We start from the raw sequence: 144,179 nt of genomic DNA, 5'->3' as shown, positions 1-144,179 counted from the left end.
TATTTATTCGTGGATTTCTTTATGCCCATTTTTAGCTCTCTTAAAGATTGTCTTGGCTGGGACCAGTGGTTCACATCTATAATCCTAGCTACGCAGGAGCTTCAAATTTGAGGATCACAATGGAAAGCCAACCTAGGCATTTATCTGCAATTGTCCGCTAGAAATCCAGAAGTGGTTCTGTGACTCAAGCGGTAGAGCAGCCTTGAGCTGAAGAGCTCAAGAGCAGCAACCAGGCCCAGAGATAAAGCCCCATGACCAACCAAATAAAATGAATGTGTAAAGAAATAAACATTATTTTATCAATATTTTTCCTCATTGTGAAATCAACTTAATTGTGGACAATTAATTTTTGGTGTTGAGTATCTGAGAGGCTTTCCTTCTATCTCCTGGGACTGGGGTTCTTTGTAAGTGAATACCCCACACACTTCTCTCATTCTCATCAGCCTTTCCTATGCTCTGAATAAAGATTTGATTTGCTGCAATCCCTTTTGTCAATTTTTCCTCCTATTTAATGAAATACAACAGAACTTTCCAGAAAGTACAAGTGTTGGCTATATCTCCAGTTACATTCTATGTGGTTTTCTATTGTAATTGCAGCTTCAGGTCTTACAGGCTGAGATGTAGGATGGTGCCTCCAAGCCAGGTTGGGTAGGAAAGTCTGTGACACTCTTATCTCTACCCATAAAACTGCTGGAAGTAAACGGGGCAACCTGTGCTCACACCTGGATCCTAGCTACTCGGGAGCCTGAGATCTGAGGATCAGAGATCAAACCCAGCCTGGACATGAAAGTCCATCAGACTCTTACCTCCAATTAACCACCAGAAAACTGAAAGTGGTGCTGTGGCTCAAACAAGGAGAGTGTTAGCCTTGAGACCTCAGAGATAGCGCCCAGGCCTAGAGTTCAAGGCCCACAGCTGAGAGAGAGAGAGAGAGAGAGAGAGAGAGAGAGAGAGAGAGGTAATCTCTCCCTAGTAAGGAAACAGCAAACAACGTACTGAATAAAGAAACCTGGAAGGTTGTAAGATCTAGATTACACAGGAGCCTGCATTCACCCTGTCACTCAGCACTGTGTCCCAGCCAGAGCAATCCATCAAGAGAAAGAAAAAGGTGCATCCAAATTGGAAAAACAAAACCCAAAATATCACTGTGTGTATAAGATGTGACCTGCACTAAAGTAACTCCCAAAATCAGTTCTGATGCCAGTGGTTCAAGCCTGAACCCGCAGCTACTCCACAGGCTGAGATCTGAGGATGGAAGCTCCCAGTCATCCTGAGCAGGAAGTCCTCCAGGGCCTTATTTCCACTTACATAAGAATAAGACAGAAATATTGTTATGGTATCTCACTTTGTTATCTGATATATTGAATTTATTTGTATTTGGTTGTTTGAAATTTGATAGGGAAGGGGGGGAAAACCAAGATGGGTGGGGGGTGTGGGGGGGAGGGAAATGGGTACCAACACATGTGAAAGGGTATCAATGTATGTGAATTAATGCACCTTCTATCTGGCAAATATCATGTAACCCTTTTACTAATTACAATAAAAAAAAGAATAAGACAGAAGTGGAGTTGTGGCAGAAGTGATAGAGCACCAACCTTGAGCACAAAAGGTATGGGACAATCCTCCAACCCAGAACTCCAGGCCTAGAACCAACACACACACACACACACACACACACACACACACACACACACACACACACACACTATCCATCTTTCAATAGGATCAGGAGGGAATGATATGTTTCCGGTTTTATTTAGGGGGTGTTATTTCTTTTCCTGCATGTGTGTGTGTGTGTGTGTGTGTGTGTGTGTGTGTGTGTGTGTGTGCGCGCGCTGCTCTTGGAGCTTGAACTCAGAGCCTGGGCATTGTCCATGACTGTTTTTGCTCAAGGATTCTGCTCTTCTGCTTGAGCCACAGCTCCATTCTGCCTTTTCAGTGGTCATTGAAGATAAGACTCTACAGACTTTTCTGCCCCACTGGCTTCTAACTCTAAATCCTCACATCTCAGCCTTCTAAGTATTTCATATTACAGGCCTGAGCCAGCAACACCTAGCTGAGATTGTTTTCTTTTTCCTTTTTCTCTCTCTTTAGTTTTTTTGTCCGTTCTTGGACTTGAACTCTGAGCCTGGATGCTGTCCCTGAGATCTTCAGCTCAACACTACCGCCCTACTCCTTGACCCACAGTCCACATCTGGTTTTCTAGTGGTTATTTGGAGATAAGAGTATCACAGATCTTAGTTTCTGGGCTGGTTTTGAACCAAGATCCTCAGATCTCAGCCTCCTGAGTAGCTAGGATGACAGGAGTGAGCAAAAAAACCCAGCGGAATTTTCTAAACTTGATTTCATAGAAATCCAGCAATTGGGCCGAGGGGAACAATAACAGAAGAAAAGGAATTAGGGGCTGATATGAGAGAAATGAAGAACAGAAAATACAAATGTCCAGTTAACCAGGGAGGATACATTCATTAACTAATAAATAAATGATTATTCATTTATTTAATCCATTGATCAGGGCGCTGAGCTATTGTTGTGATATTCTGAATGGATAATAAGGGTAACATATATGAGGTAACAAATACAATTTTATAGTGTGCTGGTTGTGGCTGTGTGCCTTTATCCAAATTACACATGGGACTTTTATCTATAATTTCAAAGCATAAGCTACTTTAATAATGAAAAAAATCAAGAATATTTTTCCTTAGAGATCAAGTGATCTATTACATGTCCAAAGTTTCTTCAAGGCAGATGCCAAATCGACATGGCTCCAGAGATTTCTTTCCTATAGAAATTAATAGGTCCTTTGAGAATTCATTGTTATCTTCTTCTCAAAACAACAGAAAATAACAAAAGGAACTGTGTTCCCCTTGGAATAAATTAATTCCTCTCCCCTGTAACAGCCTACACTAATGTAAGAAATTAACCTAAATCTGTTTATCCATGATGTCATCTTCACTTTAACTCATGGGAACAAAATGATTTGGAGACTAGAAAGACATTTCATTTCATAAAGACAATTATTTCATGAAAGGCAATTCATTTGATGAGGACATCTTAGTACATTCATCGTTTGAGTTGCAAGAAACTGCACAAGCTTCTGACTGCCTTTTCTGAATTCAGTCTCCGTGAAATCCCCTGCCAACAAAGTTCTAAGGAGGAGTTGGAGAGATAAGAAATCTTCAGTGATAATCAAAACAGAGAGGCATGATAGCCTGGTAAAGACAGGGGAAATGTAAATTTATGGACAACAAGAGAAAAAAATGGTGTGAGTAGCAGGCAATCCTCTGGAATAGTGAGGATGAGAAGGGCCAGAAGTGAGCTCACATCTGCAGCTGAGGTCCCAGAATGGCAAGGAAGTTGGAGTTCAGGCTTTGTGAACTCTGGCTTCCCTTCTTTCTCTCACTTTCTGCAACCTAGAGCCCCTTCCGCATGAAGTTCCCTTCTGAAAGGTCTCTTGCTTTTCTTCACTCTTTCCCAATAATCAGTGTAAACTGTAGCTTTGCTACATCCGCTTACGTATTTGTTAATCACCTGTTAAGGCTCCACTGTATACCAGGTATTGTCTTTTGGGTTCCAGGCCAGGGACTTGTGTGTATTTGTGTGTGTATGCGTGAGTGTGTGTGTGTGTGTGTGTGTGTGTGTGTGTGTGTGTGTGTCTATGCCTGGCCCTTCAACTCTAACCCTGGCACCATTCCTCAGCTCCATTTGCTCAAGGCTAGCATCCTAATACTTGAACAGCAGCTCCACTTCCAGCTTTTTCTGTCATTATTTGAAAATAGGGGTCTCATAGACTTTCATGTCCAGTCTGGCTTTGAAATGTAATTGTCAGATCTCAGACTCCTGAGCAACTATGACTACAGAGATGAACCACCAATGCCAGCCTTGATTGGACTTTTTTTCTTATTCTCCCCAATATTTTGCTGGTGTATCTGACTGACAATGTATGGTTTGTTTCACGTTAGTGTCCATAACAAAATCTAGCCAACAACGGAATTTTTAATAAGGAAGTATTCCTGTCTGTGTGTGTGTGTGTGTGTGTGTGTGTGTGTGTATCTGTCTGTCTGTCTGTGTGTCTGTCTGTCTGTGTGCCTGCATGTACATGTGCCAGTCATGGGTCTTGAACTGTGGGTCTGTGCACTATCCCTGAATTTCTGAGCCATACCAAATGAACTACAGCTCACATGTGGCTATTTGGTAATAATCAAGGATGAGAATCTCGGCCTGGAGTTTGGCCTAGTGGTTAAAGTGCTTGGCTAGCATGCATAAAGACCCGGGTTCGATTCCTTGGGACCACATATATACAAAAAAGCCGGAAGTGGTGCTGAGGCTCAAGTGGTAGAGCTCTAGACTTGAGAAAGTCCAAGGACAGTGCTCAGGCCCTGAGCACAAGCCCAGGGCTGGCAAAAAAAAAGAATGAGAATCTCATGGATTTCCCTGCCTGAGCTGGCTTCACACACTGATACGTCAATTGCAGACTCTTAGTATCTCAAATGCCAGCTGTGAGCCACTGTCATCCAACTTCCCTCACCTAGTTTTGCACATGCACACTGGCTTCAGTGTGCACAGAATGGTTTTCTATGTATACCAACTGGAAAAGGGGGTTTTGCTGTGGTATTTCCATACAGGTATATATTGAGTTTTGATCACACTAAACCCCTCTCTAGCTCTTTCTTTGGTCCATAATCTCTGCCCCTGATTTCAACAGGGTTTGGTGGATTTTATCTTCATCTTCACACATATTCTCTATTACTCAATCCCACCCTTCCTTCCCTGTCCCTCAGGCTTGTCCCCATAAACATTTATATTCAACATAGATAGATAGATAGATAGATAGATAGATAGATAGATAGATAGATAGATAGATAGACAGATAGATGATAGATAGATAGATAGATAGATAGATAGAGCATTGAGCATATGAACCAAGTTCACCCAGTTTATTATTGTATGATCCATTAATTCTGCTGATTTCCACATATTATGTTTCTGCTCCAGAGCATAAACACATATGTTGTGTATTGTATGTATGTGTGTGTGTTTGTGTGTGTGTGTGTGTGTGTGTGTGTGCCAGTCCTGGGACTTAAACTCAGTATCCCTGAGACTTGTTAGTCAAGGCTAACATTAAAGCCATAGCTCCAACACTTCTATCGTTTTGGTGCTTCAAATTGGAGTTGAGAGTCTCACAGACTTTCATGCCTAGGCTGGCATTGAACCATGAACCTCAGATCTCAGCCTCCTGAGCAGCTAGGATGACAGGCATAAACCAAAGGGCATTTCCTCAATGTATTCTGTATTTGTGATATGATGTTGCTGTCTCACTTGGTCTATGTGGCTGGTATTCTTTTTTTCAATTGCTCATATTTTAGAAGGAATTCTCTGTCAGGAGGCATCCACAGCCATGTAGACCAGCCATGCTGTATTCCATCCACACAGGTAACAGATGTGTCATGCTAAGAGCAGCTCAGTCCAAGAACGCTGCCTGGGCTCCAGGCGATGTTGCTGAACTCCATGTACTGAGATCTTCCCCACAAATGCTCCCAACCTGAGATAGATGCTCGCTCCATGGCCTGCAGACATGGTAGGACGACTCCCAGGTGTTGGCCTTTGATGTCTCTTCACATTCACCCCAGCTCCACAAGAAGTAACACAATTATACCTGCAAGTTGAAAGCGATTTCTGACTGTGGAGGTGAGGGGAAGAGATTGGCAGATGAATGGACTATCCTAATACTCAATGTACAAACATGAACCTAGAACTGGGTAAACTGAGGGATGGGCGGGGCTGGGAGTCACAGACCATGATGGGATGACACTGTACTCACAAGTCCTATGTTGAATTGAAAGCCCTGACTACAACTACTTACAACTAACTTCAAATACAACCATGTGAGCGTTCACTGATCTTTTGCTTTCTTACCCCAAGGAGAACAGCCAAGACTATGACAGCAAAAAACCACACAGGGGAATCAACATTCCTCCTGCTGGGCCTCTCAGATGACCCTCAACTCCAGCCCCTGCTCTTTGGGGTCTTCCTGTCCATGTACCTGATCAGCGTGCTCAGAAATCTGCTCATCATCCTGGCCGTCACCTCTGACCTCCACCTCCACACCCACATGTACTTCTTCCTCTCCAACCTGTCCTTTGAAGACATCTGCTTCACCTCCACCACAGTCCGCAAGATGCTGGTGGACATCCAGACCCAGAGGAAAGACATCTCCTACCCAGAGTGCCTCACTCAGGTGTATTTCTTTCTGGTTTTTGTTGGAATGGATAATTTCCTATTGACCGTGATGGCTTATGACTGTTTTGTGGCCATCTGTCACCCACTGAATTACCCATTTATCATGAACCCTCACTTCTGTGGCCTCCTGGTCCTCATGTGTTGGCTTCTCATTTTCTGCATCTCACTAATCCATGTTCTACTGCTGAGGAAATTAACCTTCTACCCAGGAACCACCATCCCCCATTTCTTCTGTGAACTAGCTCTCCAGGTGGCCAGCTCTGACACCCTCATCAATGACATCTGGATGTACCTGGCTATTGTGCTCTTCGGTGTGGTTCTTGCCTTAGGAATTTTCTTCTCTTACGATCACATCCTCTCCTCTTTAATGAAGCTGTCCAACATGGCTAGCAAGCACAAAGCGTTCTCCACCTGTGGCTCTCACCTCCGCGTGGTCTCCTTGTTCTACGGGACAGGACTTGGGGTGTACCTCAGCTCTGCGGTGTCCTCCTCTGCCCACAGAAGCAAGGTGGCCTCGGTGATGTACACAGTGGTCACTCCCATGCTGAACCCCTTCATCTACAGCCTGAGGAACCAGGACGTGATGGGGGCATTGGAGAGACTGGGAGGCAGAGTGGTCTCCTGTCTTGATGGATTGTGAAGCACAGAACAAAGTACTCCATTGGGAATGGGAGGACAAATTGGTTGAATATCAGATCAGTGATCCTTTTCCTTCATTATAGGATTCAGTGTGTATGTATGTATAGACTCTTCCATCTAGAAAAGATGTACTTATTCACGTGTACCACCAAAGCCCCTATGGCTTTGTCTGTCGATGTTTGGACATCTGTCTTTCAAGGAAATTTACTTGCTATCCACCAGAAGAACAACTTCTCTTTTCAGTGTGGATTTTTCTTAATATTCCCATTTGGGTTGCTGTAAGTTATCCTCTTCTATATTAATTATTCCTCCTCAAACACAAAACTACTTCTTCTCCTCCTTCTCATCCTTCCAAATAAAATCCCAACACTTTCAGAACAGCAGTTATGGCCTTACGTGTGACATTTTGTTTTAAGATTGAGGGCAAAGCTCAAAAAATTGAGTCACTCCAAAACTAATCTCCAAAGTAACAACCATCCCATTAAAAAATGGGCCAAAGACTTAAAGAGAGTCTTCTCTGAAGAAGAAACAAAAATGGAGAACTGCTCAACATCTCTGGTCATAAAAGAAATGCAAGTCAAAACAACTCTAAGATTCCACCTCACTCCAGTTAGAATGGCCAGGATCATAAAAACTAATAACCACAGATGCTGGAGGGGATGTGGCCAGGAAGGATCCCTACTACACTGTTGGTGGGAGTGAAAACTCGTTCAACCACTATGGAAAGCAGTATGGCAGTGCCTCAAAAGGCTAAACATAGAGCTCCCCTATGACCCAGCAATTCCACTACTTCGCACTTAACCAACCGATCAGAAAGTAGGGCATACTAAACCCACTACCACAACAATGTTCATTGGAGCATAATTCACCATAGCAAAAATATGGAACCAACCTAGATGTCCCTCAGTTGATGAGTGGATCAACAAGTTGTGGGATTTTTACACAGTGGAATTTTATGCTGCTGTCAGAAAAAAAATGACATTGCCCCATTTGTTAGGAAATGAAAAGTCTTAGAAAAAAATCATATTAATTGAAGTAAACCAGACTCAAAGGAACACAGGCTCAGTGGTTTCCCTCATTTGTCATAATCAGTAGAAACCTTGGGCTCTAGTAGCAGAGATCTGCAATAGAGCAAAACCTTGATACATAAGGCCATATAGGATGAAGCTAATTGAGAAGACCTCCAGGATATTGAAACAAAAGCCATATAATGAATGATTGTTGTCCTTAATGTACTATGTTATCTCTCATCTCTTTTGCTGTCCCTTGGTTATCTCATATTGTTACAGTATCTCACTTTGTTATCTGATATATTGGATTTATTTGTATTTGGTTATTTGAAATTGAATAGGGAAAGGGGTAAACCAAGATGTCTGGGTGGAGGGATGGGTAATGGGGACCAAGACATGTGAAAGGATATGAATATATGTGAATTAATGCACCTTCTATCTTGCAAATGTAACTACAATAAAAAATATTTAAAAAAGATTGACGGCAATTCTTTTTTTCTTTACTAATTTCTCTTTCCCACTCAGATATGAATGTGTTTCCATGAGAGTTGTACTAAGTGACATCCTTAGACAAAAGACAAAATTCTGAGGATGCCTGTTTCTTCTCAAACTCACCAGAATTGTTGTAGATTTTCTTCATGATTTACATTATACCGAATAACAGTGTTTTATTGATTTGCATGTCCTATGTAGTGAAAAGGTTGAATATTTATTCGTGGATTTCTTTATGGCCATTTTTAGCTCTCTTAAAGATTGTCTTGGCTGGGACCAGTGGCTCACATCTATAATCCCAGCTACTCAGGAGCCTGAAATTTGAGGATCACAATGGAAAGCCAGCTAGAAATCCAGAAATCGTGCTGTGACACAAGGGGTAGAGCAGTAGCCTTGAACTGAAGAGATCAAGAACAGCAACCAGGCCCAGAGATCAAGCCCCATCAGCAAACCATATAAAATACATGACTAAATAATTAAATCAACATTATTTTATCCATCTTTTTCCTCATTGTGAAGTCAAGTTAATTGTGGACCCTTAATATTAAGTGCTGAGTATCTGAGAAGCTTTCCTTCTATCTCCTGGGACTGGGGTTCTTTGTAAGTGAATACCCCACACTCTTCTCTCATTCTCATCAGCCTTTCCTGTGCTCTGAATAAAGATTTGATCTATGAAATCCCTTTTGTCATTTTTTCCTTCTATTTAATGAAATTCTACAGAACTTTCCAGAAAGTACTAGTCTTGGCTATATCTCCAGTTACATTCCATGTGGTTTCCTGTTGTAATTTCACCTTAAGGTCTAAAAGGCTGAGATTTGAGGATGGATCTTCCAAGGCAGGTTGGGCAGGAAAGTCTGAGACACTCTTATTTCTACCATAAAACTGATGGATGTAAACTGGGCAAACTGTGCTCACACCTGAATCCTGGCTACTCGGGAGCCAGACATCTGAGGATCACAGATCAAACCCAGCCTGGACATGAAAATTCATCAGACTCTTACATCCAATTAACCACCAGAAAACTGAAAGTGGTGCTGTGGCTCAGACAAGGAGAGTGTTAGCCTTGAGAACTCAGATATAGCACCCAGGCCTAGAGTTTAAGGCCCACAACAAAGAGAGAGAGAGAGAGAGAGAGAGAGAGAGAGAGAGAGAGAGAGAGAGAGAGAGAGAGAGAGAGAGAGACAGAGAGAGAGAGAGAGACAGAGACAGAGACAGAGAGACAGAGAGAGAGAGAGAGACAGAGAGAGAGACAGAGAGAGAGACAGAGACAGAGAGACAGAGAGAGACAGAGGGACAGAGAGAGAGACAGAGAGAGAGACAGAGAGAGACAGAGAGAGACTGAGACAGAGAGAGACAGAGAGGGACAGACAGACGGAGAGAGACAGAGAGAGACAGAGAGACAGAGAGACAGAGAGGTGATCTCTCTCTAGTAAGGAAACAACAAACAATGTACTGAATGGAAAAACCTGGATGATTCTAAGATCTAGATTACAATGGAGCCTGCATTTGCCCTACCACTCAGCATTGTGTCCCAGCAGAGCAATCCAGAAAGAGAATGAAAAAGGTGCATCAAATTGGAAAAACAAATCCCAGAATGTCACTATGCATACAAGATGTGACCTCTACTAAAGCAACTCCAAAAATCAATTCTGGTGCCGGTGGCTCAAGCCTGAACCCACAGCTACTTCACAGGCTGGGATCTGAGGATGGAAGCTCCCAGTCATCCTGAGCAGGAAGTCCCCAGGCCTTATTTCCACTTAAATAAGAATAAGACAGAAGTGGAGTTGTGGCAGAAGTGATAGAGCACCAACCTTGAGCACAAAAGTTATGGGAGAATCCTCCAACCCTGAACTCCAGGCCTAGAACCAACACACACACATACACACACACACACACACACACACACACACACACACACACACACACACACACACTACCAATCTTTCAATAGGATCAGGAGTTGATCACATATTCCTGCTTTTATTTAGGGGGTGCATTTCTTCCCTGTGAGTGTGTACGTGTGTGTGTGTGTGTGTGTGTGTGTGTGTGTGTGTGTGTGTGTGTGTGTGTGTATGTGTTGTTCTTGGAGCTTGACCTCAGAACCTGGGCATTGTCCATGACTGTTTTTGCTCAATGATTCTGCTCTTCTGCTGAGCCACAGCACCATTCTGCCTTTTTAGTGGTCATTGAAGAGAAGACTCTACAGAATTTCTGCCCCACTAGCTTCTAACTCTAAATCCTCACATCTCAGCCTTCTAAGTATTTCAAATTACAGGCCTGAACCAGCAGCACCTAGCTGAGATTGTTTTCTTTTTTCCTTTTTCTCTTTCTTTAGTTTTTTTTGTCCATTCTTCAAGTTGAACTCTGAGCCTGGGTGCTGTCCCTGTGATCTTCAGCTCAACATTACAACCCTACTCCTTGATCCACAGACCCACTTCTGGGTTTCTGGTGGTTAATTGGAGATAAGAGACTCACAGACTTTAGTGCCTGGGCTGGTTTTGAACCAAGATCCCAAGATCTCAGGTTCCTGTGTAGCTAGGATGACATGAGTGAGCCACCATGCCCGGTGGTGTTTTCTAAGCTGACTTCATAAAAATCCAGCAATTGGGCAGAGGGGAAAAATAACAGAAGAAAAGGAATTAGGGGCTGATATGAGAGAAATGAAGAACAGAAAATACAAATGTCCAGTTAACCAGGAGGATACATTCATTAAAGAATAATAATTAAATGATCATGCATTTATTTAATCCACTGAACAGGGCACTGAGCTATTTTCATAATATTCTGAATGGATATTAAGTGTAACATATATGAGGTAACAAATATAATTTTATAGGTTGCTGAGTGTCTCAGTGTGCTGCTGTCCAAATAAAACGTGGGATTTTTATCTATAATTTCAAAGCGTAAGAAACTGTAACTTAAAAATGAAAAAAAAAATTCCTGTACAGATCAAAGATTCTTCAAGGCAGAAGCCAAATTGACATGGCTCCAGGGTTTAGTCCCTATTGAAATAAATATATCCTTTTATTTTATTCTATCAAAACAAAAGGAAAAAAACTAAAATAATATGTTCCCCATGGAATAAATTAATTCCTCTCACCCTGTAACAGCCCACAATAATGTAAGAAATTAACCTAAATCTGTTTATCCATGATGTCATCTTCACTTTAACTCATGGGAACAAAATGATTTGGAGACTGGAAAGACATTTCATTTCATAACGGCAATTATTTCATGAAAGGCAATTCATTTCATGAGGACATCTTAGTAGATTCATCGATTGAGTTGCAAGAAACTACACCAGCTTCTGACTCCCTTCTCTGAATTCAGTCTCCATAAAAACCCCAGCCGACAATCTTCTAAGGAGGAGTTGGGGAGATAAGAAATCTTCAGTGATAACCAAAATACAGAGCTATGGTAGCCCGGTAAAGACAGGGGAAATGTAAATTTATGACCAGAGAGGGAAAACAAGACAAAAAGAAAATGGGGTGTGTAGCAGGCAATCCTCTGGAATAGTGTGGTTGGGAAGGGCCAGAAAGGAGCTCACATCTGCAAGTGAGGTCCCAGAACTCTGAGACACTTGGAGTTCAGGCTTTGTGAACTCTGGTTTCCTTCCCTTCTGTCCCTTGCTGCAACCTAGAGCCCCTTTCTCATGAAGTTCCTTTCTGGAAGGTCTCTTGCTTTTCTTCACTCTTTCCCAATAATCAGCATTATCTGTAAGCTTTGCTACATCGATTATGTATTTATTAATCACCCGCTAAAGCTCCATTGTGCACCAGGTATTGTCTTTTGGGTTCCAGGCCAGGGACTTGTGTGTCTGTGTGTCTATGTGTCTGTGTGTCTGTGCGTCTGTGTGTCTGTGTGTGTCTGTGTCTGGGTATGTGTCTGTGTCTGTCTGTCTGTGTGTCTGTGTGTCTCTAGGCCTGGCCTTTCAACTCTAACTCTGGCACTGTTCCTCAGCTCCTTGTGCTTAAGGCTACCTCTCTACTACTTGAGCTGCCCTCCACGTCCAGGTTCTTCTGTCATTCTTTGGAAATAAGGCTCTCCAGAGCTTTCCTGCCCAGGCTGGCTTTGAACTTCCATTGTCAGGCCTCAGACTCCTGAGCAATGATGATTACATGGATGAACCACCAGTGCCACCAGCGCTGGCATATTTGACCAAAATGTATGGTACGTTTCCCAGTAGTGTCCATAACAAAATCTAGCCAACAACAAATTATTAATAAGGAAGAATACCCCTTCGTGGGTGTGTTCTGTGTCTGTTTCTGTGTGTCTCTGTAATGTATATGTGCCAGTCGTAGTACTTGAAATGTGCACCTGAGCACTGCCCCTGATCTACTGAGCCATACCAAGTGAACTGCAGCTCACGTGTGGCTTTTTGGTGATTAATTAGGAATGAGAATCTCATGGATTCCCTGCCTGATCCTTCAATTGCAGCCTCGTAGTAGCTAGAATGCCATCTGTGAGCCACTGGCACCCAACTTTCCTCACTTAGTTTTGCACGTGCATACTGGCTTCAGTGTGCGCAGAATGGTTTTCTATGTATACCAACTGGAAAAGGGGGGGTTGCTGTGGTATTTCCACACAGACATATTTTGTGTTTTGATCACAATAAATCTCTCTGTAGCTCTTTCTTTGGCCCATAGTTCCTGCTCCTGATTTCAACAGGGTTTAGTGGATTTTATCTTCATCTTCACATATATTCTGTATTTCTCAATCCCACCATTCCCTCCTCTCCCTCAGGCTTCTCCCCATAAACAATTACATTCATGGTAGATAAATAATAGGTATATAGATAATAGATAATACAAAGGGAGATGCTAACAAAGATGCAGTTACCTATGAAGATAATGGACCAACAGACAGACAGATAGACACACAAATGGTCTATTACACACATACATACATCCGGAGGTAATAGAAAACAGGTAGATAGATATATAACTAATTGAGAGAGAGACAGGTATGCACAAAAGTAGATAGATAATAGATACACACAAGCATACATACATAGACAACAGTAGACCCTTATATTGATACTGAGATCGCAGACAGTAGCCTGGTATGTATATGATAGGTAGACACATATATACATAAATAATAAACATGCGGAGGGTTGGAATGTAGGTAAGAAGATAGGTAGCTGAGTAGTAGACACATAGATACATGGATAATTAAACTGTGAAGATGAGAATGCACGTACCATTTGTCTTTGTGAACCTGGGTTATTTTGCTTCAGATGACATGATCTACAGTTCCAGTCATTTTCCTCCACAGGATGGAATCCATTCTTCCTAAAGACTGAAGAATGTACCATTATGTGTCCATCTCTGTTCTCCATTCATCCACGGAAGGACAGCAGGGCTGATTTCATTGCTTGTCTCAACCTAGAAGGCCTGTGCCTTCCTTTCCTACTCCTACTGATAAGAATCCATCTTCCCTGGCGCCGAGACAATAGGGACGCTGCCTAGCTCTCTCTCACAAAAAGAGAAAACCAGGGAGTCCCACGAGCCAATTATCTTAAGAAATCCATAACAACAAACTCAAAAAGCAATGGAGAAGAACTCAAACCAGAAAAGGAATCCAGATAAAGCCCACATCCAACTTTCTCAAAGAATTCAGAATGCGAGGACCCCTCCCCCACCACTCCTCACCGGCTCCAAGCCAAGCAATGTGGCAGCAGAGGCCTCCAGGCCGGCCAGCCCAAACACTGCAGAAAGCAACACAGGACCGGGACAGTGAGCTGCTGAAGCAGCAGAAACCAGACGCGGAACCAGAACTGCAAGCAGCGGAAACCAGACAAGGAACACAGGCTGCGGAGGAGACCTGAGGGGAGTGAAAGAGTCCCCAAAACCTTGGAACACCCGCAGACGGAACACAGAGGTGTGAGTAACACAGCTGGTCCCCAAACATATCTGGAAAGCAGGGCTCGTGCCAAGCAATAGAACTTCACTCCGGCCCCTCCACCCCGCCCGAGAAAGACTGGCAGGAGCAGGGGGGCAAGGAATTTAGTATCCTGTCCCTTCCCTCAACAGCCCCCTCCCTCAGGCCATTGACTGGAAATTGACAGGCAGGCTACATAAGACCCAGCACCCCACCAACGGAGGCGGAGCTGTCCCAACTCCTACCCGCATAATGGGCTCAACTCCCAGCCCTCTGACAGGAGACTGACAGGCGGGCAGATCCTAAGACTCATCACCTCACCAGGGGAGGCAGAGCTGTCCCAGCTCCCACTCGTCCACCAAGCTCCTCTCCCAGGCCACTGGATCTGGAGAATAGAGGGCACTGGGACCCTACCTTACAACAGCAGGTAGGGTGTGTAGGGAAAATAGGAGCCAGCATCTGTCCCCCTTCAGTTCTTGAGTAGTGCATTCTCCAGCTGGGAATCCTGAGCAAGACAGCACCAAGGGGCCCCCCACAGTCACAACCTCTCTGACAAAGAAGTGGAAACACAACAGGGATCTGAAGGGCCAACCAGCAGCCAAGCTCCCCTTCTGAGAATCAGAAAGGCACGGCTCCGCCGTTGAAGCCCATGTCCTCAGCTGGGCCCTGCCCCTGGGAACAGAGCAATATCCTGCTGGTCCTACAGAGAGCCCCTGGAAACTCTCAAACCCCAGACCCTTGGCTTGGGGCCACCGCTGGAAGCAGCACAGGAAAATGTCTGTGCAGTGCGCTCAGACTGAAGCTCACAGATCCATCCCATGGTCCACTTTGAGGCCACTGGTTGGGCTAAGAGCTAGTCATGCAGCAACACATAAGTTGTGTTCTAAAACTTTCCAAACTTTGTACTCAAATACGCTACCTACTTACCAACTTAAGTCAGTTATATTTAGGGTATACTTTTTGTACATTACTATAATATTTTTACACTCCTACGTTAAACCTCTTGTATTTCCCCTGACCACACTCATTCTATTTTTCTATCTCTGGTCCTCTGTTCATCTTTCAACCCTTATAATGCATGGACCTACACTTGGTGGCTGTTGAGCAATACTGTATATGTAGGTGTTTAATTATTCTCTAGGCTCAGAGGTACTTAAAGACAATAGAGATTGGATTGAGAGGCTTATTGTTTTGGGTATAAGTCACTTATGAATGGTTGTATTAGACTGGTCTTTAAGTGCACAAAAAGAAAGACTGATAACACCAATCAAAATTGTGAACATCTAGTGTCTGCCAGGTACAAAGGTCTAGGTTAGTTATATCTGAAAAACTATAATGGTGTTTAGTATTAATCTTGCTCCCATTTTCAAATGGGCAGAACAAGAAACTCAAGAAAAATGTCAAATCAAGAAACAACATCCCCCACCCAATATAAACAGACAATGGAACAGTCACTGGCAAACCTAGAGGAGACTCTTCCAAGTGCTATACAAATGAAATTGATAAACATCATTAATGAAAAATGTGAAAATATAAAGAAAGAGATAAGGGAGGAAGCCATAGCTAAACAAGAAGAAACCATAAACATGGTGATAAATGAAAAAGAAGAAGCCATAAAGAGGCCATAATAAAGGTTTTTCAAAGAAAGATGGATGAATTCATAGAATCCACAAATAAAAAGGTGACTGAACTCCAGCAAATGTCCAAAGAAAATAAAGCTACTGAGCTAACTACTCAAATGGAAATCAAGGAGCTAAAGAATTCCATACATGATCTAAAAGAAGAGATGCAAGGCATCAAAAAAGAGCAATTAGAAGCAAGGGAGATAAAAAAAGTAGATAGCTTTGATAGCAGGTTAGGCAATGCAGAGGAGAGAATTCCTGGGGCTGAAGATAATTTAGTTGTTATAGAGAAAGAACAGAAAATGAGTCAGTCCAAATCTAGGAAATATGAGAGAGTGCTTCAGGAGGTCCAAGATACAATTAGGAAGCCTAATTTAAGGCTAATTGGTATTGAGGAGGGTCTGGAGAAAGAGGTCAATGGTATTGGAAATATACTTCAGGGAATCATCTCAGAGAATTTCCCAAATATCCAGAAGGGCTGGCTCATCCAGATACAAGAAGCTTTTAGAACCCCAAACAGACCTGACCCGAAAAGAACATACCAACGCCACATCGTAATCCTAACTGGATCAATAGAAACCAAAGAAAGGATCTTAAAGGCTGCCAGGGAAAAGCGATCAATCACTTATAAAGGCAAACCAATAAGAATAACCCCAGATTTCTCAGCAGAGACCATGCAAGCAAGAAGTGACTGGAAGCATATATGTCATGCCCTGAAGTCAAATAACGACCAACCAAGAATACTGTAGCCAGCTAAGCTCTCATTCATAACTGAGGGAACAATAAAAACATTCCATTCCAGGGAAAAGCTGCAACAATATGTAGCAACAAAACCAACACTACAGAGAATTCTCAAAGATGTTCTATACATAGAAAACCAAAATAAATGCAATATAGGGAAAGAAATGGCACCTAAACAGCGTACCATCTAAGGACCACAAGAACTGTCAAGACACAGGCCCTAATAAAAGCGTTTTAAAGTGGTAGGAACATAATAAATATCCCTCAATCCTAACTCTCAATATCAATGGACTTAACTCTCCAATTAAATGGCATAGACTGTTTAGTTGGATCAAAAAGCAAGATCCATCGTTCTGCTGTCTTCAAGAGACACATCTTACCCAAAAAAACAATCATCTTTTGAAAGTGAGAGGTTGGAATAAACTTTATCAAGCTAACAACCCCCATAAACAGGCTGTAATTGCCATCCTCATATCAGATAAAATAGACTTCAAACTAAAATTATTAAGAAAAGACAAAGAAGGTTACTACATACTACGAAAGGGATCTTTCTTCCAGGAAGACATAACGATCCCCTCTGAACTTCATCAAGCAAACTTTACTTTCACTGAAACCATACATAGATCAAAACACAGTGATTGTTGGTGACTTTAACACACAACTCACACCTGTGGACAGATCAACAAGGCAAAAACTCAACAGAGCAACCTTAGAACTGAACAACTAGATAGACCAACTAGATCTAACAGACATCTAGAAAATATTTCAACCAGCAACAACACAATATACGTTTTTCTCAGCAGCACATGGAACATTTTCCAAAATAGACCACATCTTAGGAAATAAAAAAAACCTGGACAGATTCAGAAACACTGAAATTATTCCCTGCACGCTCTCTGACCACAAAGGCATCAAATTGGAACTGAACACACATCTCCACCAACGAAAACCCTGTAACTCATGGAGACTGAACAACACATTGTGGAATCACCAATGGATCATCAAAGAGGTGAGAATAGAAATCCAACAGTTTATGAAATTTAACAATAAGGAGCACACAAAATACCAACTCTTTTGGGACACAGCAAAGGCAATGCTCAGAGGAAAATTTATTTCACTGAGTGCCTACAACAACAAGTTGGAAAATCACAAACCAACAAGTTAATGTCTCACCTTAAGCTCCGGGAAAAAGAGCAACAAACCAACCCTAATCCCATTAGGAGAAAGCAAATTATCAAAATCAAAGGAGAATTAAATGATTTGGAATCCAAAAAAAGTGTAGAAAAATCAACAAAACAATGAGTTGGTTCTTTGAAAGAATTAACAAAAATGACAAACAGCTAGCAAATCTTACCGAATAAAGAAGAGAGCTTACCAAAATAAACAAAATCGCAAAGGAAAATGGTAATATCACAACAGAAATTACCAAGATCCAGAATATCATGAGGGAATACTTCTCAAACCTTTTCGGCAACAAATTTGAAAATGTAAAAAAAATGGATGAATTCCTAGCCCATATTAACGTACCCACACTGATCCAAGAACTAACCCAACACCACAGGCCTATTTCAAGCTCTGAAATAGAAATGACAATTAGAGAACTTCCACCTAAGAAAAGCCCAGGGCCAGATGGATTCACAGCTGAATTCAATAAGATCTTCAAAGCAGAGCTCACACCAATACTCCTCAAGCTCTTCAACGAAATTGAAAATGAAGGTTCCTTACCAAACTCATTCTATGAAGCCAGTATAACCCTCATCCCAATCCAGACAGAGATTCATCAAAGAAAGAGAATTATAGACCTATTTCTTTGATGAACATCAATGCAAAACTTCTCAACAAAATACTGTCCAACCATCTACAACAACTCATCAAAAAAATTATACACTATGATCAAACAAGATTCATCACTGGGAGGCAAAGCTGGTTCAACATATGCAAATCAATTAATATAATTCAACACATCAACAGGAGCAAGGAAAAAAATTACATGATTGTATCAATAGATGTGGAAAAGGCATTTGACAAGATTCAACACCCCTTTATGTTATAAGCTTTGGAGAAACTAGGAATCGATGGAACATTCCTCAATATAAGCTGTGTATGAGAAACTCACTGCAAGTATTACACTTAATGGTGAAAATCTAAAGCCATTCCCTCTAAAATCAGGAATGAGACAAGGATGCCCACTCTCTCCACTCCTCTTTCACATAGTACTAGAATTCCTAGCCAGTGCAATAAGGCAGGGAGCAAGCATAAAGGGGATCCAAGTAGGGAAAGAGGAAATAAAACAATCCCTCTTTGCAGATTACATGATTCTGTATTTAAAGAATCCTATAGACTCTACTCCCAAGCTCCTTGAGCTGATTCAAACCTTTGGAAGGGTAGCAGGCTATAAAATTAACCCTCAAAAGTCAACTGCCTTCCTTTACACCAACAGTGAGAGGAACGAGGCAATAATCAGGAAAGCAACTCCTTTCACAATAGCCTCAAAGGAAATAAAGTACCTAGGAATTAGCTTAACTAAAAATGTAAAGGGTCTTTTTGATGAAAACTTTAAAACCCTAAAAAGGGAAATTAAAGCAGAACTAAGGAAATGGAGAAATCTCCCATGTTCCTGGATTGGAGGAATCAACGGTGTGAAATTGACAATCTTGCCAAGGGCTATCTACAAATTCAACACAATACCCATCAACATCCCAATGGCATTCTTTAAAGAAATAGCAGAGGCAATTCAAAATTTCATATGGAATAATAAAAGACCCTGTATAGCAAAAACACTTCTTAGCAGAAAGAACAGCGCTGGAGGAATTTCAATTCCAAACTTTAGACTCTATTACAGGGCTATAATTATCAAAACAGCTTGGTACTCGCACAAGAACAGGCCTGAAGACCAATGGAATAGAACCGAGGACCCAGATATTAAACCGCAGACCTATGGCCATCTAATCTTGGACAAGGGAGCCAAAAAAATAGAATGGAAGAAAGACAGCCTCTTCAACATGTTGTGCTGGCAGAACTGGTTAAGCACCTGCAGAAAACTAAAGTTGGATCCTTCTTTGTCACCCTGAAGTAGAATTAACTCCAAATGGATCAAAGCCCTCGAGGTAAAAGCTGACACACTGAAAACTTTACAAGAAGGAATAGGAGATACACTAGGCCTCCTTGGCACAGGTCGAAACTTTCTTAATAAGTGCCGGGGCCTACCGGCAGCAAATTGAGGTTCCTGAAATAGGAGGCAGGGACTGGATAAAATAGAAGAGAGGCAAACACATTGGGTCCGGGAGGTCTGCAGCCCAGGAAAAAAACTGCAGCTTTGTTTATTGTTAACTACAGGCTTATATCCCTTCTTGAAACCAGGGAACTTTCTGGTGTTACATGCATATGGTAAATCTCAGGTCATTTAAACAGAATAAGGCCAGAAAACAATAAGACAATAAAGCCATTGTCTGATGCAAATCAAGGTACAGTTTGATTCCACTCTGGCTCCCAACATATCCCCCGTTTTTATTTTAAAAGAAACAGAGCAATTTTTACTCTTTCCTATACCTCTAATTTATCCTGTCTCATTTTCCAAAAATGACTATGGTTCCTTCATCTAAAGGGGATTGATGGGCGGAGATTCAGCTTCTGTGACTTCTTCAAGCTGACTCAGGGGCATTGTCTCTGTGCTTGACCAGGAACCTTAAGAAGCCTTGCCTGTTTTATCAAGGGGTAGCAAGGATTAGATATCAGGAACAATAATTTGCTCCAAACTAGAGATCATATTTAATATTTAACAACTTCACAAACCATCTTTGGATACAATAGTGTAACTTACTTAGCACCCATTTGCAAAGGCTTTTTCTTGATTGTCTGGGGAACTAAATCTCTGCAACCTTAACAATGCTTCAGTTGTCAGATCTAAACAGATTAATAGAGACACAAGCCCCAGATCCACAAACTTTTCCTGAATTTGTGGCTGGTGTCAAAAAAAATCGCTCAATTAGGACTTTAAACTACCCACTATCACAGAAGATTGACAAGTTCCTGCCCAGTTATGAAAGGCACGGGCATTAGTAAGGCATGCTTACAAACTATTCTATGACCTCCCGGCTCTGATTAATTTGTATGGCCAAGCACAAGTGACTCTAAGATCTGACACCATCTCTGCCATCCAAGCAGAGGCTTTCGTGTCCCAGTAGTGTCTCTCCACACAGGGATAAACATCCCATTGGCATTTCACTTTGTTGGTTACTGTATTTGAACTCAGGGTCTGGGCGCTGTCTCTCAGCTCTCCAGCTCAAGGCTAGCACCCTGCCACTGCGAGTCCCGAGCTTGGTGCTTGAGTGCTTCCCCCCAGCTTTTCAGCCCAGAGCTAGCACTCTGCCACTTCGAGCTCCAAAGCAACTCTGTGCCAGCATCCTGCTGGCAGATTAGACACCACAGTCTCACAGGGACTTTGCTTTGCCCAGGCAGGCTCAAAGCTGCGGCTTTCAGATCAATGAGTCCTCAAAAGGCCACTTTACTCCAATTAGAAGCAACAAGGTGGTCAACTCAGAAATAGTCTCTAAGCATGATCTTACCTGGAACTTGGTGAGGGCCAAACTTACATCTGAATGAGGATCTGCTGTCCTTCTCCATGGGCCTGCTGGAGATTGCTATAAAGTAACTTACAAGAGTAAGCTGAAATAGCAATTAAGCAACCATTTTGATAGTCCTAATTTTCCTTGTTTCTTTTTTTTTGAAACAAAACTTTAGGACAACTTTACTTTTAAATTTTGTTCAGAAACCATTTCTAATTTTCTTTAAAATTTTTACCCTTTCTAACTTAAACTCTTAAGACTTTGGTCTTTATTTGCATTTGAAAAACTTTTAAGGCTAAAGGAATTCTCTTTGCCTCCAGGGCCCCTAGGGCCCAGGTCACTCCCTTTGCCTTTAGAAGAGGCTTTTTGTTTTATTCTGCAGTTTAGATTATTACTGCCTAGAACTCCATCAACAATTTAAAACTCAAATAACAGTTTTTCCCTAATGCAAGAATTACAAACATCAGTGCACCAAAAGTTATCATCAGACTTCCAGTGTCAGTCTGTAAGAAAAGACAGATAGGCAAAGTTTTTGACATTAATGAACAATTTTACATTTAAATCTCTTATACATGTCTCCAAACTTTAACTAAAGGTAATAAATCCCAAATTCCCTAATACCTCTGGGTTAAACAGGATACAATGTTTACAATGTAAACAGCTCTATGTATTACAAAACTAGATTTTTTAATGCAGATTTCATGATCTTTATAAAAATACTTTTTACCAATTTCTCTTTAACACAATGTAATAATTCTTTGAGACATTGTAAAACATTCAAACCTAATATTTTTGTTGAAGTTTTAAGCTTCGATTTACCCAATTGCCTTTGTGTTTAAGTATAAATTTATCCATTGTTTTATACAGCATGCTGATAATTTAACCTTGAACATATTCACTCACTCATTCACACACATTCATACTCAAAGATCTTAAAGCGCGCAAATTAATATCGGCCGTTTATTTTCCGGAAGTTTGTGTCAAGAGAGCTTTGCCAATTTTACTCTTGCAGGTGAGAATCAGGTTCAAAACAAAACTTTTTTGCAAGGCAACTTAGCTGGAATTTATTTTTCCAGGGCTTGTTACAACTGCAGACAGAGGGGAGCGGCCATACTAGGCCCAGAAATGTTCCAATAAATAACAAGGATGTGTGCTTGAGTACACACAGAAAAACCATAAGGATCCATAGTTAGAACTGGTACCAATTTTAAAGACAAAACTGGACAAGGAAAAATATGTAACACGAACAAGACAGAGAAGCGGAGACTTTTAAATAATCAGACATTGACATATAACAAGAAAATTGGACTCAATCAGATACACTTCACACAAAAAACATGAGCTCAGATGAATGTTTTCACCAAACAGCTATTTTTAGATTTAGACATGTCTTGCTGGTGGGACTCTCAGGTATGCCTTGCTATCGACAAGAAACTCAGAAGGGGAGGGGGGGGTCAAGGCATCCCTTGACCACCCAGGCCTCTATTTTAGGCCCACAGTGCACCTTTTTTTTTAAAAAAAAAATAAAAATATAAAACAAAACACAGACATATAGGGGGTCGGCCGACTTCTACTTACCTCTGGAGGCCTTTGCTATCCACCTGGGCATCTTTTACAAAAAAGGTTATTAAGAAGACGGACGGTAAAGACAAACTAAAAAGAACAATCCTTTATCTCAATAGTATACAATTTGTAAGAGAACAATTGTCACATATTAAATTGTGTAGAGTCAATGAATATGTTAAAAGGTCCCTACATAATAGTAAAAGGAGGAGAAACACAGCTCATATGAATGTGTTGAACAAGTGGATAAGTAGCAGTCCCAATTGACATGCACAAATACCTCAGGTCCTTCCCACGTCGCAGGATGCACCACTGGAGGGTTGGGGGTGTAGGCCCAGTGAGTCGCTGCTTGGATGGCCACTGTCACTCTCCACAATCCAAACGCAGTGTTCAGGCAGCCAGCGGGCATCATTTTCTCCTTGTGAAAAAACACATACATGCCCTCGACCCCAGGTTAGAACAGGATCGGGTCCGTGCCAAGCACCAGTTAGGGGATCCTTCCACTTTACTAAGGCAAAAGCACGCTGCTCTCTTTTATCCCTGAATCGCTGAGCAGCAGATAAATTATTTAAGTCCAAATTCAAAAAATTTAAAACAAATAAAGCATGATTAAGTATATTCACAGTAGTAGCAGAATACAACTCCCCCTTCTGTATTTTAACAATTTGATGTTTTAGTAATCCATTAGCTCACTCCACAATACCCTGGCCCTGAGGATTATAAGGAATGCCTGTAATATGAGTGATGTTATAAGATTGTCACCTTGCACTAGAATTAACTCCAAATGGATCAAAGACCTGGAGGTAAAAGCTGACACACTGACAACTTTACAGGAAGGAAGAGGAGATACACTAGGCCTCCTTGGCACAGGTCGAAACTTTCTTAATAAGGACCAAAAATAACAATATTTCATATGGAATAATAAAAGACTCCGTATAGCAAAAACACTTCTTAGCAGAAAGAACAGCGCTGGAGGAATTTCAATTCCAAACTTTAGACTCTATTACAGAGCTATAATTCTCAAAACAGCTTGGTACTGGCACAGGAACAGGCCTGAAGACCAATGGAATAGAACTGAGGACCCAGATATTAAACCACAGACCTATGGCCACCTAATCTTCAACAAGGGAGCCAAAAAAATAGAATGGAAGAAAGACAGCCTCTTCAACAAGTTGTGCTGGCAGAACTGGTTAAGCACCTGCAGAAAACTAAAGCTGGATCCTTCTTTGTCACCTTGCACTAGAATTAACTCCAAATGGATCAAAGACCTGGAGGTAAAAGCTGACACCCTGAAAACTCTACAGAAAGGAATAGGAGATACACTAGGCCTCCTTGGCACAGGTCGAAACTTTCTTAATAAGGACCAAGAATCACAACAAATCAGAGAAAGGCTGGATAAGTGGCACTGCATTAAACTGCAGAGCTTTTGTATGGCAAAGGACATAGCTAGTAAACTAATCAGGAAGCCTACAGAGTGGGAGAAGATCTTCACCAACCAAACAATGGACAAAGGCCTCATATCTAAAATATATCAACAACTCAAAAAATTGAATCACTCCAAAACTAACCTCCAAAGTAACAACCATCCCATTAAAAAATGGGCCAAAGACTTAAGGAGTCTACTCTGAAGAAGAAACAAAAATGGCCTATAGACACATGAAGAAATGCTCACCATCTCTGGTCATAAAAGAAATGCAAATCAAAACAACTCTAAGATTCCACCTCACTCCAGTTAGAATGGCCAGGATCAGGAAAACGAATGACAACAGATGCTGGAGGGGATGTGGCCAGGAGGGATCACTACTACACTGTTGGTGGGAGTGCAAACTCGTTCAACCACTATGGAAAGCAGTGTGGCAGTGCCTCAAAAGGCTAAACATAGAACTCCCCTATGACCCACAATTCCACTACTTGGCATTTACCCAACCACCCAGAAACAAGGACATACTAAACCCACTAGCACAACAATGTTCATTGCAGCACTATTCACCATAGCAAACATATGGAACCAACCTAGATGTCCCTCAGTTGATGAGTGGATCAAAAAGTTGTGGTATTTGTACACAATGGAATTCTATGCTGCTGTCAGAAAGAATGACATCGCCCCATTTGTTGGGAAATGGAAAGACTTCGAAAAAATCATATTAAGTGAAGTAAGCCAGACTCAAAGGAACTTAGGCTCAATGGTTTCCTTCATTTGTCAAAATCAGTAGAAACCTTGGGCTCTACTAGCAGAGATTTGCAATAGAGCAAAATCTTGATACATAAGGACATATAATGTGAAGCTAATTGAAAGGACCTCCAGGATAGTGAAACAAAAGCCATATAATGAATGATTGTTGTCCTTAATGTACTATGTTGTCTCTCATCTCCTTTGCTGTCCCTTGGTTATCTCATATTGGTATAGTATACAACTTTGTTATCTGATATATTGAATTTATTTGTATTTGGATATTTGAAATTTGATAGGGAAGGGGGGAAAACCAAGACGGGTGGGGAGTGTGGGGGGGAGGGAAACGGGTACCAAGACATGTGAAAGGGTATCAATGTATGTGAATTAATGCACCTTCTATCTGGTAAATATCATGTAACCCTTTTACTAATTACACTAAAAAAATAAATAAAAAGAAGTTTAAAGAGAAAAAAAAGAAATAAAAATGGCCTATAGACACATGAAGAAATGCTCAACATCTCTGGTCATAAAAGAAATGCAAATCAAAACAACTCTAAGGTTCCACCTCACTCCAGTTAGAATGGCCAGGATCAGGAAAACGAATAACAACAGATGCTGGAGGGGATGTGGCCAGGAGGGATCACTACTACACTGTTGGTGGGAGTTCAAACTCGTTCAACCACTATGGAAAGCAGTGTGGCAGTGCCTCAAAAGGCTAAACATAGAACTCCCCTTTGACCCAGCAATTCCACTACTTGGCATTTACCCAACCATTCAGAAACAAGGGCATACTAAATCCACTAGCACAACAATGTTCATTGCCCCACTATTCACCATAGCAAAGATATGGAACAAACCTAGATGTCCCTCAGTTGATGAGTTGATCACCAAGTTGTGGTATTTGTACACAATGGAATTCTATGCTGCTTTCAGAAAGAATGACATCACCCCATTTGTTAGGAAATGGAAAGACTTAGAAAAAGTCATATTAAGTGAAGTAAGCCAGACTCAAAGGAACTTAGGCTCAATGGTTTCCCTCATTCGTCATAATCAGTAGAAACCTTGGGCTCTACTAGCAGAGATCTGCAATAGAGCAAAATCTTGATACATAAGGCCATATAATGTGAAGCTAATTGAAATGACCTCCAGGATATTGAAACAAAAGCCATATAATGAATGATTGTTGTCCTTAATGTACTATGTTGTCTCTCATCTCCTTTGCTATACCTTGGTTATCTCATATTGGTATAGTATCTCACTTTGTTATCTGATATATTGAATTTATTTGTATTTGGATATTTGAAATTTGATAGGGAAGGGGGGAAAACCAAGACGGGTGGGGGGTGTGGGGGGGAGGGAAATGGGTAGCAAGACATGTGAAAGGGTATCAATGTATGTGAATTAACACACCTTCTATCTGGCAAATATCATGTAACCCTTTTACTAATTACAATAAAAAACAAAAAAGAAAAAAAAAGATGTACTTGTGGCTGAGAAGAGGGAGGGACTGACCCATAGGTTTTGGGGCCAGGGGCTGGCCCCTTCTCCAGTTTCCCGAAAACGGGTGGCCATTGCGATTTGTTGCTGACTTGCAATCTTTAGCCCAGTGCTTCCCTTTACCACAGCGTGGACATGTGCCAGGTGATGTTTCTTTCTCTAACTTGGCCTGGCTTGGGCATTGCGCCATCCAATGTCCTATTTGTCCACAAGAGAAGCAACGCCCTGGGGTCTAGCAGCCCGAGAATGTCGCTGGCCTCTATATTTTATAAATTTAGTAACAGTCTTTATTTGAGGAGCGGAGGCTAAAGTGAGGCCTTGTACATGGGAGGGTCCTATATCAGCACACAGTTTAATATAGTCTGTAATTCCTCCCTTATTCCTATGGGGTCTGATAGCTGCCCAACAGGCGGCATTGGCATTTTCATAGGCCATTTGTCTAACTATAGCCTTCCTTGCATTCTCATCTTGTACTAGGAGGTCTGCAGTCTCCATCAATCGAGACAAAAATTCATGATAAGGTTCATCAGGTCCCTGTCTAATTTCAACTAGATTTTTAGTACGGTTAGAATTTGGTAATTTTTTCGAAGCCTCTTTTGCTGCTGCATTTATTTGTATGTAGGCTTCCATTGCATAGCCCAATTGATCTTTGGTGTTTTTATAGGTTCCCTCTCCTAGCAACCGATCTAGGCTGTAAGGCAGGTTCTCAGCCCTATTTGCTTCAATTTTAGCTCGACACTGTGCAGTGAACTCTGTTTCTCCTCCACTAAGGCATGCTCTGGCAAGCTGCTTCCAGTCATTTGGGCATAAAATGTCAGCACATGTGGCCTCCAATGCTACTTGAGTAAAAGGGGCAGTTGGTCCATATTGGGAACAGGCACTCTTTAAGTCCCATAATAGTTTAAAAGGAACAGGTCGATGGTATACTTGTTCATCATGATCAACTAAAATGGGGAAGCATCGAGGCCCTGAAATATCTTCCCTCCTTTTAGCAGCCTGAGCTAAGTTTAGTTGGGATGCACTGTGCCTGGTTGTAGTGCCTGTTAGGAGGCACTTGTTGCTAGGACCTTTAGACATGCATAAAAGTTGAGAAGGGGGTTGGGGCTGCAAGGCTGCAGCCGGAGACGGTGGCAATAGGGGGTAAGGATTAGATTCCGCCGAGATTGTGGCCGGGGGTTCATATCTATTTCCTACTTCTGGGGGGATCTCTGCACTATCCCCGTCTTAGATAGTAGATGGAGGATTTCTTCTAACTTCTTCTCCACTGTAGCCAGCCGGTCCTCATCATATCTTTCCTTCCTGTTATCCAAACCTGAACTCTTACACTCGATATCTTCTGGCTGTTCCCTTCTCAAAATCTCACTTAGATTCTCTCGGGCTGAATCATACGGCTCAGCCTCAGGTTTCTCAGAAGGGTTCTTTAATGCAAGATTAAGTTCAAGATTCTCATTTCGAAGATCTAAGCATTCATCTACTAAATTCCAAAAAATAATAGCCTCTGCTGGGGTCTTTTCAGGGCCATATACATTATAATAATATTGAATTCCTTTCCCTATCCTCGGCCAGGTTTCTAAATTTAGGTATTCTTCCTGTGGAAACCACGGGCATGCCTCCTCGACAAACTGTAGGAAGCTCTCAAGCTGCCCTTGTCCCACCCATGTTCCGTGGGCTTCAAATATGCTCTTAGGACTGGTACATATAGCCTGCGGCCATTAACTTGACCCATAAATTTTACTCTGGACAATACAGCCTCCCGCTCTCTCACTCTCTTAAAATCCTCTCCTAATAGTCCTACGATGCGTCACTCACCACAGCGGGGTCCTCCACCTTCGTCCCAGATTTTCAGGGTCACTGTTCGGGCGCCATTTGCCAGGGCCTACTGGCAGCAAATTGGGGTTCCTGAAATAGGGGGCAGGGACTGGAAAAAATAGAAGAGATACAAACACATTGGGTCCGGGAGGGCTGCAACCCAGGTAAAAACTGCAGCCTCGTTTATTGTCAACGCCAAGCTTATATCCCTTCTTGAAACCAGGGAACTTCCAGGTGTTACATTCATATGGTAAATCTCAGGTCATTTAAACAGAATGAGGCCAGAAAACAATAAGACAGTAAAGCCATTGTCTGATGCAAATCAAGGTACAGTTTCATTCCACTCTGGCTCCCAACAAATAAGGACCAAAAATCACAACAAATCAGAGAAAGGCTGGATAAGTGGGACTGCATTAAACTGCAGACCTTTTGTACTGCAAAGGACATAGCTAGTAAATTAATTAGGAACGCTACAGAGTGGTAGAAGATCTTCACCAACCAAACAACGGACAAAGGCCTAATATCTAAAATATATCAACAACTCAAAAAATTGAATCACTCCAAAATGAATCTCCGAAGTAACAACCATCCCATTAAAAAATGGGCCAAAGACTTAAAGAGAGTCTTCTCTGAACAAGAAACAAAAATGGCCTATAGACACATGAAGAAATGCTCAACATCTCTGGTCATAAAAGAAATGCAAATCAAAACAACTCTAAGATTCCACCTCACTCCAGTTAGAATGGCCAGGATCAGGAAAACGAATAACAACAGATGCTGGAGGGGATGTGGCCAGGAGGGATCACTAGTACACTGTTGGTGGGAGTGCAAACTCGTTCAACCATTATGGAAAGCAGTGTGGCAATGCCTCAAAAGGCTAAAAATAGAACTCCAATATTACCCAGCAATACCACTACTTGGCATTTACCCAACCATCCAGAAACAAGGGCATACTAAATCCACTAGCACAACAATGTTCATTGCAGCACTATTCACCATAGCAAAGATATGGAACCCACCTAGATGTCCCTCAGTTGATGAGTGGATCAAAAAGTTGTGGTATTTGTACACAATGGATTTCTATGCTACTGTCAGAAAAAATGACATTGCCCCATTTGTTAGGAAATGGAAAGACTTAGAAAAAATCATATTAAGTGAAGTAAGCCAGACTCAAAGGAACTTAGGCTCAATGGTTTCCCTCATTTGTCATAATCAGTAGAAACCTTGGGCTCTACTAGCAGAGATCATGGCTCATTGTTGTGTGGTGTTCCTCTCACAGACAGCAGCAGCAGCCTCCACCACCTCCTCCATCTCATCGTCATCATCATCATCATCCTCCTCCTCATCTTCATCATCATCACTATCATTATCATCATCATCATCAGCAGCAGCAGCAGCAGCAGCAGCAGCAGCAGCATCAGCATCAGCATTATCATCAACATCCTCTCAGTAAAGCCATCCTCATGGTCCACAAAACACACCTCCAAATCCCTTTTCCATCCACCCTCAGCACTCACTCACTTAAGCTGCCACTCTCTTCAGCCATGATCTGGATGGACAGGTCTGAGGACCCCAGACCTGCCATGTAGCACCAGTTCAGCCTCTGTCCTCACAGTGGATGTGAAGACACCATGGAAGCAGAACTGGGGGACGCTGACAAGGAGGAGGCTGCTCCTGCAGGCAGGAGAGTGAATAGCAGGGAGCACAGGCTCCCCTTCCAATTCTAGGTGGCCTTAGAGGACTGAGGCCCAGAGCTCCCAATTAGCCAAGTTGAACACATCAATGACCAAGTCTCTGTGGACATTTCAAACAGAGAGCTGAGAGGACCTAAAGGAAATCCATGCTGGTTCAAGACTCTCTGTCTATGCAGATGATTAATACACTAAAACTTCTATCACTTATGCTTATCTGATGGAGAGATGGCATGGACTTTTCACACTCCTTATAATTGATCTCCAAACTGGGATGACTTTTAATGAATTTTCATTGTTCTCTATCCATACCATATATCTTCAGAATTATTATGATTCCAACTTCAAAGTTTACATTTTTTCTAATTTTATTTTGTTTTATTATTCATATAAACATTTAATCAAACGTTTTCTTTTCTTCCCACCCCCAAATGCCTACAGAAAACATTCCATGATTTAAGGATATATAAACCCTGAAGCAGTATAAACCCTGAAATTACAAATACAATAAAAACAACGAGTTGAGAAGTTGGGTATTAATTTTCCAGGTCTGTCTATTCCCTTACAAACAGGACAATATATTTTTTCTGATGGGTGTATACAATTTCATTGTGTTTATAGACCACATTTTCTTGATTCATTCATCCACCGAGGGATATCTCGGTTGATTGCATATCTTGGATAAGTAAACAATGCTTCCATGAAAATGGTGGCACTGGCAGTTGCAGTGGGGAAATGTTTGTAGTGGATTTTTATCAAATGACCCAGAGTGGGAATGCTGGGTCATAGAGAATCTCTATTCAGTCTTTTAAGGAATCTCCATAGCTTTCCAGAAATTTTACCAACAACATAGGAATGTCCCCTTCTGGCCACATCCCCACCAGCATCTGTGATTATCAGTTTTCTTCATAATGGTCATCTAACTGAGTTTTGGTGGAATGTCAAAGTTTTTTGATTTGCATTTTTTGTCAGTCCTGGGGCTTGAAGTCGGGGCCTGGGCACTGTCCTTAGACACTTTTTAGTTCTTTGCCATTTGAGGCACAGTGCCACTTCCAGCTTTTTCTGTGTGTATGGTGCCAAGAAATTGAATCCAGGGCTTTGTGCATGGGAGGTGGGCACTCTACAGTTAGGCTATGCTCACAGCCCCACTTCCTACTTTTTCCGTGCATGTAGCACTGAGAAGTTGAATCCAGGCTCTATGCATGCTAGCTAAGCACGCTAATATCAGATTAACGTTTGTCCATTCAATACCATCTTCACTGTTACCATACATCTGCTGTGGTGACTAGTGTAGGAATTCCTCGGCTGTAAGAGGTGTTGTGGCAGATCCTAAGCAGATGGCAGGGAAATGAGGTAGAGGCTAAAGCTTTATGCTTCTCACATGAGGAAGGAAAGAAGTTGTTTTCTGATAAACAACAAATCTACATAGGGATCTAGAAATGGACATCCTTATGTGTTGGAGAAAGACAACAAGACTCTGACCTTCAATTAAACACCAAAAACGTTGGAAGTGTTGTTATGTCTCAATGAAAGCAGGGCCAGCCTAGACAAAAAGAGAAAAAAATCAGGAACAGGGTAAGGTCCAGTGTTAAGACCCAGAAAAAAGGATTGCAGTGCTAAATTTCAGAAATCTTAACAGTTTTGAAATCTCACTGTTTGAGATCTCATAATCTCGGTGACTTCTTTCTCTTCCCTTTTTTCAAAATTTTACTATGGTTAAAAGCTGTACCAGAGGATTCAACTTGTCATGTTTATTTATGAACTCTATGATCAAAGTCATTCATTTCACAGTTCTTCTAGACTCTCTCATGCCCTACCCATCCCCTCACTTTGTCTGGATCCCTTTCCACATATGTACATGAGCAAATGCAGTCATGATATTCTTTTGAACTCAGGGTCTGGGTGCTGTCCCTGGTGCTGGTTTTGAACCATGACCTCAGATCTCAGCCTCCTGAGTAGGTAGGATGACAGGCATAAGCCAGCATCACACAGCTTTATTTCCCTTTAGTGTTTCCTGATGTTTTTAACCATTCTGAGTATATTTTATTTTGTTTATTCAAATTTCAATAAATAATGAAAATCCCAACTATGTTTCAAATATACTTGTAGCTCCACTATACATTACAACAAAAAATAAAAAGATAAATTTTGAAAAGTGGACACAAACAGATCATTTTTGTTTTGGTAGCACTGGTGTTTGAACTCAGGGCTTTCTGATTTCTTGGCAAATGATACATAACGTGCTTTCTTTGTTTTTAGTAATTTACAGATGGGATCTAGGACTTTGAGTTTTTTTAAGGAATTTATTAATGTTGATTTTTTACATAATATTTTAAATGACAAGTTTAACAAACAAGTGTTCAAGGAGGGAATCTCTCTTTACAATCACAGGGACTTAGTATGTAGAACTTAATCAAAATTAGGCTAAGGGTTTCTATGTCATAGAAACATATTAATTTAAGAAGTAAGACATTATGTCTATAGAGTCATAGGCTTTTATGTCTATATAGTTACGTTTATATTTCCATTACCATGTGCAGAGCATTGGATATGCAAATATTTTGTCCTTGCTCTTGTAGTCTTAATAGCCACATATTAGGGATACCAAGCGCCTTTTGTTCCTTAGGTCTTGACTTGTCTCACTCAACATGATTTGCTCTAGATTCATCCATTTCCCTGCGAATGCCATTGTTTTATCTTGTCTGTTGGCTATGTAGAATTTCATTGTGTATATATACCACATTTTCTGTATCCATTTATCTGCAGTAGGGCATCTGCATTGTTTCCATCGCCTGGCTATTGTGAATAGTGCAGAGATGAACATAGCTGAGCAGGTGTCCTTGTAATATCCTGGGTCATGCTGTTCAGGATAGATGCCCAGAAGTGGTATGGCGGTATCGTAGGGAAGGTCTATTTTCAGTTCTTTAAGAAACCTCCACACTGCTTTCCAGAGTGGCTGAACTAGTCTGCATTCCCACCAGCAGTGTAGTAGGGTTCCTTTTTCTCCACAAACCCACCAGAAACTGTAAAAATAAGGAACGCTTTACGAATTTGCGTGTCATCTTTGCGCAGGGGCCATGCTAATCTTCTCTGTATCGTTCCAATTTTAGTATATGTGCTGCCGAAGTGAGCATGATCTAGGTCTTTTTAATGTACAGGTCTGCACGGATGCTTATATCAGGGATGAGCCTCTAACTGCCTGCTCATAATAGCACAGTTAATGATTTTTGTTGTTTGCTTGCTTCTTTGCATCTTGGTTTGTACCATTCCTGGTGTTTGAACTCAGGATGTAGACACTTTCTCTGATTTTTTTCCTCAGGGCTATTTTTCTGCTTCTTGAGCCATAGCTTGACTTTTTGTTCTGTGTATGTGTTGTAATTGAATTTAAAACTCATAAGTGATGATGGGAGGGAAGAACTGAGACAGTGGGAAGGTAGCAATTACATTATGCAGAATGAAATGCACTCTTCGCCTGACTTATGTAATGGTAGCCCATTTATATAACACCTTTAAAATAACAAAAGTCATCAGGGGAAAAATTAAGGCACTAGTTTATAATTTTTAAATTAACTCAATCTAAAGGGCAGGACGGAATAGCTGGCTACAAAATGACATGTTCTGACTTCAAAGTCTGTCCAATTGTATTGAGGTAAAATGTACATATTACAAAATTTGCCACTCAATCCTTGCAATATTCTTAGTTGGGACTAACATCTGTAAACATTCATCATTCTTTACAAACTAACAATTTAAACATTACAAAGATATATTCCTCCTTAAGGAGGAATCCCTCCTGACATATCAGGAATGGTTTTCCACTGCTAATGGATTGTACTAATTAAACTAGATGCATACAGTATTCAGACAGGTAGAATTTATAGGACTATATGCTGAAGATTTTTGCTTCTGTCAAAACGACATAACAAATTAACTTCCTACCTGCTGGTGTCAGCTCCTAGTTTGTACAACCTGCTCAGGGCACTTTTGAGGTCCCTGCTCATCAGGCTGTAGATGAAAGGGGTTTAGGAGAGGAGTGACCACTGTGTTCATTGCTAAGAACACAGCGCTGCCCTTGGAAGAATGTGACACAGCTGACTCAAAGTAGACACCAAATGCTGTCCCAAAGAATAAGCAGACCACGGACAGGTGAGAACCACATGTGGAGAAGGCTTTGTACTTCCCGCTTGAAGACGACATTCTCAGTACAGAAGAAATAATCTTGTAGTAAGAGAAAAGGATCCCTAAGACAGGTAGGAAACCATATACGGTACCAATAATGTATTAAATAAATTACTTGTGAATGTATGCTCACAGGAAAGATCCAGCACTTGAGAAGGATCACAGAAGACACTTGGGATTTCCAATTGCTTGAAATCGGTCATCTGTAACACCATCCACACATGCAGTTGTCCTTCCAAGGTGCTGGCGACAAATGACAGCAGAATCAAGAAGACACAGAGACCAGGGTTCATGATGAGTGGGTAATTCAGGGGGTGACAGATGGCCACAAAGCGGTCATAGGCCATGGCAGTAAGAAGCAAAACATCCATACAACCAAAAATGAGAAAAATAGACATCTGTGTGAGGCAGCCCACATAGGAGATGGCTCTGCTGTGAGTGTGGATGTCCACCAGCATCTTGGGGACTGTGGTGGAGGTGAAGCCAATGTCAGCTAAGGACAGGTTGGAGAGGAAGAAGTACATGGGTGTGTGGAGGTGGTAGTCAGAGGTGACAGCCAGGGTGATGAGTAGATTTTCGACCACAGTGATCAGGTACATGGACAGGAAGAGCCCAAAGAGCATGGGTTGTAGCTCAGGGTCATCTGAGAGTCCCAGGAGGTAAAATTCTGAGATGTGTGTTAGATTACACATCTCTGCATTAGTTGGAGATCTTCGATATAAAGAGAGAGCAATACTTAATGAAGAAGTCAGAATTCAACAATCATTCTCAACTCAAATATGCACAGTTCATAACAATGTTCTGTCCGATACTTTTCAGTTATCACAAACCCTATCATCCTAGATTTTTTTCTTTCTCATTGATTCCCTTTCATGTGTTCATTTTAAATACTCAACTGTGTTAGGACATTATAGGTAGTGTTTTCTGATCACAGGAAATACAGCTCTCTGTGTCTCTCTCTGTATCTCTGTGTCTGTGTCTGTGTCTGTGTCTTTATCTCTCTCTCTCTCTCTCTCTCTCTCTCTCTCTCTCTCTCTCTCTCTCTCTCTCTCTCTCTCTCTCTCTCTCTCTCTGTCTGTCGGTCTGTCTGACTTTGTGTGTGTGTGTCCGAGGATTCTGACTCTGGGCCTGGGTACTGAACTTGAGGCTTTCCTGCCCAAAGGAAAGCTCAAACACTTGAGTAAGAAACTCCACTTTTGGCTTCCTGGTAGCTAATTGGAGATGAGAGCTCACTGGTTTTGTTGCCCACGCTGGCTCTGAACCTCTATCCACAGAACTCAGCCTGTTGAGTAGCTAGGACTCCAGGTATGAGGCACCAGGGCTTGGACTGTAGCACAATTAAAAAAAAAACATGAACATTTCCGTCTCCTACATATAAATAAATCAGGATCTCCAATATGACATCTACTTCTTCCTGAAGTAATTTCAGGAATTGAGGAATTTTCTGACAGTGGAGCAAGGGATTCCTTGGATGTAGGCAATGTTGGTTGACATTTAGTTACTGGGTTTCTTCCTTTTCAATCATCTATCTGATTATTGCACTTCCTATACTGGTTGTTAGCTATGACCCCGGTGGCTGTTTTGTGATCAGTCAATAATCCTGTAGAGAAGAAATTAGTGTTCTTTTTCTGGAAGTCAGAGAGAAATGAGACAGATGTCCAGATTCTCACTGGGGGACTAACAAAGCCTATCACACCACTTTCCAGTATTTACTATTTGGTGACAATAGACAAATAGAAAGTTAGATTCACACTGTTTTTTATCTAACCATCTGCCAACAGTTCCATAAGAATTGAGTGTTCAGTCATATCCTGTTAGATAACTAGACAGACTGCAGTAAACAATAACAGATTTTACGTAAGAATCCTGTGACATTCTATAGAGCAGATTAATAATTTTTACATTACTACATTTTACATTTTACTACTGCCATTCCTGGGACTCCTCTAACAGGATACCAAATTACTGGCTTGTCTTCATTATATTCAAGCAGTCCTTGCAGCTGTTAGCTCTTCAGTTAGGAAACAAGGCATTTGACTGTATTTCTTGACAAGAAGGAAACCTCTAAATCACGAGGAATCTTGCAGAAAGCACGCTTGTATGAATTGTGTGGTACACTCACTATACACTTGGTTGTGTTGCTTCTCTGTTGGGTCATGTTCATGAAGTACAGATGAAAAGATTGTTCCATGCCTGAAGTGTATGAAAACCTCAGGCTCAATCCTCACAATGAACCATGAGTAGGGCAACACAGGAGAATTTCCAACTGGGGTTAATATTGCATTGGAGATATTTAGGGAGATGTCAGGGGACTGTCTGGTAATAGGCTCTTCAATGATTGTGGATGCAAAATTCACAGAGCTCACAATTTGCCAAACTGATGCCGAACAAATCATCTCTAGGCACCCCATATCATGGAGGGGGGTGAGGGGGAACAAATGCCTTAAAGTATAGTTTTGAAGCATGTCCTTTGGTAAATGAAACTGGTCTGTCTGTGCAAAGATGACAAGATGAAAAGTATGGGTAATTATAGACTATACAGGAAGGCTTTTCTGCATTGCAAACCATTTGCACAGTTCCTAGACAGTTCATAAAGGAAATATCTAGAATATCAGTGTCTTGAATAGGGGACTGGCAGGAAGGAATAAATCACATGGAATCATTGAACAGACAGTGAGAGAATTTTGTCACAATACTCAATGTGCATTTATAAAAGGAAGTGTGGATATCAATGTGGCAGGTGGGGGAGGGGGAGAGGGATTATTTTGGAAGGTGTGATTGGGTTTAAGATGCGTTATGCATGTACATGAATGTCTTAAATGGAAAGTTCTGTCTACAAACAAGTGAAGAATTAATATCTCCAAAATGAGGGTGCACTGTTGGCTCACATATGTGATTCTAGCTACTCAGGGTGCTGTGAGTGAAAGATCGGGATTTTTTTTTAATTAAAGATTTTATTAACATTGATTTTTACATCATATTTCAAATAACAAGCTTAACAAACAATTGTTTAAGAAGGGAATCTCTATATACAATCACTGGGACTTAGTTTTTAGAATTTAATCAAAATTAGGCTAAGGGTTTGTGTGTCATAGAAACATTAATTTAAGAAATAAAACATTATGTCTATAAAGTCATAGGTTTTTATGTCTATATAGTTATGTTGATATTTCCATTACCATGTCCATACCATTGGGTTTACAAATATTGTGTCCTCGCTCTTCTACTCTTTGGATCTAATAGCCACATATTAAGGACACAATGCGCCTTTTATTCTTTTGGTCTTCACTTGTCTCACTCAACATGATTCTCTCTAGATTCATCCACTTCCCTGTGAATGCCATTATTTTATCCTGTCTCTTGGCTATGCAGAATTCCATTGTATACATACATACATATATATATATATATATATATATATATATATATATATATATATATGTGTGTGTATATATATATATATCACATTTTCTGTATCCATTCATCTGCAGTAGGGCATCTGTATTGTTTCCATCACCTGGCTATTGTGAATAGTGCAGAGTAAACATAGCTGAGCAGGTGTCCTTATCATGTCTTGGGTTATGATGTTCAGTGTAGATGCCTAGAAGTGGTATGTCAGGATCGTAGGGAAGCTCTATTTTCAGTTCTTCAAGAAACTTCTACACTACTTTCGAGAGTGACTCAATTAGTTTACAATCCCATCAGCAGTGTAGTAGGGTTCCTTTTTCTCCACAACTCCACCAGCAACTGTCATTGTCTGAGTTCAAAATCTTGGCCATTCTTGTTGTGGTAAGGTAGTATCATAGGGTTGTTTTTATTTGCATTTCCTTTATGACCATAGATGAGGAAACATTTTCTCATATGTTTTTCTGCCATTTTAATCTCTTCTTCTGATAATTCTCTCTTTACTTCCCTTGCCCATTTGGTGAATGGTTTGTTGGGTTTGGGGGGGGGCCGTAGTTTCTTGAGTTCCCTGTAGATACTGGATATTAAGCACTTGTCAATTGTATTATTGGTAAATATCTTTTCCCAGTTGGTTGGCTATCTCTCTATTTTGAGACTATATTTTTATCTGTACAGAAAGTTTTATTTTTTTATTTGCACTCTTATTTTCCATATATTTTTATTGTAATTATTAGAAGGATTACATTACATTCACCAGATGGAAGGTGCATTACTTCACATACATTGATACCCTTTCTCATGTCTTGGTGGCCATTTCCCGCCCATCCTCACACCAACCCTCATCTTGTTTTCCCCACTTTCCTATCCAATTTCAAATAACCAAATACACATACAGCCAATATATCAGATAACAAAGTGAGATACTGTAACAATATGAGATAACCAAGGGACAGTACATTAAGGACAACAATCACTCATTATATGGCTTTTGTTTCTATATACCAGAGGTCCTTTCATTTAGTGTCATACTGTATGGTCTTATGTATCTACATTTTGCTCTATTGCAAATCTCTGCTAGAAGAGTCCAAGTGTTCTACTGATTCTGGCAAATGAGAGAAACCAATGAGCCTATGTTCCTTTGAGTCTGGCTTATTTCACTTAATATGATTTTTTTTAGTCTTTCCATTTCCTAACAAATGGGGCGATGTCATTCATTCTGGTATCAGGATAGAATTCCAGTGTGCACAAATATCACATCTTGTTGATCCACTCATCAACTGAAGGACATATGGGTTGGTTCCATATCTTTGCTATGGTAAATAGTGCTGCAATGAGCATTGTTGTGCTAGTGGATTTAGTATGTCCTAGTTTCTGGATGATTGGGTAAATACATAGCATTGGAATTGCTGGGTCATAAGGGAACTTTATGTGTAGTACTGCTTTCCATAGTGGAAGAACGAGTTTGCACTCCCACCAGCAGTGTAGTAGTGATCCCTCCTGGTCACATCCTCTCCAGCATCTGTTATTATTCATTTTCCTGATCCTGGCTATTCTAGCTGGAGTGAGGTGGAATCTTAGAGTTGCATTTCTTTTATGACAAGAGATGTTGAGCATTTCTTCATGTGTCTCTAGGCCATTTTTGTTTCTTCTTCAGAGAAGACTCTCTTTAAGTCTTTGGCCCATCTTTTGATGGGATGGTTGTTTCTTTGGAGGTTAGTTTTGCAGTGATTCAATTTTTTGAGCTGTTGATATATTTTAGATATGAGGCCATTGTCTGTTGTATGGTTAGCAAAGATCTTCTCCCATTCTGTAGTGTTCCTAATTAATTTACTAGCTATGACCTTTGCCATTACAAAAGCTCTGCATTTAATGAAATTCCACTTATCCAGCCTTTCTCTGATTTGTTGTGTTTCTTGGTCCTTATTAAGAAAGTTTCGACCTGTGTCAAGGAAGCCTAGTGTGTCTCCTATTCCTTCTTGTAAAGTTTTTATTGTGTCAGCTTTTACCTCGAGGTCTTTGATCCATTTGGAGTTAATTCTAGTGCAGGGTGACAAATAAGGATCCAATTTTATATTTCTGCAGGTGCTTAACCAGTTCTGCCAGCACCACTTATTGAAGAGGCTATCTTTCTTCCATTCTATTTTTTGGCTCCCTTCTCCGAGATTGGGTGGCCATAGGTCTGTGGTTTAATATCTGGGTCCTCAGTTCTATTCCATTGGTCTCCAGGCCTGTTGTTGTGCCAGTATCAAGCTGTTTTGATACTTATAGCTCAGTAATGGAGTCTAAAGTTTGGTATTGAAACTCCTCCTGCGCTGTTCCTTCTACTAAAAAGTGTTTTTGCTATACAGGGTCTTTTATTATTCCATACGAAATGTGAACTACCTCTTCTGTTTCTTTAAAGAATGATATTGGGGTATTGATGGGTATTGCGTTGAATTTGTACATAGCCCTTGGCAAGATTGTCATTTTTACGATGTTGATTCATCCAATCCAAGAGCATGGGAGATTTTTCCATTTCCTCACTTCTGCTTTAATTTCCTTTTTCAAGGTTTTAAAGTTTTCATCAAAAAATCCTTTACATTCTTAGTTAAGATAATTCCTCGGTACTTTATTTTTATTAAGGCTATTGCAAAAGGAGTTGCTGTCCTGATTGTTGTCTCATTCCTCTCACTTTTGGCATAGGCGAAAGCAATTGATTTTTGAAGGTTAATTTTATACCCTGCTACCCTTCTGAAGTTTTGAATCAGCTCAAGAAACTTCGGAGTGGAGTCTATAGGATTCTTTAAATACAGAATCATAAAGCAAGATCCATCATTCTGCTGTCTTCATGAGACACATCTTGCCCAAAAATACAATCATCTTTTGAAAGTGAGAGTTTGAAACAAAATTTATCAGCCCCCATAAACAGGCTGGAGTTGCCATCTTCATATGAGATAAAATAGACTTCAAACTAAAATTAGTGAGAAAAGACAAAGAAAGTTATTACATACTAATATATGGATCTCTCCTCCAGTAGGACATAACTAACATGAATATCTACACACCTAATCCCAGAGCACCGAACTTTCTCAAGCAAACTTTACATTCTTTGAAATCATACATAGATCAAAACACAGTGATTATTGGTGACTTTAATACACCACTCTCACCTATGGTCAAATCATCAAGGCAAAAACTCAACAGAGAAACCCTAGAATTGAACAACTGTTTAGACCAACGAGATCAAACAGGTATCTGCAGATTATTTCAACCCGTAACAACACAATATATGTTTTTTTTAAGCAGCACATGGAACATTTTCCAAAATAGACCACATTTTAGGGCATAAAACAAACCTGGGCAGATTCAGAAACACTGAAATTATTCCCTGCAATCTCTCAGACCACAAGGGCATCAAATTGGAACCAACGAAAACCCTGTAACTCATGGAGATTGAACAACACACTGTTGAATCAACAATGGGTCATCGAAGATATCAGAACAGAAATCCAACATTTTATGAAATTCAACAAAAATGAGCACACAAAATACCAGCTCCTTTGGGACACAGCAAAGACAGTATTCAGAGGAAAGTTTAAACCTCTGAGTCCCTACAATAACAAATTGGAAAAATCGCAAACACTCAATTTAACGTGTCACCTTAAGCGCCTCGAAGAAGAGCAACAAACCACCCCAGATCCCACTAGAAGGAAGCAAATTATTAAAATCAAAGCAGAATTAAATGAATTGGAGTCCAAAAAAACTATAGAAAAAATCAAATCAACAAAACAAGGAGTTGCTTCTTTAAAAAATTAACAAAATTGACAGGCCCTTAGCAAATCTTACCAAATAAAGAAGGGAACATACTGAAATAAACAAAAAGACAGATGAGAATGGTAGTATCAAGACAGAAATTACCAAAATCCAGAATATCATGAGGGAATATTTCTCAAACCTTCATGCCAACAAATTTGAGAATCTAGAAGAAATGGATGAATTCCTAGCCAATATTAACATACCCTCCCTGAACCAAGAAGACCTAAACCAACTAAATAGGCCTATTTCAAGCACTGAAATAAAAATGGCAATAAGAGAACTTCCACCTAAGAAAAGCCCAGGGCCAGATGGATTCACAGCTGAATTCTATAAAGTTTTCAAAACAGAGCTCACACCAATACTCCTCAAGCTCTTCAAAGAAATTGAAAATGAAGGCTCTTTGCCAAACTCATTCTTTGAAGCTTGTATAACCCTCATCCCCAAAACAGACTGAGATTCATCAAAGAAGGAGAACTATAGACCCATTTCCTTGATGAATATTGATGCAAAACTTCTCAACAAAATATTGGCCAACCGTCTACAACAACTCATCAAAAAACTATACACTATGATCAAACAGGATTCATCACAGAGAGACAAAGGTGGTTCAACATATGCAAATCAATTAATATAATTCAACACATCAACAGGAGCAAGGACAAAAATCACATGAATGTCTCATTAGATTGGGAAAAGGCATTTGACAAGATCCAACACCCTTTTATGCTAAAAGCTCTGGAGAAACTAGGAATCCATGTAACATTCCTCAGTATAATAGAGGCAGTCTATGACAAACCCACAGCTAGTATTATACTTAATGGCGAAAAGCTAAAGCCATTCCCTCTAAAATCAGGAACAAGATAAGGATGCCCACTCTCTCCACTCCTCTTTAACATAGTAATAGAATTCCTAGCCAGTGCAATAAGGCAAGAAGCAAGCATAAAGGGGATCCAAATAGGGAACGAGAAAGTAAAACTCTCCCTCTTTGCAGATGACATGATTCTGTATTTAAAGAACTCTATAGACTCCATGCCCAAGCTCCTTGAGCTGATTCAAAACTTTTGAAAGGTAGAAGAGTAGAAAATTAACCCTCAATAATCAACTGCCTTCCTCTATGCCAATAGTGAGAGGAATGAGGCAACAATCAGGAAAGCAACTCCTTTTGCAATAGCCTCAAAGAAAATGAAGTACGTAGGAATTAACTTAATTAGGAATGTAAAGGACCTCTTTGATGAAAAGTTTAAAGCCCTGAAAAAGGAAATTAAAGCAGAACTGAGGAAATGGAAAAACCTCCCATGCTCCTGGATTGGAACAATCAACATCGTGAAAATGACAATATTTTCAGGTAGTCCCATTTATCGTGTCTCCCTCCAATTCTGTTCAGGGATCTTTTCCCTTTGCCTATGAGTTCCAGTGTCTGTACCACTTTATCATGTAGCAGTTTCAGTTTCCACTCTGACATTGAGTTAATGCTTGTGCATGGCGAAAGGCTAGGGTCAATTTTTAGTTTTCTGCATATGGCTGCCCAGTTTTCCCAACACCAATAATTGAATAGACTGTGTTTGTTCCACTGTATATCTTCGGCTCATTTGTCACATACAAGTGGACTATAGGTATGTGGTTCTATTTCTGGGTCTTCTATTCTGTTCCACTGACCTTCTGGTCTGTTTTTGTGCCAATATCTAGCGGGTTTTGTTATTATGGATCTATAGTAGAGTTTAAGTCTGGTTGTAATACCACCTAGAATTGTTTTGGCTATTCTAGGTCTTTTCTTGTTCCATATGAATCCTTGGATTACATCTTCTATTTCAGTAAAAAAATGTCTTTGGCATTTTGATGGGGATTGCATTGAATTTTATATCAATTTTGGCAGTATAGCCATTTTCATTATGTTGGTTCTCCCTATCCATGATCATGGGATGTCTTTCCCTTTCCTAGTGTCTTCTTGAATTTTTTTTCATTATGCTTTTATAGTTGCAAGATCAGGCTTTTAAGCCAGCATCGGCGGGAAAGTCTGTGAGACTCTGATCTCCAATGAACAACTCAGCAATGGCTGGAAATGGCACTGTGGCTCAAGGTGTAGAGCACTGGACTTGAGCCAAAAAGCTCATGGGCAGTGACTAATCCCTGAGTTCAACCACAAGGACAAGCACAAAAAAGGTTAAAAACAGAATGTAACTTGTATTTCACTCTCATCAATAACTTGTCTGATATGCAAAATTTTATTTTAAAATGTCAGTTAAATGCACGTGGTAATATGCTATAGCAGATTCCAGAAGTGACATCAGGACTCACATAGCCTCCCCATAATTAAAAACTATGAACTATGAGGCACACATATCATATGATTTACTTTAGGCCGTTTCATTTGTTTCAAGATATTCTACAGGCCCATGAACTTTCTGTCATGTGAGAGAGTGTATTTAACATTTTTCTAGGTAAATTTGCAAGGAAAGCTCATTTATTATTTTTTTTCCTGATCCAAAACACTAACAGCCAGGTTCTGTTGGTCCACGGTTGCTACCCTAGCTACTCACAAGGAAGAAATCTCACGATTTGCATTTTGAGGTCAGCCACAGTTGGAAATCCCATAAAACTGTTAATTCCACTAAACACACACACACACACACACACACACACACACATATACACACAGAGTCAGAAGTGGGTTGTAGTTCCAGTGATAGGTCACTAGTCTTCTGGAAACAAATTTATGAATAGCAACAAGTCCTGAGGACTGGTACAAACAAATAACTAACTCTCCACACCAACATAAGACGCAACTTTTATTAACCATGAGACAGAGGCTCACATGTGCAATAGTAACATCAGAGCATCTGGCCAGATCTGTAGGTAAAGGCTTTTAAGGTTTTAGATTGAGTAATTCGGTGTATAAGTGACCATTGAAATCAGCATGGAAATAACCACACTCCTTTCAAGGAATAGTTTTATTGTTTTTAAGTGGATGTCAAAGTGTTCACAATTTAGTATGTCACTTTATGTATCTGGGTCCACGTCACACCTTTCATCATTCCACCCCATATCTCTCAACCCTACACATCCCCTGATTGTCCTACTTTCATTTTCACATATAGTGGATAATATTGAATATGCGTACTAAATATCATGAGTATTTTCTCCCTTACAATTCCATCTTCACCCTTCTACACCCTTCCTCTTGGTTTGATCCCCATCCCCAAAACTTCAAGTACAAGCTACTTCATATTTTTTAGGTTACCTAAGAAGTTCATGGCTCACAGACGCAAAGGAACTTAGGCTCAATGATTTCCCTCATTCGTCATAATCAGTAGAAACCTTGGGCTCTACTAGCAGAGATTTGCAATAGAGCAAAATCTTGATACATAAGGACATATAATGTGAAGCTAATTGAAAGGACCTCCAGGATAGTGAAACAAAAGCCATATAATGAATGATTGTTGTCCTTAATGTACTATGTTGTCTCTCATCTCCTTTGCTGTCCCTTGGTTATTTCATATTGGTATAGTATCTCACCTTGTTATCTGATTTATTGAATTTATTTGTATTTGGATATTTGAAATTTGATAGGGAAGGGGGGAAAACCAAGATGGGTGGGGGGTGTGTGGGCGGGAGGGATACGGGTACCAAGACATGTGAAAGGGTATCAATGTATGTGAATTAATGCACCTTCTATCTGGCAAATATCCTGTAACCCTTTTACTAATTACAATAAAAAAGTTGCTCTTAAAAAAAAAAGGAAGAAGTTCATGGCTCATAGAATCACACCATTGCAATCGTCCCCTGTATAGTCCATTGTTTGTCAATACATTTGTTCATAGTCACCTGTGATCCAGCAGGTCTTTATATGTATATTTGTAAAATGATACGCTATTCCACATTGCTCATTTCAATCAACTTCTAGGTACTCATGTTAGACATTCAAATATATTAGAATAGGAGGGGTTGGGCATGTGGCTTTGGGGTAGAATGCTTGCCTAGCAAGTAGGAAGCACTAGGTTGACCGACTGTACCACATACACGGAAGACTCTACAAGTGGTGCTGTGGCTGCAAGTGGTAGAGTGCAAGCTTTGACAACAGAGAGGCTCAGGATAGAGCCTAGGCCCTGAATTCAATCCCCAGGACTATCCAAAAAAAACAAATAATCATGAAAGAAAAAGAAAGAGAGACAGAAAGAAATAGGGAAAGAAAGAAAGAAAGAAAGAAAGAAAGAAAGAAAGAAAGAAAGAAAGAAAGAAAGAAAAGAGAGAAAGAAAATGAACATTATATGGAATGTTTTTGGATCAAAGAACAATAGAGGCTCCTCTTCCAAGATCACTCGAGAAAAATCCACAGAAGTCACCCTGGTTGGTGAAACTCAATCTCATCCAATCTATAAAGAAACACCCATGTATACTTTCTTTATTAATAAAGAAATAGTGACATTTTCTGAAGATATGATCCTTGTAAACGTTCTGGAAAACAGACAATAGGTTTCCCACCCTTAATTCATACAGAGAATTCAGCACTAGAAAATACTGTGCTGAGCTGGCTATCTCTAAGGAAATTTCATTTCTTCATCCTGGTTCTTCTTCCTGTTTTTCTAATTCGCATCCTGGTTCCTCCCTTTTCTTCCTTTCTTCCTTCTTTCCTTCCTTCCTTTCCTTTTCTTTCTTTCTTTCTTTCTTTCTTTCTTTCTTTCTTTCTTTCTTTCTTTCTTTCTTTCTTTCTGTCTTTCTCTCTCTCTCTCTCTCTCTCTCTCTTTCTTTCTTTCTTTCTTTCTTTCTTTCTTCCTTTCTGTGTGTATGATAGCTGAAGGACTTGTATTCAGATTCTGGGAACTTCACTGAGATTTTTCTTCCCTTTCTACCCCTTGAGTCACACCTCTACTTTTGGCTCTTTGATGGTTAATTGGAGATAAGTTTCTCATGGCCTTTGTTGCCTCTGTTGGCTTCGAATTGGGATCCTAAAATCTCAGTGCTTTGAATAGCTAGGAACACAGGTGTGAACCATAGGTACACAAAATAAACTATACTTTAAGAAAACAATCATTCATTATATGGCTTTTTTACTATATCCTGGAGTTCCTTTCATTTTGCGTCAAAATATATGGCCTTATGAATCTAGGTTTTGTTCTATTGTAAATCTCTGCCAGGAGATCCCAAGGTTTCTACTGAGTATTTCTCATCTCTTTTGCTATCCCTTGGTTATCTCATATTGTTACAGTATTTTACCTTGTTAGCTAATATAGTGTATATATGCTTAGTTAGTTATTGGACATCAGATAGGGAACAGGGCAAAAAAGATGAGGGGTGGAAGTGGGGGGAGTGAACAGGGGACCCACACATGATAAAGGGTATAAATGTTTGTGAAGTAATGTACCTTCTATCTGGTGAATATAATGTAACCCTTCTTTTATGTACAATAAAAATATATGAAAAATTAAACAAAACTTTTTTCCAGTTTACAGAACCTAAATGCCTCAAGTGGGATAGCACGGTTCTTGAGAATAAGATGATGAGGGACAGTGCATTGGCCCCAAGTTTAAGCTCCACAGCTGAACAAAAAACACAGCTTTCTCTCTTCAGAATGGATTATGCAGCGCTGAGAGCATGCTTAGGTGGTGCAGTGCTTGCCTAGCATGCACAAAGCTATGGGTTTGATTCTTTGATACCACATTGAAAGAAAAAGGAAGAAGTGGCTATGTCTCAAGTGGTAGAGCACTAGCCTTGAGAAAGCCCAAGGACAGTGCCCCAGTGCTGAGGTCAGGCTCCAGGATTGGTAAAGAAGAAAAGACAAAAAAAGAAAAGGAAAAAGAATCTCACAGAATGTATTCTGTATAGGTGGACATGGAGGATTTCCAGCTGCAGGATCATATGGTGTTGGAGATTTGATGAGATGCCAGAGGACAGGCTGATGACAGGATCTCCTACCATCATGGAACCTGATTTGCAGAACTCACAATTAGAAAAATTAATCCAAAGCTTACAAATCCCAGTCAAGTCATTAACATCGATGAGAGGTAAAAAATAATGTCCCAAACAATAGATTTTATATTTGTCCTCTGGAAAGCAAAGGTTCCAAGTTCTATGCCTAGATGACAGCATCAAAAATATGGCTAATTGGGGCCAGGAATTTGCCCTGGTGATGGACTGTATGCCTAGCATACATGAAAATCTGCATTTGATTCCTCAGTAGAAAAAAAAAGTTGGAAGTGGTGCTGTGGCTCAAGTGATCTTGAGCTCTAGCCTTGACAAAGCCCAAAGACAGTGTCCAAACCCTGTGTTTAAGACCCAGTACTGGCAAAAAATGTGGCAAATTATAGCATATAGAGGAATGCAATTCCAAGGTGTAAGACTTTTGAGTAGTCACCAGACAATTTAACAACAAAAATATTCTGAATATCACTGTCTTGAGTAGGGTTCCATTAGGAGGTACGAGAATGAATGGAAACAAGGAGCCATAGGAGAATGCAGTCATGATAATCCATGTTCATGTGTGTAAAAAATGAAATTTGGATCACAATGTGCACATTGCTGAAAGGGTAGGTGGAAGAGAAGAATGATGGAAGAGATGAATCTGATGAGGATATTTTGTACAAGTGTATGGACTTGCTAATCTGAAATGTGTTTCTACAAGGAAGTTAAGAGAAAAAGTGTTAAAGAGAAAAAGTAGCTTAGTCAAATTATTAAATGATATAGTCTTTAATTATCTATCATCAGTGACTTCTTTGAAATACAAACTATTGTAAAACTCTTTCAGTTAAGTATGTGTGGAGAGGCAAGCACACAAATGATATCAGCACACATTCTCCTCCCTATAATTAAAGAAAATACATTTTACATTGTTGATCTTACATCATATTATTTGTCTCAAACATATTCTCTAAATCAATAAACCTTCGGTAATGTAAGATCGCTTATGTAATCTTTTTCCTACCCAGTCACAAATAATAATCATTTAATGCTTTCTATGAAGAAAAACAGGTTTAGCTGTGTGCCTGTGGTTCACACAGAATATCCAAGAGACTCAGGATCAAAGACCTGAGAATTTCAGTTTCAAAGCCATCTAGGGCTGGAAAGTCCATCAGAATTTGAGCTCCAATTAAAGATACACACGCACACACACACACACACACACACACAAACACACACACAAACACACACACACACACACACACACACACACTACACACACACACAAACCCAGAAGAGCAGTTATGCATGAAGTAGTAGAAGAATAGACCTGAGCAAAAAAGCTCAAGGACAGTGTCCAGACCCTGAGTTCAAGCACCAGCACTGCTTCAAACAAACTAACAAAAAAAACAAAAATAACACCCATCTTACTTTTGTTAGTCAGGATCTAGAGGCTCACCCCTGAAATCTGGGCATCTGGCTGGTCCTGTCTTTAACAAGCACTAGATCGTAGCCTGTGGGGTGGCTCAATCCAGTAATCCTAGCTACCCAAGTGGCTTAGATCTGTGGATTAAGGTCCAAAACCAGCCTGGGCACGAAAGGACTTGAGACTTTTATCTCAAAATTACCTCTAGAAAATGTCAAGTGGGGCTTTGGTCAAAGGTGGGCTTGGACTTAATCTAAAGAGCTCAGGGAACGCACTCACGCTGAGTTCATCCCCTTGAACCACAAAAAAAATCCCTGGAACCTATGTATAAAATAACTAAAAACAACGTGTTAGTCGTAAATCATTTGCCAAGAAATGAGAAAGCCCCAATTTCAAACACCAGTGCTACCAAAACCAAAATAATCTGTTTTTCTCCACTTTTATTGAGGATAAATATCGATGACAGAAACTTCATATCTAAACCACTGTAAAATTCAGATGGACTATCATTTCCAGGCATGTGTCATCTTTGCAAACTAAAACTTTATGCATTTATATCAGTTGAATTCTGACTATTAATATCCTTGACATGGCCAGCAATTTTCTCTAATGCTCCTGTGTCATCCATTATATTGATGAAACCAGACAAATACAAAGAATGTGCACAGACAGGTAGGGATTTACAGGAATTCGGGTTAAATTTTCTTCCAATGCAAAACCATATTCAAATGGATTTCCTACCTCCTGGTGTCAGCTCCTCATTTGAAGAGCCTGATCAGGACACTTTTGAGGTCCCCGTTCCTCAGGCTGTAGATGAAGGGGTTCAGGAAAGGAGTGATCACTGTGTACATCACTGAGGACACAGCACTGCCCCTGGAAGAATGTGAAACAGCTGATTCAACATAAACACCCAATGCTGTCCCAAAGAATAAACACACCACTGACAGGTGAGAGCTACAGGTAGAGAAGGCTTTGTACTTCCCCCCTGATGATGGAATTCTCAGCACCAAAGAAATAATTTATAGTAAGGAAGATTCCCCTGGGGGAAGGGCCAGCAGTAGTTCAAGCCTCTAGTACCATATTGAGTTAGGAGAAAGAACAGTTTCCCATCCATTAGTGCAGTGAATATTTTTATCCCACTGAAAAGAAAATCCAATCCCATGGATAGTCGCTCCTTATTCATCTATAGTCTTTCATCAGGCAGGCAGGAATCTACTTCTGATTCCTCTGGAATTGCCTCTTCTGGTATTATGGCATTTGTAGGGAAAGGGGCAGGCCTGGAAATGTGGTATTGAGTGAAATAAGTCAGGCTCACAGAAACAAAAGGTATTTGTCCTTCTCTAAACCATAGAAATTAAATCTCAATTTTCAGGATATATGAATACACATTGGGTCATGTGGTTCAATGCACACACAAATTGAGTAAAGTGTGGCAGAAAAGGATTCTATAGTTTAACCACATGAATAGGAGGAAGGTGAAACAGCCTGCTCCTTAAAAATACACAGTGTTCCAGGGGCAGGTGGCTCACACTTCTAATCCTAACTATTCCAGAGGCTGAGGTGTGAGATTCACAGATGGAAGCCAGTCTGTGGCAGGGAATTCTGAGAAACCCTTGTTTTCAATTAACTAGCAAAACGCAGGAAGTTAGGAGGAGGCAAAATGAAAGGACCTCCAGGAACTTAGGAAAGTGGTTTGAACCATTTATATGCTGCTACATTTGGTGACCCACAAATGAGAACGGAAAAGCACAGTAGCTATAGAATTCCCCATTACATATACTGGTACACCTAACTTTCAACCCCTACCTGCAAATTCACTGACATACATTTTCCAGACTCCTTGTGTGTAAGGTTTTACAAGAGCATCCTCACCACCTCTGATGCCCAAACCATCCTACCTGTCTTCATGCTGCAGAGAAGACACCCCTTCACCACCCATCCCACCCCTCTCTACTGTTTAAGCTGCTTCCCTCTTCATCTATGGCCCAGGTAGACAGATCTGAGCACCCCAGATCTGGTGTCCAGCATAAGTCCAGCCTCTGTCCTCAGGAAGGAAGTGAAGACACAGAAAGAGCAGAGACGGTGTTGATGAGGGGATAGATATAGGACCAGTGTCCTGGAGACAGGGGAGGGACGGTTCATCCTTGGCTTCTACATGGCCTTGAAGGATTAATACCCGGAGGTCACAATTAACCAAACTGTGTGTATTAATAAGTCCAGTCTCTGGACATTTCCAACACAGGGATGGCAGAATCATGAAAACAATAAATGACATGTGTCCAGAAGTGTGGCCTAGTGTAGTGTCCTCACCTATTATGCACAGAACCCTACATTCAATTCCCTTGAAACTCATAAACAGAAAAAAAAACAGAAGTTGTGCTGTGACTCAAGTGGAAGAATAGTGTCATTGAGAAAAATGTGCTCAAAGAAAATGCCCAGGCCCTGAGCTCAAGACCCTTGACTGGCAAAAAAAGAATACGATTTTTTAAAAATATTTTTATTGTATTTAATAAAAGGGTTACATGATATTTGCCAGATAGAAGGTGCACTAATTCACATACATTGATACCTTTCCACATGTGTTGGTCCCCATTGCCCTCCCCCCAACCCCCCTCTTGGTTTTCTCCCCTTCCCTGTCCAATTTCAAGTAACCAAATACAAATGTATCCAATACATCAGATAACAAAGTGAGATATTGTGACAATATGAGATAACAAAGGAACAGCAAAAAAGATGAGAGATAACATAGCACCTTAAGTACAGCAATCATTCCTTATATGGCTTTTGTTTCAATATCCTAGGGGGTCCAATCAATTAGCTTCATACTATATGGCCTGTTGTATCAAGTTTTTGCTCTATTGCAAATCTTTGCTATTAGAGCCCAAGGTTTCTACTGGTTATGATGAATGAGGGAAACCATGAGCCTAAGTTCCTTTGAGTCTGGTTTACTTCACTTAATATGATTTTTTCTAAGTATTTCCATTTCCTAACAAATGGGGCGATGTAGTTTTTTCTGACAGCAGCATAGAATTCCATTGTGTACAAATATGACATCTTGTGGATCCATTCATCAACTGAGGGACATCTAGGTTGGTTCCATATCTTTGCTACGGTGAATAAAGCTGCAATGAACATTGATGTGCTAGTGGATATAGAATGCCCTAGTTTCTGGATGATTGGGTAAATGCCAAGTAGTGGAATTGCTGGGTCATAGGGGAGCTCTATGTTTAGCCTTTTGAGGCACTGCCACACTGCTTTCCATAGTGGTTGAATGAGTTTGCACTCCCACCAACAGTGTAGTAGTGATCCCTCCTGGCCACATCCCCTCCAGCATATGTTGTTATTAGTTTTCCTGATCCTGGCCATTGTAACTGGAGTGAGGTGGAACCTTAGAGTTGTTTTGATTTGCATTTCTTTTATGACCAGAGATGTTGAGCATTTCTTCATGGGTCTATAGGCCATTTTTGTTTCTTGTTCACAGAAGATTGGCCCATTTTTTTAATGGAATGGTTGTCACTTTGGAGATTAGTTTTGGAGTGATTCAATTTTTTGAGTTGTTGATACATTTTACACATGAGGCCTTTGTCCGTTGTATGGTTGGTGAAGATCTTCTCCCACTCTGTAGGACTCCTAACTAGTTTACTAGCTATGTCCTTTGCCATACAAAAGCTCTGCAGTTTAATTCAGCCCCACTTATCCAGCCTTTGTCTGATTTGTTTTGATTCTTGGTCTTTGTTAAGAAAGTTTCGACCTGTGCCAAGATGCCTAGTGTATCTCCTACTCCTTCTTGTAAAGTTTTTAGTGTCTGAGCTTTTACCTCCAGGTCTTGATCTATTTGGAGTTAATTCTAGTGCAGAGTGACAAAGAAGGATTCATCTTTAGTTTTCTGCATGTGCTTAACCAGTTCTGCCAGCACAACATGTTGAAGAGGCTGTCTTTCTTACATTCTATTTTTTTGGCTCCCTTGTACAAGATTAGGTGGCCATAGGTCTGTGGTTTAATATCTGGGTCCTCAGTTCTATTCCATTGGTCTTCAGGCTTGTTCTTGTGCTAGTACCAAGCTGTTTTGATAATTATAGCCCTGTAATAGAGTCTAAAGTTTGGAAATGAAATTCCTCCAGCGCTGTTCTTTCTGCTAAGAAGTGTTTTTCCTATACGCAGTCGTTCATTATTCCATATGAAATTTTGGATTGTCTCTTCTATTTCTTTAAAGAATGCCATTGGGATATTGATTGGTATTGCGTTGAATTTGTAGATAGCCCTTGGCAATATTGCCATTTTCACGATGTTGATTCTTCCAAACCAGGAGCATGGGAGGTTTTAACATACCCACACTGAACCAAGAAGAACTGACCCAACTAAATACTCCTATTTCAAACTCTGAAATAGAAATGGCAATTAGAGAACTTCCACCTAAGAAAAACCCAGGGCCAGATGGATTCATAGTGGAATTCTATAAGGTCTTCAAAGCAGCGCTCACACCAATACTCCTCAAGCTCTTCAACGAAATTGAAAATGAAGGTTCCTTACCAAACTCATTCTATGATGCCAGTATAACCTTCATCCCCAAACCAGACAGAGATTCATCAAAGAAAGAGAACTATAGACCTATTTCTTTGATGAACATCGATGCAAAACTTCTCAACAAAATACTGGCCAACTGTCTAAAATAACTTATCAAAAAAATTATACACTATGATCAAACTGGATTCATCACAGGGAGGCAAAGCTGGCTCAACATATGCAAATCAATTTATATATTTCACCACATCAACAGGAGCAAGGAAAAAAATTACATGATTGTATCAATAGATGTGGAAAAGGCATTTGACAAGATCCAACACCCCTTTATGTTAAAAGCTCTGGATAAACTAGGAATCCATGGAACATTCCTCAATGTAATAAAGGCTGTGTATGACAAACTAACTGCTAGTATTACACTTAATGGTGAAAATCTAAAGCCATTCCCTCTCAAATCAGGAACGAGACAAGGATGCCCACTCTCTCCCCTCCTCTTTAACATAGTATTAGAATTCCTAGCCAATGCACTAAGGCAAGAAGCAAGCATAAAGGGGATCCAAATAGGGAAAGAGGAAGTAAAATAATCCCTCTTTGCAGATGATATGAGTCTGTATTTAAATAATCCTATAGACTCTACTCCTAAGCTCCTTGAGCTGATTCAAAACTTTGGAAATTTAGCAGGCTATAAAATTAACCCTCAAAAATCAACTGCCTTCCTCCACGCCAACAGTGAAAGGAACGAGGCAACAATCAGGAAAGCAACTCCTTTTGCAATAGCTTCAAAGAAAATAAAGTACCTAGGAATTAGCTTAACTAAGAATGTAAAGGACCTTTCTGATGAAAACTTTAAAACCCTGAAAAAAGAAATTAAAGCAGAACTAAGAATAGGATTTTAAGTAGTTGTGTACTGGTTTCTTCATTACCATATTAGTATTAATTTGTTGTACCAAGAGGTTACATTTAAAGATATCAGTTTATGAGTACAATATATTTTGGTTGTTGACACCCTTTCTGTCTCCCCAACTGTTCCAACTTCGACAATATCTTCAATATTCTATTTTTTAAAAAAGATAAACAATTGAATTACAATAAAGTAATTGTCCAAGGAGTTTCCACTCAATAAAACATTTGATGAACACAATGCATCTTGATCCTCATCAACACTTTCATTCTCCTTCATTCTACCCAAATTCCCCTCCCTTAAATTGTCTTCATTTTGAAGGGTATGTATAAAATCTTTAATAACATTTCTCCCCTTCTGTCTTCATTCTTCTACCATCCTCTGTCCTACCCTTTAGATTTCCATTACCCCATTTTCTGATACTCAGAAACATAATGATAAATTCTTCATTTTGTAGAAATAAATAGGGGGTTTTCTAAAGACATATGACACTGTCCTTCTACTATAATATGAATATGTGCTCTCAAGTTTGACCTTAATATGGGGGAGAAGTCAAAGCTTTGTGTTGTATGATTTCTCGCAGTGAAATGGAAAGAAGCAGATGGGTCATTAAAAAGTTAGGAGTGAGGAGAGAGTGAAGGCACGAGTAGGGAAGGTGACATTTTTGGAGAAGTGATATTGATGGAGATATATTATATTCAAAAACCGCTTTGATGACTGTCAAATCCTTAGTACAACTACTTATAATAATAATAATAATAATAATAGGGATAAAAGAACTTGTCAGTGGCTGAAGATGGTGGCAGTTCAGTGTGAGTCTTTCTGTGCTCTCTCCAAGATACCAGGTCTAGAATCATAGGTGAAAGTTCATACCCAAAGATCATCATTAAATAAGCTTTAGCACCACAGCGATCTCAGGCAGAGTGGAAAAATCAGAAAACTGAAGCAAGAAGACAGTGGGGAGCGCTGCCAGCTACTCAGAGCCAACACGGAGAGAAAGGCTTTCTCCTTAACCTGAGCACACAGCTCTTCTTGGCAGCACAGACCAGTGCCAGACAGAGCCAGACAGAGCCTGCACAAGCCCAGAGCCATCACCCAGCCGTGTCGTGGAACTGCGAGCTTCATGGAACCAGTGAGGAGCACAGAGAATATCTATATATTTTCTATAAACCTATTTTAACCATTTGTATTTTTATAATTGTATTCATTTGTATGTTTATACTTGTGTTTCCTTAACTTGCCTTTCTGCTTTTGTCTATCTGCTTGCTAAAACCCTGAGAAATGCAACTGCTCTCCTTGTGGGTAATCTACAACCACCCATTTGTCCTTGGTTCCCAGACTGAGCTACACTGTATTAAGGAGTATACACATTCCAAACCGGGAGCTAGAGATAGGAGCCATCTGTTACCTACAAGGTCGGACTTTCGAGGGCCAGCAAACCAGTGCAAATGTCAACCAATCACAAGTCCGTTACCATGGAGATCCCCCTATACTCATATCTGGCATAAAATGACAGCCTGCTAGACTGCCCAATGATTAGCCATGACCTCTTTCCTGCTTTGTATTGCACCAATCATTTAATGGAATTATAGGATAAATTTCCCGCGTGGTGTATTGATTTGTTGCTATTACTTGCTGGGGCCTTCCCCCTACCTAAAAATGTATAAAAGGGGCTGTAATCTTGTGCTCAGGGGCTCTGGTTTGCACTCGACTGTCAGTGCGCAGAGACCCGTGCTCGGGCTCGTCAATAAACGACTCATTGCAATTTGCATTGACCTTTGGTCTCTGGCTAAGGGGGGGGCTTCACATTTCTCTGCACAACACCAGAAAACCCATCAATTTTTCCATAGAAAGACATTGGGAAGGGATCCTCTTCTCCACCAGCCTAGAGCAGCGCCATCGTGACTGCTGGCAAAGACCCACCCAAAACAACTGTAGTCTGAGAAGAGGTGCTGGCAGCGCCATCATTCAAAAGGGCAAATGTATTCCCAGAGGCAGCTTGGCCGGATGTCTGGTCCTGGCGCTATCAGAAGTCCTGGGCATGTCCGCTGTCCTGGTAAACAAAGGCTCTCATGAAGCCACTGTTTTGTTTTTTGTTTCCTGCCCAATCAACAAACTGATCAGAAAAACTGCAAAGCCAAATCGCAAGAGAAAAAATTTTTTGAAGGGTTTGGATCCCGAATTTAGTGGAGATACAAGTTTCCTATCCTGTGCCCCACAAAAAGGCAAACTGAAGATTAAATTTCTTTTTGTTTACCAGAAGTGCGTCCCCACCCAGGGGGAGGAACATCCGCTAGCATCGTGGGCTGGTGTCCAGCTAAGCTGCCTCTGGAAAAACCTTTGCCCTTTTGAATGATGGCACTGCCAGCACCACTTCTCAGGCTCCAGTTGTTTTGGTCGGGTCTTTACCAGCAGTCAAGATGGTGCTGCTTTCAGGTGGTGGGGGAAGGGATTCCTTCCCAATGCCGTTCCATGGAGGTATTCACAATTTGATGGGTTTTCTGGTTTCGTGAAGCTGACAGGTCCGTGACACACTGGGTGACAGTTCTGGCCTTGCGCAGGCTTGGTCTGCCTCTTTCTGAAGCCAGCAGGTCTGAGCTGCCGAGAAGTGCTGTCTGCTTAGGTTCAGGAGAAAGGATTTGTCTTCACAGTGGCTCCAAGCAGGTGGGTCTGCTCCATGCCATCTTCTTGTGCTGGTTTTCTGCCTTTTTCTCTCTGACTTAGATCTCTGTGGTGCTAAAGCTAACTTAGGATCGATCTTGTGGTATGAACTTTCAGCTACGATGCCAGAACTGGTATCTTGGAGAGAGCACAGACTCAACACTGAACCGCCGCCATATTCTGCCAACGACAAGTTCTTTTATCCCTATTATTATTTTTAACTAGTTGTACTAAGGATTTGACAGTTACCAAAGCAGTTTTTGAATATAATATATCTCGATTAAAGTCACTCCTCCCATATTATCACCTTCCCCTACTCACCCCTTCACTCACTCTTCATGATTTTGTGGGATATACATTGGATGCATGTCTGCATTCTCCCCATCTTCTTCTCCTCATCTATCAGTAGACACCACATAAACGCTGTCACTACCCACTGCCTGATGTTAATTTCTCTGAACCTAGATTTTGCCTTTCTATCAAATTACACCATTTGAGATCTTCTTGAATCCTCCATATATCAGTGAATACATTTGTATACAAGATCATACCACCTGATGTATTTACTAAGGAGTTTGTGAGCTAAATGTACCTTCCACATACAAGGGAAAACATGGATCCTGTATCTCTCTGAGTCTAACTTACTTCCTTTAACATAATTTTTTTCCAGGACTTTCCACTTCTTTCCCAGTGATAAAATACTATCCTCACCAATGGATGACTAGAATTTTACTATGTCTAGATATGACATTTCTTGGCTCCATTGACCCAATGAGGATGCTCTGGGCTGATTCCATCCATGTTTGATAAACTACCAACAGCAGAATCCTCACATCCTTCATATAGTTTGTTTTTCTCTCTTCCATGGTGCTGTCCTCCCATATGGCTGCCCAGTTCCACATTGTAATGGGGAATCTGTGCCCCTAAGAATCCTCACATCTCTAGGGCCTCTGTGCACTTGTTGCTTTATGTTTCTGATCCTCAGGATCATTCCACGGGGTGCAAGTTCAATGCATTCCCCATACATATGCTATAGTGAATCCTGGGACTCTTCTACATCATATGGGACCATCCTAATCCATTGAAGAAATGTCGCCTGGGGAACCAGCTGGGCTGGGGCTGTTGCAATGCAGGGATGAAGGGCTTGAAGTTTGAATGTTAGGTAGAATTGGAGACACAAGCTCAGAGCTGGTGATTAGTTATATTTTTGGTGTGTTTGGTCCAAGTCTCTGAGGACGTACTGTTGTTAACAGATGAAGAGGAGAAAGGAGAGAACTCAAACCTACTTCTTAGTGAAGAAAGAATATTTACAGAAGGGAATTGTCCTCCTCCTTTAGGAAGAATGAGCTTCCATCATTTGTGAAGAAATAAATTTCGAGGACAAAATTCAAATGAAGTCAAGCCAGACCCAGAGATGCTAAGGATGCATATTTTCTCTCATATGTGGTAGTTAGATCTACTTTATAATTATGTTCATGTGGGGTAATTTGCAAAGGTACCCAATTTATACCGTAAACCGCGCTATGTTCAGGGAGGGAGTTCAAATGGTGTCATTCCTTAGAAAACTCACTCTCAGTCCACAAGAATGAATGCCAGGAAGCTGGAAACTCTTGTAGGCTTAGAGCAATAAAATTTATAAAACTAATGTGAGGAAAATAGAGAAATTGATGTCTAGAGATGAAGATGTCAAACACAGTTCATAGCTATGTTCTCAAGACAAGGGAAAACCAATGTATCAACTGAAATATGATCTATTTAGGATAGAGTTTAAATGGTGTAATTCATTAGAACTCCCAAAATACCGGCCAATAAAATGATTATCAGAAAATAGCGTACTGGATATAGTATGACGCTAAATGAAAGGGCCTCTAGGATGTAGAAACAAAAGCCATATGAGTGATTGTTGTCCTTGATGTACTATGTTATCTCTCATCTCTTGCTGTCCCTTGGTTATCTCATATTGTTACAGTATCTCACTTTGTTATCTGATATATTAAATATATTTGTAATTGGTTATTTGAAATTGTATAGGGAAGGGAGGAAAACAAGATGCGGAGTGGGGGTAACGGGAGGGAAATGGGGACAAAGACATGAGAAAGGGTATCAATGTGTGTGAATTAATGCACCTTCTATCTGGTGAATATAATGTAACCCTTCCATTAACTACAATAAAAATATGACAAAAAAGAAAATAACATACTGGAAATGTAGAGGATAAGACAGAGGATAGTATACTGAAGTGAGAAGGGAGAAATGTTATTAAAAATTCCATACATACCCTACAAAATTAAGACAATTGAAGGTAGGGGAGTTTGGGTAGAATGAAGTAGAATGAAAGTGGTGATATGGATCAAGACACACTGTGTTCACCAACTGCTCTATTGAGTGTCAACTTCTTGGTACAAATACATTAATGTAATTCAAATACTTATTTAAAAAATAGAATATTGAAGATATTATTGAGGTTGGGAGAGTTGGTGAAACAGAAAGAGTGTAAACAACCAAAATTCATTTTTCTCACAAACTGATATGTTGAACTGTAACATCTTGGTACAACACATTAATAATAATCATGATAATAAAGAAATCAGTGCACAACTACTTAAAAAGCTTTTCTTTTTTTTTTTGTCAGTCTGGGTGCTTGAACTCAGAGCCTGGGCATTGTCCTTGGACACATTTTGCTCAAGGCTAGTGCTCTGCCACTTGAGTCACAGCACCACTTCTGGATTTTTCTCTGTACATGATGCCAGGGAATCGAGCATAGAGCTCTGTGCACGCTAGGCGAAAACGCTACCCTAGGCCACACTCCCGGCCACGAGTCATGGAAATTTTTTATGATTCTGTCATCCCTGTGTTTGAAATGTCCAGAGACTTGGCTTGTTAATACACACAGGTTGGTTAATTGTGACCTGTGGATATTAATCCTCCAAGGCCATATAAAAGTCAAGGATGAGCCTTCCCTCCCCTGTCTCCAGGACACTGGTCCTATATCTGTCTCCTCATCACCACCATCTCTGCTCCTTCTGTGTCTTCATCACTTTTCTGAGGAGAGAGGCTGGATTTGTGCTGGGCAACAGATCTGGGGTCCTCATATCTGTCTACCTGGGCCATAGCTGAAGAGAGAAGCAGCTTAAACAACTGAGTGGGGCAGAATAAGTGGTGAAGGACTTGGAGACAAAGTGTATGTCCTCAGTGAATGTGCAGGTAGGGGTTGAAGGTTAGGGGTACCAGTGTATGTAATGAAGAATTCTTTACCTACTGTACTTTTCATCCTCATTTGTGGCTCACCAAATGTAGTAGGATATAAATGTTCAAACCAGTTTCCAAAATTCTTCTAAAGGCTGTCTGAAAGGAGGAGGGGGAGGAGGAAGAAGAGAAGAAGGAGAAATAGGATATAAAATGCATTATTTCCCAAACATTGATACCCTTTCTCACGTTTTTGTGCCCTTTTGCCTCTCCCTACCCGCTCCCTCCATCTTGTTTTCCCCCTTCCCTATCCAATTTCAAATAAACAAATAAATGTATATGCAATATAACAGATAACAAGGTAACATAATGTAACAATATGAGAATAACCAAGGGACAATAAAAGAGATGAGAAATAATCTAGGACACTAAGAACAACAATTACATATCGTATGGCTCTTGTTTCCATATCCTGGAGGTCTTCTCATTTAGCCTCCAGCTCCTAACTTCCTGATTTTTGCTAGTTAATTCAAAACAAGATATGCTCAGAATTCCCTGCCCCAGACTGGCTTCCACCTGTGAATCTCAGACATCAGCCTCTGGAGTAGTTAGAACTCTGAGCCACCTGGCCCTGGAACACTGTATATTTTTAAGGAGTAGGCTGTTTCATCTTCCTCCTATTCATGTGGTTAACCTATACCTTACTTGATGAGAGTTTTTCCATCAGAATCCTTTCCTGCCACACTTTACTCAATTTGTGTGTGCATTGATACACATGATTCTATGTGTATTCATACATTGTGAAAATTGAGATTTAATTTTTATGTTTTATAAAAGGATACATGTCCTTTGTTTCTCTGAACCTGACTTATTTCACTCAATATCACATTTCCAGTCTTACTCATTTCCCTACAAATGCCATAGTACAAGAAGAGGAAAGTCGAGAGGAACCAGAAGTAGATTTGTGCCTGCATGCTGTCACAGTGGAGATAAATAAGGAGTGACTGTTCCTGGGATTGGATTTTCTTTTCAGTGTGATAAAAATACTCACTGCACTAATGGATGGGAAACTGCTTTGTTCTCCTAACTCAATAAAATTGCTCTAGTGGCTTGACCTACTGCTGGCCCTTCCCCCAGGGGAATCTTCCTGAAATCCTCCAGCCCAGATTACAACAAAGAATCTTAATCTACACATGAAAGCCCACTCTCCAGCCCTCTCAGTAGATGGGCTTCCTAGAGTCTAGGGCAGGGCACTGGCCCCAAAAGTAGGCTCCTAGTCAGAGATATGCATCAAAAATGTGTAAATTCTTGGATCTCCCCTGCTGCCCTGGAACCTGTTCCCCCACACTACATTACAAGGATGGGCTGTACTGTCAGGAGACCTTGCCAGCCTTTATCTTCTTGGCTTTCCAACACAACTGCATGTCACTGGGGCACATATGGAGACAAAGGCCTCAGGAACAAGGCATCCGAGATTGAGAAGATTCTAGAAGTAGAGAATTGCCACAATTCACAAACACTAGTATACTGTACTGCATAGATGGTGCAAAATTCAAGCTTGTAAAGGTGGTGCAAAATTCAGGCTTGTAAATACTTGACTTTCAAGTAATTAGAGCTGACAATTCCTGGATATGTGTTTTATTTTCTATCAAGATGTTTTTGTTTTTGAGCAGTTGTCCAGATGATAAAGAAGCACAAATTCTAACACTCGTTTCAGATTTTCTTCTGTGAGAATCTCAGAGGATCCAAAATTACAACCCATGCTCTTTGGACTCTTCCTGTCCATGTATTTGACCACCTTACTGGGAAATCTGCTCATCGTCCTGGCCATCAGCTCAGACCCCCACCTCCACACCCCCCATGTACTTCTTCCTCTCCATCCTCTCCTTGGATGACATCTGCTTCATCTCCACCACTGTACCCAAAATGCTGGTGAAACTCCTAAATCACAGCAGAGCCATTTCCTGTGCAGGCTGCCTCACACAGATGTGTCTCTTCACCATTTTTGGCTGCATAGATGCTATGCTTCTTACTGTGATGGCCTATGACTGGTTTGTGGCCATCTGTCACCCCCTGAATTACCCTCTTCTCATAAACCCTAGTCTCTGTGTCTCCTTGGTTCTGCTGTCATTTGTCACCAGCTTCTTGGAAAGACAGCTGCATGTGTGGATGGCACTGCAGATGACCGATTTCAAAGAATTGACAATCCCAAGTTTCTTCTGTGACCCTTCTCAAGACCTGGATCTTTCCTGTAAGCACACATTCACAAATGGTATCTTCAAATATGTTGTTGCTACCATATATGGATTTCCTCCAATCTTTGGAATCCTTTTCCCTTACTATAAAATTATTTTTTCAGTTCTGTGAATTCCATCATCAGGTGGTTAGTACAAATCCTTCTCCACCTGTGGCTCTCACCTGTCAGATGTGTGTTTATTCTTTGGGACAGGATTGGGAGTTTATTTTGCATCCGCGGTGTCACATTCTCCCCAGGGCAGCGCTGTGTCCTCAGTGATGTACACAGTGGTCACTCCTTTCCTGAACCCCTTCATCTGCAGCCTGAGGAACAGGGAACTCAAAAGAGCCCTGAGCAGGTTGTACAAGCCAGGAGCTGACATCAGGAGGTAGGAAATACATCTGTAATATGGTTTTGCAGAAGGAAGAATAGTTGACCCTCAGTCCTGTAAATCCTCCCTCTCTGAACACATTATTTGTATTGTCTGGTTTCATTAGTATCATTCATGACACATGAATACTGGAGAAAGTTGCTGGCTAGGTCAAGGTGTTTCTTGAAGTAGGGGTTCCATTTTTTGTTTTTTCATATATTTTTATTGTAATTAATAGAAGGGTTACATTATATTCACCCGATAGAAGGTACATTACTTCACAAATATTGATACCCTTTCTCATGACATGGTCCCCCTTTCCCTTCCCCCTCTCCCCGCTCCTCTTGATTTCCCCCTTCCCTCTCCTATTTCAAATAACCAATTAAGCACATATAAGATATATCAGATAACGAGGTGAAATATTGTAACAATATGAAATAACCAAGGGACAGCAAAAGAGATGAGAGATAACAGTATATTAAGGACAATAATAACTCATTATATGGCTTTTGTTTTCTTATCCTGGAGGTCCTTACATTTAGTGTCATACTATTTGGCCTAATGTCTCCAGATTTTGTTCTATTGTAAATCTCTTCTAGGAGAGCCCAAGTTTTCTACTGATTATGACAAATGAGGGAAACCATTGAGCCTATGTTCCTTTGAGTGTGGCTTACTTCACTTAATATAGTTTTGTAATGCAAAAATTTTAAATTTATATAGGCAGCACATGTCTGGAGATGGTTGCCCAACAAACTGAATTTTACAGTGGTTGAGATGTGAATTTTCTATCATGGATAAATTATCTCAATCAAAGTGCGCAAAAGGAGATCTTTTTTTATTTTGGTAGCACTGGTACTTGAACGCAGGGCTTTCTTCTTTCTTGGCAAATGATGTACAACCATATTTTTTGTTTGTTTGTAGTCATTTTGTAGAAAGGATTTAGGGGTTATTAATGCACAGGTATGTTCAAATGCTCATATCTCATGGTCAGCCTCTAGCTTCTAACTAATGAAAGCAAGGTGGGTACTTTTTGCTGTTGTTAGCTTGCTTGTTTGCTTGTTCATTTGTACCTGTCCTTGGGCTTGAACTCAGGGCCTGGACACTTTCCCTGAGCTTTTTTGCTCCAGGCTATTATTCTCCTACTTCAGACATAGCTCGACCTCTTGCTGTCTCTGTGTGTATGAGTATGTGTGGTGTGTGTGTGTGTTTAATTGGATATAAAATTCTAATGGACTTCCCAGCCATGGATGGCTTTGAAATGAAATTCCCATGTCTATGTTTCCTGAGTGTCTAGGATTCTGGGTGTGAAGCACAGGCACACAGGGAAAGCAATAAATGAACATTACTTTTGACTTGGTAGGAAAATGAATACATAAGCTATTTTACATTGCTGAAGGTTTATTGATTTAGAGAACATGGTTGAGACAAATCAAATGATGTAAGATAAATAATGTAAAAGGCGTGGCTCATCATGTATTTTTACTTATGGAGAGATGAATGTGTTTTGGTGTCACTTGTGTGCTTGGCTCTCCACATATACTTAATTGAAACAGTTTAACAAAAGTTTGTATTTCACAGAAAACACTGATCGTATATCATTTAATAATTTGACTAAGCTACTTTCTCTCTTTAACACTTTTTATCTTAATTTACTTGCAGCAACAGATTTCAGATTAACATGTCCCTGTACTTGTATAATGTATGTTCATCTGAGTCATCTGTTCCATCATTCTCCTCTTCCACCTGCCTTATCACCAACAGACACATTATTATCCAGATTTCTTTTTTAAACAAATAAACAGTGAGTATTATCACGGCATTCTCCTTTGGTTCCTTGTTTCCATTCGTTCCACTACTTCCTAATGGAACTCCACTCAAGATACTGATATTCAGGACATTTCTGTTGTTAAATTGTCTGGGGACTATTTGATAGACTTAAAACTTGGAATTAAATTCCTGCATATGCTGTAATTAGCCATATTTTTTTGCTACTCCTGGGGTTGGAACACAGAGTCTGGAAAATGTCCTTGGGCTTTCTCAAGGATGCAGCTCAAGGCCACATGAGCCACAGCACCATTTACAGCTTTTTCTGTGTATGTGGTACCGAGGAATACAATCATAGCTTTGTGAATGCTAGACAAACAGTACATAAACGGGCCAAATTCCTGGACCTTATTAGCCATATTTTATTTTTTTATTTTATTTTATTTTTATTTTTTATTGTAATTAATAAAAGTGTTACATGATATTTACCAGATAAAAGGTGCATTAATTCACATATATTGATACCCTTTCCCATGTCTTGGTCCCCATTACCTTCCCCTCCACCCCCCCTGTCTTGGATTTCCCCCCTTCCCTATCCAATTTCAAATAACCATATACAAGTAAATCCAATATATCAGAGAAGAAAGTGAGATACTGTAACAATATGAGATATCCAAGGGACAGCAAAAGAGATGAAAGATAACATAGTACATTAAGGACAAACATCATTCTTTGTATGGCTTTTGTTTCAATATCCTGGAGATCTTTTCAATTAGCTTCATACTATATGGCCTTATATATCGAGGTTTTGCTCTATTGCAGATCTCTGCTAGTAGAGCCCAAGGTTTCTACTGATTATGACAAATGAGGGGAAAAATTGAGCTTAACTTCCTTTGAGTCTGGCTTACTTCACTTAATATGATTTTTTCTAAGACTTTCCATTTCCTAACAAATGGGGCGATGTCATTTTTTCTGACAGCAGCATAGAATTCCATTATGTACAAATACCACAACTTGTTTATGCACTCATCAACTGAAGGACATCTAGGTTGGTTCCATATTTTTGCATTAGCCATATTTTCGAGGCTGTCATCTAGGCATAGAAATTGGAAGCTTTGCTGTCCAGAGGACACCGCTAAAATCTATTGTATTGGACATTCTTTCCCCCATCCATGTTAGTGAGTTCATTGAGATTTGTAAGCTTTGGATCAATTTTCTAATTGGGCATCTGTCTCATTTCTCTCAGAGTTCCAGGAAGAGAATACCTTATTTAGGGCATTATAGACTGATCAAAAAACAGAGCCTCATGGGTCACAGCTAGAAACCAGTATAGGAAGTGCAATAATCAGATAGATGATTGAAAAAGAACAAACACAGTAACTAAATGTCAAACACCATTGCCTACATGCCAGGAATCATTTGCTACACTGTCAGCAAATTCCTCAATTCCTGAAATTACTTCAGGAAGAAGAAGATATCATATTGGGAATCTTGATTTATTTATATGTAGGAGACTGAAGACTTCATGTTTTTTTAAGTATAATTCAGTCCCAGCCCTTGTGTCTCATACCTGGAATCCTAGCTACTTAACTGGCTGAGTTCTATAGAGAGAGGTTCAAAACCAGCATGGGCAGCAAAGACCTGTGAGCTCTCATCTCCAATTAACTACCAGGGAGCCAAAAGTGGAGTTTCTTCCTAAAATGTTCAAGTTTTCCTTTGGGCAGGAAAGCCCCTCAAGACCTGTACCCAGGCCTAGAGTCAAAATCCTAGGACGCACATGAACACACACACACACACACACACACACACACACACACACACACACACACAGAGGGCAGGGGGAGAGAGCAGACAGACAGACAGACAGACAGACAGACAGACAGACAGACAGAAAGACAGACAGAAAACAAAACAAGGATGCAGAATCTTCTGGGAAACTGCAGGCACATTGGATCAAAATGAAGTTCAAAGATTTAAAAAAAATCACTGCTGTGAACTACCCTGCAATGCAGAATAATCTGTATTTTCTCTGATCAGAAAACACTGCCTATAATGTTCTAACATATTTGAGTATCTACAATGAATACAAAAATGGTAATAAATGAGACAAAAATCTAGGATGATTGTGTTTGTCAGAAATGAAAAGTGTGGGACAGAATGTCGATACCAACTATGTGTATTTGAGTTCAAAATGATTGTGGAATTCTGACTTCTTCATTAAGTATTGCTCACTCTTTATTTCAAAGGTCTCCATTTAATGCAGAGTTGTGCAATCTAACACACATCTCTGAATTTTATCTCCTAGGACTCTCAGTTGGCCCTAAGCTACAACCCATGCTCTTTGGGCTCTTCCTATCTATGTACCTGACAACCGAGCTTGGAAATCTGCTCATCATCATGGCCGTCACAGCTGACCCTCACCTCTACACCCCCATGTACTTCTTCCTCTCCATCCTGTCCTTGGCTGACATTGTCTTCACCTCCACCAACATCCCCAAGATGGTGGTGGACATCCAGACTCACGACAGAGCCATCTCCTATGCGGCCTGCCTCACCTAGATATCTATTTTTGTCACTTTTGGTTGTATGGATCTTTTCCTTCTTACTGTGATGGCCTATGACCGCTATGTGGCCATCTGTCACCCCCTGAATTACCCTCTCATCATGAACACTTGTCAATGTGTCTCCTTGGTTCTGCCATCATTTGTTACCAGCATCTTTGGTGGACAGATGCACGTGTGGATGGCCTTACATATGACTGATTTCAAGGAAGTGGAAATCCCAAGTTTCTTCTGTGGCACTTCTCATGTCCTGGAACTCTCCTGGAAAGACACACTCACAAATGCTATCTTCAAATATGTTGTTGCTACAATATATGGATTCCTACAATCTTTGGAATCTTTTTCCTTATTATAAAATTATTTCTTCAGTGCTGAGAATTCCATCATCAGGAGGGAAGTACAAAGCCTTCTCTACCTGTGGTTCTCACCTGTCAGTGCTGTGTTTATTCTTTGTGACAGGATTGGGGGTCTACTTTGCATTGGCCATGTCACATTCTCCCAGGAGCATCACTGTGTCCTTAGCAATGTACACAGTGGTCACTCCTCTCATGAATCCCTTCATCTACAGCCTGAGGAGCAAGCACCTCAAAAGTGCCCTGAGGAGGTTGTTCAAACCAAGAGCTGTTTTGCAGAAGCAACAAAGTTGATGTAGAATCAGATAAATTCTACCTGTTTGAATACTTAATTGTTCTAGTTTCATTAGTACAATCCATTACTAGAAAAGAATCTACCTGCAACCCAGGCAGACCAGTCTGCTTCTGGTTCCCGTTGCCTTTCCTATTCTAGTACTATGGCATTTGCAGGGAAGTGAGTAGACCTAAAAATGTGCTAGTGAGTTCAGTAAGTCAGGCTCAGAGACAAAGGACACTTGTGTGCTCTAAGACATGGCTGTTAGAGGTCATTCATATCCATATAAAAATCCATATACAGGTTCATGTGCATCTATACACAAAGTAATGTGTGATGAGTAGAAGAGGATTCTGAGGGTGTTAACTCCTTGATCGCCAAAGCTGCAGTTTAATGAAATGAATATCCCTTCTTGAACACTTGTTTGTTAAACATGACATTTGAAATATGATGTAAAAATCAATGTTAATAAACACTTTTTAAAGAGGGGGGAGTTCCCCCATGCCCTTTTTGTGGTTTCTGATGTGGCTAACAGGTCTTTAGAAGTTCATACAAATGATTTACATGTCATTTTCTTCTTTCTTCTTTTTTTGCCAGTTGTGGGCTTGAGCTCAGGGCCTGAGCACTGTCCTTGGACTTTCTCAAGGTTAGAGCTCTATCACTTGAACCACAGCACCATTTCTGGCTTTTTTTCTATGTATGTGGTACCGAGGAATCGAACCCGGGTCTTTGTGCATGCTAGGCAAGCACTCTACCACTAGGGCAAACTCCCGGCCCTCCTCTTTATTCTTTTAACTCTTTTTAAAAGTCCTTGCTATCTTTTTGGCCAGCAGTTTGTCCTAGTGGTAGTGTGGTTGCCTAGCATTCATGAAGACTGGAGTCTGATTTCTTGGTGGTGCTCTGGCTCAAGTGGTAGAGCTGTATCCTTGAGAAAACCCAAGGACAGTGCTCCGGCCCTGCGATCAAGCCCTGGACTGGCAAAAAATATTTTTTAAGTCTTTGCTATTTCTTTCAACTAGTCTGGAGGAAATAGTAAGTCCAATCTTCCACTTTTGTGATACACTTGTTTGTGTATGAGTTAAAAAAAATGAAATGAATATCAGAATGCTCAACCTACTTTAATTGTTTATATTTATGTATTTATTTTGGGGGTGTCTTGGGGCTTGAACTCGTCCTGAGCACTGTCCCTGAGCACTTCAGCTCAAGGCTACCACCCTACCCTTGAGCCAAGCCCCACTTCCCATTTACTTGAGGTTAATTGGAGGTAAGCGTCTCAGGTCCTTTTGTGCCCAGGATTCTCACACCTCAGCCTCTTTAGTAGCTAGGATTACAGGCAGGAGCCACCTCATTCAGCTCCTAGTTTTAAAATAGACAACATTCTAGTTTCCAGTGACTCATGCCTGTAATCCTGATATCTGAGGATAGAAGCTTTCAGTCAGCATGAGCAAGAATGTCCTTGAAATTCTTAACTCCAGGGAACCACCAAAAGAGCAGGAAGTGGAGCTGTGGCTCGAGTGGTAAAGTGCCAACCTTGAGCTAAACATCTCAGGGATTGGTTACGAACCCTGAATTCAAGACCTGACACTAGTATATTCTCCCTCTCCCTCTCCCTCTCCTCTCCCTCTTTCTCTGTCTCTGTCTCTGTCTCTGTCTCTGTCTCTGTCTCTCTCTCTCTCTCTCTCACACACACACACACACACACTCACAAAAGTATGGAGGAAAAGTGATGCATATGAAATGAGAATGAATGACTTATAAAACTGAGCCCTGGGGAGACAGAAGATGGTGCCAAGACTATAGGGATGGTGCGTAGATCTCTCTCACAAAAAGAGAGAACCAGGGAGTCCCCCGAGCCAATTACCTTAAGAAATCCACAACAAACTCAAAAAGCAACGGAGGAGGATTCAAACTGGAAAAGAAATCCAGATAAAGCTCACATCCAACTTTCTCAAAGAATTCGGAACACAAACCCCTCCCCCACCCCTAAGCCGGCTTAGCTGCAAAAAGCAGCTGCAGAGGGATAGGCGCCAGGCAGCCCCCTATCCGCAGAAACCAGCACAGGACCAGGCCAAAGAGCTGCAGAAGCAGCAGAACCCGAACATGGAATCAGAACAGCAAGCAGTAGAACCCAGAAGCAGACCACAGGAGCTGAGGACACCACAAGGAAATGAAAGACTCCCCACCACCGTGGAACACCCAAAGTGGGAATGCAAAGGCAGCATCCTCCAGCTGGGAGTCCTGAGCAAGACAGCCCCAAGGGGCCCCCTACAGTCACAGACTCTCTGACACAGCAGTGGAAACACAGCAGGGATCTGAAGGGCCAACCCGCAGCGAAGCTCCCCTTCTGAGAATCAGAAAGGCACGGCTCCGCCCTTGGAGCCCATGTCCTCAGCTGGGCCCCGCCCTTGGGAAGAGAGTGCTCTCCTGCTGGTCCTGCTGACAGCCCCTGGAAACTCTCAAACCCCAGACCCTTGGCCAGGAGCCATCCCTGGAAGCAGCACAGGAAAACGTCTGCCCAGCTCACTCATACTGAAGCTCCCAGATCCATCCCATGGCCCAGTGTGAGGCCACTACTTGGGCTGAGAGCTAGTCATGCAGCAACACATAAGTTTTATTCTAATCCTTTCCAAACTTTGTACTCAAATACGCTACCTACTTACCAACTTAGGTCAGTTATCCTTACACTATACGTTTTCTTCATTACTATAATAATCTTACACTCCTACGTTAATCCTCTTGTAACTCCCCTGACCTCGCTCATTCTATTTTTCTACTCTGGACCTCTGTTCGTTTTTAAACCCTTATAATGCATGGACCTACACTTGATGGATGTTGAGCAATACTGTATATCTAGGTGTTCAATCATACTCTAGGCTCACAGGGACTTAAAGACAATAGGAATTGGATTGAGAGGCTTATTGCTTTGGGTATAAATCGCTTATTAGTGGTTGTATTAGACTGGTCTGTAAGTGCACAAAAAGAGTGATAACACCAATCAAAAATTGTGAACATCTAGTGTCTGCCAGCTACAGAGGTCTAGGATGGTTATATCTGAAAAACTATAATTGTGTTTAGTGTTAATCTTGCTCCCATTGTCAAATGGGCAGAACAAGAAACTCAAGAAAAATGTCAAATCAAGGAACAACACCCCCCACCCAATATAAACAGACATTGGAACAGTCACTGGCAAAGGTAGAGGAGAGTCTTCCAAGTGCTATACAAATGCAATGATAAACATCATTAATGAAAAATGTGAAAATATAAAGAAAGAGATAAGGGAGGAAGCCATAACTAAACAAGAAGCCATAAAGGAGGCCATAATAAAGGTTTTTCAAAGAAAAATGGATGAATTCATAGAATCCACAAACAAAAAGGGGACCAAACTCCAGGAAATGTCCAAAGAAAATAAAGCTACTGAGCTAACCACTCAAATGGAAATCAAGAAGCTAAAGAAAAGCATACATGACCTAAAAGAAGGGATGCAAGGCATCAAAGAAGACCAATTACAAGCAAGGGAGATGAAAAATAAAGTAGAAAGAGCTTTGATAACAGCTTAGACAATGGAGAAGAGAGAATTTCTGGGAAATATGACAGAGCGCTTCAGGAGGTCCAAGATACAATTAGGAAGCCTAATTTAAGGCTAATTGGTATTGAGGAGGGTCTGGAGAGAGAGGTCAATGGTATTGGAAACATACTTCAGGGAATCATCTCAGAGAATTTCCCAAATATCCAGATGGGCTGGCTCATCCAGATACAAGATGCTTTTAGAACCCCAAACACACCTGACCAGAAAAGAACATACTACCGCCACATTGTAATCCGAACTGGATCAATAGAAACCAAAGAAAGGATCCTAAAGGCAGCCAGGTAAAAGGGATCAATCACCTATAAAGGCAAACAAATAAGAATAACCCCAGATTTCACAGCAGAGTCCATGCAAGCAAGAAGTGACTGGAAGCATATTTGTCATGCCCTGAAGTCAAATATCTACCAACCAAGAATACTGTACCCAGCTAAGCTCTCATTCATAACAGAGGGAACAAAAAAACATTCCAATCCAGGGAAAAGCTGCAACAATATGTAGCAAAAAAATCCAACACTACAGAGAATTCTCAAAGATGTTCTATACATAGAAAACCAAAATAAATGCAGTATAGGGAAAGAAATGGAACCTAAACAGCATACCATCTAAGGACCACAAGAATGTCAAGACACAGGCCCTAATAAAAGCTTTTTAAAATGGTAGGAACATAATAAATATCCCTCAAACCTAACTTTCAATATCAGTTGACTTAACTCTCCAATTAAACGGCATAGACTGTCTTATTGGATCAAAAAGCAAGATCCATCGTTCTGCTGACTTCAAGAAACACATCTTACCCAAAAAAAACCAAACATTTTTTTGAAAGTGAGAGGTTGAAATAAACTCTATCAAGCTAACGGTCCCCATAAACAGGCTGGAGTTGCCATATTCATATCAGATAAAATAGACTTCAAACTAAATTTATTAAGAAAAGACAAAGAAGGTTACTATACACTACTAAAGGGATCTTTCCTCCAGGAAGACATAACTATCCTAAATATTTACACACACAATCCCAGAGCTCCAAACTTCATCAAGCAAACTTTACTTACACTGAAACCATACATAGATCAAAACACAGTAATTGCTGGTGACTTTAAAACACAACTCACACCTATGGACAGATCAACAAGGCAAAAACTCAACAGAGAAACCTTAGAACAGAACAACTATAGACCAACTAGGTCTAACAGACATCTGCAGAATATTCCACCCAGCAACAACACAATATACGTTTTTCTCAGCAGCACATGGAATATTTTCCAAAATAGACCACATCTTAGGCCATAAAACAAACCTGGACAGATTCAGAAACACTGAAATTATTCCATGCACACTCTCAGACCACAAAGGCATCAAATTGGAACTGAACACACATCTCCACCAACGAAAACCCTGTAACTCATGGAGACTGAACAACATATTTTGGAATCACCAATGGGTCATCGAAGAGATCAGAACAGAAATCCAACAGTTTATGAAATTTAACAATAAGGAGCACACAAAAAACCAACTCCTTTGAGACACAGCAAAGGCAATAGTCAGAGGAAAATTTACATCGCTGAGTGCCTACAACAACAAGTTGGAAAAATCACAAACCAACAAGATAATGTCTCACCTTAAGCTCCTGGAAAAAGAGCAACAAACCAACCCTAATCCCAGTAGAAGAAAGCAAAGTATCAACATCAAAGCAGAATTAAATGCTTTGGAATCCAAAAGAACTATAGAAAGAATCAACAAAACAAGGAGTTTGTTCTTCGATAGAATTAACAAAATTGAGAAACCCCTAGCAAATCTTACCAAAAAAAGAAGAGAGCACATCGAAATAAACAAAATCGCAGACGAAAATGGTAATATCATGACAGAAATTACCAAGATCCAGAATGTCATGAGGGAATACTTCTCAAACCTTTACACCAACAAATTTGAGAATCTAGAAGAAATGGATGAATTCCTAGCCAATATTAACATACCCACCCTGAAGCAAGAAGAACTAACCCAAGCGAACAGGTCTATTTCAAGCTCTGAAATAGAAATGGCATTAAGAGAACTTACACCTAAGAAAAGCCCAGGGCCAGATGAATTCACAGCTGAATTCTATAAGGTCTTCAAAGCAGAGCTCACACCAATACTCCTCAAGCTCTTCAACGAAATTGAAAATGAAGATTCTTATGAAACTTATTCTATGAAGCCAGTACAACCACCATCCCCAAACCAGACAGATATTCATCTAAGAAAGAGAACTATAGACCTATATCTTTGATGAACATCGATGCAAAACTTCTCAACAAAATACTGGCCAATCGTCTACACCAACTCATCAAAAAAATTACACACTATGATCAAACAGGATTCATCACAGGGAGGCAAAGCTGGTTCAACATACGCAAATCAATTAATAAAATTCAACACATCAACAGGAGCAAGGACAAAAATCACATCATTGTCTCAATAGATGCGACAAAGGCATTTGACAAGATCCAACATCCCTTTATGTTAAAATCCATGGAACATTCCGCAATATAATAAAGTCTGTGTATGACAAACCTACTGCTAGAATTACACTTAATGGTGAAAATCTAAAGCCATTCCCTCTAAAATCAGGAATGAGACAAGGATGCACACTCTCTCCACTACTCTTTAACACAGTACTAGAATTCCTAGCCAGTGCAATAAGGCAAGAAGCAAGCATAAAGGGGATCCAAGTATGGAATGAGGAAGTAAAACTATCCCTCTTTGCAGATGACATGATTCTGTATTTAAAGAATCCTATAGACTCTACTCCCAAGCTCCTTGAGCTGATTCAAACCTTTGGAAGGGTAGCAGGCTATAAAATTAACCCTCAAAACTCAACTGCCTTCCTTTACACCAACAGTGAGAGGAATGAGGCAATAATCAGGAAAGCAACTCCTTTCACAATAGCCACAAAGAAAATAAAGTACCTAGGAATTAGCCTAACTAAGAATGTAAAAGACCTTTTTGATGAAAACGTTAAAACGCTAAAAAAAAAAGGAAATTAAAGCAGAACTAAGGAAATGGAAAAACCTCCCATGCTCCTGGATTGGAAGAATTGACATTGTGAAAATGACAATCTTGCCAAAGGCTATCTACAAATTCAAAGCAATACCCATCAATATCCCAATGGCATTCTTTAAAGCAATAGAAGAGACTATTCAAAATTTCATATGTAATAATAAAAGACCCCGTATAGCAAAAAAACTTCTTAGCAGAAAGAACAGCGCTGGAGGAATTTCAATTCCAAACTTTAGACTCTATTACAGGGCAATAATTATCAAAACAGTTTGGTACTGGCACAAGAACAGGGATGAAGACCAATGGACTAGAACTGAGGACCCAGATATTAAACCACAGACCTATGGCCATCTAATCTTGGACAAGGGAGCCAAAAAATAGAATGGAAGAAAGACAGCCTCCTCAACAAATGGTGTTGGCAGAACTGGTTAAGCACCTGCAGAAAACTAAAGTTGGACTCTTCTTGGTCACCCTGCAGTAGAATTAACTCCAAATGGAACAAAGACATGGAGGTAAAAGCTGACACACTGAAAACTTTACAGGAAGGAATAGGAGATACACTAGGCCTCCTTGGCACAGGTCGAAACTTTCTTAACAAAGACCAAGAATCACAACAAATCAGAGAAATGCTGGATAATTAGGACTGCATTAAACTGCAGAGCTTTTTTATGGCAAAGGACATAGCTAGTAAATTAATTAGGAAGCCTACAGAGTGGGAGAAGATCTTCACCAACCAAACAACGGACAAAGGCCTCATATCTAAAATATATCAACAGCTCAAAAAACTCCAAAACTAATCTCCAAAGTAACAACCATCCCATTAAAAAATGGGCCAAAGACTTAAAGAGAGTCTTCTCTGAAGAAGAAACAAAAATGGCCTATAGACACATGAAGAAATGCTCAACATCTCTGGTCATAAAAGAAATGCAAATCAAAACAACTCTAAGATTCCACCTCACTCCAGTTAGAATGGCCAGGATCAGGAAAAGGAATAATAACAGATGCTGGAGGGGATTTGGCCAGGAGGGATCACTACTACACTGTTGGTGGGAGTGCAAACTCATTCAACCACATGGAAACAGTGTGGCAGTGCCTGAAAAGGCTAAACATAGAGCTCCCCTATGACCCAGCAATTCCACTATTTGGCATTTACCCAACCATCCAGAATCTAGGGCATACTAAATCCACTAGCACAACAATGTTCATTGCAGCATTATTCACCCTAGCAAAGTTATGGAACCAACCCAGATGCCCTTCAGTTGATGAGTGGATCAACAAGATGTGGTATTTATACACAATGGAATTCTATGCTGATACCAGAATGAATGACAGCGACCCATTTGTTAGGAAATGGAAAGACTTACAAAAATCATATTAAGTGAAGTAAGCCAGACTCAAAGGAACTTAGGCTCAATGGTTTCCCTCATTTGTCATAATCAGTAGAAACTTTGGGCTCTACTAGCAGAGATCTGCAACAGAGCAAAACCTTGATACATAAGGCCATATAGGATGAAGCTAATTGAAAGGGCCTCCAGGATATTGAAACAAAAGCCATATAACGAATGATTGGTGTCCTTAATGTACTATGTTATCTCTCATCTCCTTTGCTGTCCTTTGGGTATCTCATATTGTTACAGTATCTCACTTTGTTATCTGATATATTGAATTTATTTGTATTTGGGTATTTGAAATTGGATAGGGAAGGGGGAAAACATAGAGGGGTGGGGGGTGGGGGGAGGGCAATGTGTACCTAGACATGTGAAAAGGTACCAATGCATGTGAACTAATGCACCTTCTATCTGGCAAATATCATGAAACCCTTTTATTAATTATATAGAAAACCCTGCATGAGAGCCACTCAGGGTAACAGTGTCAGCTCCTGAATCTACACTATGTCCCTGGGCGGTCAGTTCACCATCTACTTCCCCAATAAATTCCCCTTTTTATATGAATAAAAAAGGAAATTTTGCTTTAATTTCCCACAAACTCCAAGAACATAATTATCCAATCTGTTAGCATTGCTTCAAGATGAATAAGAAAAGACATGTGAAACACAGTCATCTCTGTCTCTGTTGCTACACACAATAGGTATAAAAACGAAGCTCAAAAGGAATCATGGAGTTTTCTGGCTGGGAGGAGGAGAAAGACCTCGTAGAAGAGATCATTTTTTGAGTTGGTGCTTGCAGGATGTATAGGCCATTATCAGATTTTAAGAAATGGATAGTGTCAATGAAAGGACCTCTAGGATATAGAAACAAAAGCCATATAACGAGTGATTGTTGTCCTTAATGTACTATGTTATCTCTCATCTCTTTTACTGTCCCTTCGTTATCTCATATTGTTTCAGTATCTCACCTTGTTATCTGATATATTGGATATATTTGTATTTGGTTATTTGAAACTGGATAGGGAAGGGGGGAAAACAAGACAAGGCATGGGGGTGGTGGGGAGGGAAATGGGGACCAAGACATGAGAAAGGGTATCAATGTATGTGAATTAATGCACCTCCTATCTGGCAAATATAATGTAACCATTCTATTAATTACTATAAAAAAAGTTTGTAAGCCAGCACTGGTGGCTCTCGCCTATATTCCTATACACTCAGAAGGCTGAGATCTAAGGAATGTGTTTGGAAGCAAGCCTGGGCAGGGAAATCTATGAAACTCCCATCTCTACTAAACTACCAAAGAGGCTGGAAGTGCAGATGTTGGCTCAAGTAGTAGAGCACTAGCTCTGGTGAAAAGAAAGCTCTGGCACAGTTCCCAGACCCTGAGTCAAGCCATAGAACTGCCACAAAAGAAGATGGAAGGGCAAAGAAATTAGGTATATATGTCAACATAAACATATGTGTTTCATGTCACAACTCTTAAAAATTTCTTCTGACAGGCAGGGAACGTGGCCTAGGGTTCAATTCCTCAGTACCATATAAACAGAAAAGTCCTGAAGTTGCCCGTGACTCAAGCTGTAGAATGCTAGCCTTGAGCAGAAGGAAAAAAATCACTGTTGACCTCCAAAATACATTTCTAGGTTGTATCCATCAGTACCTCAAATAGGAAGAATAGGAACAAATTTAGAAATGTTGTGTTGCAAATACTATTGTTAGGTGAAAGCTTGAACTTGGTGCCTTGGCTCTGTCTTGGGCTTTCATCGATTGTGTGTGTGTTTAGTTGCAAATAACAGTTTTATGGGATTTCCAGCTGTGGCTGACCCCTTACAGTAGCTAGGATAGCACCCGTGGACCAACAGTGCCTGGCTGTTAGTGTTCTGGGTCAGGAAAAAAAGTAATAAATGACCTTTCCTTGCAATTTTACACTCTCTCACATAACAAAGGTTCATTGGTTTGTAGAATATGGTTGAAACAAATGAAACAGTCTAAGATAAATCATATGGAAACTGTGTCTCATCGTTTATTGTTTTAATTATGGGGAGGCTCTGTGAACTCTGATGTCACTTCTGTAATCTGCTATAGCATACCACCACGTGCATTTAACTGACATTTCTTTAAAAATTGCATTTCACATGAGTCATTGATGAGAGTTATATATAAGTTATATTCTGTTTTTAACATTTTTGTGCCAGTCCTTGTGGTTGAACGCAGGGATTAGACACTTGCCCATGAGCTTTTTGGCTCATGTCCAGTGCTCCACTCAATGAGCCACAGTGTCACTTCCAGCCATTGCTAAGTAGTCTATTGGAGATCAGAGTCTCACAGACTTCCCTGCCCATGCTGGCTTAAAACCTGATCTTCCACTCACAGCATCCTGTGTAGCTAGGATCTCAGATTTCAGCCACCAATGAAGCCTCGTTTTTGAGACATTTATTCTTCACTTGTTTGTGTACAGAACTTTCCATTTAAGATATTCATGTACATGTACAATGCATCTTAAACCCAAACACACCTTCCAAAATACTTCCTCTTCCCTCCCCCAACTGCCACATTAATATCCACACTTCCTTTTATACATGAACATTGAGTATTGTGACAAAATTTTCCCCTCTGTGTTCACTGATTCCATGTGATCCATTCCTTCTTGGTAGTCCCCTATACAAGACACTGATATTCAAGGTATTTCTTTTCTGAATTGTCTGGGAACTATCCAAAGGGTTTGCAAGGCAGAATGCCCTTCCTGAATAGGCTATAATTAGTCATACTTTTCATCTTGTCATCTCTGCATAGACTAGACCAGCTTTGTTTACCAAAGGACATGCTTCAAAACTATTCTTTTAGGCCGTTGTTCTTCCTCACCCGCCATCCAAGTTAGTGGTTCCCTAGAGATGATGCGTTAGGCACCAGTTTGGCAAATTGTGAGCTCTGCGAATTGTGCATCCACAATCATAGAAGAGCCTATTACCAGCCAGTCTCCTGACATCTCCCTAAATATATTCAATGCAATTCTCCTGTGTTGTCCTATTCATGGTCAACTGTGAGGATTGAGCCTGAAGTTTTCATACACTTCAGACATGGGACACTCTTTTCATCTGTACTTCATGGACATGACCCAACAGAGAAGCAACACCATCAAGTGTGTAGAGTGTACTACATTATTCATACAAGCATGCTTTCTGCAAGCTTCCTGGTGATTTAGTTTTCCTTCTTGTCTTGATACACAGTCTAATGTCTTAACTAAAGAGCAAAACAACTGCAAGTACTGTTTTTGCATAATGAAGACAAGCCAGCAGCTTGGTATTCTGTAAGAGGAGACCAAGGAATCGCAGTGAAGAATGTAAATTATTTCATTGTTCTGCTGAAGCTCACAGGAGTCGTACCTAAAATTTCTTACTGTTTTTCTATAGTCTGCCTTGTTATCTAATAGAATATGACTGAACAAACAATTCGTATGTAAGTGGTGGTAGATGGTTAGATAAAAAAAACAGCGTAATTCTAACTTTCTATTTGTCTATTGTCACTGAATATACTGAATTTTAAAAACTGGAAAGTGATTTGTGAAAGAACTTGTTAGGCCCCCAGTGAGAACCTGGGTATGTGTCTCATTTCTCTCTGACTTTGAGGAAGAGAATATCAGTTTCTTGTTGAGGGGATTACTGACTGAACACAAAACAGAGCTGCAGGGGTCAAAGCTAGAAACCAGTATAGGAAGTGCAATAATCAGAAGATGATTGTAAAGGAAGAAATCCAATTACTAAATGTCAACCAACATTGCCTAAATCTCAGGAATCCCTTGCTACATTGTCAGCAAATTCCTCAATTCCTGAAAATACTTCAGGAAGAAGCAGATATCATATCGGAAATCTTGATTTATTTATATGATGGAGACTTAAGAATTCATGTTTTTTTAAAGTATACTTCAGTCCCAGTCCTGGGGCTTCATACCTGGAATCCTAGCTACTTAACAGGCTGAGCTCTGTAGGTAGAAGTTCAAAGCCAGCATAGGCGACAAAACCTGTGAGCTCTCATCTCCAATTAGCTACCAGGAAGCCAAAAGTTGAGTTTCTTAATCAAAAATTTGAGCTTTCCTTTGTGCAGGAAAACCTCAAGGCCTGTACCCAAGCCCAGAGTCAAAATACTAGGATCCATATGGGGAGGGAGGGGGGAGATGGAGGAATGGGAGGGAAGGAGGGAGAGAGAGAGAAAAACAAGGATGCAGAAATCTTCTGGGAGCTTGCACGCACATAGAATGAAAATGAATTTCACAGATTAAAAGAAATTACTGCTGTGAATTACCCTGTAATGAAGAATAATATGTATTTTCTCTGATCAGAAAACACTGCCTTTAATGTTCTAACATGGTTGAGTAGTTGCAATGAATATATAAATAGGAATATATGAGACAAAATATCTAGGATGATTGTGTTTGTCACAACTGAAAAGTGTGGAACAGAATGTCAATATCAACTATGCATATTTGAGTTCAAAATCATTCTGGAATTCTGACTTCTTCATTTTGTATTGCTCTCTCTTTTCATTGAAGGTTTCCAATTAATGCAGAGTTGTGCAATCTAACACACACATCTCAGAATTTTATCTCCTGGCATTCTCAGATGACCCCGAGCTACAACCCATGGTATTTGGACTCTTTCTGTCCATGCACCTGATCACTGTGCTCAGAAATCTGCTCATCATCCTGGCCGTCACCTCTGATCCCCACCTCCAAACCCCCATGTACTTCTTCTTCTCCATCTTCTCCTTAGCCAACATTGGCTTCACCTCCACCACCCTCCCCAAGATGGAGGTGGACATCCAGACTCACAGCAGAGCCATCTCCTATGCGGGCTGACTCATCCAGGTGTTTGTTTTTCTTACTTTTGGTTGTATGGAAGTTTTGCTTCTTAGTGTGATGGCAAAGGTCTAAGAGAGTACAATAACACTGAGTTGCAATCTAGTCTTCAAAAATAGAGAATGAGAAGCTGGGCACTGATGGCGCACAGCTGTAATTCTAGCTACCCAGGAGGATGAGATCTGAGGATTGTGGTTCAAAGCCAACCAGGGCAGAAAAGTCCATTGACCCTTATTTACAATTAACCATAAAAACGGGTTTAGCTTTGGTTTGAGTGGTAGAGCAGCAATTTTGAGCAAAAGGAAGCTCAAGGACAGCACTCTGGACCTCAGTTCAAGTCCAAGGTCTGGCCCAAGGAAAAAGGGGACAAAGAGAGAAACTAGTTCAACCCCATCCCTTTGTAGAAAAGTATTATCCCAATGGAAATGAATTCAGCATCCATCAAGTTTATCTTATTTTCTTAAAAAAATTATAAAACTTTCCTGGAATTGGGTTTTGTTTTTGAGTAAACACCACGTAAGTCAGGACAGCATTTCTGAACACAAGTCACAATCTGAAAATATTGTTTTTTGTGAATTCCCAGAAGTTTTAGACAGAACAGTTTAGGAAGAACAATTTTAGACAGTTTTAGACAGACGCAGTTTAGACAGAACAATTCTTAGCAGATCATCAGTGCAGAAGTAAGTTCAAGGCAAAAATTCAGTCTCCACTATAGTGGATCAAAGACTGCAACGAAATAAAATCAGATACTTGAAGTTGCATATGGATGAATAAAAGACCCTTTTTAGACAGAAAAATCCTTTGCAGATAGAACAATGCAGGAGGATGTTCAATGCTTAAATTCAGATTCCATTATACTGGATCCAAAACGTTGAGAAGTAAAACCAGACAAACTGAAGTTTCATATGGATGAAAAATGCCCCCGTTTAGATCGAGCAATTCTTAACAGATAGAACAATGCAGGGAGAAGTTGAATACAAAAATTCAGTCTCCACTATACTGGATCAAAGGCCTCAATTAAGTGAAAGTAGGTACACTGAAGTTGTACAGGGACGAATTAAAAATTCCGTTTAGTCAGAACAATTCCTAGCAGATAGAAAAATGCAGGACAAAGATCAATGCAAAAATTCAGTCTACATTATACTGGATAAATACCACAAAGTAGTAAAAGCAGTTTCACTGAAGTTGCACAGGAATGAATAAAAATCTCCACTTAGAACAATTCCTAGCAGACAGAATAATGCAGGACAAAGATCAATGCAAAAATTCAGTCAAAAAATTCAGTCTAAGTTGTACTGGATAAAAGGACTCGAAGAAGTAAAATCAGATATATTGAAGTTGCATATGGAAGAATAAAAGACCCTGTTTAGACACAACAATACTTAGAACATAGAACAATGCAGGAGGAAGTTCAATGCACAAAAACAGTCTTCATTATACCGGATCAAAGATCTCGAATGAGTGAAAGCAGATACACTAAAGATGAGAGGGAAGAATAAATGACCCGGTTTAGACAGTGCAATTCTTGGCAGATAGAACAATGCAACACGAAGTTCAATACAAAAATCAGGTCTCCATAATACTAGATCAAGGACGTCGAAGAAGTAAAAGCAGAAACACTGAAGTTGTACATGGATAAATAAATGACCGAGTTGAGACCAAACAATTCTTAGCAGAAAGAACAATGCCAGAGGAAGTTCGACGCAAAAATTCAGTTTCCATTATACTGGATCAAAGACCTGGAAGAAGTAAAAACAGACACACTGAAGTTGCACCGGGTGGAATAAAAGACTCCGTTTAGACAGACCAAATCCTAGCAGGTAGAACAATGCAGGAGGTAGTTCAAGGCAAAAATCCAGTCTCCCATTTACTGGATCAAAGACCTCGAAAAAGTAAAACCAGACACACTGAAGTTGCATATGGGGGAATAAAAGACCAGGTTTAGAATGAACAATATTTAGCAGATAGGACAATTCATGTGAAAGTTCAAGGCAATAATCCAGTCTAAATTATACTGGATCAAATACCTCGAAGAGGTAAAAGCAGATACACTAAAGTTGAATTTGGAAAACTAAAGACCCCGTTTAGACAGAATTCTTAGTAGACAGAAAAATGCAGAATGAAGTGCAACTGAAAATCCCATGTCCATTTTACTGGATCAAAGACCATGAAGAAATAAGATGAGATACACTCAAGTTGCATATGGAAGAATAAAAAACTCCATTTAGACAGAATAATTCTTAAGATATAGAACCCTACAGCACCAAGCTCAACTGAAAAATCACATCTCCACTACACTGGATCAAAGAACTCGTAATAAAACCAGATTCACCGAAGTGGTATATGCAAGAATAAAAGACAATGTTTAGACCGAAAAATTCTTAGCAGATAGATCCATTCGGACCAAATTCAACGCAAATATCCAGTCTCCATTGTAGTGGATCAAAGACTTTGAATAAGAGAAAGCAGATGCACTGAAGTTGTATAGGGAAGAATAACATATGCAGTTCAGTCAGAACAATTCTTAGCAGGTCATCAAAGCAGAAGGAAGTTCAATGCAAAAATTCAGTCTCCACTATAGTGGATCAAAGACTGCAACGAAATAAAATCAGATACTTGAAGTTGCATATGGATGAATAAAAGACTCTTTTTAGACAGAACAATACTTTGCACATAGAACAATGCAGGAGGATGTTCAATACAAAAATTCAGACTCCATTTTATTGGATCAAAAACGTTGAAAAATAAAACCAGACACACGATGGTTTGAAAAGCCCAGTGGAAGAATTTATGTCTATATAGTTATGTTTGTATTTCCATTAACATGTCCATAGCTTTGGGTATGCAGTTACTGAGTCCTCGCTCTTGTACTCTTTGGATTTGAAAACCCCATATTAAGGATACCATGTGCCTTTTGTTCCTTAGGCCTTGACTTGTCTCACTCAACATGATTCGCTCTAGATTCATCCACTTCCCTGTTAATGCCATTATTTTATCTTGTCTGTTGGCTATGTAGAATTCCATTGTGTATATATACCACATTTTCTGTATCCATTCATATGCAGTAGGACGTCTGGATTGTTTCCATTGCCTGGCTATTGTGAATAGTGCAGAGATTAACATAGCTGAGCAGGTGTCTTTATAATATCCTGGGTCATGCTGCTCAGGATAGATGCCCAAAAGTGGTATGGTGGGATCATAGGGAAGGCCTATTTTCAGTTCTTTAAGAAACATCCACACTGCTTTCCAGAGTGGCTGAACTAGTTTACAATCCCACCAGCAGTGCAATAGGGTTCCTTTTTCTCCACAACCCCGCCAGCAACTATCATTGTCTGAGTTCGAAATCTTGGCCATTCTTGTTGGGGTAAGGTGGTATCTTAGGGTTGTTTTTATTTGCATTTCCTCTATGACCATAGATGATGAACATTTTCTCATATGTTTTTCTGCCATTTTAATTTCTTTTTCTGATAGGTCTCTCTGTAGTTCCCTCGCCCATTTGGTGAATGGTTTATTGGGTTTTCGGGGGATTACTTAATAAGTTCCCTGTAGATATTGGATGTTAAGCATTTGTCAGATATATTATTGGTGAATATCTTTTCCCAGTTGGTTGGCTGTCTCTCTACTTTTGCAACTATGTTTTTATCTGTACAGAAACTTTTTATTTTTAGGTAGTCCCATTTATCGAGTCTCTCTCCAATCTGTTGTGACCCTGGGATTCTGTTCAGGAATCTTTTGTCTGTGCCTATGAGTTCCGGTTTCTCTCCTACTTTATCATGTAGCAGTTTCACGGTTTCTGGTCTGACATTGAGGTCTTTGATCCACTTTGAGTTAATGCTTGTGCATGGCTAAAGGCTAGGGTCAATTTTTAGTTTTCGGCATGTGGCTGCCCAGTTTTGCCAGCACCAATAATTGAATAGACTGTGTTTGTTCCATTGTATATATCTTTGGCTCCTTTGTCAAATACAAGTTGCCTATAGGTATGTGGTTCTATTTCTGGGTCTTCTATTCTGTTCCCTGATCTTCTGGTCTGATTTTGTGCCAATAGCAAGCAGTTTTTGTTATTATGGCTCTATAGTAGATTTTGAAGTTTGGTATTGTAATACCACCAGCATTACTCTTTATGCCTAGAAATGTTTTGGCTATTCCAGGTCTTTTCTTATTCCATATGAATCCTTGGATTATATCTTCAATTTCTGTAAACAATGTCTTTGGGATTTTGATGGGGTTTGCATTAAATTTGTATATAAATTTTGGCAGTATAGCCATTTTCACTGTGTTGATTCTCCCTAGCCATGTGCATGGGATGTCTTTCCATTTCCTAGTGTTCTCTTTAATTTCTTTCATTAGGCTTTTATATTTTTCATTGAATAATTCCTTTACATCTTTGGGTAAGTATATTCCTAAGTATTTTATTCTTTTGGGGGCTATTGCGAATGGGATCATTTTCTTGATTTGGCCTTCTGTTTGTGTATTGTTGGTGTACAAGAAGGATACTGACTTCTGAAGATTGATTTTGTATCCTGCCACTTTGCTAAAGTGGTTTATTAATTCTAGAAGTTTGGGAGTGGAGTTTGTTGAGTCACTCAAGTCACTGCAAATAAGGATAGTTTAATTTCTTCTTTCCCTATGTGGATCCCTTTGATGTCCTTCTCTTGTCTTATTGCTCTGGCTAAGGGTTCCAGCACTATATTGAAGAGAAGTGGAGAGAGTGGGCATCCCTGTCTAGTTCCTGATTTTAAGGTGAATGGTTCCAGTCTTTCACCATTTCATATAATATTGGCTGTAGGTTTTTCATATATGGCTGTCACTATTTTGAGGAATGTACCTCTTATTCCTATTTTTTCCAGTGCTTTCAACATGAATGGATGTTATATTTTGTCAAATGCCTTCTCTGCGTCCAGAGAAATTATCATATGATTCTTATCCTTAACTCTATTGATATGATGTATTACATTGATTGATTTGTGAATGTTAAACCAGCCTTGCATTTGTGGGATGAAGCCCACTTGATCATAGTGTATGATTTTTTTAATTTGTTTCTGGATTCTGTTGGGTAATATTTTATTGAGGAGTTTTGCATCTGTGTTCATAAGAGAATATAGGTCTGTAGTTTTCTTTTTTTGTTTGGTCTTTCCCTGGTTTGGGGATGAGAGTAATTTTAGCTTCATAAAATGAGTTTGGTATTTCTCCTTCTGTTTCTGTTTCTCAGAAGAGTTTCAAGAGTATAGGTGTTATTTCATCTTTAAACGTCTTGTAGAATTCTGCAGTGAATCCATCTGGACCTGGGCTTTTTTTGGTTGGCATTTCCCTGATGGCTTCCACAATTTCATTGTAAGAAATTGGCCTGTTCCATTTGTTTACCTCATTGTTGTTCAGTGTGAGTAGCCTATATTTATTTAAGAAATCATCCATCTCTACTAGATTTTCTTGTTTCTTTGAATATAGGCCATAGTAATACCTATTCATTATGGACTGGATTTGTTGGTAATCAGTTGTGACTGTTCCCATGGGGTCTCTAATCTTGTTTATTTGAGTCTCTCCTTTCCTTTTTTTGATTAATCTTGCTAAGCCTAACAAATGGGTCGATGTCGTTTTTTTCTGACAGCAGCATAGAATTCCATTGTGTACAAATACCACAACTTCTGATCCACTCATCAACTGAGGGACATCTCTGTTGGTTCCATATCTTTCCTATGGTGAATAATGCTGCAATGAACATTGTTGTGCTAGCGGATTTAGTATGGCCTAGATTCTGGATGGTTGGGTAAATGCCAAGTAGTGGAATTGCTGGGTCATAGGGGAATTCTATGTTTAGCCTTCTGAGGCACTGCCATACTGCTTTCCATAGTGGTTGAATGAGTTTGCACTCCCACCAACAGTGTACTAGTGATCCCTCCTGGCCACATCTCCTCTAAAATCTGTTATTATAAGTTTTCCTGATCCTGGTCATTCTAACCAGAGTGAGGTGGAATCTTAGAGTTGTTTTAATTTGCATTTCTTTTATGACCAGAGATGTTGAGCATTTCTTCATGTGTCTATAGGCCATTTTTTTTCTTGGTCAGAGAAGACTCTCTTCAACAAGAGCCTCTTCAACAAGTTGTGCTGGCAGAAGTGGTTTCTGCACCTGCAGAAAGCTAAAGTTGGATCCTTCGTTGTCACCTTGCACTAGAATTAATTCCAAATGGATCAAAGACTTGGAGATAAAAGCTGACACAGTGAGAACTTTACAGGAAGGAATAGGAGATACACTAAGCCTCCTTGGCACAGGTCGAATCTTTCTTAATAAGGACCAAAAATCACAACAAATATCAAGTTTTTTTATTTGCATTTTTTCTCAGTCCTGGTTCTTGAACTCGTGGCCTGGGCACTGTCCTTAGACACTTTTTACTCAAGGTTAGTACTTTGCCATTTGAGCCACACTGCCACTTCCAGCTTTTTCTATGGATGTGGTACCAAGGACTTGAATCCAGGGGCTTTGTGCATGGGAGGTGAGCATTCTACAAATAGGCTATGCTCCCAGCCCCACTTCCTACTTTTTCTGTGCATGTGGCACTGAGCACTTGAACCCAGGACTCTATGCATGCTACCTAAGCACTCTAATATCAGATTAACATTTGACCATTGAATAGCATCTTCACCGTTACCATACCTCTGCTGTGGTGACTAGTGCAGGAATTCCATCGGATATAAGAGATGTTGTGGCAGTTCCTAAGCAGATGGCAGGGAAATGAGGTAGAGGCTAAAGCTTTATGCTTCTCACATGAGGAAAGAAAGAACTTGTTTTCCAATACACAACAAATCTACATAGGGCTCTCGAAATGGACATCCTTATGTGTTGGAGAAAGACAACAAGACTCTGACTGTCAATTAAACACCAAAAAGGCTGAAAGGATTTATGTCTCAATGAAAGCAGTGCCAGCCTTGACAAAAAGAAAAAAAATCAGGAACAGGGTAAGGTCCAGAGTTCACGACCCAGAAACAGCTTTAGTTTTGAAATCTTACCACTTGAGATCTGTCAATCTCAGTGACTTCTTTCTTTTCCGTTTCTCAAAATATTATTATGGTTAAATAGTTGTACCAGAGGATTCAACTTGTCATGTTTATTTATGGGCTCTGTGATCAAAGTCATTCATTCCACAGTTCTTCTAGACTCTCTCATGCCCTACCCATCCCCTCACTTTGTCTGGATCCCTTTCCCCGTATGTACATGACCAAATGCAGTCATGATATTCTTTTGAATGCTGTCCCTGATCTTTATTGCTCAAGACTAAATATCTACCACTTTGAGACAGGAGGCATCCTCGGGTTTTCTGGGGGCTCACTGAAAACAAGAGTCTCTTGGTCCTTCCTGATGAGCTGGTTTTGAACCATGACCCTCAGATCTCAGCCTCCTGAGTAGCTAGGATGACAGGCATAAGCCAGCATCACACAGCTTTATTTCCCTTTAGTGTTTCCTGATTTTTAACCATTCTGAGTACATTTTATTTTATTTATTTCAATCTTAATAAATAATGAAAACCCCAACTATGTGTCAAATATACTTGTAGTCATACTATATATTATTATAAAAACAAAAATATAAAAATTTTAAAAAGTGGACAGAAACAGGTCATTTTGGTTTTGGTAGCACTGGTGTTTGAACTCAGAGCTTTGTGATTTCTTGGCAAATTATGTACAACCTCCTATTTTGTTTTTAGTAATTTATAGACCGGATCTAGTACTTTTTAATGCACAGGTCTGGCTGGATGCTTATATCTCAGAGGTGAGCCTCTAACTGCTAGCTCATAAAAGCAAGGTGGATGATTTTTGTTGTTGTTTGCTTGCCTCTTTGCTTCTTTGTTTGTACCAGTCCTGGAGTTTGAACTTAGGATCTGGACACTTTCCCTGAGCTTTTTTGCTCAGGGCTATTCCACTTCTTGAGCCATAGCTTGACTTCTTACTGTGTGTGTGGGGGGGTTGTGTGTATGTGCTTAATTGGACATAAAATTTTGATGTACTTCCCAGCCCTGGATGGCTTTGAAACAGAAATTCTCAGGTCTCTCCCTCCTGAGAAGCTAGGATTCTTGGTGTGAAGCACAGGCACACAGCTAAAGGTGTTTTACATCAGGGAAACAATATACAAACATTATTTTTGACTTGGTTGTAAAATGAATACATAAGCTATCTTACATTGCAGAAGGTTCACTGATTTACAGAACGTGTTTGAGGCATACCAAATGACAATATATAATATCAGGGTGTGGCTGATCATGTATTATATTTTTAATTTGTTTTTTTATTGTAATTAGAAAAAGGGTTACATGATATTTGCCAGATAGAAGGTGCATTAATTCACATACATTGATACCCTTTCACATGTCTTGGTACCCGTTTCCCTCCCCCCCACATCCCCCTCCTGTCTTGGTTTTCCCCCCTTCCCTATCAAATTTCAAATATCCAAATACAAATAAATTCAATATATCAGATAACAAAGTGAGATACTATACCAATATGAGATAACCAAGGGACAGCAAAGGAGATGAGAGACAACATAGTACATTAAGGACAACAATCATTCATTATATGGCTTTTGTTTCACTATCCTGGAGGTCCTTTCAATTAGCTTCACTTTATATGTCCTTATGTACCAAGATTTTGCTCAATTGCAAATCTCTACTAGTAGAGCCCAAGGTTTCTACTGATTATGACGAATGAGGGAAACCATTGAGCCTAAGTTCTTTTGAGTCTGGCTTACTTCACTTAATATGATTTTTTCTAAGTCTTTCCATTTCCTAACAAATGGGGCGATGTCATTCTTTCTGACAGCAGCATAGAATTCCATTGTGTGCAAATGCAACAACTTGTTGATCCATTCATCAACTGAGAGACATCTAGGTTGGTACCATATCTTTGCTATGGTGAATAATGCTGCAATGAACATTGTTGTGCTGGTGGATTTAGTATGTCCTTGTTTCTGGATGGTTGGGTAAATGCCAAGTAGTGGAATTGCTGGGTCATAGGGGATTTCTATGTTTAGCCTTTTGAGGCACTGCCACACTGCTTTCCAGAGTGGTTGAACGAGTTTGCACTCCCACCAACAGTGTAGTAGTGATCCCTCTTGGCCAAATCCCCTCCAGCATCTGTTATTATTCCTTTTCCTGATCCTGGCCATTCTAACTGGAGTGAGGTGGAATCTTAGAGATGATTTGATTTGCATTTCTTTTATGACCAGAGATGTTGAGCATTTCTTCATGTGTCTATAGGCCATTTTTGTTTCTTCTTCAGAGAAGACTGTCTATAAGTGTTTGGCCCATTTTTTAATGGGATGGTTGTTACTTTGGAGGTTAGTTTTGGAGTGATTCAATTTTTTGAGTTGTTGATATATTTTAGATATGAGGCCTTTGTCCATTGTTTGGTTGGTGAAGATCTTCTCCCACTCTGTAGGCTTCCTGATTAGTTTACTAGCCATGTCCTTTGCCATACAAAAGCTCTGCAGTTTAATACAGTCCCACTTATCCAGCCCTTCTCTGATTTGTTGTGATTCTTGGTCCTTATTAAGAAAGTTTCGACCTGTGCCAAGGAGGCCTAATGTATCTCCTATTCCTTCCTGTAGAGTTTTACTGTGTCAGCTTTTATCTCCAAGTCTTTGATTCATTTGGAGTTAATTCTAGTGCAAAGTGACAATGAAGGATCCAGCTCAATTTTTTGCAGGTGCTTATCCAGTTCTGCCAGCACAACTTGTTGAAGAGGCTGTCTTTCTTCCATTCTATTTTTTTGGGTCCCTTGTCAAAGATTAGGTGGCCATAGGTCTGTGGTTTAGTATCTGGGTCCTCAGTTCTATTCCATTGGTCTTCAAGCCTGTTCCTGTGCCAGTACCAAGCTGTTTTGAGAATTATAGCTCTGTAATAGAGTCTAAAGTTTGGAATTGAAATTCCTCCAGCGCTGTTCTTTCTGCTAAGAAGTGTTTTTGCTATATGGGGTCTTTTATTATTCCATATGAAATTTTGGATTGCCTCTTCTATTTCTTTAAAGAATGACATTGGGATGTTGACGGGTATTGCACTGAATTTGTAGATAGCTCTTGGCAAGATTGTCATTTTCACAATGTTGATTCTTCCAATCCAGGAGCATGGAAGCTTTTTCCATTTCCTTAGTTCTGCCTTAATTTCCTTTTTTAGGGTGTTAAAGTTTTCTTCAAAAAGGTCCTTTACATTCTTAGTTAAGCTAATTCCTAGGTACTTTATTTCTTTGAGGCTATTGTGAAATGAATTGCTTTCCTGATTATTGCCTCGTTCCTCTCACTGTTGGCATAAAGGAAGTCAGTTGATTTTTGAGGGTTGATTTTATAGCCTGCTACTCTTCCAAAGTTTTGAATCAGCTCAAGGATCTTGGGAGTAGAGTCTATAGGATTCTTTAAATACAGAATCATGTCATCTGCAAAGAGGGATAGTTTTATTTCCTCTTTCCCTACTTGGATCCCCTTTATGCTTGCTTCTTGCCTTATTGCACTGGCTAGGAATTCTAGTTCTATGTTAAAGAGTAGGGGAGAGAGTGGGCATCCTTGTCTCGTTCCTCATTTGAGAGGGAATGGCTTTAGATTTTCACCATTAAGTGTAATACTAGCAGTAGGTTTCTTATACACAGCCTTTATTACATTGAGGAATGTTCCATGGATTCCTAGTTTCTCCAGAGCTTTTAACATAAAGGGGTGTTGGATCTTGTCAAATGCCTTTTCCGCGTCTATTGAGACAATCATGTGATTTTTGTCCTTGCTCCTGCTGATGTGTTGAATTATATTAATTGATTTGCGTATGTTGAACCAGCTTTGCCTCCCTGTGATGAATCCAGTTTGATCATAGTGTATAATTTTTTTGATGAGTTGTTATAGACGGTTGGCCAGTATTTTGTACAGAAGTTTTGCATCGATGTTCATCAAAGATATAGGTCTATAGTCCTCTTTCTTTGATCAATCTCTGTCCGGTTTGGGGATGAGGGTTATACTGGCTTCATAGAATGAGTTTGGTAAGGAACCTTCATTTTCAATTTCGTTGAAGAGCTTGAGGAGTATTGGTGTGAGCTCTGCTTTGAAGACCTTATAGAATTCAGCTGTGCATCCATCTGGCCCTGGGCTTTTCTTAGGTGGAAGTTCTCTAATTGTCATTTCTATTTCAGAGCTTGAAATAGGCCTGTTGAGTTGGCTTAGTTCTTCTTGGTTCAGTGTGGCTATGTTAATATTGGCTAGGAATTCATCCATTTCATCTAGATTCTCAAATTTGTTGGCATAAAGGTTTGCGAAGTATTCCCTTATGATATTCCGGATCTTGATAATTTCTGTCGTGATATTACCATTTTCGTCTGTGATTTGTTTATTTCGATATGCTCTCTTCTTTTTTTGGTAAGATTTGCTAAGGGCTTGTCAATTTTGTTAATTCTTTCAAAGAACCAACTCCTTGTTTTGTTGATTCTTTCTATAGTTTTTTTGGATTCCAGACCATTTAATTCTGCTTTGATTTTAATTATTTGCTTTCTTCTACTGGGATTAGGGTTGGTTTGTTGCTCTTTTTCCAGGAGCTTAAGATGAGACATTAACTTGTTGGTTTGCAATTTTCCAACTTGTTGCTGCAGGCACTCAGCGCTGTAAATTTTCCTCTGAGTACTGCCTTTGCTGTGTCCCAAAGGAGTTGGTATTTTGTGACCTTTGGCTCAAGTTAGCAATCCTAACTCCTCTGGAAATGGCAATCTGAAGTTCATGGTTCCAACACGGCTGCTGGAGAATTGCAGGGACCTGTTTTCCATAATGAAGTAAGCGCCTCAAAATGAATACCCCCTTCAAAAATGAGGAAATGAGAGTTTTGACTCAGTAGTAAAGCACCATCCTTAAGCAAGGAAACCTCAACAACTAATTTTCTAATGTAAAGATTTTGTTACTCAGTTCGTTGGTACTGAAGACCCAACACTCAATGTATGTTTTTTTGGTTAGTCTGCAATATAAAACTGACCTAAATGCCAATGAAATACTAGACTGATGTTATACCCTCAGTCTAAGGCTATAATTTACTGGAAGAAAAAAGCCACTATTATAAATTTTTAATAGTTTTTCTATGAAGGTGAAATATACATTGTTGGAGTGAAATAACTATTTTGTCATGAACATAGGGAATAGAAAGATGCTTTCTGTCAACAACAGTAAATCTATCAACTAAGGATATACTGGAGATTCCAAATCATTTAATTCTGCTTTGATTTTAATAATTTGCTTTCTTCTACTGGGATTAGGGTTGGTTTGTTGCTCTTTTTCCAGGAGCTTAAGGTGGGACATTAACTTGTTGGTTTGCAATTTTTCCAACTTGTTGTTGTAGGCACTCAGCGCTATAAATTTTCCTCTGAGTACTGCCTTTGCTGTGTCGCAAAGGAGTTGGTATTTTGTGTACTCCTTATTGTTAAATTTCATAAACTGTTGGATTTCTGTTCTGATCTCTTCGATGACCCATTGGTGATTCAACAATGTGTTGTTCAGTCTCCATGAGTTACAGGGTTTTCGTTGGTGGAGATGTGTGTTCAGTTCCATTTTGATGCCTTTGTGGTCTGAGAGTGTGCATGGAATAATTTCTGTGTTTCTGAATCTGTCCAGGTTTGTTTTATGGCCTAACATGTGATCTATTTTGGAAAATGTTCCATGTGCTGCTGAGAAAAACGTATATTGTGTTGTTGCTGGGTGGAATATTCTGCAGATGTATGTTAGATCTAGTTGGTCTATATAGTTGTTCAGTTGTAAGGTTTCTCTGTTGAGTTTTTGCCTTGTTGATCTGTCCATAGGTGAAAGTGGTGTGTTAAAGTCACCGACAATCACTGTATTTCGATCTATGTATGGTTTCAGTGTAAGTAAAGTTTGCTTGATGAAGTTTGGAGCTCCGGGATTGGGTGTGTAAATATTTAGGTTCGTTATGTCTTCCTGGAGGAAAGATCCCTTTAGTAGTATGTAGTAACCTTCTTTGTCTTTTCTTACTAATTTTGGTTTGAAGTCTATTTTATCTGATATGAGGATGGCAACTCCAGCCTGTTTATGGGGGCCGTTAGCTTGATAGAGTTTATTCCAACCTCTCACTTTCAAAAGATGCTTGTTTTTTTGCGTAAGATGTGTCTCTTGAAGACAGCAGAATGATGGCTCTGCTTTTTGATCCAACTAGACAGCCTATGCCATTTAATTGGAGTTAAGTCCCTCCCCTCAACAGCCCCCTCCCTCAGGCCATTGACTGGAGATTGACAGGCGGGCTACCCATAAGACCCAGCACCCCACCAAGGGAGGCGGGGCTGTCCCAACTCCCACCCGCCCAAGGTGCTCAACCCCCATCCCTCTGACTGGAAACTGACAAGCGGGCGGACCCTAAGACTCAGCACCCCACCAGGGGAGGCGGAGCTGTCCCACCTCCCACCGGCCCACCAGGCTCCTCTCCCAGGCCACTGGATCTGTAGAGTGGAGGGCTTTGGGTCCCTGCCTTACAACAGTGGATAGGGGGTATAGGTAAATAGGAGCCAGCATCTGCCCCTCCTCAATTCTCAAGCGGGGCATCCTCCAGCTGGGAATCCTGAGCAAGACACCACCGAGGGCCTTCCCCACAGTCACAGACTCTGACAAAGCAGTGGAAACACAGCAGGGATCTGAAGGGCCGACCAGCAGCCAAGCTCCCCTTCTGAGAAGCAAAAAGGCACGGCTCCGCCCTTGGAGCCCACGTCCCCAGCTGGGCCCTGCCCCTGGGAACCGAGGGGCCCCCTTCTGGTCCTGCTGAGAGCTCCTGAAACTCTCACTCCCCAGACCCTTGGCTTGGGGCCGCCCCTGGAAGCAGCACAGGAAAATGTCCGCTAACCGCGCTCAGACGGAAGCTCGCAGATCCATCCCATGGTCCACTGTAAAGCCAGTGGTTGGGCTAAGAGCTACTCACGCAGCAACACATGAGTTTTATTCTAATACTTTCCAAACTTTGTACTCAAATACTCTACCTACTTACCCCCTGACCTCTCTCATTCTATTTTTCTATCTCTGGACCTCTGCTCCTCTTTCAACCCTTACACTGCATGGATCTACACTTGATGGATGTTGAGTAACATTGTATATCTAGGTGTTCAATTATTCTCTAGGCTCAGAGGGACTTAAAGACAATAGAGATTGGATTGAGAGGCTTATTGTTTTGGATATAAATCGCTTATCAGTGAATAATTAGACTACTCGGTAACTGCACAAAAAGAAAGAGTGATAACACCAATCAAAACTTGTGAACATCTAGAGTCTGCCAGCTACAGAGGTCTAGGTTGGTTATATCTGAAAAACTATAATCGTGTTTAGTATTAATCTTGCTCCCATTTTCAAATGGGCAGAACAAGAAACTCAAGAAAAATGTCAAATCAAGAAACAACACCTCCCACCTCCCCCACCCAATATAAACAGCCAATGGAACAGTCACTGGCAAACCTAGAGGAGAGTCTTCCAAGTGCTGTACAAGTGCAATTGATAAACATCATTAATGAAAAATGTGAAAATATAAAGAAAGAGATAAGGGAGGAAGCCATAGCTGAACAAAAGGAAACCATAAACAAGGTGATAAGTGAAAAAGAAGAAGCCATAAAGGAAGCCATAATAAAGGCTGTTCAAAGAAAGATGGATGAATTCATAGAATCCACAAATAAAAAGGTGACCGAACTCCAACAACTGTTCAAAGAAAATAAAGCTACTGAGCTAACCACTCAAATGGAAATCAAGGACCTAAAGAAATCCATACATGATCTAAAAGAAGAGATGCAAGGCATCAAAAATGAGCAATTAGTAGCAAGGGACATGAAAAATAAAGTAGATAGCTTTGATAGCAGGTTAGACAATGATCATGTATTATTATGAATTATGGGGAGATGAATGTTTGCTGATGTCACTTTCATGTCACTTGTGTGATTGGCTCTCCCCATAGAGTTAACTGGTACAATTTTATAAAAGTTTGCATTTCACCAAAATCACTGATGATACTTGAAGTATATATAATTTAATAATAGGACTAAGCTACCTTCTCTCTTCAAAACTTTTATCTCGAATTCTTTGTAGAAAGAGATTTCAAATTAATATGTCCACACCCTTGTATAATGTATATTCACACCTGTAATCTTAGCTACTCAGAGGGCAGAGGTCTGAGGATCTTGTTCAAAGTCAGCCAGGCAAAGCAAAGCCCAGAGATTCTTATCTACAATTAATTCCTGGAAATCTGGAAGCAGAATTGTGGCTCAAGGGTATGGCAGTATCCTTGAGCTGAAGAGGCCAGGGACAGCACCTAGGTCCTTTGGTACGCCAGTAACCTTGAGCTGAAATGCTCAGGGACAGGGCCCAGGCCAGAGTTCAAGCACCATGACCCCCACACCCCAAAAAAGATTCAAATTTCCTTTTTTACACACATGAACATTGAGTATTATGACTGCATTCTCCCACATTTGTTTGTTTCCATTTATTCCTGTACCTCTTAATGGAATCCCACTCAGGACACTGATAGTCGGGATATTTCTGTTGTTAAATTTCCTGGGGACTACTGAAGAGATTTACAACTTGGAATTGCACTCCTGTATATCCTATAATTAACCATATTTTTGCCAGACCTGGGACTTGAATACAGGGTCTGGACACTGTCCTTGGACTTCCTCAAGGCTAAAGCTCAAGTCCACTTGAGGCACAGCACCACTTCCACCTTTTTCTGTGCAAGTTGTACTGAGGAATCAAACCCGGGTCTTTGCGCTTGCTAGGCAAACACTCTACCACCAAAACTCCTGGCCCCAATGAGCCATATTTTAGTGTTGTCCTTTGACATAATATTTGGAACCTTTGTTTACTAGAAGACAAGGCTAAAATCTATTATTTTGGACATCCTTTTTTATTTTTCTACCCCTCTATAGATGTTAGTGAGTCGATTGAAAGATTTGAAACAATTTTTGTGATTCTGAGTTCTGCAAATCAGGGTCCATCATGTTAGGAAAGCCTGTCCTCAAAATCTCCAACACCATATGACACTGCAGCTGGAAATCCTCCATGTCCACTTATACAGAATACATTCTGTGATATTTTTTTCTTTTTAAACATTTTATTGATTTCTACATTATATTTCAAATGTCGTGTTAAACAAAATGTATTCAAGAAGGAAATCTCTATATACAATCACTAGCATTTACATAAAACATGATTGAAATTAAGTTGCATCTTTGTATGCCATAGATACCCATTAATATATGTAGTAAAATATTATGTCCATAGTGTCTATAGCCCATTAAAAATTTTTAAGTCTATATAGTTACATTTGTACAAGTCTCTCTTTAGTTCCCTTGCCGATTTAGTGATTGGTTTGTTTGGTTTTGCGGGGGACTAGTTTCTTGAGTTCCCTGTAGATACTGGATATTAAGCATTTGCCTGATGTATTATTGGTAATACACAGAAAGAAAGAAAACAAAACAAAAAATTCCTCCACCTTCATGACTCCTCTGTGAACTGGCCAGTAACTTATTCCTATGCTGCTGTGTCAAGAATTGTGATAGTGACAAAAACAATTCTTACCAGAAACAACAGCACGGGAGGAATTTCAAAACTTTAGACACTATTACGGAACTTAGTGACAAAAAAAGCTTGGTACTGGCACAAGAACAGGCCTGAAGGCCAATGGAATAGAACTTAGGACCCAGATATTAAACCACAGACCTATGGCCACCTAACCTTTGATAAAGGAGCCAAAAAAAAAGAATGGAAGAAAGACAGCCTCTTCAATGAATGGTGCTGGCAGAACTGGTTAATCACCTGCAGAAAACTATAGTTGGATCCTTCTTTGTAACCTTGCACCAGGATTAACTCCAAATGGATCAAAGACCTCGAGGCAAAAACAGATACACTGAAAACTTTACAAGAAGAAATAGGAGATACACTAGGTCTCCTTGGCACCTGTCAAAACTTTCCTAATAAGGACACAGAAAAACAACAAATCAGAGAAAGTCTGGATAACAGGAACTGCATTAAACTGAAGAGTTTCTATATGGCAAAGGATATAGCTAGCAAATTATCTACAAAGCCTACAGAGTGGGAGAAGATCTTCACTAACCATACAATGGACAAAGGCCTCATATCTAAAATATAGCAACAGCTCAAAAAATTGAATCACTCCAAAACTAATTTCCAAAGAAACAACCATCCTATCAAAAGATGGGCCAGAGATTTAAAGAGAGTTTTCTCATAAGAAGAAATAAGAATGGCCTATAGGCACATGAAGAAATGCTCAACATCTCTGGTCATAAAAGAAATGCAAATCAAAACAACTCTAAGATTCCACCTCACTCCAGTTAGAATGGCCATGATCAAGAAATCTAATAACAACAGATGCTGGAGGGGATGTGGCCAGGAGGGATCACTACGACACTGCTGGTGGGAGTGCAAACTCATTCAACCACTATGGAAAGCAGTATGGCAGTTCCTCAAAAGACTAAACATAGAGCTCCCCTATGACCCAGCAATTCCACTACTTGGCATTTACCCAATCCTCTGGAAAAAAAGGACATAATAAATCCACTAGCACAACAATGTTCACTGCAGCACTACGTACCATAGCAAAGATATGGAACCAACCCAGGTGCCCTTCAGTTGATGAGTGGATCAACAAGATGTGGTATTTATACACAATGGAATTCTAGGCTGCTGTCAGAAAGAATGACATTGCCCCATTTTTAAGGAAAAAAATCATATTAAGTGAAGTAAGCCAGACTGAAAGGAACATAGGCTCAATGGTTTCCCTTATTTGTCATAATCAGTAGAAACCTTGGGCTCTCCTAGCAGAGATTTACATTAGAGTAAAACCTAGATACATAAGGTCATATAGGATGACACTAAATGAAAGAACTACCAGGATATAGAAAGAAAAGCCATACAATGAGTGATTGTTGTCCTTAATGTACTATGTTATCTCTCAACTCTTTTGCTATCCTTTGGTTATCACATAATGTTACACTATTTTACCTTTTTATCTTATATATTGTATATATGATATTTGGTTATTTGAAATAGGAAAGGGAAGAAGGGAAAACAAGATGAGGGTCAGGGTGGCGGGAGGTGAATGGGGACCAAGACATAAGAAAAGATATCAATGTGTGTGAAGTAATACAACTTCAATCTGGTGAATATAATGTAACCCTTCTATTAATTATAATAAACATATATGAAAATAATGAACTCCTTCTTCATGGATCACCTTGGCCTAGCCAGCAATTTTCTTCAGTGCTCCTGTGCCATGAAATATTCTAATGAAACAAGGAAAAAAAACTATGTCTGCAGAGGTAGGACTTAAAATTCTGAGTGTTAAATTTTCTTCCTTCTGGAAAACCATACTACAGATGGATTTCCTGCCTCCTGAGATCAACTCCTGGTTTGTACAATGCACTCAAGCCCTGTTCCTCAGGCTGTAGATGAAGTGGTTCAGGAGAGGAGTGAACACTGTGTATAGCACTGAGGACACAGCGCTGCCCCTGGGGAAATGTGACACAGTTGATCCAAAATAATTACTCAATGCTGTCCCAAAGAATAAACACACCACTGACAGGTGAGGGCCACAGGTGGAGAAAGCTTTGTACTTCCCTCCTGGTGTTGGAATTCTCAGCACCGAAGAAATAATTTTATAGTAAGAGAAAATAATGCTTGAGATTGGCAGGAGCTCAGATATGATACCAACAAAAAATTTAAATAAGTGATTTATGAGTGAGTGCTTACAGGAAAGATCCAGGATTTGAGAAGGGTCACAGAAGAAATTTGAGATTTCCTATTCCTTGAAACCGGTTATCTGTAATGCCATCCACACGTGCACCTGTCCATCCAAGAGGCTGATGACAAGTGACAACAGAACCAAGGAGACACAGAGATGAGGGTTCATGATGAGAGGGTAATTCAGGGGGTGACAGATGGCCACAAAGCAGTCATAGGCCATCACAGTAAGAAGCATAGCGTCCATACAGCAAAAAATGATGAAGAGACACATCTGTGTGAGGCAGCCTGCATAGGAGATGGCTCTGCTGTGACTCTGCAGGTTCATCATCATCTTGTGGATGGTGGTGGAGATGAAGCAGATGTCATCCAAAGAGAGGATGGAGAGGAAGAAGTACATGGTGGTGTGGAGGTGGGGGTCATTGGTGATGGCCAGGATGATGAGCAGATTTCCCAGCACAGTGATCAGGTACATGGACAGGAACAGTCCAAAGAGGATGGGTTGTAATTTTGGATCCTCTGAGATTCTCAGGAGAAGGAAATCTGTAACCTGGGTTAGATTTAGTGCTTCTATATCACCTCTGCAACTGCTCAAAAACAAAAGCATCTTGTTAGTAAAATGAAACACATATCCAGAAATTGTCAGCTCTAAATATTTGAAACTCAAGTATACACAAGTTTAATTTTTGCACCACCTATGCAGTCCAATATACTCATGAGTGTTTGTGAATTGTGGCAACACCTTACTTCTAGAATTTTCTCACTCTGAGATAACTTGGTCCTCAAGCTTTGGTCTACATGTGTGCTCAGGGACACACAGCTGTATTGGAAAGCCAAGAACAACTGGGCTGGTAGAGCAAGATCCCTGACAGTACAACACACCCTTGTGTAGTGTGGGGGAGCAAGTTCCAGGGCAGCAGGGGGTATGCAAGAGTTTTATACATTTATGATGCAGGTCTCTATCTAGGAGCCTATTTTTGGAGCCAGTCCCCTGCCCTAGGCATTGAAATCCCTCCCTGACAGGGTGGGAGAGTGGGATTTCATATAGAGATTGAGATTCTGTGTTGTAGACAGGGCTGGAGGATTTGTGGATGATCCCGTGAGGGAAGGGCCAGCAGTAGGCCAAGCCACTAGAGTAATATTAAGTTAGGAGACCACAGTAGATTTCCATCCATTAGTACAATGAATACTGTTTAATCTACTGGAAAGGAAACCCAATCCTATTCATTCTTATTCATCTCTACTATGACTGCAGGCAGGCACAAATATACTTCTGGTTCTTCTTCACTTGCCCCTTCTGGTATTATGACAGTTGTCCGGAAATGAGTAGGCATGGAAATGTGGTATTGAGTGAAATAAGTCAGGCTCAGAGAAACAAAGGACAGTTATCCTTCTCTAAAACATGGAAATTAGATCTCCATTATCAAGATGTATGAATACATATAGGGTCATGTGTATCAATGCACAAACCAATTGAGTAAAGTGTAGTAGGAAAGGATTCCTATGGAATAACTCCATTCATCAACTCATCCGTTGTTTAACCAAATGAATAAGAGGAATGTAAAAAACCTGCTCTTTGAAAATATACAATTTTCCAGGGGCAGGTGGCTCATTATTCTAGAGAATAAGGTCTGAGAACCACAGGTGAAAGCCTGATGGAGCAGGGATGTCTGAGAAATAGTTCTCCTCAATTAACTAGTCAAAAGCAGAAAGTGGAGCTGTAGCATTCAGCAAAAATCCCAAGGACAACACTTAGGCCCTGAGTTCCAGCCCCAGAACCTACGTGCAGAACCTGTGTGCACACACACATGTACACACCACATAAGGTGAAACATATGAAATGAGAAAGAATAGTGTAAGAACAAGAGCTATGAGGACACTGGGCATATCTGTCAATAGTTTCATTGATGTAATGTCCTCTTGTCATTTTCATCATTATCCTTCCTCTTCCTCTTCCTCTCCTCCTCCTCCTCCTCTTCCTCCTACTCCTCTTCCTCCTCCTTCTCCTCATCTTCATCCTCCTCCTCCTCCTCCTCTTTCAGGAAATCTTAGGAACCTGGTTTAACCATTTATATGCTGCTACTTTTGGTGAGTTACAAATGAGAATGAAAAGCACAGTAGGTAAAGAATTCTCCATATCATATATTGGTACCCCTAACCTTCAAACCCTACCTGTAAATTCACTGAGGACATATACTTTCCAGTCTCCTTGTGTGCAAGGGTTTACAAGGGCATCCTCACCCCCTGTGATACCCAAACCATCCTACCTGTCCTCATGCTGCAAATAAGACATTTCTGAAAGACCTTCACCACCCATCCCACCCCACTCAATTGCTTAAGCTACTTCTCTCCTCAGCTATGGCCCAGGTAGACAGATTTGAGGACCCCAGATCTGGTGCCCAGCACAAGTGCAGTTCAGTCCTCAGAAAAGAGATGAAGACACAGAAGGAGCAGAGCTGGTGGTGATGAGGAGAAAGATATAGCACCAGTGTCCTGGAGACAGGGGAGGGAAGGCTCATCCTTGACTTCTATGTGGCCTTGGAGGATTAATACCCACAGGTCACCATTAACCAACCTGTGTGTATTAACAGGCCAAGTCTCTGGACATTTCCAGCACAGGGCTGGCATAATCATAAACAAAAATCCATGACAGTATGTAGACTGTTTTGTCTAGGAAGAAAATTTATAGATTTTTTTCTTTTTTATTGTAATTAATAAAAGGGTTACATGATAAGCCAGACTCAAAGGAAATTAGGCTCAATGTTTCCCCTCATTTGTCATAATCAGTAGAAACCTTGGGCTCTACTAGCAGAGATCTGCAATAGAGCAAAACCTTGATACATAAGGCCATATAGTATGAAGCTAATTGAAAAGACCTCCAGGATATTGAAATAAAAGCATACAATGAGAATTTATAGATTTGAACTTTGGTCATTTATACTTATTTGATGAAGGGCAGAAACATTTTGTTTTCATTTTCATTAGCATTAATATATGCTTTACCAAAGCCTTATCTAGTATGTACATCTATAGAGTAACATTTATAATATTTGCATTATTCTACAATTTCAAGACAGAGGAATGGAAAAATAAGGAAAAGAATCTCAAAGAATGGATTCTGTATGGGTGGAACTGGAAGATTTCCAGCTGCAGTGTCATCTGATGTTGTAGATTTTGATGAGATGCCAGAGGACAGGCTGCTGACGGGCTCTCCTACCATCATGGACCCTGATTTGCAGAACTCTCAATTAGAAAAATTAACCCAAAGCTTACGAATCTCAATCAACTCACTAACATGGATAAAGTGAGGGGCGGGGAGAATATCCAATACAGTAGTTTTTAGCCTTGTTATCTGCTAAACAAAGCTTCCAAGTTCTATGACAGATGACAGTATCAAAAATATGGTGAACTGGGGGGCTGAGAGTTCGGGCTAGTGGTAGAGTGCTTGCCTAGTGTCGACAAAGACCCAGGTTCTATTCCTCAGTGTCACATAAATAGAAAAAACAGTAAGTGGTGCTAAGGCTCAAGTGGTAGAGCTCTAGCCGCGAGAAAGTCCAAGCATAGTGCTCAGGCCCTGAGCTCAAGCCCAGGAATGGCAATATTTATATATATATATGTATATATACATATATATGTGTATATATACATATATATGCACATATATGTGTGTGTATATATATATCTATGTATATATATATATATGGCGAATTGGGTCCAGGAGTATGGCCTAGGTGGAGAGTGTTTGCCTAGCATGCACATACTGTGTGATATGCACAGAAAAAAGCTGGAAGTGGTGTTGTGGCTCAAGTGACCTTGATCTCTAGCCTTGAGGAAGCCCAGGGACAGTGTCATGACCCTGTGTTTAAGCCCAAGGATTGGCAAGAAAATATGGCTGATTATAGCATACAGAGGAGTGCAATTCCAAATTGTAAGCCATTTGAGTAGTCCCCAAAACAAATTAACAGCAGAAATATTCTGAATATCAGTGTTTTTTGAGTGGGGTTCCATTAGGAGGTACCAAAATGAATGGAAACAAGGAGCCACAGGATAATGCAGTCATAATAATCAATGGTCATGTGTGTAAAAATGAAATTTGGATCACAATGTGCATATTGGTGAAATGGTAGGTGGAAGAGGAGAATGCTGAAAGAAATTAACGTGATGAAGATACTTTGTACAAGTGAGTGGACATGTTAATCTGAAATGTGTTTCTACAAGGAAGTTAAGGTAAAAAGTGTTAAAGAGAGAAAGTAGCTTAGTCAAATCATTAAATGATATACTTTTTAACTATCATCAGTAACGTCTGTGAAATGAAAACTTGTAAAAACTGTTCCAGTTCAATACATAGGGAGAGCGAAGTACACAAGTAACATCAACACATAAACATCTCCCCATAATTAAAAATAATACATGATGAGCCACACATTTTACATTATTTATCTTACATCATTTGATTTGTCTCAATCATGTTCTCTAAATCAATAAACCTTCTGGAACATAAGATAGCTGAAGTATTCATTTTTCTACCCATTCAAAAATAATGTTCATTTATTGGTTTTCCTCATGAAAAATAATTTAGCTGTGTGCCTGTGGTTCACACACAGAATCCAAGAAACTCAGGAGGCAGAGACCTAAGAATTTTAGTTTCAAAGCCACCTAGGTCAGAAAGTCGATCAGAATTGTATCTCCAATTTGACACACACACACACACACACACACACACACACACACACACACACACACACAAGCACACACACACACACAGGCAGAAGTGCAGCTATGGCTCACAGAGTAGAAAAATATCCCTGAGCAAAAAAAGCTCAGGGACAGTGACCAGAACTTGAGTTCATGAACAAGCACTGGTTCAAACAATCAAACAAACCACAAAAAGCACCCACCTTACTTTTATTAGTCAGTAACTAGAGGCTCACCCCTGAGATCTGGGCATCTGGCCACACCTGGTCTTTAACGAGCACTAGATCCTAGCCGGTGCTGTGGCTCAAGCCAGTAATCCTAGCTTCTGAAGGGACTGAGACCTGTGGATCAAGGTCCAAACTCATTCTGGGCACAAAAGGAATTGAGAATCTCATTTCCAATTTACCTCTAGAAAATGGCAAGAGGGGCTTTGGTCAATGGTGGGCAGTGGCCTTGATGTGAAAAGATCAGGGACAGCACCCAAGCTGAGTTCACCCGCCTTGACCCAAAAAGAATAGAAAGCCCTGGAGCCTGTCTATAAAACAACCAAAAACAAAACAGCTGGCCTTACATCATTAGCCAGGAAATGAGGAAACCCTGAGTTCAAACACCAGTGCTACCAAAACCAAAATGATCTGTTTTTCTCCACTTTTATTGAGGTAAAATATCCGTGATAGAAAATTCACATCCAACCATTGTAAAATTCAGTTTGTGGGGTGACCATCTCCAGACATGCATGATCTTTACAAACTCAAATGTTATACATTAAAAACAAATGAATCCTTCCTCATGAATATCCTTGACACAGTGCTCCTGTGTCATCAATTACACTAATGAAACCAGACAAATACTAAGAATGTGTACAGACGGGTAGGATTTACAGGAATGAGGGTTGTTTTTTTTTCCTCTGCAAAACCATATTACAGAAGGATTTTCTAACTCCTGATGTCAGATCGTGGTTTCAACAACCTGCTCAGGACACTTTTGAGGTCCCTGTTCCTCAGGCTGTAGATGAAGGGGTTCAGGAAAGGAGTGACCACTGTGTACATCACTGAGGACACAGCACTGCCCCTGTGAGAATGTGACACAGCTGATCCAACATAAACACCCGATGCTGTCCCAAAGAATAAACACACCACTGACAGGTGAGACCCACAGGTGGAAAAGGCTTTGTACGTCCCTCTTGATGATGGGATTCTCAGCACTGAGGAAATAATTTTATAGTAAGAGAAAAGGATTCCAAAGATTGTAGGAAATCCATATATCGTAGCAGCAACATATTTGAAAATAGCATTTGTGCGTGTGTCTTTACAGGAAAGATCCAGGATTTGAGAAGGGTCACAGAAGAAATTTGGGATTTCCAATTCCTTGAAACCGGTTATCTGTAATGCCATCCACACGTGCACCTGTCCATCCAAGAGGCTGATGACAAGTGACAACAGAACCAAGGAGACACAGAGACGAGGGTTCATGATGAGAGGGTAATTCAGGGGGTGACAGATGGCCACAAAGCGGTCATAGGCCATCACAGTAAGAAGCATAACATCCATACAGCCAAAAATGATGTAGAAGCACATCTGTGTGAGGCAGCCTGCATAGGAGATGGCTCTGCTGTGAGTCTGCAAGTTCACCAGCATCTTGGGCACAGTGGTGGAGATGAAGCAGATGTCATCCAAAGAGAGGATGGAGAGGAAGAAGTACATGGGGGTGTGGAGGTGTGGGTCAGAGCTGACAGCCAGGATGATGAGCAGATTTCCCAGCACAGTGATCAGGTACATGGACAGGAAAAGCGCAAAGAGCATGGGTTGTAATTTTGGATCCTCTGAGATTCTCAGGAGAAGGAAATCTGTAACATGGGTTAGATTTCGTGCCTCTATATTACTTGGGCAACTGATCATAAACAAAAAGTATGTTAGGAAAATGACACATATCCAGAAATTGTCAACTGTATACATTTGAAAGTCAAGTACATACAAGTTGGAATTTTGCACCACCCATGCAATACAACATACTCATGAATGTTGGTGGCATTCCCTTACTTCTAGAATCTTCTCACTTTGGGACGCCTTGTTCCTCAGGTTTTTCTACATGTGAAGTTTCTACATGTGACACACAGCTGTGTTGAAAAGCAAAGAACAACTGGGCTGGCTAGAGAAGGATTACCTGACAGTACAGCACACCCTTGTGTAGTGGGGGGAGCAGGTTCCAGGGAAGCAGGGGGGAATCTAAGCGTTTTACACATTTATGATGCATGTCTCTGTCTAGGGGCCTATATTTGGAGCCAGTGCCCAGACCTAGGCTCTACTAAGCCTATCCATTGAGAGGGTGGGAGAGTAGGCTTTCATATAGAGATTGATATTCTGGGTAGTAAACTGGGCTGGAGGATTTGTGGACCATCCACTGGGGGAAGGGCCAGCAGTAGGTCAAGCCACTAAAGCAATATTGGGTTAGGAGAACAAAGCAGATTCCCAGCCATTAGTGCAGTGAATATTTTTTTATCCCAATGAAAAAACCCAATCCCATCCAATTCTAATTCATCTCTGACATCAGGCAGGCACAAATCTACTTCTGGTTCCTGTGCACTTGCCTTTTCTGGGATTATGGCATTTTTGGGGAAATGGGTAGGTCTGGAAATGTGATATTGAGTGAAATAAGTCAGGCTTATAGAAACAAAGAACACTGAACATTCTCTTAAACATGGAAATTAGATCTCAATTATCAAGGTGTATGTATACATACAGGGTCTTATGTATCAATTCACAAACCAATTAAGTAAAGTATGGTAGGAAAGGGTTCTGATGGAATAACTCCTTTCATCACCTCATCTGTTGTTTAACCAAATGAATAAGAGGAAGGTAAACAGCCTGCTTTTTAAAAATATACATTGTTTCAGAGGCAGATGGCTCATAATTCTCATCCTAACTATTCTGGGGGCTGAGGCCTGAGATTCACAAGTGGAAGCCATTCTGGGGCAGGGATGTCTGAGAAACACTTGTCTTCAATTAACTAGTGAAAAGCAGGAAGTGGAGCTGTACCTTTGAGCAAAAACCTCAGGGACAGCACCCAGGCCCTGAGTTCAAGCCACCAAACCTACATATGTACTTGCACATAAACACACACACACACACACACACACACACACACCACAGAAGGTTAAGCATATGAAATGAGAAAGAATGGCCTAAGAACTAGATCTCCAAGAGGGACACAAGGCATATCTGCTAGTAGTTTCATTGATGTAACATCCTCTTTTCATTTTCATCATCACCACATGCCTCCTCATTCTCCTCCTTCTTGTTCTCCTCCTCTTCCTTCTCCTCCTCTCCCTACTATTTCTACTACTCCTCCTACTAGTCCTACTCCTCCTACTCCTCCTCCTCTTTTCAGTCAACCTCAATGAAAACTAAGGAAACTGGTTTGAACCATTTATATCCTGCTGCATTTGGTGAGCCACAAATGAGAATGAAAAGCACATAAGGTAAAGAATTCTCCATTATATATACTGGTACCCCTCACCTTCAAAACCTACCTGCAAGTTCACTGAGGACATACACTTTCCAGTCCTCATGTGTGCAGGGATTTACATGGGTATCCTCACCCCCTGTGATGCCCAAATCATCCTACCTGTCCTCATGCTGCAGAGAAGACGTTCCTGAAAGTCCTTTACTGCCCATCATGCCCCACTCAATTGCTTAAGCTGCTCAGCTAAGACTCAGGTGGACAGACCTGAGGACCCCAGATCTGGTGCTCAGCACAAGTGCAGCCTCTGTCCTCAGGAGAGAGATGAAGACACAGAAGGAGCAGAGCTGGTGGTGATGAGGAGAAAGATATAGAACCAGTGTCCTGGAGAAAGGGGAGGGAAGGCTCATCCTTGACTTCTATATGGCCTTGGAGGATTAATACCCACAGGTCACCATTAACCAACCTGTGTGTATTAACAGGCCAAGTTTTGGACATTTGACACACAGTGCTGACAGAATCATAAGAAAAAATGCATGCCAGGTTGAAAATTGCTTTGTCTAGCAAGAAGATTTGTAGATTTAAACTTTGGTCATTTATACTTATTTAATGAAGGGCGGAACCATTCCGTTTTCATTTTCATTGGCATTAAAATATGCTTTACCAAAGCCTCACATATTATGGACAAACTAGAGTAACGTTTATAATATTTGTGTTGTTCTACAATTGATCCACACAAAACATCACCAAGAATATCATTGTTCTACCCTGCGAGTTTTACTTATTTTATAATTATTTTATTTATATGATCATTATTTATACAAACATATCCTTAACTTCCCAGGACGAAATACCTGCAAACACCCAGCTGAGTCCCCATGCAACATTTCCTTGATGTTCCCATATGATGTAGCAGAGTCCCAGGATTCACTGTAGCACAAGTATGGAAAATGAATTGAACTTGCACCCTTGGAATGATCCAGAGGATCAGAAACATAAAGCAATAAGTGACCAGAGGCCCTACAGATGTGAGAAGGATTCTTAGTGGCACAGATTCCCCATTATGATGAGGAACCGGGCAGCCATATGGGAGGAGAGTGGCCTGGAAAAAAAGGAAAAAAACAATATGAAGGACGTGAGGATTCCGCTGTTGGTAGATTATCAGACATGGATGGAATCATCCCAGAGCACCCTCAGTGGGCCAATGGAGCAAGGAAATGTGGTATATATACATAGTCGTCCATTAGTGAGGACAACATTGTATCATTTGGAAAGATCTGGAAAAAAATTATGTTAAAGAGAGTTAGTTAGGCTCAAAGAGATACAGGATCTATGTTTTCCCTTGTATGTGCAAGGTTCATTTAGCTCACAAACTCCTTAGTAAATAAATTGGGCTGTATGATCTTGTATACAAATGTATTCACTGATATGTGGTAGATTCCAGAAGATCTCAAATGGTGTAATTCCATAGAAAGGCAAAATCAATGTTCAGAGAAATAAACACCAGGAAGTGGGGACTGGACAGGATTGCAGTGGCATCAAGGGGTAGATGAAGAGGAGAAGATGGGGAGAATGCAAACAAGCATCCAATGTATATCCTACAAAATTATGAAGAGTGAGTGAAGGTGTCAGTAGTGGACAGCGACAATATTGGAGGGGTGACATTGATCGAAATATAATCATAAACTGCAGAAACTGCTTACCCTTCCTTATAGGTGCTATGTTACTGAGTCTTATGATAGGACAGTATGTTTACAAGACAGGAACATTGATGGGTTTTGCCTATAACAAAGCTTTAACTTGAGAGAAAACAACAAAAGAAATGAAAACTAACGAGTATTACACTACCACATCAAATACCTGCCTCAAAGTTTCTGAAGGCTATGACCAATTGTCCCATACAGCAATGAAAAGAAGAAAACTTCAAATCCAAGACGAATTGCGCTCTGCATGAGGTGCCAAACTAACTATTCTATGCTAATAATGATCAGTTCAGAAGAGACCCTACTAACCCCAGCTTCTCTTTGCTGTGTCCTAGAGCCCTGGATAGTGGGTGGGTGGTTGTGTGAAACATTCCCAGCTCCCCCTACTTCATTCTGCAGAACATCCAACTGAACCAGGAAACCAAGCCAGATAGGTTGTGTAACCTAGCTCAGAAGGAGCTCCCTCCAACCTATTCAGCTGGCTTTCTACCCCACCAGAAGCAACCAGGCCCCAGGACAACACATCATGGGGCAAGGGAAGCTTGGTGCATGTCTTTGACACAGGGGGCCAAGAGGAGGAGAAAGTGGTGCCTGGGGGGTTATGGGGAAGGCATGGCTGGAAGGCCAGGAGAGGTGCATGTGGCGAGACTCCTAGTTGGGACACCAGGGCGTGGCTGCCATGAGAGGAGGAGCTTACAGATGGAGCTGTCAGAAGGGGATGGACAGCCAGGACAGATTCTATAAGGATCTGAAAACCAAAGTTCCAGTCAAATTGGCCAAAAGTACAGGGGCCTGTTATCTCCACAACTAAGCTCCCCTCAGGGGCCCTACTTGTAGAGTACTTGCCTAGAATGCACAAACACCGTTTTGATTCCTGGCAACCACATACATAGGAAAGCTAGAAATAGTCCTGTGACTTAAGTGGTAAAGCAAGTAAGCATAAGCCAAGAAAGACAGGAACAAACAGAGAGAGAGAGAGAGAGAGAGAGAGAGAGAGAGAGAGAGAGAGAGAGAGAGAGAGAGAGAGAGAGAGAGAGAGAGAGAGAGAGAGAGAGAAATCTTTGCCTGAATACATGCAGTGTCTGAAAACTATTGTGGATATTCTCTTTGTCTCCTCTTCAACAGTTTGTAGGTTTTTTGTTTTTAACTTAATATTTTACTAGCTTTTTATTTTGATCATCATGGGACTTGAATTCAGGGTCCTGGTGCTGTCCTTGGGATTTATTGCTCAAGACTAAATCTCTCCCACTTTGAGACATGAGGCAACTTCAGGTTTTCTGGGAGTTCATTGAAAACAAGAGTCGCTTGATCCTTCCTGATGAGCTGGCTTTGAACCATAATCCTCAGATCTCAGCCTCCTGAGTAGCTAGGATGACAGGCATAAGCTACCAGCACACAGCTTTATTCAACTTTAGAGTTCCCAGATGAATTAACCATTCTGAGCACATTTTATTTTGTTTATACCAGTTTCAATAAATAATGAAAACTCCAACTTATAAAAAACAGAAAACAATAGTACAGACATCAATTCTTTTTTAATATCTTTTTATTGTAATTAATAGAATGGTTACATCATATTTGCCAGACAGTAGGGGCAATACTTAACAAAGAACAGGCATCAATTCTGAAGATATTGCATCTGTTGTATAAAATATTTCTATACATTCCCCATGAAATATTTTATAGGACAGAACTGTGTCTATGAAGAAAACATGAACCAATTCAGCAGTGAAATTCAGTATGGAAATTGTTGAAAATGAACTATACAATTTGAGAGGACTCGATTCCAGGAGGGAAAAGACTGGGAGTAAATGAGGGAGGAGATGATACTGCTCAAGAAGAAATGCACTCAATTCCTGAGTTACATAACCTTCACCCCTCTGTACATCACCTTTACAATAAAAAAGAAAAGAACTATGGCCATGAATTTGTGTGTGCGTGCATGTGTATGTACGTGTGTATGTGTGTGTGCATGTGTGTGTGTGCGTGCATGCGTGCGCGCATGTGTGTGTGTGTGTGTGTGTGTGTGTGTGTGTGTGTGTGTGTGTGTGCAAGTTCTTGGACTTAATCTTAGGCTCTGCTTTGTTTGCTGAAGATTGCTATTCTGCTGCTTGAGCCCCAGCTCCTCTTATGTTTTTGTGCCTTTAGTTGGAGGAAAGAGTCTCACAGAATGTCCTGTCTGGCTGACTTCAAACTCTGATCTCCATATCATAGTCTCCTGAGTAGCTAGTAGTACAGATGTGAGCCAGCAACAACCAGCTTTTTAGTCTCTATTTTCAAAGAGTAAATTGCATTGCAGTGTTGCCATGGACATGGTAATTTCTATGCCTGTTTCTTTCTAGTGTTGTGTATCTTTAAAGTAGAAGCAAATAGAAGGGCTTCAAGAGCCGAGCAACCAAAAGAAAATTCTAGAGGTTCAGGAAACAACCCATGGAGAATGATTTCAGAAGCTTTGGCCTCTGGTGGTAACTACAGCTTACAAATATTCCAACTCAGTAGGCACATAGCCTTTGTTGTCTGTTTAATTTTTTTCTCAAGAGTTTTTTTCAACAGTTGTCCAAGCAGCAGAGAAGCTGGCAGTCTCAAAACCGTCACACAGTTCCATCTCCTGAGATTCTAAGATGACCCTAAACTACAGCCCTTCATGGTTAGGCTCTTCCTGTCCATGTACCTGATCACTGTGCTCAGAAAATCTGCTCATCATCCTGGCTGACATCTCTGATCTCCACCTCCACACCCCCATGTATTTCTTCCTCTCCATCCTCTCCTTGCATGACATCTGCTTCACCTCCACTACCAAGTTGCTGGCGGACCGCCAGAGTCACAGCAGAACCATCTCCTATGGGGGCTGCCTCACACCAAGGTCTCTGTTCATCCTTTTTATGTGTGGTGGTAATATGCTTCTGACATCCATGGCTTTTGTCAGGGTTGTGGCCATTTGTCACACTCCACATTACCATGTCACCTGGAACCCTCATCTCTGTGGCTCCTTAATTTGATGTATTTTTCCGTCAGTCTTATTGACTCCTGGCTGTACTATGCCTTACTGTTTGCTCAAAGGCAACTGCACTCCTGGCTTTTCAGTGGCTCATTGGAGGTCACAGTCTCATTGACTTTGCCATCCAGGCTGATGTCAAATCTCAGTTCTCAGAAGTATTAGCTAAGATTACAGGTGTGAGCTACAACATCTGTCTGATAACTTTATTGTTTGATTAACTTTTTGCCTTTCACATTTGGTGTGTGTGTGGGGGGGGCAGACATTTTATTGGTGACTAGTAGAGAAAGATATGCTGGACTTTGGACACCCATTTATTCATTTTCTTTCTTTTTTGCCAGTTGTGGGGCTTGAACTCAGGGCCTGAGCACTATCTTTGGACTTTTCTCAAGGATAAATCTCTACCATTTGAGCCAAAGCAGCACTTTGAGGTTTTTTCTGTGTGGGTGCTACCGAGGAATCAAACTCAGGTCTTCATGCATCTTAGGCAGCACTCTTATCACTAGGCCAAACTCCCACCCTGGACATCCATTTTTCTTTTACTCGTCTTCCATCTCTAATACTGGAAAATCCACAGAGACTGAGATAGCACAAACTGATTTGTGTAATTATGTGCAATTTGCCTTGATCCACTGAGGAGAAAAAAACAGTTACTAATTATCCTGTCTTTTTAGCCTGTGATTTTTGTAGTCTAGTCTATATTTGTTCTTCTCGTCCTTGGCTGGATCTCTGCATTCAGAAGCTTCTTAGTAAATTTGTTTTTGATTGTTTTAGGTACAGCAGGCATGGGAGATCATTCAGAGCTAGATGTGTTGGCCCAGACCCTACAAAGAAGCTTTGAAACTCTGTAAGTTCTGAGGCATAGGAGAGTTAGGAAGGAAAGTGGAAAGAAAATCTTAAAATTTTCTTTATCATCAATCAGGTGGTAGGATTGCAATATCTCAGGAAGACCATCATGAATACATAATATACAGAGGTACAGATACATACATGACTATATGTGTGTATATGCACATAGATATACATGCATATTTCTTTTGTGTGTGCTTGGGACCTGGGTGCTGTCCTGTCATGTTTTCTCTCAGGCTGGTGCTATACCACTTGAGCTACACCTCCAAAACTGGTTTTGTGCAGGTTCGTTAGAGATAAGAGTCTCATGGTTGGCTTCCCATTGCAATCCTCAGATCTCCTCCTGTGTAGCTAGGATTATCATCGTGAGTCACTGGTGCCCAGCTCCAGTTCAGAGATCTTCACTTCAAATGTCTTGACTGACACTGCAGAGGCCACGTTGGGGCAGAAGCAACGGCTTCTTCCATTAGAGCCTCAGTTCTGCTCATCACAGTGGAGACGTTGATGGAAAACCCTTTGCCATGTATAGCATTTATATCATGGAAATGCCCTTTTAGTTGTACTCACTGGGCCTTGTCCATGACGAGCACATACTTCTAATGAGCTATATTTCCAAACCCAAGAAGTGTGTGTGTGTGTGTGTGTGTGTGTGTGTGTGTGTGTGTGTGTGTGTGTTCTTTTGACAAGACCTTACCATGTAGCCTAGGCTGGCCTTAGACTTGTGTTCCTCTTGCTTCTGCTTCCAAAGTGCTGGAATGATAAAGTGTAGGTACTTCACATCATGACCACTGAATGCATCTCCTTTTGTAGGAAGGCGTTACAGGAAAACCATGAAGTGGTCCAATCACCAGGGCACAAAGACACGCACACACACACACACACACACACACACACACACACACACACACACATACACACGGTAAAAGGCACACTGTTTTCATTCTAAACTGTCCATTTAATCTCAGTATTAGTTAATGCCAGTCCAGTTCAACTATTGTAATATTGAAAGGATATTCCATTCCCTTTTTAAAGTGACTTAAGATCTGTTTTATACTTAAGTTGTCTTCATATATCTGATGTATGATTACAAGAAGGAGAGCAGGAAAACCATTAGTGACTTTCATGTAAACTGGTTTTGCTCCAATTAAGAAAAAGATAGGAGTAATAAGTGTAAATTATTCGCATGTCACTATTCCCATTCAAAGCATAAAGAGCCAGGGGTATTTTATTTCTTTTTGTATTTCAGTGTATTTTATTGGTTTTTCTTTTTAAGTGTTTGGAGACATACTCACACAAAAAATGTAACCACTGCCACAGAATTCTTCCTCCTGGGGCTCTCAGAGGATCCTGAACTCCAGCGTGTCCTCTTTGCACTCTTCCTGTCCATGTACCTGTTCACAGTGCTTGGAAATCTGCTCATCATCCTGGCCATCACCTCTGACCCCCACCTCCACATCCCCATGTACTTTTTCCTCTCCAACCTGTCCTTGATTGACATCGGCTTCACCTCCACCACCGTCCTTAAGTTGCTGATGAACCTCCAGAGTCACAGCAGAGCCATCTCCTATGGGGGCTGCCTCACCCAGATGTCTCTTTTCATCACTTTTGCATGTACAGATTCTATGCTTCTGACTGCTATGGCCTATGACCGCTTTGTGGCCATCTGTCACCCCCTGCATTATTCATGCATCATGAACCCTCGTCTCTGTGTCTCCTTACTTTGGGTGTCTTTCACACTTGGTCTTTTGGAATCCCTGCTACACAATCTGATTGTCTTACAGCTTACCTGCTTCAGGACTGTGGACATTGCTAATTTCTTCTGCCACCCTTCCCAGCTGCTTCACCTGGCCTATACCGACAGCTTCACAATGAGATAGTCATGTGTGTTATTGGCATCCTGCTTGGAGTTCTCCCTGCCTCAGGCATTCACTTCTCCTACTGTCAAATTCTGTCCTCCATTTTGAAAATCCCATCTGCAGGGGGGAAGTACAAAGCCTTCTCCACCTGTGGCTCTCACCTGTCCATCGTGAGCTTGTTTTATGGCACAGGACTAGGGGAGTACTTTGGTTCAGCTCTGTCAACATCCCCCAGAAACCATGTGGTGGCCTCAGTGATGTATGCTGTGGTCACTCCCCTGTTGAACCCCTTCATCTACAGCCTGAGGAACAGGGACATTAGCAGAGCCCTGGAGAGATTCCACACCCGGGCATTCTCTGTGTTTGCTCCTGCAGCTTCCAGGAAGGAAATTAATTGGAAAAGTTAGACAACCAACACCTATTTTTCTAGTGATGCTCACTTTGCATCCCTGAATTTTTGCCTTTCAGCTTTGGCTCTTTCCTCATCTTTATTTAGAGAAGGATGTTGGTTGGCAATGTTGGAGAGGGAGATCTGAACAATTTTCTAATAGGTATAAAGTTTTAGGCTGAGAGTGGTGGACAATTTGTGCAAACAGATAGAAATGACCATTACCAAAAGGAAAAAAAGAATCAATATGAATAATGACACCAAACTGTGTGTGTAGAAGACAAATATTTTCTCATGTCTATTTTGTTTCTTTTGCCACAATGAATGGAAAGCAAAAGCTGATCAAATGTCAAGAAAAGGAGGGATTGGACAAAATGTATTTTATCCTTAAACTTCCTCTAGAGTGGAAGAGCTCAATGGATGCTGATGATGGGGGTTTTTGCTATTCCTTTGTGTCACATGGCCTAATTTGGGTAATTAGACTCTCAATGCATTTGGAGTCCAAGCCATTAAGAAAAAAAATTACTTTTGGGGCAGGAACTTTGGCTTAGTGTTAGAGTGCATGCCAGGCATGCATGAATACTTGTGTTTGATTCCTCAATACCACATATGTTAAAATAAGAAAAAGCCAGAAGTGGCACTGTGGCATGAGTTCTAAACTTGAGGAAGCCTAAGGACAGTGCTCCGGCCCTGAATTCAAGCTGCAGAACTGGCACACAAAAATAGAAAAGGAAAAAATCGCCTTTTATTCCCATTCTTTCTTCTTTTTTGTTTGTTGTTTTTAGCAGTCCTTAAAATCTGGCTCTGGGTGCTGTCCCTGAGCTTTTACTCAAGACGAAATCACTCAGGCTTGAGGCACAGCCTCACTTCTGGATTTTTCTGAGTAGTTTCTTGAAAATAAAAGCCTCACATGACTTTCCTGCCTCGGCTGGATTCAAGCCACAATCCTCAGATTTCAGTTTTCTGAGTAGCTAGTGTTCCAGGATGGAAGGAACTGCAGATGCCTGTCTCCCTCCAGCCCTTTAGTCTGATTCTTCCAGTATAGCCTGATTCTTCCAGTCTGTATGAACCATACTGTGCTCTCTTTCTGTCAGGGGTGTGTGAATTAGGAAGCTCCTATATGACATTCTTTCTTCATTGTCAGTATCCATATTAAGCCTCCCTGGAGCCAAAGGCTATTGATTTATGTTGAATGGAGAAAGGAATAGGAGCTGAATGCACTGATTATGATCCAGTAGAGACAAAGCATAATCCTGAAGAACAGGGGGAGGACTGGTTATTGGCAAAAGTGGTTCTTCATGAGGAAAACCAGTTTAATAGTTTCCGTTGTAAGCTGGAAGAATACCAACATGCAACACTTAAGCTGTGATAATCGTATTTACTCTGAACACAGGTGGCTGCAGCCTGGGTAGGACAGTCCAGAGACTCTAATCTCCAACCAACCCCACAAAATCAGAAATGAAGCTGTAGGCTCAACTGGTAGAGTGCCAGCCTTGAGCAAAATACCTCATGCACAGTGCCAGGCCCTAAACAAGCTCCACTACTGGTACAACAACAACAAAAACCATGATTTGTTGTCCATGGTCACCACAGAGTGTCATTCTGTACTCTCCTTCTCTTTCATACTCCTTTGTGAAATCATAGACAATAGCATCTATCGTGGCCTAAAATGGTTACATACATTGCTTCCTATGAACTCCAGTGGGAACAGGGTGGAGTTCGTAAGGATGCATATGGGGAAGAAAGTCACCACAATATCCTGGATGAGCAAGAGGAGTTCTGCAATGCAAGGATATGAGTTATGTATTGCATGTAATTTCTGTCATATGATCTACATACGATGTTTCCAGAGTATGTGTTTAAAGTTACTTGTAGCATTATTGCTGTTGTTGTCATTACTTGTCAGAAATTAACATTAGAATGAATAAACATGCGAATTGAATTATTAAATATGAATTATTAAACTTAAAAATCAATAAAACATCTAGTATTAAAATAAAGTAAATGAACTTGTGAAATTAACTACAGATCATTAGGTAGAGAAGAATGAAGAGATAGGTGGGCAATTAGGATAGAAGTTGTTATTGGTCACAGTTCATCATACTTATAACCTGGGATGCCGAACTGTAACCTCTTTGTACAACCATATCATGATGATGATGATGATCCTTTGCATTGCTCCTTAAAGATACTAACTTTTTCTATGCTGCTGTCAGAAAAAAAGACATTGACCCATTTGTAAGGAAATGAAAAGACTTAGAAAAAATCATATTATTTGAAGTAAGCCAGACGCAAAGGAACATAGGCTCAATGGTTTCCCTCATTTGTCATAATCAGTTGAAACCTTGGGCTCTCCTAGCAGAGATCTACAATAGAACAAAACCTTGATACATAAGGCCATATAGTATGATGCTAATTGAAAGGACCTCCAGGATAGTGAAACAAAAGCCATATAATGGATGATTGTTGTCCTTAATGTACTATTTTATCTCTCATCTCTTTTGCTGTCCCTTCGGTATCTCATACTGTTACAGTATCTCACTTTGTTGCCTGATATATTGAATTGATTTGTATTTGGTTATTTGAAATTTGATAGGGAAGGGGGGAAAACCAATACAGGGGGTTGGGGGGAGGGTAATGGGTACCAAGACATATGAAAGGGCATCAATGTATGTGAATTAATGCACCTTCTATCTGGCAAATATCATGTAACCCTTTTATTAATTACAATAAAAATATTTTTTAAAAAGATACTTTTTTTGATAGCAGTCCCTATCAATTATGTCAATTATGTCAAACACATCTCTTAGGACAATCATTTTAAGACTGTGGATCAAACTATTTTAACACGTATATGGAGGAAAATTAACATTTATCTCTCATATATACCAAAATGCTCAGTGGTGGGCTTTGTGGAAATGACTTTTAGCCTGTAACGTTAAACTTGCAGTACATACACAATATGCCTATATTTCTACATCAGCTCTCAAACTGCTTGATAAAAATGGGAGAAATGAAGTATGTACTTATTGTTGGAGTTTACATTTTTCTTTAAAAAAACGTTCTATCATCATAGAAATGGTGAGGTTATTGCAGATGATGCTAGCGCACAGAGCAATGTGAAACTAAAATGGTCCCAGGCCAATATAGAAGTCTGTCTAAAATTTGAGCCAGTACTAGGGCTTGTACTCAGGGTCTGGGCATGGTACCTTAACGTTTTCACTCAAAGTTAGCAATTTCCTCCTTCAACTACAGATTTCCTTGTAGCCTTAAATAGGGTCTCCATATTTTACGTGGAAATTCACATTCAGATTCACTCACACATGCTTATTTTTTTAATTGTTCATGGGGCTTGAACTTGAGGCCTGGGCAATGAGTCTCAGCAGTCTTGCTCAGGACTAGCCATCTACCAAATTGAGCCACAGCACCACTTCCAGTGTTCTGCTGGTTAATTTCGGTAAGAGGCTCAGGGGCTTTCCTTCCCATGCTGGTATTGAATCTTATCTTCAGATCCCACCCTCTTAAGTAGCTAGGAGTACAGGCATAAGCCACCAGCCTGAACTAACCTGAGCCTTATAAAATGGGATTTGAGTAAATGCTGCCACTACATTAGTTCATTGGTTGGGAACTGATTCGCTAGACTTCAATCCTCTCAATCTCTATTCCACAGTAACAATGATTATATGTGGGAAACACTAGGCCAAGACTGAGGTATTGTGTGTGTGTGTGTGTGTGTGTGTGTGTGTGTGTGTGTGTGTGTGTCCTGGGCCTTGAACTCAGGGCCTGAGCACGGTCCTTCGGCTTTCTCAAGGCCAGATCTCTACCGCTTGAGCCACAGAACCACTTCTGGATTTTCTCTATGTATATGATACTGAAGAATTGAGCCCAGGTCTTTGTGCAGGCTAGGCAAGCACTCTACCACTAGGCCAAACTCATAGCTCCTAGGACTGAGTTTTGACAAGTAATATATTTAGTTTAAAGCTAGATGCTAGTGGCTCTTGTTTGTAATTCATGCTAATTGTTTTAGGACTTTGAATGATGGCCAGACCTTAAGATGACAAGCTAGGGCCACCAGGTGCCTGTGGCTCACTCCTATAATCCTAGCCACTCAGGAGGGTGAGCTCTGAGGATTAGGGTTCAAAGACAGCTCAGGTAGGAGAATCTGTGATACTTTCACCTCCAAAGGATCATGAAACGGCCAGAAATGGAGCTGTGACTCAAGTTGTAATGTCCATCTAGCCAAGAGCACTAAAGTTCAAGAAAAGTACCCAGGTCCTGGCTCAACACCAAGTGTGCACACACACACACAACACACACATGCACACACATATACACACATGCACACACACAACACACACATGCACACACATACATACACACACAACACACACATACATACACAACACACACAAGCACACACACAAACACACACACAACACACACAGAACACACACACATGCACACACACAACACACACACACGCACACACATACACACACATGCACACACACATACACACACACACAACACACACATACACACACGCACACACACATGCACACACACACATGCACACGCACACACACACACAGGTTGGAGAATCCTATTGCCTAGTGTCCCAGCGTGGTGCTAATGTTGGTATCAAGGCTAAGTGGAAATGGCTTCCACTGAAGTCTCTTCCCTTGGCTGGAGTAGTGATGTTGATTTGGGGTTTTCTCTCCGAAAAGCGTCCTTCTCACTTTATCTTGAGGAATTTTTCAAAGGAACAAGTTATTCTTATTCTCTTTGCTGGTTATATGCATCAGTAAATTTTCTGCCCTGTTATATAGCTTATATATACATTTTCCTAACAAGAGTTATACACACACACATACACACACACACACACACACACAAGTGGAAATGTGGTACAAGTGGTAGAGTGCTAGCATTGAGCAAAAAGCACAGGACATTTTCTTGACCCTTAGTTCAAGTCCTAGAAATAGTGCAAATAAATAACATAACCAAAAAAGCATCCACCTCACTTTTATTAACCAAGAGCTAGAGGCTCACACCTTTAATCAGAGATATATAGAGGGCTGGGATCTCTAGATCTGGCCAGACTGTGGCTAGCAAAGCACTTGATCTCATCTATAAAATGACTATTTAAAAAAATAGATGGCACACCATTTGGTTAGCAATCAGAAAGCCCTGTTCAAACCTCAGTATTATGAAAACCAAAAAAAGAAAAGTAGACAGGAATATATAAAGAAAATTTATATAATAAAAACTTTACATCTCAACAACTGTAAAATTCAGTTTGTAGACTGACCATCTAGACACTCATCATCTTTACAAACTAAAATTTCATACATTAAAAAAAATGAGCTCCTCCTTCGTAAATGCCCATTGACTTGGCTCCAATCTTCTTCCAGTGCTACTTGGTCAAGAACTGTACAAATGAATCCAAACAAACAATATGTGCAGACAGGAAGGACTTATACATCTACAGGCTAAAATTTCTTGCTTCTGTAAAACCACAATATTCATAGATCTCCTAGTCAGCTCCTGGTTTGTACAACCTGCTCAGGGCTCTTTTGAGGTCCCTGTTCCTCAGGCTGTAGATGAAGGGGTTCAGGACAGGAGTGACCACTGTGTACATTACTGAGGACACAGGGCTGCCCCTGGGAGAATGTGACACAGCTGACTCAAAGTAGCCACCCAATGCTGTCCGAAAGAATAAGCAGACCACGGACAGGTGAGAGCCACATGTGGAGAAGGCTTTGGACTTCCCGCTTGAAGAGGACATTTTCAGCACTGAAGAAATGATCTTGTAGTAAGAGAAAAGGATCCCTAAGATAGGAAGGAAACCGTATATGGTACCAAAAATGTATTTTAAAAAATAATTTGTGAATGTGACCTTACAGGAAAGACTCAGAACTTGAGAGGGGTCACAGAAGAAACTTGGGATTTCCAATTCCTTGAAATTGGTCATCTGTAGTGCCATCCACACATGCACCTCTCCTTCCAAGAAGGTGGCAAAAAGTGACAGCAGAACCAAGGAGACACAGAGATGAGGGTTCATGATGAGAGGGTAATTCAGGGGGTGACGGATGGCCACAAAGGGGTCATAGGCCATCACAGTCAGAAGCATAACATCCATGCAGCCAAAAATGAGAAAAACAGACATCTGGGTGAGGCAGGGTGCAAAGGAGATGGCTCTGCTGTGAGTCTGGATGTCCACCACCATCTTGGGGACGGTGGTGGAGGTGAAGCAGATGTCAGACCAAGACAGAATGGAGAGGAAGAAGTACATGGGAGTGTGGAGGTGGGGGTGAGTGGTGATGGCCACGATGATGAGCAGATTTCCGAGCACTGTGATCAGATACATGGACAGGAACAGCCCAAACAGTGTGGGTTGTAGCTCAGGGTCATCTGAGAGTCCCAAGAGATAAAATTCTGAGATGCGAGTTTCATTCTTCAGCCTAATGTCTATTAGACACCTAGATGTATAATGAAAGCAATAATTAATGAAGAACTCAGAATTCTTCAATCAATTTGAATTTAAGTATTCATTGTTCATGACTATATCCCATCAACCATATTGTTAATTGTCACAACCCCAATCATCCTTGATTTCTTCTCTTTCATTTACTCCATTTTATGTATTCATTCTAAACTATGGTAGAATATTGCAATATTCTTTCTCTTTATCAGTGCTGGCCCTTGAACTCAGAGCATGAGTACTGTCCTTGGGCTTTCTCAAGGCTAGAGCTCTTCCACTTGAGCAACAGCATCACTTCTATCTTTTCCTAAGTATGTGGTACTGAGGACTCCAATCCTGATATTCATGCATGCTATGCAATCACTCTACCTCTAGACCAAACTCCTGGACCTTTACTGACTCTTCTTTTAAAAAAATCCATAAGCTGGTCGTGGTGGCTCATGCCTGCAATCCTAGCTACTCATGAGGCTGAGATCTGAGGATCACAGTTCAAAGAAAGCCCTGGCACTAAAGAATGTGAGACTCTTATCTCCAATTAATCACTAGAAAGCAGGAAGTGGCACTGTGGCCCCAGTGGAAAGACAATAACATTGAACTGAAGAGCTCAGGGACATCACCCAGGCCCAGGGCTATGGTGGTAGTCTTCAGCTGAAGAGCCCAGAAACAGTGCCCCGACCCAGAGTTCAAGCCCCATGACAAAAAAAGATCATCCCGAGCAATCACCTTTTGAGGAAATTTCTTTTTATCCAACCTATAAAGTCATACAAGCTTTATTTTATCATAAGGAAATAGTAAAGTAGTGAGTAGTGAATGAGAAAAAATTCTAGACATATGGTATTTAAAAAGACTGTTCTAAATCTAATTTGACATAGTTCAACTTTAGAAAATAAAAATCTCCCTGGAGAATGATCATTGCTGGAATTTCTAATATCTATTTTGGTTTTCTTTCTGGTGTGTGTGTGTGTGTGTGTGTGTGTGTGTGTGTGTGTGTGTGTGTGTGTGCGCGCGCGCGCGCGTGTGTGTGTGTGTGTGCATGTGTGCATGCATACATGCATACTGCGTGCCAGTCCTAGGAATTGAAATCTACACCTGGGCAATATTGCTGAGTTTTTCATGCCCAAGAGTAACATTCCTCCGCTTGAGTCCCAAATTCACATTTTGTGAGATCAGAGTCTCACAGATTTTGCTGCTCAGGCTAGCTTTGAATCTCTATCCTCAGAACGCAGTCTTCTGTATAGCTAATATAACGTGTGAACCACCAGCACTGGGAGTAAAATATAGATTTTTTGTACTTTTTTATTGTTGGTATAATGTATAGAGGGGTTACAGTTACATTTGTCAGGTAGTAGGTGCATTACTTCTCACACATTGATTCTCCTGCTCATGGTTTTGTCCCCGATTCCCTCCCCTACCCCTTCCCAATTATATTGTTTTCTCCCCTTCCCTTTAGTAGTTCAAATAAACAAATAAACATATATATAATATACTAGGTAACAGAGTCAGAAACAGTAACAATATGAGATTAAACATAAAGGCAGAAAAAAGGCAAGAGAAATAACATAGTACATTAAGAACAACAATCACACAAGACAATCCTCTTGTTTCCATTTTTTAACTCTTTGCATTTGTCTAATAAACAAGACCTGATAGGTGCCTCTCTGTGTGTTAAATTCCAGGAGTTTAGAAATATATATCTTAGCAAGTCTTTCCAGGGACGTGGACAATGGTAGTCTAGATCTTGTGGCTGTATTCCTTCTGTTCTGCCATCTATCTGGCCTATTGCCTTCTCTACAGTAAATTCAAAGTGATGGTCCTTTCTTCCAAGAAAACAAATCAATATCTTCTTCCTTGATAGTAGAAACATTCAGACTTCCATTGGCTGCTTTCTAAGATCTTTACAACAGCATCCTTTCCAAAACTGCATATCCTGTGTCAAAAAATGACAGGAAGAGAGATTCAGGAGTCCCTTTTTGTGTTTTTTTGCACCATTTTTACACAACCTACCTAAGAACGGTGTGTTCAGCCCTATTCTATAGCATAAGTTTGCAGACTACACCAAAACCAAAACACCAAAATAGATCTTAACTCAGATCTTAACTCTTAATTCTATAACCTTCCCCCAAAGGAGACATAACCTTCACATTTCCCATTACTTATCATCAAAATGGTGAAATACTTACAATTGTCCCACTCTCAAGTTAAGGATACAAGGCTGTGTTTCCCCTAAAGAAAGGGCACCTCTCAGTCACCAGGAAAGTTAGAGAAAGCATGCTGGCATGATCAGTGCGGTGGTGCTCTTTACTTACTGGGTAGAGCTACTTCTCTCTTGGGTCATGACTATCAAGTACAGATCAAAAGGTCCCCCCAAGCCTGCAGTCTAATGCGATCTGCCTATGCCTCATAATCCATTATAAATATGGAGACACAGGAGAAATTCCAGAGGCAGGACACAGGCTTGGACATATTTATGGAAATGCCTGATAGTGGTCTCTCCTATGGTCTTGGACTCTCAATTCACAGAGCTCACACAATTACACAGATTGGCTCAGAGCATCCAAATCTCAGTGGACTCAGCAACATCAATGAAGGGGAGAAGTGTCCAAAAGACTAGTTTTAGGCTCTTCCTAAGCAAAGCTTATCCATTCTGTGCATATGTGACAGGACCATATGAAAGGCCAATGGTAGAACATGCAGCAATGCAATTCCATGTTGTAAACCCTCTGAACACTTCCAGGATAATTTAGCCAAAGAAATGTCTTGAATATTGGTACCTTGAATGGGGAGCTAGCAGGAAGGGAAGGAACAAAAGAAAAAAAGAGAGCAGCGAGTGAGTATAGTAATAATACTCAATATTTACGCATGAAAACATGAGGTATATATATTAAGGTGTCTGTTATAAATGAGTAGGTGGTATATAAGAAGTGATTGTTTTCCTTGATGTACTATGTCCCTTGGTTATTTCATATTGTTACAGTATTTCACCTTGTTATCTGATATATTGTATATATGCTTATTTGGCTATTTGAAATAGGATAGGGAAGGGGAGAAAAACAAGATGAGGGGCAGGGGTAGAGGGAGGGATATAGGGACCAAGACATGAGAAATGGTATCAATGTTTGTGAAGTAATTCACCTTCTATCTGGTGAATATAATGTAACATTTCTATTAATTACAATAAAAATATATGAAAAAATGAGTAGATGAGATCAGTGGAAGGAGTAACTTGGATTAAAATTTATTGCACATCTACACAGATGTGTTAAGTTGACATCTTCACCATGACCTTCTCACATGGAAACAATTATACACACACACACACACACACACACACACACGCACACACACACTACTGTTGTTTAATGGCAAAACCTCCCTTGCCATAACCCCTCTTCACAACCTCACAGTTTTTCAACATCTGACTCCATTTTGATGCTGACAGAAGTGTTTTCCTGGACAGAAAACAACTACACAACTTGATCCAGGACCTCTTGCAGGCACTGAAGAAGGCTGGATTGGAATTATCACCTGAGGAGAAAACTTTTCTGAATGGCTGTGGAGGTGAAACCTTGTGTGGTTCAATATGATAAAACAGGAATTGTGGTTTGGGTTCATTTGTTACCCACAGAAGAGAATTTCCTGTTGCTCTGCCAGTGCTAGCAGCTGAAGTCCTATGAGAAATTAATGAAGACTTAGATTCTTCATAGAAACTGAGGAGATGAAGAGGTTTCTGATGAACCTGCTGCAGAAAGCAAACAGTTGCTGACACAGAACTAGCTGAGTACACAGAGCTAGTGCTAGAACTGGTTCAAATGAGGATGGGAAGTTAGAACTGACTGTCATGGCCAGGTTTCTACCATTATAAGAGTAAGAGGATTTTATTAAATTTCAGGGAGTCAAAATATGTGTGAGACAGCTCAACAAGGCTTTTGACTTCTATAATCAATTCTCTAAGCAGGATCACAATGGATACACAGAAGAAAATGAACTGGAGGCTTTACTGAAAGATCTCTGTGATAAGAATAAACAGAATCTGTATATTAATAATATTGCAACATTCAAGAAGGCCATAATGGGTCAGGAGTTTGGCCTAGTGGTAGAGTGCTTGCCTGGCATACATGAAAACCTAGATTCGATTCCACGGTACCACATACATAGAAAAATCTGGAAGTGTTGCTGTGGTTCAAGTGGTAGAGCTCTAGCCTTGAGAAAGCCCAAGGACAGTGCTCAAGCCCTGGATGAAAGCCTGGGATTGGCAAAAAAAAAAATGGCTTTCGAGGAGGAAGATGGTGCCGAGACAATAGGGATGCTGCCTTGCTCTCTCTCACAAAAAGAGATTACCAGGGGGTCCCACGAATCAATTACCTTAAGAAATCCACAACAACAAACTCAAGAAGCAACGGAAAAGGACCCAAACTGGAAAAGAAATCCAGATAAAGCTCACATTCAACTTTCTCAAGGAATTCGGAACGCAAGGACCCCTCCCCCACCGCGCCAGCTCCAAGCCAAGAAAAGCTGCGGCAGATGGGGCAGTGAAGGGAGCAGGGCCGGGCAGCTCCGGGCCTGGCAACCGGGTCAGAGGAGCCATAGAAGCAGCGGAACCCAGATGCAGAACCAGAACAGCAAGCAATGGAACCCAGACGCAGACCACAAGCAGTGGCAGAGATCCAAGGGGAGTGAAGGATTCTCCAACACCGTGCAGCACCCACAGACGAACGCAGAGGCATGAGTACTACAGCGGGCCCCCAAACACAGAGCGGGTGTCAAGCCATAGAACTTAACTCAGACCCCTTCACCCCACCTGAGAAGAGTAAGAGCAGGGGGGCAAGGAATTTAGAATCCTGTCCCTTCCCTCAACAGCCCCCTCCCCCAGGCCAATGACTGGAGATTGACAGGCAGGAGGAGCTAAGACCCAGCACCCCACCAAGGGAGGCAGAGGTGTCCCAGTCACCACCTGCCCACCAGGATCCTCTCCCAGGCCTCTGACTGGAGACTGACAGGCGGGCTATGCCAAGACCCAGCACCCCACTAGGGGAGGCTGTGGTGTCCCTGCTCCCACCCGCCCACTTGGTTCCTCTCCCAGGCCACTGGGTCTGGAGAGCTGGGAGCTCTGTGTCCCTGCCTTACAACAGCGGTTGGGGTGTACGGGACAATAGGAGCCACCATCTGTCCCCCTCAAATCTTGAGCCGGGCATTCTCCAGGTGGGAATCCTGAGCAAGACAGAACTAAGGGGTCCCCCACAGTCACAGACTCTCTGACAAAGCAGCAGGGAACTGAAGGGCCAAACATCAGAAAGGCTCAGCTCAGCCCTTGGAGCACACGTCCCCAGCTGGGCCCCGCCCCTGGGAGCAGAGCAGACAGCCGCAGGTCCTGCTGAGAGCCCCTGGAAACTCCCAAACCCCAGATACTTGGCTGGGGGCCTGCCCCTAGAAGCAGCACAGGAAAACCAACCATCCGCCCAGCACGCTGAGACCGAAACTCGCAGATCCATCCCTTGGCCCATTGTGAGGCCACTGGCTGGGCTGAGAGCTAGTCGTACAGCAGCACACAGCCTCAGGGAATCGACAGAACACCTACAAAAATGGCAAACTCTGACATAGTCACCAGAGGAATCAATTTGGCTGAGAACCACAGGTATTCACATACTCCCAGAACCACGGTCCCAATCCAAGCAAAGACCACTACCTACTGACCACAAAGTGAACTACAACAACAGTACTCCATGCCAAGGAAAGCTCAAAGAAGAATCATGACATACATAAATAATCAAAGTCCCACGCAAAGCCCAAAAGGCAACAAGAGCAAAGGGACGAGAGAGATGTCACCATCCCAAGAAATGACACCTGAAGAGACACGAAACATGACCCTATTCAAGGAGATGATGGTGAACATGACTAAAGAGATTACAACATAATTACAAAAACAATTCCAGGAATATAAGCAGGAAATCTGCAAAGAGCTCCTCGAATTCAAAAGAGAAATTGAAGAACAGATTAATACCCTCAGAGTAGACATGATCAGCTCAGTGTCCACACTTCAAGCAAAAATGGAGGCATTAAGCAGCAGATTGACTGAGATGGAGAACAGAACATAAGAAACAGAAGACAAAACACAAGAGCTGGAACAGAGAATCGCCACCTTGGAAAAATCAGTCAGAATCTACCAGAGAGAGCTCCAGGAACTGGCAAATGCATCAAAGAAGTCTAATCTTTGTATAATAGGGATTGAGGAGGGGGTCAAATTCCAGGACAAAGGTATGCAACCTTTATTCACCAAAATCATAGCAGAGAACGTCCCCAACTTCAAAAGGGAAAATACTCACATTATTGAAGGTTTCAGGACCCCAAGCAGGCAAGATCCTAGAAGGAACTCACCTAGACATATCATGGTAAAGACATTAGACCCGAATACCAAGAAATTGATCTTAAATGCTGCAAAAACAAAGAAGGAGCTACATTATAATGGGAAGAACATTTGAATTACATCAGATCTCTCCACGCAAACCCTAAATGCAAGAAAAGCTTGGAAAAACATCATTGATGTCCTGAAGACCAACAACTGCCAACCCAGACTGATATATCCAGCAAAACAAGTATTTACATTTGAGGGAGAAACAAGAATATTTCACTCCAAAGAGAAGCTTTATGAATACGTGCACACTAAACCAGCATTACAAAGAATACTAATTAATCGAGAACAGATGGTAGAACATCAAGAATCCCCATCAAGGTCAAGAAGCAAACATCTATAATTCACTAAACACAAAACGGGAAAAAAGAGAAAGAAACTTAGAAGTAAAAATAAATAACAACAATGGACACTGACCATTTCTCCATAATCTCCCTAAACGTGAATGGGCTGAACAATCCAATCAAAAGACAAAGAGCAGCAGACTGGATTAAGAAACACCACCCATCCATATGTTGCCTCCAAGAGACACACCTTACTGCCAAAGACAAAAACAAATTCCAAGTGAAAGGCTGGAAACTAATTTTCACCTCCAATGCACCATGCAAAAAAGCAGGAGTAGCAATCTTAATCTCCGATAAAATTAACTTCTCAGTAAAATCAGTACACAAAGATAGAGAAGGCCATTATATATTAGTAAAGGGTACAATCCATGCCCATAATATTAAAGTTATAAACATCTACTCCCCCAACACGGGAACACACAAATTCATCAAACAAACTCTTTTAGAATTACAGAACAAGATAGACTCAAACACAATCATTGTCGGTGACCTCAATACTCCACTGTCAACAAATGACAGGTCAACTCAACAAAAGTTAAGCAAAGACACCGTCGACTTAATTGACACCATAGCCCAGCTGGGCTTAACAGATATATACAGAGTCTTCCACCCAACGGCGAAAGTTTTTACATTTTTCTCAGCAGCACATGGAACACATTCCAAATAGATCATATAATAGTTCATACAGAAAACTTAAGCAGATACAAGAAGTCTGATATAATCCCATGCATCCTATCAGACCACAGTGGAGTCAGACTAATTCTGAACAATGCAGTCAAAGTCAAAAAACATTCAGTCACATGGAAACTGAACAACACACTTCTGAATAACCCCTGGGTAACAGATCAGATCAGAAATGAAATTAAAAACTTCCTTGAATGTAATGACAATTAAGAAACATCACAAAGAAACTTATGAGACACAGCAAAGGCAGTTCTAAGAGGCAAATTTATCACACTGCGAGCGCATATTAAAAAGACAGAAGAAGAGCACGTAAATAACCTTAAAAAAACTGAAACACCTAGAGGAGCAAGAAAAAGTTAATCCTAAAACAGCTAGAAGAACAGAAATAACAAAAATAAAATCAGAAATTGCAGAGATTGAAATAAGATCTATAAACAAAATTGATAAATCAAAAAGTTGGTTCTTTGAAAGAGTCAACAAAATTGACAGACCCTTAGCAAGATTAATCAAAAAAAGGAAAGGGAAGACTCAAATAAACAAGATTAGAGACCCCACGGGAACAATCAAAACTGATTCCCAAGAAATCCAGTCCATAATGAATAGGTACTACCAGGGCCTATATTCAAAGAAACAAGAAAATCTAGTAGAAATGGATGATTTCTTAAATAAATATAGGCTATACTCTTGAAACTCTTCTGAGAAATAGAAACAGGAGGAGCAATACCAAACCCATTTTATGAAGCTAATATTATTCTCATCCGCAAACCAGGGAAAGACCCAACAAAAAAAGAAAACTACAGACCCATCTCTCTAATGAACACAGATGCAAAATTCCTCAATAAAATATTAGCCAACAGAATCCAGAAACAAATTTAAAAATTCATACACTATGATCAAGTGGGCTTCATCCCACAAATGCAAGGCTGGTTTAACATTCGCAAATCAATCAATGTAATACATCATATCAATAGAGCTAAAGATAAGAATCATATGATAATTTCTCTGGACGCGGAGAAGGCATTTGACAAAATACAACATCCATTCATGTTGAAAGCACTAGAAAAAATTGGAAGAAGAGGTACATTCCTCAAAATATTGAAAGCCATATATGAAAAACCTACAGCCAGCATTATACTAAATGGTGAAAGACTGGAACCATTCACCTTAACATCAGGAACTACACAGGGATGCCCATTCTCTCCACTTCTCTTCAATATAGTGCTGTAAACTTTAACCAGAGCAATAAGGAAAGAAAAGGACATCCAAGGGATCCACATAGGGAAATAAGAAATTAAACTATCCTCATTCGCAGACAACATGATCCTCTACTTGAGTGACCCAACAAACTCCACTCCCAAACTTCTAGAATTAATAAACCACTTTAGCAAAGTGGCAGTATACAAAATCAATCATCAGAAGTCAGTAGCCTTCTTGTACACCAACAATACACAAACAGAAGGCCAAATCAAGAAAATTATCCCATTCGCAATAGCCCCCAAAAGAATAAAATACTTAGGAATATATTTAACCAAAGAAGTAAAGGAATTATTCAATGAAAATTATAAAATCCTAATGAAACAAATTAAAGAGGACACTAGGAAATGGAAAGACATCCCATGCTCATGGCTAGGGAGAATCAACATAGTGAAAATGGCTATACTGCCAAAACTGATATACAAATTCAATGCAATGCCCATCAAAATCCCAAAGACATTCTTTATGGAAACTGAAGATATAATCCAAAGATTCATATGAAACAAGAAAAGACCTAGAATAGCCAAAACAATTGTAGGCAAAAAGAGCAATGCTGCTGGTATTACACTACCAAACTTCAAACTCTACTATAGAGACACAATAAAAAAACTGCTTGGTACTGGCACAAAATCAGACCAGAAGATCAGTGGAACAGAATAGAAGACCCAGAAATAGAACCATATACCTATGGGCAACTTGTATTTGACAAAGGAGCCAAAGATATACAATGGAACAAACACAGTCTATTCAAATATTGGTGCTGGAAAAACTGGGCAGCCACATGTAGAAAACTAAAAATTGACCCTATCCTTTCACCATGCACAAGCATTAACTCAAAGTGGATCAAAGACCTCAGTGTCAGACCAGAAACCATGAAATTGCTACATGATAATGTAGGAGAGACACTGGAACTCATAGGAACATCTAACAGATTCCTGAACAGAATCCCATGGTCACAACAGATCGGAGAGAGACTCGATAAATGGGACTACCTAAAATAAAAAGTTTCTGTACAGATAAAAACATAGTTGCAAAAGTAGAGAGACAGCCAACAGACTGGGAAAAGATATTCACCAACAACACATCTGACAAATGCTTAATACCCAGTATCTACAGGGAACTCAAGAAACTAATCCCCTGAAAACCCAATAAACCATTCACTAAATGGGCAAGGGAACTAAAGAGAGACCTATCAGAAAAAGAGATTAAAATGGCAGAAAAACATAGAGAAAATGTTCATCATCTATGGTCATAAAGGAAATGCAAATAAAAACAACCCTAAGATACCACCTTACCCCAACAAGAATGGCCAAGATTTTGAACTCAATAACAGTTGCTGGCAGGGTTGTGGAGAAAAAGGAACCCTACTGCACTGCTGGTGGGATTGTAAACTATTTCAGCTACTCTGGAAAGCAGTGTGGAGGTTCCTTAAAGAACTGAAAATAGACCTTCCCTATGATCCTGCCATACCACTTCTGCGCATCTATCCTGAACATCATGACCCAGGATGTTATAAAGACACCTGCTCAGCTATGTTCATCTCTGCACTATTCACAATAGCCAGGCGATGGAAACAACCCAGATGCCCTACTGCAGATGAATGGATACAGAAAATGTGGTATATCTACACAATGGAATTCTACATAGCCAACAGACGAGATAAAATAATGGCATTCGCAGGGAAGTGGATGAATCTAGAGCGAATCATGCTGAGTGAGACAAGTCAAGACCTAAAGAACAAAAGGCGCTGGCATCGTTAATATGCGGTTATTAAATCCAAAGTGTACAAGAGAGAGGACTCAATAACTGCATACCCAAAGCAATGGACATGGTAATGGAAACACAAACATAACTATATAGAGAAAAAAACCTATGACTCTATAATCATAATGTTTTATTTCATAAACTGATATGTTTCTATGACATACAAACTGTTAGCCTAATTTTGATTAAATTCTAAAGACTAAGTCCCAGAGAATGTAATTAGGATTTCCTCCTTGAACAATTGTTTGTTAAACTTGTCATTTAAAATACGATGTAAACATAAGCCATATAATTAATGATTGTTGTTCTTAAGGTACTATGTTATCTCTCATCACTTCTACTGTCCCTTGGTTATCTCATATTGTTACACTATCTCATTTTGTCATCTGATATATCGGATATAATTGTATTTGGTTATCTGAAATTGGATACGGAACCAGGGAAAACAAGATGAGGGGTGGGGGAGTGGGGAAGGGAAATGGGGACCATGACATGTGAAAGGGTATCAATGTGTGGGAATTAAGGCACCATTTATCTGGCCAATATCATGTAACCCTTCTATTAATTACAATAAAAATTTATTTTTAAAAATGGCTTTGTCAAGAAGCTTTATCAAACTGACTAACTCTTGTTCTCTCTTCTGAAAACAACTAGGGCTGATGACCAAAACTACAAGCTAGGAATACATTGTACCTAAAAAAATAATGTTCACTATAGAGGAGTATGCTGTATTTTCTTCTATATCTGTAAATTTCACTGCATATAGATAATTATCCAAGATGTGTGGCATAGTTTTTTCCACTTGTTTCAATGTTGGGTTTTTTTTTGTGAGTCAAGGGACATGAGTTCAGAGCCTAAGCACAGTCCTTGGACTTTTCTCAAGGCTAGAGTCTACCACTTGAGCCACAGCACCGCTTCCAGATTTTTTCTATGTATATGGTACCGAAGAATCAAACCTGGGTCTTCATGCATGCTAGGCAAGCACTCAACCACTAGGCGAAACACCCGGCCATTTCTATACTGTTTTCATGGGTCAGCTTTTGAAACTATATAATAGGGAAAAGGGAGATTTTATGCTAAAATCAAGCGGTATTCCATATTTGTGTATGTGTGTGTGTGTGTGTGTATACTTACTTACATATACTTGTTTTCAGATGTATATATATATATATATGTATATACAAATATACTTATTTCCATGTATACAGTTGGAAATTAATATTTTTCCAAGTAATTCATCAGAATTAATCTCTAAAAGTCTAACTTCTGATGTGTAAATGCACATTTGTCACTGAATGAGACAATAATCATGACAAATCCATCATTCTTAGGCAATCCTCTGACTATTCCACAAACTATTTCTAAGCTACTTTCCCAGCTATTAAGAGAAATGACCTTTTATATCTAAAATATCGCAGTATCTATACATCAATAAAGAATCATTTGTAGCTTTTTCAGGAATTAGCTTTTTTTTCAGGCATTAGCAGGACCCCTAGATAGTTTATTAATCGTTTGACTTGATATCAAATGGTTGCCTCCAGTCGATTTGGTGTCAAGGGATGACAACATCAGAGGAGTCAAAAAAATCTGTCTGACTTGACACTGATATTTCTGACATATCTACTGTCAGCAAGCATGATGTTTTTTTCATTTTCTAAACCATTTCATAGGTGTCAAATCATAATAATTCTTGTAAACTGCTGTCTTATGTCATGTCTTGTATGTCATCTCCAATTAAATTTATGATGGAAAAGATCCTAGTGTCTGGTTTTCACAGTTTCTGGATTTTCTTTCTGTGTAGAACTGTTCATTTCCACCATGGCTGTCTGCAACCTCTGAAAGCATTTCTTTCTAGTTCATAGCAACTACACTTTTTGCCAGTCCTAAGACTTGAACTCAGGGCATGGGCACAGTCTCTGAGATGCTTTTTCTCAAGGCTAGCACTCTACCAAGTGAGCCACAGCAACACTTCTGGCTTTTTCTGAATAGTTTGTTGGAGGTAAGAGTCTCATGGACCATCCTGCCTGGGCTGGCTTTGAACCATGATCCTGAGGTCTCAGCCTCCTAAGTAGCTAGGATTACAGCCGCCAGCACCTGACTAACAGTCCTATTTTTTACTATATAACTAAATTTGAATGCAAGATTCAGCGCATCCTGTTGACTGAATGTTCTATCACCAATACTTTAGTGGATTCTCTATTTCACACTGAGATCGGCATGAAAGATAGCTCTATTTCTATCTTATCTAACCAAAGATTCCCAAACCTCCCTTGTCCCACGTCTAAGTGACAGTTCCTCTAGCTCCAAATGGAGCTAAAATAACCTATCCTGGTTGTAGTTGACTTGTAATGGTTGATGGCTGTAAGTCCTTTGATTGAGAAGCAGGGAACAATGACAGAAATGTCTGTGAACTGTATCATTACTGCCAAAGATTTAATGATGAATATTCCAATTTTATTATTATAAAAAATAAGAAAAAATGTGAGAAGTTTCACGAGAGACCTCTGAAGTCTCTCAGGACCCCACAGACAGGAAGGGAGGGAGTCCTGGATTCCCTGGTCCATGTCAGTATGCCTCCACCCAAACTACAGCTGGTTACCTTTTCCTGAAGGCTTTGGAATGGTGGATGGAGTTGTTCAAATGGCAGAGGGCCTCCAGCTTGGAGATCAAGGGACCAGGGGCACGGGAGGGAGAGAGAGATTACAGAGGAGACTGCCTTATCCTGGTCTACCATATCTCAGAACTCAGCAGCCACAACTTCCAATAGGGCAAGATTTAGCGTTGTTTTGTTTAATTCTATTTTATTGTCAGGGTGATGTATAGAGGGGTTGCAGCTACATGCACAAGGTAGTGGGTACATTACTTCTCAAATGTTGTTACCTCTTCCCGTGTTTTTCTCCCACTTTGACTCACCCCACCCCCTCCCAAGTTGTAAAGTTCATTTCCAGAATATTGTCTATGAATATTGCCATTACACTAGTTCACAAAGGATGACTATCCTTTGTCTCATCATCTTGTTTTTCCCCTTCCTTTCCTTGATTCAACCAAACAAATAAACATATATACAATATACCAGGTAACAAAGTCAGACACAGAAACAGCAGGGAAGTAACCATAAGGAGGGGGGGGAAAGAAATAAAATAAACAACTTCATATAGTACATTAAAAACAACGACAAAGATAAACCTCATGTTTCCCTATCCTAGAGTTCACTTAGTCTCATCCCATATGGCCATATGCACACAGCTTTTGAGCTACTGTGATCCTCTGCTAGGAAAATCCCCTACATATATACTAATTATTACAAATGAATGAAGCCATGGAGTCTGTTTCAATGGGTCTGGCTTACTTCACTTACTATGATTTTTTCCCAAATCTTTCTATTTCCTAACAAATGGGGTGCTGTCATTCTTTCTGATGGCAGCAAAAAATTCCATTGTGTATAAATACCATTCATCAACTGAGGGACATCTGGGTTGGTTCCATATCTTTGCTATTGTAAATAGTGCTGCAATGAACATTTTGTGCTGGTAGCTTTGGTATGCTCTTGCTTATGGACATTTGTGTCAATGCCCAGGAGTTAGATTGCTGGGTCAAAGGGGACACCTATGTTTAGTCTTTTGAGGAACTGCCATGCTGCTTTCCATAGTGGTTAAACGAATTTGCACTCCCACCAACGGTGTAGTAGTGATCCCTCCTGGCCACATCCCAGCCAGAATCTATTGTTAGTAGATTTCTCCATCATGGCCATTCGGACTGGAGTGAGGTGGAATCTTACAGTTGTTTTGATTTGCATTTCTTTTATGACCAGAGATGTTGAGCATTTCTTCATGTGTCTATAGGCCATTTTTATTTCTTCTTCAGAGAAGACTCTCTTTAAGTCTTTAGCCCACCTTTTCTTGGGATGGTTGTTTCTTTGAGAGATTCAATTTTTTCAGCTGTAGATATATTTTATTTTTTAAATAAATGTTTTTTATTATTTATTCATTCCTATGTATTTTGTTTTGCTAGTCGTGGGCTTGAGCTCAGGACATGAGCACTGTCCTTGGACTTTCTCAAGGTTAGAGCTCTACCACTTGAGCCTCAGCACCATTTCTGGCTTTTTTCTATGTATGTGATAACAAGGAATCGAACCCGGGTCTTCATGCATGCTAGGCAAGCACTCTACCACTAGGCCAAACTCCCGGCCCCTGTAGATACATTTTAGATATCAGTCCCTTCTCTGTTGTATGGCTATTGAAGATCGTCTCCCATTCTGTGAGCTTTCAATTTAACTTACTAGCTATGTCCTTGGCCATACAGAAGCTCTGCAGTTTAATACAGTGTCATTTGTCCAAATTTTCTTTAAGTTGTTGTTTTTCTGGGTCTTTATGAAGAAAGTTTCCACCTGTGCTAAGGAGCCCTAGACTTTCTTCAATCCTTCTTGTAAAATTTTCAAGCTATCAGCTTATAGTGCAAATTCTTGAATCTATGTGGAAATAATTCTGGTGTAGGGTTACATATAAGGATCTAACTTTAGTTTCCTACAAGTGTCTAACCAATTCTGCTAGCGCCATTTGTTGAAGAGGCTGTCTTTCTTCCATTCTATTTTTTTTTTGTTCCGTTATTGAAGAGCAGGTGGCCATAAGTCTGTGGGTTAATTTCTGGGTAGTTCTATTCCACTGGTCCTCACTCAGGCTTGTTCTTGTGCCAGTACCAAGCTGGTTTTTATTACTATAGCTCTGTAATAAAGTCTGAAGTTTTGTACTGATATTCTCCCAATGCTATTCTTTCTACTAAGGATTGTTTTTGCTAATCTAGATCTTTTATTATTCCATATGAATTGTGATTGCTTCCTCACCTTCATTAAAGAATGACATTGGGATACCGGTGGCATTGCATTTAATTTGTAGATAGCCTTTGGCAGGATTGTCATAGCCCTGTTTCATCTTGTGACCTTCACATGGCATCCTCTGGTGCCATCCATTTATATCATCCTTAGTGGCATTTGTACGGATCTTTGTAACTTATTTTTGTGCTTGATTTTCTTTTAAACTCTTTTTCTGCACATAAGTTTCCAAACAACTCAACAGAAAATTACTCCATCCCTGGGATTTATATTTTATTATTTTGTTGGTGGTGGTGGTCATGAGTCTTAAACTCTGGGCCTGGGCACTGTCCCTGAGCTCTTCAGCTCAAGATTAATACTCTACCACTTAAGCCACAGCACCACTTTCATGGCATTTTATAATCTAGAGTCCTAGATGAAATCACAGCCCTGAAGGTATGGAGAAGAAGATCCTACACATGTTTTCCAACTTGTGTTATTTACCTTGATGCCAGACCGCAGATGCAGAGCTAGAGGGCAGAGTAGGCTCTCTAAAGGACAGGGGAGGAGGCTGGTGATGCATTCCGGTGCCATCCAGGTAACAAGAAGCCACAGAAACTGAAGATCCATTTATACACCTGCCTGACACTGCAGGCAAAGTCTCCAGCTAGAGTCACAGTTCTGTAAATGCTGCAGAAATGTCCCCTGTGGCTCTGGTGCTGCTTCTCCTCCAGCTTCTGCTCTGTGTCAGTTCCTCTGAAGATGACAGATAGTTTGATCCAGACAAATGCTGGCACAAACGAAGGGAGATATAGTTGATTGCTGGCTCTCCCCATCCCCACACCCACCCCTTTACACTTTGGAATTCGAATGAGACAAGAATGACTCTTCCCTGCATCAACAAGGCGCTCCTGTAAGTGATTTCATGGCTTCTTTTTATCATTTTCTATTTGGGTATCAATAAGAGGACAGGAGAGTTTGGATGTTCTCTGGATCTTCTTACACTGCTTTTACCACAACAGCTCTCCTTTTATTTCAGGTTTTTCTGATGACATGTTTTCCTCCCAAGAGGCAGACAGCTCTCTGTCTTGTCCTCCATTCCACTCTCCTTCCCAACACTGTCCCAGCATTCGAGGTGTATTATATATAGCCTTCTGTATTGACTGCTGGGATATTTTCCCTCCTGCATAGGAATTACTTTTCTAGAGTCTTCCACTGTAGAGTTTCCTTATGGTGGCTTTAATATCTTTGTTCCTCAGGCTGTAGATGAAGGGGTTCAACATAGGAGTGACCACAGTGTACATTACCGAGGCCACTTTCCCCTCATTGAAAGAATGGAATACAACTGACTCCAGATACATACCAACAGCTGTTCCATAAAATAGACAAACTACCGACAGATGAGCCCCACATGTAGAGAAAGCTTTGGACTTCCCCCCAGATGATGTGATTTGCAAAATAGAGGATATTATCTTACAGTAAGAAAGTAGGATTCCTGAAATTGGTAGAAAGCCAAATAGGGCAGTAACCAAATAGGTGAGTAGGCTTTTGGCAACAGTGTCAGAACATTCCAGATGAAGGATCTGTGCAGGCTCACAACAGAAGCCTGAAATTTCTACTTGTTTGATGTAAGTAAACTGGAACACGATCAAATTGTGCAACTGGGAGTCCAAGAGACTGACACAAAATGAGGCCAGAACCAGAAAGGTACAGAACCGAGGGTTCATGAGGACAGAGTAATATAAGGGGTGACAGATGGACATGTACCTGTCGTAGGCCATCACCGTCAGAAGCATGTAATCCATGCAGCCAAAAATGATAACAAGAAACATCTGTGTCAGGAACCCATTGTAGGAGATGGCTCTGCTGTGAGTCTGGATGTCTGCCAGCATCTTGGTGACAGTAGTAGAGGTGAAGCAGATGTCATCCAAGGAGAGGATGGAGAGGAAGAAGTACATGGGGTTGTGGAGGTGTGGGTCAGAGGTGACGGCCAGGATGATGAGCAGATTTCCAAACACAGTGATCAGGTACATGGAAAAGAAGATCCCAAGGAGGATGGGCTGCAAAGCCAGATCCTCTGAGAGGCCCAGGAGATGGAATTTGGTGACATTTGTCAGGTTGAGTGTGGCTACTTGGCTTGAACACCTTTAGAATAGGAAATCAGGGATGGAATCATAAATAATTAGCAACACAGTACTGCATATATGTTTCTAATTGAAGTACTCACAATTTTAATCATATTAAGGAGTGTTGGCAGCATTTCCCAGTGCCAGTTTCCTAGAAATTTTGAATTATCAATTCCTATATCATTAATTTATATCTCTATATGCCAACATTTATATTTATAGAAGAACAAGAAAGATCATTGATCAGAAACTCATGTTCACAGAAAAATGCAATATACTCCCTGTGTGTTTATTCCAGTCTTGGGACTTGAAGTCAAGCCCTGGGTTCTGTCCCTGAACATTTTATGATGAAGGATGGTGTTCTATGATTTCAACCAGCAGCTCCACTTCCGGCTTTTTGGTGGTACATTGGAGGTAAATATATCATGGACTGTCTTGCCCAGACTGGCTTCAAATGAATGTCCTCAGATCTCAGCCCACTGAGTAGCTAGGATGAGTCATGAGCCAGCTGTGCTTTATACTCATATAAAATAAAGGGTAGCCTTCCCTTTCTAAGGAAAAAAATAACGTCATTCTCATAAATATTGAGCCTTCAAATATGCCTCATCTTATTAGAAACACTTGTGCAAAATCCCTTAACAGAGATTACATATAAACACTCTGTAAAAACCAAACTGTACTATCTGAACACTACACTAAAAAATTAAGTCCTGAAGTTCTGTGTTTAATCTTTTAAGGAACATACATGGTGCTTTCTGGAATGGTTGAACAAGAACACAAACACAAGGCCATACTAAAGCCGCCAGTTCAATCATCTTTATTGCAGCATTGTTTACCATAGCCAAAATATGGAACCAACCCAGAGGACATTCAGTGAAGGAAGGGATCAAGAAAATGTGGAAAATATATATAAACATGGTGGAATTCTACTCATCCATCAGAAAGAATTATGCTGTACCATTGTAAGGAAATGAAAAGACTTGGAGGAAAAAAATTACTTTAAGCAAAAGAAGCCAGGCCCAGAGTACCATAAGTAGCATGGTTTCTCTCATCGGTGGCAATTACAATGTGCCTGTAACCCTACAAGGGGACACAATGAATGGTAAAAGAAAAAAAATACACTGAGACATGATAAATTATACAGGTCTCTAGGCATTTACACAGTGAGAACAAAGTAGGGCATTCTTAGGAGAGCATCACAAAGGTGCAATAGTTATGTACGTCTGGTCAAATGAAATAGTATTTTTCGAAATGAGTGCCAGGAAATCGAAACGAGAGGGTTTGCTTCTTTGTTGCTATTTTTATTTTTGATTGCTTTTGTCTTGGTTTATTCATTTATCTGAATTTGTTAGGGTAAAAGGGAGGCACAGATATGGAGAGACCAAGAGTGAACAAATGCAGTAGTTATATTCATTAGACATTATATTGAAAATGAATTTGTGGATGAGGACAGGAGGGTAAATCTGGCAGAGACTGCAGGAAGGGGTGAGATGGTTCAAAAAGAAATGTACTCTATTTCTGACTTATGTAACAGTGACACCTCTGTACATCAACTTTACTTCTATTGTAATAGAAATAGTTTTTAGGAGTTAAATCTGAGCATTTGTGATTCAAGCCTATAATCCCAGCAATGCATATATACATATTTCTCTTACCATCACCACCCTCAAGAACACATTCTTCACAACCTCAAACTTGGTAACCTCCATTTGTCTACCCAAACTATCACATTTGTTGTTCACCATGAGAAAACGGTGTCTCATCGTGTCTTCCACACCCTCAACCTCCCTTAGTACTTAGTCAGTGGAGCTGCCTCTCTGCAGGGTCATAATGAAGAGCTCTGAAGACCCTCCCATGTTTGAGGGTCCAGTGAACACTCCAGTTGTGTCCCCAGGATTATTAATATAAACAGATGGTTGTCCCTTAGAACATCCCAGAGGTAAACAAATATGGAGGGGATAAACATGAAGCCGTGAGGACTGAAGACACTGAAATGAACAAGAGACTGGACAGGATGGTTATGGACTCTTATATGCCATCGGGGGCTCCATGTTCACAGGTGGCAATTAGCAAGATTGATCCAAGTTATTCCAGTCTCTAAGGAATTCATCACATAAGTAGAGGAATAAGAAGAGGAAAATTATTCAAGCCTCGATAGATTGTGAATATAATCCTAGTTACTCAGAAGGCTGAGATGTGAGGATCATCATTTGAAACCATGATTATCCTATCTCCAATTAACTACTTACAAGCAGGAGAGCTGTGGTTCAAGTGGTAGAGTGCTATCCCTCAATGACAAAACTCAGCAAACAATGCCCAGGCCCTGAATTCAAGCCTTAGGAACAACACAAAAAAGAAAAAGAGATTGGGGGAGGGGAATAAATATCCACCAGAGGATTTGAGCTCTGCTTTAGGCACAGTTTGTATATGACATTTGCATGTTTCATTTCTGTATTTATTTTAATAGCCCACCTTCTTCTTTTTTTGCCAGTCCTGGGCTTGAGTTCAGGGCCTGAGCACTGTCCTTGGACATTCTCAAGGCTAGAGCTCTACCACTTGAGCCTCAACACCACTTCCGGCTTTTTTCTATATGTGGTACTGAGGAATCGAACCCGGGTCTTCATGCATGCTAGGCAAGCACTTTAACCACTAGGCCAAACTCCCAGGCTCTAGCCCACATTCTTTAACACCCATTTTCATTTTAGCAAATAATTCAAGAAAATACGGCTGTGTCAAGTATATATGCCTTTGACATTAATTACTACCAGTATAATATATCTCCAGAAGCTTTTCTGTTTTGCACACTGAAAGGGCAGTCACTTTTTAAGACTTTCTTTATTCCAGTTTAATAAACTATATTGTCAGTCTATTTCCTCATCTAATCCTTCATCATTGGCTGAATGTCATTGGCATTTTGGTAATGCTAATATCTAATTTTCATATCTAATTTTCATGCATAGTTTTATTCATTTCATGTCTTCTTTTTTTTTCTTCCCTTCGGTTAGTTTGGAAATATGTTTATTAATCTTCTGTATGTTTCCCAATAGCCAAAGTTGGGTGTCCTCCTTTGTATTATTCTTTTTGCAAACTTTTTATTAATTTTCACTCTGAACTTTATTACTTCGATCTACTTCTCAATTCGAAGATATGGTTGTGCTTATGCTTGTTTCAGGGGTTAAGATGTGTCTTTAGCCTGTTGATTTGAAATATTTGTATTTTTTAATGTAAGCACTCAGTTATAAATATTTCTCTTTGCAGTATTCCAATAGTCCTAGTGTTTTATTTGGTTCTATGATTTTTTTTGGTGGATCATGGGGCTTGAACTCAGTCTGGGCACAGTCCCTGAGTTCTTCAGCTGAAGGCTACCAACCTACCCTTTAGGCAAGCCGATTTCCCATTTTCTAGAGGTCAATTGGAGATGAGTCTCAGGTCCTTTTGTGCCTGGGTTGGCTTTGAACTTTGATCCTCAGATCTTAGCTAGGATTACAGGCATAAGCCACCTGCATGGCTTGGTTCTATGATTTCTTTAATTGCTTCTGTGATTTCTTCATTGACTCACTAACTATTCAAAAGTGTATTGTCCTTGGGCCAGGAGTTTGGCCTAGTGGTAGAGTGCTTGCCGTGCATGCAGGAAGACCTGGGTTCAATTCCTTGGTACCAAATACATAGAAAAAAGCCGGAAGTGGTGCTGAGACTCAAGTGGTAGAGCTCTAGCCTTGAGAAAGTCCAAAGACAGTCTCAGGCCCTGAGCTCAAGCCCAGGACTGGCAAAAGAATATGATAGTCTCTCAACCCTTGAGGTACTACTAGGGTTCAGGTAACTAAATTAAATGCCATACTAAATAGTTCAACAGATGATGATAATGATGGTGACAACTATATTTGTATTTACTAAATTCCTACACAATGTGGATATTATTCATTCTGTTATTTTCCCCCAGCTGAGTACGCTAAAAACTGAGCACCATTAGAAATCCAGTCTCCTCAGTTTATAACTCTGAGCTGATGCTGAAAAATAGCTTTGAACTACAAGCCTATATATTGAGTTCTCCATGAATTATATATATATATATATATATACATATATATATATATATATATATATTGCCTTGTCCTAGAGCTTGAACTCAGGGCATGGACACTGTCCTTGAGCTTCTTTCATTCAACTCTATTACTTTAACATTTGACCCACAGCTCTGCTTCTAACTACTTTGGTAATACATTGGAGATAAGAATCTCATGGACTCCTCAGTTAATGAGTGGATCAACAAGATGTGGTATTTATACACAATGGAATTCTATGCAGCTGTCAGAAAGAATGACATTGCTCCATTTGTAAGGAAATGGCAAGACTTTATTAATCTTCTGTACGTTTTCCAGTGGCCAACTTTGGGTGTCCTCCTTTGTGTTATTCTTTTTGCAACCTTTTTATTAATTTTCACTCTGAACTTTATTACTTCGATCTACTTCTCAATTTGAAGATATGGTTTGCTTATGCTTGTTTCGGGGGGTAAGATGTGGCTTTATCCTGTTCATTTGAAATATTTGTATTTTTTAATGTAAGCACTCAGCTATAAATATTTCTCTTTGCTGTATTCCAATAGTCCTAGTGTTTTATTTGGTTCTATGATTTTTTTTGGTGGATCATGGGGCTTGAACTCAGTCTGGGCACAGTCCCTGAGTTCTTCAGCTGAAAGCTACCAACCTACCCTTTAGGCAAGCCGATTTCCCATTTTCTAGAGCTTAATTGGAGATGAGTTTCTGGTACTTTTGTGCCTGGGTTGGCTTTGAACCTTGATCCTCAGATCTTAGCTAGGATTACAGGCGTGAGCCACCTGCATGGCTTGGTTCTATGATTTTTTTAATTGCTTCTGTGATTTCTTCATTGACTCACTAACTATTCAAAAGTGTATTGTCCTTGGGCCAGGAGTTTGGCCTAGTGGTAGAGTGCTTGCCGTGCATGCAGGAAGACCTGGGTTCAATTCATTGGTACCAAATTCATAGAAAAAAGCTGGAAGTGGTGCTGAGACTCAAGTGGTAGAGCTCTAGCCTTGAGAAAGTCCAAAGGCAGTCTCAGGCCCTGAGCTCAAGCCCAGGACTGGCAAAAAAATATGATAGTCTCTCAACCCTTGAGGTTAAGCACTACTAGGGTTCAGGTAGCTAAATGAAATGCCATACTAAAGAGTTCAACAGATGATGATAATGATGGTGACAACTATATTTGTATTTACTAAATTCCTACACAATGTGGATATTATTCATTCTGTTATTTTCCCCCAGCTGAGTACGCTAAAAACTGACCACCATTAGAAATCCAGTCTCCTCAGTT

At 40.4% G+C, this 144,179-nt stretch overlaps 4 protein-coding genes, 1 non-coding gene and 4 pseudogenes across 5 annotated transcripts; 3 read left to right on the top strand and 6 right to left on the bottom strand.

Annotated features, from left to right (window-relative positions):
• The first annotated feature begins 5,938 nt into the window (after positions 1-5,938).
• LOC150068199 (olfactory receptor 7D4-like) lies at positions 5,939-6,880 on the top strand. Its single transcript, XM_090350610.1, has one exon. The coding sequence runs from the start codon at positions 5,939-5,941 to the stop codon at positions 6,878-6,880; it is 942 nt and encodes a 313-aa protein (XP_090206736.1).
• A 22,892-nt stretch (positions 6,881-29,772) lies between these two features.
• Positions 29,773-34,796, bottom strand: LOC150068197 (olfactory receptor 7E178-like; annotated as a pseudogene).
• On the bottom strand, positions 32,953-33,059 carry LOC150068198 (U6 spliceosomal RNA). Its single transcript, XR_016538639.1, has one exon. It is a non-coding gene; the product is annotated as a U6 spliceosomal RNA (small nuclear RNA).
• A 14,584-nt stretch (positions 34,797-49,380) lies between the features above and the next one.
• Positions 49,381-101,354, bottom strand: LOC150068196 (olfactory receptor 7E178-like; annotated as a pseudogene).
• Positions 101,355-104,667: 3,313 nt separating this feature from the next.
• Positions 104,668-105,510, bottom strand: LOC150068195 (olfactory receptor 7E178-like). Its single transcript, XM_090350210.1, has one exon. The coding sequence runs from the start codon at positions 105,508-105,510 to the stop codon at positions 104,668-104,670; it is 843 nt and encodes a 280-aa protein (XP_090206336.1).
• An 8,613-nt stretch (positions 105,511-114,123) lies between these two features.
• On the top strand, positions 114,124-114,852 carry LOC150068194 (putative gustatory receptor PTE01 pseudogene; annotated as a pseudogene).
• A 5,666-nt stretch (positions 114,853-120,518) lies between these two features.
• Positions 120,519-123,801, bottom strand: LOC150068193 (olfactory receptor 7E178-like). The gene is made up of 2 exons (XM_090350092.1): positions 123,773-123,801; positions 120,519-121,464 (listed from the first exon to the last, which is right to left on the bottom strand). Exons 1-2 carry the CDS (start codon positions 123,799-123,801, stop codon positions 120,519-120,521), a joined length of 975 nt encoding a protein of 324 aa, XP_090206218.1.
• Positions 123,802-124,825: 1,024 nt separating this feature from the next.
• LOC150068192 (calbindin pseudogene) lies at positions 124,826-133,757 on the top strand (annotated as a pseudogene).
• Positions 133,758-137,927: 4,170 nt separating this feature from the next.
• On the bottom strand, positions 137,928-143,987 carry LOC150068191 (olfactory receptor 7E24-like). Its single transcript, XM_090349828.1, has 2 exons — positions 143,978-143,987; positions 137,928-138,802 (listed from the first exon to the last, which is right to left on the bottom strand). The coding sequence occupies exon 2, from the start codon at positions 138,756-138,758 to the stop codon at positions 137,928-137,930; it is 831 nt and encodes a 276-aa protein (XP_090205954.1). The 5' UTR covers positions 138,759-138,802; positions 143,978-143,987.
• Positions 143,988-144,179: the final 192 nt, after the last annotated feature.

This window comes from Megascapheus bottae, chromosome 1, assembly GCF_031878675.1.
Source record: "Megascapheus bottae isolate mThoBot1 chromosome 1, mThoBot2.hap1, whole genome shotgun sequence".
NCBI lineage: Eukaryota > Metazoa > Chordata > Mammalia > Rodentia > Geomyidae > Megascapheus > Megascapheus bottae.
This window is presented reverse-complemented; position numbering and strand designations above follow the sequence as displayed.

Coding starts and splice junctions, on each gene's coding strand:
- LOC150068199 (XM_090350610.1), top strand. CDS start 5,939: ATGACAGCAAAAAACCACACAGGGGAATCAACATTCCTCCTGCTGGGC.
- LOC150068191 (XM_090349828.1), bottom strand. CDS start 138,758: ATGTACCTGATCACTGTGTTTGGAAATCTGCTCATCATCCTGGCCGTC.
- LOC150068193 (XM_090350092.1), bottom strand. CDS start 123,801: ATGACCCAAGAGAGAAGTAGCTCTACCCA. Junction 121,465..123,772: donor GAGAGAAGTAGCTCTACCCA/GTAAGTAAAGAG, acceptor TTATACATCTAG/GTGTCTAATAGACATTAGGC.
- LOC150068195 (XM_090350210.1), bottom strand. CDS start 105,510: ATGTACCTGATCACTGTGCTGGGAAATCTGCTCATCATCCTGGCTGTC.